This window comes from Pholis gunnellus, assembly GCF_910591455.1.
Source record: "Pholis gunnellus genome assembly, chromosome: 9".
NCBI classification, from domain to species: Eukaryota; Metazoa; Chordata; class Actinopteri; order Perciformes; family Pholidae; genus Pholis; species Pholis gunnellus.
The window spans coordinates 6,316,262-6,452,243 of record NC_136535.1 but is presented as its reverse complement, the minus strand read 5'-3'; the positions used below and the strand labels follow the sequence as shown (position 1 = coordinate 6,452,243).

Here is a 135,982-nt window from a genome sequence, read left to right as displayed (position 1 = left end):
ATGACATCAACAGCCCCGAAACACAATGGACACGCTTGTCCAGTGCAGTGAGCCACTGCAGAGACATTTAGGTTTATTGGTCATCGTTTCAATGGACGCTGCAAAATGCGGATCCAGTGGATGTTGCACCCTGTTGTATACATTTGTTTTGTCTGGCATATTACTACTTAATTTGATCATTCCAGTTGAATTCCTTTTTCCTCCGATTCGAATAATATTTTTCCTCTACGCTAATGTGGTAAATAATTGATAAGGTGTAAAATAAGCCATCACCTCTGAGGAGCTGCAGCTGAGGATGTGTTTGCGATCTGAATGTTTCTGCTCCGGCTGTAGTGAGGCCTCTCTGTCCAGCACCGCCACCACTTCTCACCTCACCTGAAGCGTCAGTGGAGCTCAGCTGTGATTACAAGCCAGCAACGCAAATGCTCCGTCGACGGACACGACGCACGCGCCTCACCTCCCGTACTGTGCCAGTTCACTCGGTTCATTTGGCTCACTCACTTGTGTCACTTATCATCTTGTCGAAAAGCAACTGGCTCAACAGTGACCCTTAACCCCCCCCAGAGGTGTTGGGCTTCGCTTCCTGCCTGCAAGTGCACCAGACAGGTGCTGTGGGAAGCAACCCTCGAGTAGCTCGTATGCTAATCGCCTCTTTAAACAAAATGACTCCATCAACCAAATGACCCCTCTAACGAAGGCGGGCGCGTTGCATTTTGATGCTTGGTTTTCCAAATGAAGATTTGCGTTCTAACGGCATAATGAATTCTCGCCTGACAACTGACTTAAATCACACGGCGACAGCGATGAATCACAGAGAATCTGTCTCGGTAATGAGAGCTGAAATGCGGAGAGATTAGGAGCGATATGTGCTAATTGCCTGCTGTGTGTCCTGGATCGTTCTTTCCTCCCCGGGCTCAGCTGTCATATTGTCTGTTTCGCACCTCGTTGAATAAAGGGGAACAGTTCGCGCAAAAAGCTTTGCACCATCGGAAGCTATTAAGATACCACTCTAAGGGTTTAGGCCTTCACTATCTTCTGTGCATGTTTATCTTTTTTATTTTTTTGATAACCAATTTTAGTCAGATAACTACATCTGCCAGAGAGCTGAGCTGAAACCCTTGATGTTGAGCTGATGAAATATCAGGTCAGCTACTCAATGATGACTGAGTTTTATTGTCATTTTTAAGGCTGTGAGTTGTGTTGTTGCTATTTGACTGCACTGTAAGGAAAGGAAACGTTCGGAAAGAGCACAGAGAAGATGTTTTCACATTTGCTTCATTAGCATAAAAGATGGAAAAAACAAAAACAATGGGCCAATGTAAACCTTTCCCATCATTATGTTGAGGCAGGCTGCAACCCTCTGAAGAGTGAAGCCAATGCAGAAGTGTTTAAAACGTGCATTCTCTCCACTGACCAGCAGGGGGCGACTCCTCCGGTTATAAAAAGAAGTCAGATTGTATAGAAGTCTATGAGAAAATGACTCTACTTCTCTCTTGATTTATTACCTCAGTAAACATTGTAAACATGAGTTTATGGTCTCAATCTCTAGTTTCAAGTCTTCTTTAATACAGCATGATGTTCATTTAGTAAATTATGGTCCATTTAGAGTCAAATAGACCATAAAGCAGAGTATGCTTTAGGGCGGGCTTACTGTGATTGACAGGTGACTCCCCTACCAGAGTCGTATACGGCGTCTCTACGTAACCTCTATGCCGTCCAAATATGGTCTCCTCCGTTCACTGGTTGCAAAAAATCCAAGATGACGACGACCTAAACACCGAACTCGAGGCTTCAAAATGGCAGTCCACAAACCAATGGGTGACGTCACGACGACTACGTCACTTCTTATCCGTGTATACAGTCTATGTGTTGAGGAGCAGTGAAACATTGAGGTTAGCGTTGCACAGTTAATTCAGTCTGCATTATTGCCATATTCAACAATAGAAAGCGTTCAAATAAGAAGTAATGCATGTCGCTTTAGTGTTCGTGTTGGATCTTTTGTCTAGTAGTACATTTGTTTGAAAGATGAAACTTTCCAGAGAGAGAGAAACATAAACCTTAAACGAGATAAAGATGGAAAATGAAGCTCTTCCGTCTCCTCGCTTCTTAAGTCTGTGGACGTTAGTGTCCTGCGGAGAGAGAGAGAGAGAGCGTGTGGTCAGAGAGATCATCGGCGGGTGTCAGGTGGAGCATATTTTCCTGTAACCTCAGTGTCCCATCATCAGCGACACGCTGTCGAGGCCGGAGCGCTCTGATTGATGAATGAACCCGCAGGCAGCTGAGCAGGCGAGACGCCAGGTCGAAACCCGTGAGCTGAATCACACGGAGCTGATTATTATCCATCACGCAGACCGACTGAAATAAAGACCTGTGACACTTGAATCAGCTCGAGGTGGGAGATTTTTTAGATTGGCCCTCAAACTGAAACGCTGTTGATGCCACTTGTGTGTTGTTGCACAGGTTGTGTGATGTTTTCTGCACTTAACCTCTCGCGTAAAGTACAAGTAGTCAGTGTGCATGTGTGGACCCACGCTGATGGAAGGTTGCAGCAATACATGGGAACTGTTTGTTCTGTGCCTTTTTTAGCCGCACAGCAGTGATAGAAGCTGTTTCCTGTCGCTGGTCAGTCACAATGAAATGACATGAAAACACACCTAAACTACATGTTGTCAAGATCCAACCGGGTCTGGTTTTAGTGGTACAGTGGAGTAAAATAGTTTGATTAGTTTAAAAGAAAAAACTGGGGCATAAATATAGACATTGCAGGCGGTGTGGTTGCACAGGGGACGTTTGAGGGGTTGGGCCCTCTAACAATGTGTTGGGCAGAGACTGGGCCCTTCAGTGACACGATCTCACAGTAATACCTGAGATGACCACATGTAATGTGTAAACTGATGTGCCGCCACCATGGAAACTATTTGACGTTAGGTTTAGGCAAAAATAAATCTCTTAAGTTAGGTGTAAAATCGTCACGGTTGTGCTTGAAATAAGTAAAATGCACTTTACCGACGTCGCTAACATAACTTCACAGTAACGCTTTTGGACATGATGACCAGTCTCCTGGTTGAAAGTCCTGCATTAGTGCCACCTCGGAGATGTTGTATGGTCAAATAACTTAAAGCTACTGCAAGGAACTTTCATTTTGTGTTGATTTTGGCGATTCCTGTGGTCCACAGTGGTGGTGTTTCTGTGCACCAGACTCTGTGCAATAGACTTTGCTATTTTTGTCATATACAGGTATGCAATGATGATTGCTGGGCATGTACGCTGATGTCAAGTCTCTGTTTGATCGTGTGATGAGACAATATAATTGTGTGTGTGTGTGTTTTCACAACTTGTAATCATTTTCATAAACACGTCATAATAGCGTCCATTAGTTCCCGTCGTAACTACCTTACGCCACTGTGAAAACTGCACGCTTACTGCACAGTCCCACCGTGGTCATTGACCCCTCTGATTCACTAAAGTAATAGACTCGGCGGTGAACACATGTGGAGCATTTAGCTGCTAAAGAGCCAGATATTTTTCTCCCGTCCAAACCAGATCTAGAAGGAGAAGGAATCTGATTCATCTGATGGACAGTCACACGACTTCAAGTGAATGCTAATGTGTCTGCTGGATGTGTAAACAGGAAACTGTTTAATCTGCCGGGCCTTTGAGTCCGTTAGCTTCTTCTGCCCCCAAGGAGCCAAACGTTCATTAGAGGTTAATTAGTTGAAACACTTGTATTAGCAGTATTATGTATCCAGCAGCACCTACCCAGATGTAGTGGCCAGCTTCTACTTTGTCCTACTGCTGTTGTCAGTTAGAGCGCGGCTGTAAAAACATTGTGAGCGAGAACACAGACATCATCCATTCAGTTCTTAATCTGATCCGCGTAGAAGTGGCAGCAGGCTCGGCGGAGAGGAGCCAAGACTTTCCTTTTTCCCCAGTCACTTCCTCCGGCTCCTCATGGGGGTCCCACCCGGGCCAGATGGGGGTCTCTTCCCAGTCACCTTGATATTGAAAAAGTAATGTGGACCGAAGCGTATTTACCTCTGACATGCATTTTTCCTGCGGCCTGTGGTTTGGCACACAGCCCTCCGTACATGATTGAATATATGGATTTCAGGCAGGCTGCCAAGCAAAAAGCAAGGCCCTAGTGCTGATACACACTCTGCGGATCAATTCCATGAAATAACAAAATAAAGACGTATTCCCCGTCACAGTGGGCTCGGCAAAGGCTGAGAGATGTGAACGCTGACTTTACATCATCGACTGAAGTTCGGCACGTGATCGTTGACGCCACGAAGGTTAAAATGTCGGCTGTGTAATGCTGCGTGTTGCGCCTGATTGCATTAGAAGTACAGCTGTACTGCAATACATTATGATTACTGAAGTATCACACCATGCTATGGATGGGGGAGCTGATAATGGAAGGCTACATGTGGGAATTACCTGCATTCCTGCTAACCTTCTCCTGAACTCGTGGAAAGCATGCTGAGCTCTGTGTTTGCTTTGCCGTGTGGATCGGCAACAGCCCAAAGGGTTTTATTCAAACTGGAAATCCTCACAGCTCTCCCTCGGGGCTTAAACAGGACTAGTTATGTGGGGAAAAGAAGAGAAAAACAAAAACATGGACCAGCACCAATACGATCCTTCTTGTAGTCCAGAACAGAGCCTGGCGCAGGTCATATATGTGTGGTTTAGAAAAGTTATACACATTAAACTGATTAATGTCATCGGTGAAGAACACATAGTAACTTCGATCAGTAAGTTTGCACATAATGTAGACAGCCAGCGATGGATATGTCTGTATTATATGTAAATGCTCTTTCATTACCATGCAAATCTGTAAACAGAAAGCATTTGTTGATCTGCAAACAGTCATTAGTCAGCACGAGGACATTTATTTCAGTCTAAGAGCAACATGTTAGCATAATGAATCTGCCTTTAATCCTCTCTGTGCGCTGCTGCAAATTCACCTGCATCCCTTTTTGATTTGTTCCAGACTTTGTGAAGTTTCCTTTGCGATCAATAAGGTGCTTGTCACCCTTTAGTTTACAGAACCAGCTTTATTGGCCAAGAATGAGCTCACTTACCAGGTCATGTTTACTCTCATTGTGCAGACATAGAAATAGAAATACAGCAAACATCATGGACAAACATAAACATTTAGCTATTATGTACATGTATGTCCTATGTATATATGTACATGTTACAAAAAACAGTGTATATTTAAACAGTAAAATACCAGATATAGTTTCATTTAATGTCACTAATATTTTGTGACCTAAATCTGTAGCACTACTACTGTAGATTTAGTCATTTATTTTGCACTGCGTCCAACAATTTGTCATTTTGTAGCCGTCAGTGTGTGAAGCTCTTGCCTCTGCACACGGGCTCAGTATTAAACACACGATCAGCCTCAGAGCACAGATTCCTCACATCGGGTCGCTGTCCGGAGAAAGTGTGCGTGCGCTATGCAGCCAGCATGGCAGAAATGCAATTGGCCAAATGCAGGAGCAGAGAGGGATTGAGTGATTCAAGTCACCAGGCCTGAGCAAAGTAAAGAAAACATCAATATAGTAAAGCCTCCTGATAGCATCAGCAGCCAGAGCTATCTGAGATACGGCCCCAGCAGCCTCTGAAATATTCAAACGAGCACGCTGATTGTTGCAGCATACAAATGCAGTCGCTGACATTCTCTGGGAAACACATTCTCAGCTCTTGCAAACATGTCGAACATGTCGATCACTTCTGTAGGCAGAGCAATTCAACACTGGACGAAGGTCAACATGCAACGGCACTTGTGATGAAGTGACTCACAAGTGGATTGACTGAAGGAGTATGCGCCGTGTGCGTGTGTGTGTGTGTGTGTGTGTGTGTGTGTGTGTGTGTGTGTGTGTGTGTGTGTGTGTGTGTGTGTGACCTCTGGGGCTCAGACTCAATAATATGCACAATGGTCACAATGCTTTTCTACTTCAGTAATTGTTTCTCTATCCTCGGTGGGTTAAGTGTAACTAGCTGAAGATATGTTGCCTGCAGGCGGAAAGTACACAATGTTAAATGTCTCATTGGACTCTTAAGATACACACTGGTTATCTCAGACCTTTATGTTTGTCTTTTGATTTTGCAATCTTCCCACTTTGCATCGCAGCCGCCGCACGGCAGGTTCCCTCAGGATACATTTAGTTTTTATCTCATCTTATCTTGCACCAACAGCACTCATCTTGAAATCTCTGCAAACACACAGAAAACTGCACGAAAAAAACTACTTTAAAAAAGGGAGAAACCTTTTGAAAATAGTTCAAAGAAAGGACAGGGAGTGGAAATATTAGACATCGTGTGTTCGACAGAGGTACAAGCCCAGGTCAGATAACGAGACCAATGTATTGAGTATGATGGAATAAGTCCTAGAATTTAAGTCCATGAAACTCCCCCCAAAATGCTTTGGATGCTGCAAACCAGGATTCGTCATTCTAGTCGCGAAGCTCATTTGTGTCATTTTGGTCAGAACACACCTGGACCTCTCTGTCTGCACAGCTGAGCCCCCGTGGTTTGTTCTGCTGCTTTTAGTGTTTGGCAGATTTTAAGAAGATTATTCTCATAGTAGAAAATAAGAAATACTAAACCAGAAAAAAGAACTTTCTTTCTTCTGTCATTGCCATGGGCTGCTGAGCCAGCAGGAGCAGCTCAGAGTGATGCTTGGACTGCATGAGGAGACCTTTTCTTTCTTGAAGCCGCCGCAGTGTTGAGTACATCTTATCCGCTGAGTGTCAGGGCTGTGTTTCTTTAGACAAGTAAATACCATCATCTGACACACTACCTGAAGTGTAGAAGATGTAGTCTCTGAAGGTTTTCTTCTATTTTTAATGCTCTTGTAGATATTATCTATTTCTATCTTTTTAGGCATGCAATAGACTTTGAGTCTTGACAGACAAAATGTCCGGTACTCGAGCAAACATGTTGTTGTAGCTGTTGTATATAATAGTTTTCTCAGTCCAGTTTAGTGGTGGTACTGTAAATAATTCTTGTCTATGCTCTAGGAGAGGAAACTGACATTGAACACTGTTGACTGCCCGTAGGTGTGAAATCTTAGTGTGGAAGTGTTGGACTGTCTGTGTGTGACGGACCAGCGACTTTTCCTGGGTATTCCCTTAACTTTCGCCAATGCATGCTGGGAAAGCCTTAAGCCTTCATGAACTTCAAAGGGAATAAAGTGGTATGGTAATATTGTTGAACCACATTTACTGTACATTTAACTATCTATTACCAGCTTTTTAAGACCACAAATTGCTTATGATGTGGACTTGGTCCTGTTTACCAGCCTGCGACAGTGACATTGTTCTCACCTTGTGAGTGTGCTTGTATGTGTCATCGTGGCAAAATGTGGTCCTGGAGACACCTGCTGTCTACCACAGATGCGGTTTTGAGGACTTTGACAGATTTGATCCCAATCGTGCAAGATGCAGTCACGAAGCTTTACAGGTGTGTAGCTGAGATCAAAATGAAGGCCAAGTTTGAAGATGGGCGTGGCCAGAAATAGGGAGGGCAGGGGGCCAGGGGGCCATTCAGTTTTAAAAACAAGATCCCTACATTTGTCCCCTGCAAAGATATTCCGCAGCCAGAAGCTCTGCGCTCCTCAGCAGCTGTCAGGCCGCTGTCAGTGACGACTTTCATGTCATTGCACCAAATCCAGAACAGACTTATTGACTCATTAGATTCTCTTTTGAAAAAGTTAGATGAGGCCACAGCGGGAACACAGAGCCACTATGACTCAATCCACCATCACGCACGCACACACACACACGCGCACACACACATGCAGTCACACTCACATGTGCACGTACACACACGGCTCACGGTGATGAGCTCTCCGAGGCTGAACTGGTGAAGGAACTGAGCACAGATTGGATATGTGTCACATGGCGTGTGATGTACAGTATGTGTGTGTTTGTGTGTGTGGAGAAGTGTGCGTGAAAGAGAAAGATCAGAATTAGCTCACAGTGTTCTCTGCACGAAAACCAAACCTGATAAAACTGCTTACGCTGCAATTTACTTCAAAGTTCTTTCTCTACATTGCTTGAGTAATAATTTACCAAGTTCACTTAGTTTAATTAATTGTTGCAGGGTTACAGGGAGGAACTTTAAACTGCTTATGAAGCGGTCTCAATGTAACACTGATGGCATATGACCTACATGAGTAAACCAGACCATCAACCAAATGTATGGATTTCTATACAGTTACTGTTCATGCTTGTCGTCTGTGCCACCGAGTCGGATCCCATGCGGAATCAGACAAAAACATGCAGGTTCGCCAGAAACTCCAACTCAACACAGACACCACGCTGCTGGAGACCCAGGCCGTATCGCTGGGCCAGCTCAAGGGAAAGGGAGGCACGGGAGGCACGGGAGAACCAGAACCAGGACTGAGCGGGCCAGACTGTCCGACCCCTGCTGCAGTAAAATGAGAGCTTTCCTAAAGGCACTCTGGTGCTCGGAAACACCACCGCTCTTGTCCACAGGAACCGCCAAAATCAACACAAAAGTTCCTCCTAGTAGCTTTAACTATGGTTATACATTTTGTATTATTACGTATTTATTATTATTTATTGTGGGCAACATACTAGTGCTATACCAGCAGTCATTATAACCATATACAAATAAACCAATCCTCATGTTCAAACATCCACAGAACTTCAAGCTCCTGAATGAAATATATTTTTTGCACAAACGCTGAGCCAATCCAAACGGTAGCAGTTTGGTATCGCAGTGCAGTTGAATTGTAAACTGTGTGTTTTGTCGAACAGGAACAAACTGTTTGTTCCTGTCAAAAATATGCCTTCAAATCAACCTGCATGTAAATAATAATCCTGAGTGATTGGAACCTACAATCAGGTAAATCAGAGTGTATTTTTTTCTTCCGTATGCTCTGATTACACTACACTATAAAAATTCAACTGTTATATAACTAAGTGAAAAAGGCTGCATTGGTTTACAGTGCACCAAAGCACAGAAGTCTCACAGCATCAAAATAATGTGTATCTGGAGCATTTTACATTTTTGCTGTTTCTTGCATCATACTGTAAATTACCAGCTTTAAAAAGGCTGGAACTGTTTTAGCTGCGGCTTCTACTTCCTATGCATACTGGACACGTTTGTTGTGAAGCCACAGAATGTGGCAGTGATCTTACCGTGTCTGTGCTGCTGTTGATGCTCTATCGGTGTGGTATGATTGTAGATTAAGTGCTTGTGGACCTTCTTCTTGGCCAGGATGAAATTGAATACGGATATTCGTTCACTGAGTTCAAAAGACATTCCTGGTAAAATAAAGCTCATAGTGAAATAACGGCGCCACTGTTTTGCAGTGCAGTGGGCTTTGTGTCGTCTTAATAAAAGCTATTTCGTAATTATTGGAGAAAACTACTAGTAATGGAGACGCAGTATGACAAGTCTGAAGCTACACAATAACCCAAAGGTCACAACCACGTCTGACTCATAGGCTGTTCAAAATATGGACGTGGTGTCCGCGACGTCACACGTTGGTTTCTGAGGAGCCAAAGTGAAGTGGGTGACTCCGGCCATCGCCATTTTGTTTTTTTTGGGAACCAGATGTGACTATTGTGTTATTTGGACAGCCAACTCCTTTGAGTGTCTTTTGGTACTAAGCTAACAAGCCAGGTATGGTGAGCACTGATACCTGCTGATTAGTGCTGTAACGTGGTACAAAGAAAGTAGTACTAGAATTGAACTCGCAGTAAAAAAAACTGGAACACAGTTCTATCAATCAATCAATTGATTCATCATATGAAATCGTACAAGGTGCTGCTCCAGTGAAATGCAATCCGGTTAGCTCCTTCAATTTGTGCATTCGGCACCCGCCTGACACTCTAAGCAGCCACTTAATAATGCATACTGATACGCCTCATTTGAACAGGAGTTAGCAATAGAGACCACAACACGTTTTTTGGACCAGACTGTAAACATGTTTATTTCCGCTGTAAAGCATTTAAACATGGGGGTCTATGGGGATTGACTTGCTTTCGCCGCCAGCCCCAACTGGCCTCCTACGTGCTGACTCACACAAGGTCGCACAGGTTGAGAGCCCTCTAAATATCCCAAAAGACTTGAATCAGAATTGTTGTAACCTTGACAGTAAAAAAGTGGGTTGCAATTCTGGCCTTTTTGTTGGGGGGCTATGGTGTTTCTAGTGGGCAGATTACCATGAAATCTAGATTAACACTGTTACATACAATACCCTGTTAGACACAGGAATTCATTTGATTAAAGTGACAGGAATAGGAATAAAGACAGAGTGGGCGTGCAGAGAGTGCTCTGCAATCAGCCTTGTAGCCTTTAGGATAAATCAACCACAGGCTTCTAACAGAAAATCGGTTCCACTATTTATTCTTCATTTTAACGTTAAGTAAGTCATATTCAAACAGTTTAAAACGACAGGGACCGTGCATATCACAGCAGTCATGTCCAAGGACTAAATGGCTCAAATGCTCAGCGAGAGTTGATGAAGTGCTTTATTAGCAGGTCAAAAGATGTCTTGGTGAAAGCTGGGGTGCATTAAATGAAATATTGACATTTTAGACATCTATCCTGCAATTAGCATGTTTAAATCAGATATCACGATTGTGTTTCAATGAAGCTGGTCCTTACACATTGAAGTCACTGAAATGATGCGACCAATGACAGAAACTTGGTGCAATCATCGACCAATTTCCTCCCAGTTTTCTCTTAGACATTGGAATGTCTTTAAACCGGCAAATCAACAACTAAATGCTTTGTGACAACAAAGACGTCTGGCAGCATGGCTTCCTGTGAGAGTGAGGGACCTGCTTATGTGTTAAAATTGTAAAATGTAAAACCTTTCATTAACTATTAATGTAATCTCTACATTTATCTGAACCACTTGTATCAAAAGAGCAATGAATACGTTGTAGGTCAGCAATCTAACAGGTGTGACAAACTTCAGGAACAAGCTCGGTAAATACTAAATAAGGGGAATTGTGTGAAACGCTCACAGCAGAACCACCCGTTCATCTCTTTGATTTGCTTCTTATTCGGGTTCAAAATGAGGAGGGCGAGCAGAACAACTTCTTCTTCTTCATCCCAAACAACTTCCTCTGCTTCTCCTTCATGCGATCAACAAACGCTCACACTTCCTGCATGGAGATGTTACTTCCACATTGGCTCAGGGTTCTCCTCTCAGATATCCACATCTATAAATGCCGCTGCTAATCTTTCCAGGAGCCAAAACCACATGAATTGAACCTTCTTATTGCACAAATGCACAGCCATCCTAAGAAACTGTCTGCGTGTTTTATTCACAATCCCGCATGAAAGCAGCTTTAAGGACCCTTCATTCTTCACTGTCCTGGTTCACAGGTGACTTTTCATTCTGTAAAAGCCCGTGTCACTTTCTGGACTCGGCTCTATTCCGAACATAACTCATCACTTACGGCAACGTCACCAGTTCCAAAACAGGCTCCATTATCCTGTAAGTGAAACAGGCACCTGCAGAATGATTCATTCAGTCATTCATCATAGGGCTGCTGGTCTTGTCTCTGCTAAACATCAGTCGATGTAGTCTGAACTGGTGCATGAATCATGGGAATAAGACAGTTTCCAGCTGGAATAGACCAATAGTCACCTTGAAATCAAAACAGCAGGGTAGAAAACTAATAATGAACTTCATGCTCAAATTATTTGCTTTCTGTCTCCCTCTCTACAACATGTGTTTGCCAGAAGCAGATAAAAGCCAATTAGATACACAGGTGTATTGCTTTTGGAGCCTGGCTGTAAATGAAAACGTGGGTACATATACCCAAAACTTCTAAATAAAAATATATAATTTTCCACCAACCCATGATTAATTTCCAGGTTGTCATGAAAATAAGCAATGAGAACTCTTAAATATCAGGTGTGAAAAAAGTAATACAAGTAGGGTACATTTTTCCGACCGGAAACGATTCTATTTTGGAAGAAAAAAACGTAAAACCGTCTGAAAATGGAGAGCTAATACGTCAAGGGGAAAAAAAGTGGTCGGTAATGAAGGCATTATTTTTGGTATTTTTATATTATGTTATTACCGGAAAAAACTATTTTCTTTCGGCTGGATACAGGTTCACTTTTTTTTAAATTTAGAGCAGAGAAATGACACCGTGGAAGAAATTCTCCCTGTTATTGTTCCTAAACGGTGCAGGTCGTTGCACGGTTCAAGAAATACACAATAAACCTAATAAGGAAGAAAAAGAAGAGTGAATGCAGCCAATCGCTGCTCTCCTGCTTGATTGCGTATTGATTTGGGTCGGAGCGTCTCTTTCGGCCACCCGGTCTGCGCTCATCAATCATACCGACGCTCGGCACACGTGCGTGCGGATCTCAAGTCCATGGATTTTATACTTTGAGACGCCGGACCTGTGCACTTGAAGGTTGTTGTTTGTTTTTTTAATGACTAGAATTCATTGACCGTGAATGTAACCGGAAACGACGTGGGTTTAGAGATTAGAAAAAAAAGAGACGCGAGTTTGGTGAAAAGTGCAACTCTATTGAATGCGCGGTGATCAGCAGCTGGGTTTCATATATAACACAAAAGGAAAGCCTTTTCATCCGTTTATGATGGGAAGACATATGCGCACTGCGTTTAAAAAAATAAAGGAATAATTCCCTAATTACACAGCAACCCGGAATCCATCAACGAGCTGCTGATTGAGGAGTCCACCTCTAGTCTCTGAACTGGATGCAGCTGCTCGCATCGATCAACGGATTTGATTAAACACCTTCAGACACTTAACACCCTCAGAGGTAAGTTGGGGGAATGCGACCAAAAATATACCTTAAATGAGAAATGAATAGGCTCATTATTTCAGCCTGTTGTTGAATACTTTTGTAATGTCCATATTTAGACATACAAGTCCCCCCTCCCCCCCCCTCCCCCCCCTCTTCCCAACACACGCACCTGTTGTTCGGATCGGTCATGACCCGTGTCTGTCCAAGAGTCTGCATTATTATCTGCTGTATAGTTTTCATGATTGTCTAAGGCAGATGGAGGATTCTGTGGAGAATGTGTGAGGAGAATTAGCCTTGATTCATATTTAGCTTTTGCGTAACGAGATTCCTTAAGGACTGCAGCAGCTACATTGACTGATCCGTGTTTCATTAAGTTAAAAAAAAAATGAATTATTGACCGCTGACCTGCGCGAGATATATGTCTCGAGATAGGCCTGACCCTCATTTACAGCACGCGACGTGCTGTTTGAGACAAAAATAAGCTTGTCTATTTGTCTTCAAATTAAAAGCACTCCCTCATAAAACAAGAGATCGGAGCAGAACGACTTTTATTTAGAAAACGCCTGTTAGCTGTTGCATGTCACACTGATGACGAGCAGCTCACAGGAAGCGTGTTTGTGCGCGCGTGCTTGTGTGTGTGCGTGTGTGTGTGTGTGCGTGCGCGCGCGCGCGCGCGCGTGTTGGTGATCGATGTGCAGCGCTGGGGCCGTGAAGGGCTTCAGCCGAGCTCTCACTGTGGACCCCCCGTCGGGATGCCGGCCGCCCCCGCACCACCACAACCATCCTAATCCTCATCTTCTCGTTGCGCAACGCTTGCACCGCACGGTGGCGCACGCTGTCCCGAAGACGTGTCGCTTGTCTGTGTGATGTGCCGTCACATTCTCCCAGTGTTGACCTGTGGAGCGCTCTGCGCGTGTAATCCTCTGGGATGTGAAGGCTGCGTCACCAGCAGCCTTTCCTGTTTCTTTTCCCCTTTATCTGTCATTCTTGTCTTTGTACTTTCTCCCTGTCTTTTTTTCTCTCTCGTGGGCTCCCGTTGGCCTGTCATTCCTTATTTGTCTGTCTGTCTATACTCGGTCTCTCTCTCTCTCTCTCTCTCTCTCTCTCTCTCTCAGTCTCTGAGTCTCTGCCTGTAGCTATCTCCAGCCTCTCTCTGTGTGTTTTGCGAGCACAGCTGCAGGCGTCTGAGTCTGTCATTGGGACTTGCTAATGAGCCCTCCACTCTGTCTCCCCATGTGGAGAAATGATTGCACTGGAGAGTGAGTGAGAGAGCAAAGAGAGAGAGAGAGAGGGAGAGGGAGGGAGCAAGAGAGTGAGGAGCCAAGGAGTGGAGCATGAGAGGAGCTGTTGTACCTGCTGCTCTCGGTGCTCAAATATTAACAACGTTTTTTCTGGGAACCGATGCCGTTGCTCTGGGACAAGCCCAAACTGTGGAGGCAGCCGGGCTCAGTGGTTTGTGGACAGACAGCCTGCCGCCGCCGCCGCCGCCGCTGCTGCTGCCGGAGGCACTACTGCATCTGAGAGTCTGATGGAGGAGGAGGTCACAGAGCCCGATCCTCGGGCAGCGGATCCCACGGGCATGCCGCCACTGTCGCCGGGGACACACTCTGAGGTAAACGGAGACTTGCCGGGCAACCCATACCTGAGGGACGGGACGGCGGACGTGATGGAGAGTCCGGCGATGGAGCCTTTTGTGCTGCAGGATCCTGCTGCGTACAGCCACCAGTGTGGGTAAGAATGAGCATTGGGAAGGAGAGAAAGAGTCTGTTGCGGCAGCTGGTGATGTGTGCAGAGAGGTGGCACTTCTGTGGGACGCCCCCGTCTCTTTTTTTCCCTCAGTTTTGGAGAGCGTGTGATGATGGGTTGATGAAATGCCTTTGCACTCACTTGGCTGTGTTTTCAAGCAACCTGTGTGCCTCTGCTGCACAGTTCACAGCACTGGGAAGTAAATAGACCTTAAATTGCTCTCACGGAAGGTTCAGGCATGTCTTAATGATCCATACTGATGTTTTTCACCTTTTTATTAACATTGCAGCGACAGAGTTTGAGGCGCATTTGTGTCATTTCATAACTTGGCTTCATTGTACGCAGCACATAGGAACAGATACGGTCGGGTGGTTTGAAAGCAGTTGGTAATTAATCCATCTGCTTTGTTTTTTTTTACCTTGATGGTATTCGTCATCTCTTTTTGTGTTTGCTGCAGCAGCGTTCAGCATTATTCAAGGCTCACTGTGTTTACACAGATTCATGCAGGTGGACGGAGCCATCAGACGGCACCAAGCTGCCTCACTACAACGGAAACGTCAGAGTGTGAGCAGAATACCTCAATTCTGACTGGAGCTCAGGTTCGAGGGTTCTACAGAACTTGGCTGTGTTTTTAACTGTTTTCAAGACCAGTTGTCTTTGTTATCTCGCAGTGATGGGAAAACCGGGAAACCCACTATGGGAATTTGCTGCTGCATTTCTCTCTTTGGGTGGAAACTTTTTCACGTATTCTGCTAATATGACCACACCTCCAATCTGTGATGTCACCGCAGGAATTTGCAAAAGGTGTCCTATGAGTCAGTGTGGTTTTACCCCTGAAGCAAAGCTCACCGTGTCTTTTGGTTTCATAGTGCAGCGTTTTGTCACGATGGCGGGAGAATCGGTAATATCACAACTGGAGAGTATTTCTTAATTGGGGGGAAAAAAGAGCAAAGAACGACACTGATTTCTCTTCTTGCTGGAAAATGTGTTTTCACTCTTCTCCTGATTGGCTTCTGCAAGACTTTGATTGACAGATGGTTCATCCCATCACCTGCCATGTACAACAGTTTCCAATGCAACTTCTAAGAGGGTTCTGTGTGACAGACCATCTGGTGCATCAGGTTAGCAAGGAATGCTAATTCGTCTGTGTGTCTTCAAAGGGGAATTACAACCTGCGGATAACTTGGTGTATTTAAACCAGGACTGGTGTGTCTTCTCAACATGCATTTGAAGACCCCAGTGCCATGGTCCTCTTCACAATGTTGATTTTGTGGCCGGAGAGTTTGCTGTGGGTACACAGCGTTCTGCTTGTGTCCTCCTCAGTATCGGCCCTGTTGCTTACTGGCTTGTTGTGCTGTTGGTCTGTAGTGAGAAATTGCCATCTGGCTCCTTTGTCAGGCAGGGGGCTTTGAATCAAGCTGTGCTCTTTTTCATCAGGTTGTGCACTCTTCAATAGCCAAGACTCAGAACTGGTGGTGTGCTCATGGACTGATCAGGCATTTTATATATAGAGAGACACTCGCAGCACTGATGATGTGCAATTCTGTTTTTAAAAAGTATCAATACAGAGACGATCAGTGCGTACAAATAGTCTGTTTAACTGTCAGGCTACACAGTGTCTAGTTGGACATGTAGTGATTACTGCTCCTTTTTATTCAAAAGGACAAACCACTGGATACGTTGAATATCGACGTTTCTGAACCGAGAAAAATTTCATAAATGCGTTTATCACCCTCATATCACACTTGCACAAACGTGTGGCTCAATGCCACGTGGTTAACGTTTTGAAGCGATTGGTTACGCTTATGCCCCTAAAAGTACTTGAGGACAGAAATAAAAGATTATAGGATTCTTCCTCTGTGCTGGTTCAGCCTTCTCTGCCGGTTGCCCCTCTTTCTCTCTCGTCACCGTTGGAGCTCTTCATCCGTATTCCCTGGCTCAAGTAAATACGGGCCGCCATCGAATTCAAAGACCTCGTCCACATTGTAGAAATCTTCTAAATATTCAGCCGTGACATTGAAAATCTTTTAGATAACACTGAGCTACGCTATCTGTACCGCAACATAACGAACTCTGCCCGGCCGGTACACGTTTCTGCTGTTGTCTTCCGGCAACACGTCATCTCATTTCCGAACGAGACTTCTCCTTTGAGCGAGACTCTTGTGCTGTCAGACGCTCATGATAACCATCGGAGCCGGTCGGCGGCAAAAACGAGCACTATTAGTGGATGTAAATTGACGGTGCCAAATTCCCCAGAAAGTATTACGTTGCAGCCCTTAAGCGACACTGGACCAATTCCAGAAATAGTTGGACCTTTTATAGTCATTTAAGCACAGAAATATGGGCAAATTCAACCACACTTCCATGTTGTAGGACACTAATCTGTGATGTCTCGTTGCTGGACACAGAGAAATGAGTTCATCCTGCCTTCCCGCCAGCTCTTTGAGGACATTAATGGCACTTTAATGGCAACAGCGTGATTGCGGCTTACCGCCTTCTTGCTCCAAGGTCAAAGTGTTTTGATTAGTCGTGTCATCTTTGTCTTATCCTTGAGATGACCGTACAAGCAGTGCTCTCCCAGTAAAGGCATGCATGCATGCAACTTTAGTGGAGATGGTTTTTATTTATGTGTCTGCTCTGTAATTGGGTTCAGTTCTGCCGCGACCCAGGCTTAACAGCCCTGGAAAGACTTAAAAGGACTAATGATGCAGTAATGGTTTATTCTACCGACCGGCTACCTTCCAATGGTTTTATTGTGGGTGACTGGAAATACTCATTAAAAAGAAAGCAAGATTATATATGCTCTCAATGGTTTTATTAAATGTATCATTTTCTAACAGACACTCTTGAGACCTTAAAAATCAGAATCACATTTATTGGACACCTATGCATGCACATACAAGAAATCTGACTCCGTCTTTCTGCAGCTTTCTCAATGTATTTACACAGAAATAGAAATGATATCTCGAGACAAGGACAACAAATGAGGTAACTGAATAGATATACATAGACTATATGATTGTCTATACTTTGTGCCTGTAACGTGACTATACACTGTGAATGTGAGATTTATATTGACAGTGACTGATGCGTACATATTTAAAAATAATTTGTCCGTTCAAAAATGTCTAATGTAAAATGATCTATAACTGCAACAGTGGATATTCTGTTAGAGGGTTCATGACAGTAGAACTGATATTTGGTGTGTTTTTTGCTTCTGTTCTGAGTAACTGTTGGTCATTGTCCAAATTTAGGCGTTACCATTAAATCCAGCAATGTATGCAGCCATCCTTTATGCATCTTGGGTACTGCGTTTCTGCATGCTGTCTGAGAACATGTTTAATAGGAACCAGATATGTCGACTTTTATTATGACTTCTGTAATCAGGTAATTAGATCTTCAGATGAACATCTCTTTTTATTTCAGAACCTTTTCCTCAGTTATTCTTTGACCTGTCAATCCTTAACGCACCGGTTACGTGTACTCAGGTGGAACTGGTTTGTGGAGTAATATGCTGGAAAATTGTAAGATTTCAAAGTCTGCAATCAACTGTTCGCTTAAGGAGTCAAACTTAACCGTCTCTAGTAACTCTAAGAAATGAATAGACTGGTTTGACGGGGTGATTATCATCTGGGAACATGTTTAGGTTTAAATTTGGAGCACAAGAAAGCGCGGAGCTTGAGGTTGTCCCTGTGGTTAAATGCCCCAGGTCTAACCACAGGTAGAGCAGCCATCAATAACCATGTGTGGTGAGTTGGACTTGTATAAATACCAATATCCAGATATACTAGTTTTAATTCTTTATTATAAGCTTTCTTCTTAATTGAAGTGGTTGCTCTACGATGAACCTGAAAAGCCTTGATCAATGCAATCGTTTGTTTTCCAGTGGTGTCTGGTTTCCCACTGTGTGGTGCAATCGCTATTTTAGAGTTGTTTGAGAGCTAATAGGTCAATACATGTAATTGGCGTTCTGCCAAGTGATTCACATGGTGTTCCTGCACAATAGACTCAAAGAGTCCTCTCGGAGAGCTAATCCCCCTAAATAAACGTACATGAACATTAAACCATAGTTAAAGGAAATGTTTACCACCTTTTTTCATGTGGATGCCATCAGTTCTGATGGTAAATGTAGTCCATTTGAAGCAATAAATTCCACAATCTATGCTATATTGACTGCTCACGGAGCCAGCAGTGCCTACATGTACCAGGATGCATTGCCCGCGAGTTCAGAGGCTCTGTAGTTTGAACTGTTGTGAACCAAGACCGCAACAAGTCTTACAATCTTATTGTAAGCAAAATAGCTTACAGTAACATTAGGTGATAAAAGCACACTCAATGGTCATCTGTCCTGTTGGTCTTGGTTGTATTTACCACTTTATCTTCGGGATACAGACGAGGGTTTTCAGCACACTTCTGTCCAAGTGAGGAGTAAAACTTTCATGCCCTTTTAACGCACACACACACACAGGCTCTCTGGAGGTTAATTGGCGTCGGCATCCAACTAAAACCACCCACGCTGATATTAATTGCAGCAGAATGATTGTTTCCTTTGGCATCAGAGGGCAACTTGAGCAAAGGCACCACCAGTCAGTGTTTGCCTTCTGCAGCTCAGGTTGTGGAGGGTCCCCCGCTTTCCTCCTCGCTGCATCCTTGTCCATAAAATCATCTGCGCTCATATTTTGGGATGGCATTTTCTCAGTTTGCAATGCAAGCAAGGAGAACGTGGACTTTGTTTTTGAGCAGCATCGAGAACACACTCGTATCTGGCTACCCAGAGAAATCCAAGCTGAAATAGCAGCCTGTAGTTCTTCCTTGTATCCAGATACATCACTGTCACATCAAATGGCCGCATGGGATGCAGCTTGGCACAAGGGGCTGCAGGTGTTTTTCGCACTATATCCCTAACTCAGATAGGTAGAAATAAGGTTGGAAAAACTGCACATTTGGCATTTAAAGCAACAAATACAACATGAGGTGGAGGTTGGGGCGGAGGCGGAAGCTGCAGCAGCAAACGATATGACAACAAATAACTTCATGTATGGTTCATTCTTGCCGGTGGAAACGTCCGATGAAACGATGTCGTCAGATGATTTACAACAGAACTAAATGGACCTGGTGTTGGGATTGTTTTCTCTTCTACTCAAATGATTGGTTTACAAACGCATCGATTCATTCAGTTAAGTGTTTCACGTATTACTGAAAATACTTTTGCACTTTCCGACAGCACATCCCTGACCCGAGTCTGCGTCTTTGAACATTTTTCCGGTCCTTGTTGCCGAAACGCATGTCCGTCCTCTGCTCCTCTGCTCGGCGCTGGTTAGTGCAGGCTTTTAGGTGGATAAGCAGATTACTTAAGAATGCACGGCCAAAGGGTCAGAAACGTGTGAGAACTCACAATGGAGGCCACAGTTGCCCTCCATGCTCAAAGAACAAAGCACACAACACACACAGCTGACTTTAGCCATTGTTAAACCAAAGGGCAAAGGTTTGAGCTGCATGACATTACTGCCTCTAATTTAGCCCCCTGAGGTTTTTCCTCTCCACACTCGAGTTATCCAACACTGAATGCACAGTCTGCTCCTGAAGAATGTACTGTAATGAAATGTATGTAAATTCTGTCCCTTGCATGGCAAATCGCTCTGATCAATATTTCGTCATGTTGGCCGCGGCGATGCAAAAGCGACGATGGTGTACAGCTGCGTCAAACAGCTGACAGCTTATGGGTCGGCTGGAAACGATAATATGGAATGAACGGACAAGAGGGATGATTGTAATATTCATAATGACAACTGAGAGATGACTGAATAATTGATGAATTAGGAAATGAGAAATCCTTAGAATACGTTGCGAGGAAAGCTGGTTGTGAAGGAAAGCTCAAGGCGTCGTTGCAGACGTCTTGATATGCATGCTTATTAAACTGACAAACAAGAAAGATGCAGGGGCCAGTTTTCAATTTGTGAGGAAACTGATGGCTGGCAGCTCCAAAAAGTGAAACACACCGCTAAAAATGAGCCAATGGATTCAAAGACTAACAAAATCTAGGTTGGCAGGTTGTGAAAAAATGTCTTTGCTGGTGTGTATCCTCCAGCTTTACTTGCTCTGACTTTTTGTGTTATTCTGTAATACGTCCCGATGGGTTATTAATAATGACTTACTCATGTTTTATAAGAGAAGACTAAAAGAACAGCAAGAATAAACTAGATTGTGAAAGTATCCAACGGGAAAGAAGACACCCCAGTGTTGCCAACGGGTCACCTGCATTCTCTGCAATCGGGGGGCGGCTCCTCTGGTTGCAAAAAAGAAGTTTCTTTGTATAGAAGTCTGAGAAAAAAAACCCTATTTAGTAAGTTATGGTCCCATTTAGAGTAAAATAGACCATAAAGCAGAGTACGCTTTAAGGTGCGACTACTTTGTGATTGACGCTTCCGTTCTGTCCTATTTTAAAGGCCTTAATGTGTTTGCATTTGCTATTAGCCAACTCAGAAATGGCCTTCTACTGATAAAGCATCAATAACTTTAATAAAACATAGGTTACAACTTATAAACCCTTCACTTTAAATATGTCTTATTACAGAACAGTATGTGTAGTTCAGCGATGATTCTCCTGGCAAATGTGTGGTGTGTGTGTATATACTTGTTTTAAAAAGAGATGGGTAGGAGGAAACTAGCAACATTACCAGTTGAAGAATTAGACTCATTCGCCTCAAGAGAGCACTATTTGGTGATTTGGACAGCGACACTACTAAAACTTCAGTTTGCTGCTGCGGATGCTGCTGAAATGCCAAAGAACTTGTCCTCTAGTTTCATGAAAGAGCGTGTTTCACCTTCAGGTGTTTGTGTCATCAAAGCTCTTGTGGTTGTGAGGCTGACTTGACTCTGCAGAAATATGATGTTGAGATCAATGAGAAAAGAGACAAACTCACTGAGAAGCTTCAGAAGCAGTTCAGCGTTCTGCACGGCTCTGTCGGCGTAATGTCTCGGCTCGGTTCTGTCTCAGAAGCATCTCCTCAAAGTGCTCATCGAGACCAAATCCAATTAGAGAAGGAAGCAGTCGCCCGAATCTCTCTGCTCTATGTGCTCTTATCCCCCCCCCCCCCCCATGCCCTTGGGTTTCCATTTATTGAATAATTAATTGCCTCCGTCACATTCACACATACAGTACACACATTTGCGTGTACTCTCGCGCGCAGACACACACATTCGTCACATTTACCCCTGAGTTATAAAAGTCTCCTTCACTGTGCGACTTTCCATTTAGCGAATGAGTTCTGCCTCATTTGCGGATCTCGTTCATGCTGTCCCCCTCGGACGTTGCTCCAGCAATATCACAAATGGACAAACCAGCTCCCTGTTGCAGATTATGGGTTCACATTTTTATGTCAGCCTGGTCTCCCAAAAAAATACATTCCCACACAACACAACTGCACTGTCAATTATGTCTCGAGGGAAATGTATTTTCTCCCGGATTCAGTTTGTTTTTGACGCATCGCCAATACGTTTCTAATCAGTGTTGACTTACTTTAACTATACGTCCAAAACTTATTTTCATTAATTTAATTCAATCTAATCCGGGGGAAATTGCATCTTATTTGAAACTCAATCAAGAATGCAGCGTAGCTGTATGGGAACCATAGACTGTATATAGGAATTGGACGCAGTCATCGTGACGTCACCCATTTGTTTGTGGACTGCCGTTATGAAGCCTCAAGTTCGACGATTTTGCCGTCAGCATCTTGAATTACGGCCGTCGCCATGTTTTTTTTTTTTCAACCAACGAACTCTGGTAGCTGCAGCGACCTGTCAATCACACCGTAGCCCCGCCCTAAAGCATACTCTGCTTTATGGTCTGTTTGACTCTAAATGGACCATCATTTACTAAATGAACATCATGTTGTATTGAAGAAGACTTGAAACTAGAGATTGAGACCATAAACTCATGTTTACAATGTTTACTGAGGTAATAAATCGAGAGAAGTAGAGTCATTTTCTCAGACTTCTATACAATGTGACTTATTTTTGCAACCAGAGTCGCCGCCCCCTGCTGGTCAATAGAGATAATGCAGGTTTTAAGACATTTCCGCATTGGCTTCACTCTGCAGAACCGGAGGTTGCCCCCTGATGGGAGCATTATTTTGTAGGAGACATGGTTGTGTTTTTACCTTACTTTTAAGTTTGGTTGAAAAGAGGCTCTATGCCCCTTGCAGGTCAATTCTTCCATTTGTATTCTTGGCTAATTTGAATGCCTGATAACAGGATGTAATGTTGCAGTGAAATGGGAGTTTCACCTTGCTGATAACCTGCTTTTAGAAACATGTGTAATGTGTGGAGTTTCTAATTACCGTTTTGTGTTCTGAATTAATCCTCCAAAAAAAAAGAACACCCAAGAGAGAGATTTCTTCAGCGCTTCCCTTTCCCCAACTAAATGTTATCTTCTGTTGCCTCTCAGGGAGAAGATGCCGTTCCACCACGTGACGGCAGGCCTGCTCTACAAGGGGAACTACCTGAGCCGCTCGCTGTCAGACAGCGACAGCGACATGCTGGCCAGCATCACCGTGGAGGAGCTTGATGGTAAAGCATCTCAATAAACTGTCTGGCTGCTGTCCTGCCTTATGCTTAATGTCCATTTAAAGAGGTTTGGCTGCTGCTGCCTGCCGTTCAAACCCCCGTATTGGCAATATTGAACTTAAAATGAAGATGAGCAGATGATAGATTTTAACATCTACTGTGTGTCGTTAATGTAACAAAACTCGTAATCTAAATCAGGGCTGTCAAAATATCAGATTGTCACTACACGGTTATCAGGGCGAAAAATAATTCTATTGCAATATCTATAGAAAGAATTTGGTGAACAAAAATGATTTGCTTTCACTGACTTTATTTTCAAGTAACAGTCCGCTCTATAGTGCAGGAAAGACGACACACTTGAACTAAAAGACTTGCACCTGCAGTGTAGTGCTGCATATAAATGATTATAAACCCACTGCAGCTTCATGGTTAGTTACGCTTCATGCCGGCTTGAGGCGGCTGTAGAACCAGAACCGAGGGGAACAGTGACCAAAAGTTCAACAACAACAACAACAACAACAACAACAACAACAACAACAACAACAACAACAACGTCGGCTGCAATTGAAAAGCAACAAAGATGTTGAGGATTTCTGTCGTTGTAATGAACAGGAGGAGAGCCACAGCCTGTCATGTGATTTTAAGGCGGATCAGACGGTCACACAGTGGGAGTCACTGCGTGTATTATTTTGGGAAACAAGCCTCTACACGCTGCAGAATCCCAAACCCACACGGAGCTTCGTTTCCTGTTTCTTAACAGACCCACAAATGATGTGGCGTACCGGAGGGCCACACGCACACAGGCTTTGTCTTAAAGAGACAGGTGCTGATCCGAGTCTCCCCAGTGGCTTTTTACAGGCGATAACTCTTTAAGAGTAGGTAGTTAGTGCTATGAAACCAGCAGCGTCGTCCTCACCTGAGCCAACAAAGCACAATAACGCTTTACTCTCCACGTAGTTTATCTCACCGGAAGCATTCGCCGACCGCTGGCTTCTGTCTCTTGACTTGACAATCTGTGCCGTTGCTGAGGCTGTGTTTTATGAACCCTTTGTTTTCCAGCCTGTCTCAGAGTAATCACCTGGGCTGCTAGAACAAAAACTGATCAATTACAGTCTGCAGCAGTGGTAGCCTCATCGGCAGCAAGCAAGCAAACAAACTAGACTCGAAATACCGCCAAAATACTTATCCATTGATGCGACATTAAGCATGCCGCCTGGAAAATTGGCTACAGAGCGCACGTTAATAGCCAGATACTCTGTCAGGGCGGAGCTTTAATATGCATGGAGATATTTGCAGCGTGTCAAATTGTCATTCCCGTTTCAGCGGGTTTAATGTCTGGCGAGAAAGAAACCGCTTATGGTTCAAGGGCCCTCATGAGGGCAACTAAACGTGGTGAAGATGACAAACACTAATTACTGTATCAGTATACACTATTCACTATACACTTAGCTGTTGGATGAGCGGTGGTGGTGTCACCGTGGGCTCGCAGCTAGAAGGTCAACAGATGTTTAGACTCTGTCTAGTTATCCGAGTGGGAGAAATTAGCCATTCACACCTCTAACGGTTATTGGAGTGCTTGTCGCAGAGGCACCCGTGAAATATCGCAACCCTTGTTCTCAGTGTCATAAACCAGCATAGTAGCTGGGATCACAGTGATGTGTTCATTGGGGATAAATGTTGAAGAAACAAATTCTCATAGAAAAAAGCAAAAGCTCTTTCGCTCACGGTAATGACATTATGCAAATCATTACGCTTCCTGTTTGAGCCCCACAAAGCATGGCAGTTGTAGCAGCCAAACTGGAAACTTTATCAAATTAGAACAAGCTTTCATATGCCTGGTGCACTGACATCCTCATGTATCCCATCATACACAGATATTTGCACTGGTTTTGAAAACCTTTTGGACAAAGAGTAAAAAAAACTAAAATAATTGCAGTTGTTGTTTATTTTAAATCAAAAGAGACAGACAGGCAATGTGGACATATATTCTTTCATCAGACACCATTAAAGCGTTCCTACCGGTCTTGTCTCTCTCTTGAGTCATTAGTCTCCTGTACTGCACGTGTCCCACCGGCGCACCTTCTCCCCGCTGCTGCTTATACAGCGTCCGCATTCTGCACATTCAACACTTCTGCCTCGCAATATTTAAAGAGGCAATTTACAGTATTTGTCCATTTTAGAAAGCTCGCTGCAGCAGGGCGAGCTGTCACACGGCGGAGAGTGTGGAATCAGTCAGCTGGTGTGTTTTGGTAAATGTCTCGGCTCTACGGAGAAGCTGCTGTTGCCTGGGCCTAGAGTCTTTTTTTTGATGGTGGGGATAACGCCTTAAGATTCATTCAGACAGTTACTGTCCAGCGTGCTGAGCAAATAGGGGCCACTTTTGTCATTTGAGCTTTTGACAAATCCTTTGCATCACCTTCACGTGTTTTTGGTGCCCATAGAGTCGACACTGTCATCGCAGCAGGAAGGAGAGTTGCATGTGCCATGTACCGTCTTTAAATCGGCATTTAAAGTTGGTAATTTGTTCTTCGGAACAGAATTAAAAAAACGTGTTTCCTTTGATCTTTCAGTTAATATTTGTGATCACACTCCCTGCCAAGAACTGGCTGCAGAGCCGAGCCTCTGACATGCGATCGCCCAAACGAAGGAGCTGGCTTTGTAGATTTAGTTTGATCATTTGCACCCAAATGCCAGTTAGTTAATCTAGTTTTTCTTCATTAGCTCTAAAAGCAATGAACCTAAATTTTCATCTTTGTCTTCGCTGTCATTTATTTATCACATTGGCGATGCCATGGCACACAGCCTCCTTTTTGTAGGTCTGTTCCAGAGACGCTCTTCCCTCGCCTCATGACACGAGTGCATCCTTTGTGCCGTCTGAGAGCAGATGCGTACATCATTTATTGCAGCTCAATTGTTAATGCAAAGACATATTTTTTTGTTCCAGTATGATTCAGGCAGGAGACTAGTCCTCTACTAACTGAATGCAATCCTCTTTCCTCTCTGTGTGCTCTCTGGGCTGTTCTTAGGCTCTTGCAGGGGAAACTCTGATCATATGCCAGACTTGTGTCCTGAAAGATAAAACTGAGCTGTTTGTGCAAACACTTACAGTCGTGCCAGGTTTCATGAGCTACAACAATTTAGGGGATGTGAAGTTCTTATAAATTGACCACTATCTCAACTTGAAGTCCTCGTCTGTAAATCACTTTTGATAAAGACATTAAAATGTTCCCTTTTACATAATAAACAATAAATGATGGTAAGAGGTTGGTGAATAACTTCTAACTCGTTCAGTCTTTTGATGTGCTGTAGCGCTCTTCCTCGTGTGACTTGTGCTTTGTTAGTCACATTGATGCTGACTGATGTTGGTACTTTACAGGCCAAAGGCTGCACAAGGCCAGCGACTTTCGTTTACATGTGTGCATTTAGGGAAACTTCTTTCTTTAGGGCTTTCTTCGGCAAATCAAATGTTAACTGCATTTTCTGTGCCCTTAGCCAGAATGTCCATTAATTGGGCAGTTGGAACAGCAGGACAGGAATGCATTTTTAGGGAGTATCAGAGTACCGAGCCAAAATTGTATGGATGTGATATGATTGCTGTCATTGTTGTACAGCCTGGCTGGAAATTGACACCACTAGTGTGTGTGTGTGTGTGTGTGTGTGTGTGTGTGTGTGTGTGTGTGTGTGTGTGTTTTTTTTTTTCTGGAGCTGATGATAAAACTAGCTAACGAGTGAGTCATCTTGTTACTTTCTCATCTCTGTTGTGCAGGATGTTCGGACCGGGTAGTGCGTGACACCTTTTGATGTTGTTCCTGTTCAACATAAATGATGTGACTACAGAATATCTGATTGGCGCACACACTCGCCGATACCCGATCCAGCATTTTAGGCCGTATCGCAGCCATTTACGATTCTGGTATCCGAACATTTTTGTTCGATTTCCTGACTAAACACTGTATACACTCCATACAGCATACTGGGTTTAGAGAGAGCTCCGGTCTGGGTCTAACTGCAGTAGCAAGTACACTGCACCACATGTTGAGCCGTATCTGTATCCACAGAAAACGAATTTCAGGCAGACTTAACAATAAAGAAGTCCTGGAGACATTGAGGCTTTACAGCAAAAACTGAAATATGTTATTTTATTAAAGGTTTAATGAAAGCGCAGTGGAAGAAATCCTTCCTTGTCGGCACTTAAGGGTCTTCTTTCAGTCAGCATGCTGAGCTGGACCAGACAGCGGTAAGCCTGCAGGGAGCTGGTTTGTGTCTGCTCAGCCCACCAGAGCTGAGCTTTCCTAGAGGGAGAGAGGGAGAGAGGGAGAGAGGGAGCGAGGGAACAGGGAGGCTGATCGGCACCAGCATTAGGCAGCTTGTTTCCAGCTCCGTTGGCACATAAACAGCAGTTCCCACTCAATGGGGGCCATATAGATTGATATTCAAACTTAGCAGAGTGGCCGAGGGGCTTGGCCTCACCTCACTGTGTGCAGCACACTAACTTGCAACAGTCTTGGCATCAGCTGGGGGAGCTGTCCAGGGTGCTGACTGTGTTCACCCTCTCCTCAGTCCCACTGGGGCGCTACAACACCTAAAGTCACTGATCATTCTGGTAGCAAGGAGCCACGTCTGGAACAAACTCGTTTTCAGATTTGACACGGTATTAATCAGAGATTAAAATAAATATCTCAATCATTCTGTGTACATGCATCCCAAAATTCCCAAACAAAAATGTGTACTTATTAATAGATCTACCTAGAGCTAAAATAATGAGTTGATTAATTGACTAATTCATTATTTTTGACATTGATAGAGAGATTGACAGAGGCTTGATCACTCTTGTGATTACACACACAGACAATTCACCTTAGAGAGCTGAGCAGCTACCATGTGAACATCTTTTCTTTTTGTATTAAGGGCTTTACTCAAAAGGGCGTTTTCTTTCGTGTTTTGTATGTTAATATTTTTTTTTTATCAAACTGTTTATGTCATGAATAGCCTATTTTTTTTAGAACGAGGTTGATTTTTTCCTTTGCCCTGTTTGTGAAGGGTTAAACAGGCCGGGCAAGTTTATTTCTACAGCACATTTCAGCAACAAGGCATTTCAAAGTGTCGACAGACAAATGACAGAGTGCAAAAAGAAACCATTTGTGTAAAAACAATTAAACTGTCATTTAAGTGCCAAGAGAATATCAAATAAAAACTACCTAAAATAGAATAAGACGGGTAGGAAATAGAATAACATAGTGCAGTGTAGGAAACCACTTAATGTAAGGCAGCGGTGACTGGGAGGGATTACATAATGCAAGTAAACAGGCACCAGTCATTCAAGCGTACATAGTCACGGACACGCTCCCAAATAAACACAAACACCCTTCTAAACATTGTACACTGTAAGGCTTAATTTGCATACAAATTAAAACAAACTGCCACTTCAGGATTCTGGTCCATCAAAGTTGGAGTTCGCTCTGAAGTCTTTTGTAACTTCTGTCCTTTCCGGTAGAAATATTGCTGTTCCAAACGTCAAACTTTGAGTTGGAAAGTAGCTCAATATTCCCCCATGTGTCACGAGTCTTGATGAACAGACACATCGTACATGAAATGGACTGAGTCATTTAGACATGTAAACCCAGTCTCCATGGTGTTGTTCGGTTGCAACACACTCCTGACACAGGAGAGTACACAACAAGGACCTGAGTCACAGATTCATGTGTGAGATGCTGCTTTAATGCAGGGGAAATAATCTGGAGGCTGTTCGTTTGTGTTTGTTAGCGTTTCCAAATATTCCCTTTCCAAACGAGGGTTTTGTATTGTTACAAATGATGTCGCTTGCTTTATTTGCTCAGGACCAGCTGTTACGGAGAAGCGGCGACATCCTGTTTCGATGCAGGTCGCCGACTGTGACCCCCCTTATCTACTGTATAGCGCTCAGCGCAGTGAAAGCACCGTTCTCCATTTTTATGAGCTGATTCATAATTACTGCTCCAGTTATGTCTTGTTGTTTCAAATCATTTGCCAGCAGTCTGGTCCAGATTGGCAGCAGTGCAGCAGATAATAAGATGATTGATGGGCTTATTTTCCTCATGATGTTTTTGGTTTCAGTTTGGCAATTTCTTGGTTCAAGGCAGTCAGAATTTTGTTTGTTCCCTCAATAGCAATTTGTTCGTATTTTCTTTCCTTTGTAACACGATTGTGTGGTTTTGTCTGCATTGCTTTTGTGTGCTACACCAGAATCTGGGCAACTGTCAGAGAATGTTTGTGTGGATTTGTATTAAAGTTGCTGTTGCTGTCCCTTGCATAGAGATACAGTGTATGTCCTCTGTGGCTCCCTGGGAAGGAGGGCGTTAAACCATCCACTCCACTCTCCAGTCTCAAATTATTCAGTGCTCAACAGTGTGCTCAAGCATGTCATGCAGTCATAGTGTTCTTCAGAGAAGTGACATTCCACCTCTATTTAAAAACAGCAGATGCCCGTCTGTTTTCTCCCCCCTGTCTTGCCGCACACCCTCTCCCGTCTGTTGGCGCTCTTTATGAAATATGCATTTATAAAAGCACGCTGGCGGAAGCCTGCCGACTCATTCCACTGACCACTTGAACGCACGTTGGGGCAGCCAGTGAGCCAGCTGCTGACTCAACTGTGTACAAGCGAGGAGGCGTTTATTTAAAAAAAAAAAAATTGAAATCTCTGCTGTGAGAGTGAGTCAGCTAAGTAATAAGTCGCCTCGGCAGCACATGTGTTCAGCGTTGTTTGTAACGACAAACCCGAGACGCTACTGCAGGTAACTCATTTGAAAATGGAGGTTTGCAGTATAAAGGATGCACGGAGCAGGAAGGGTTCCGTATACAGCAGCATCTATGGGAGTGATATTCTACACAAAATCACTTTCTTTAGTGAGTGGAGAAAAATATCCTGAAGGTCACAGATGCCCCCCCCCCCCCCCCCCCCCCCCAAAGCAAACCACACCCCTCTAGTTTGCTACATCTTTGAATGTTGCTCTGGATGTTGGACTACTTATGAGAGATTAAAAATATACTGTAAATACAAACCAGTAAAACGAAACGCAAAGAGAATAGAGGAGCTCACCGAAGGGTCACGTTGGACATGAAATTCCTAAAGCGGGCAGAGGTGAAGGCGGCCGTGACAGCAGGTGGAGAAAATGAATCGATTGGGTGGAATTGATCTTGTTAACCTGAGGCAGTGGTGCGAGACCAATCGCATAATGCGCAGCCCGAGAGAGAGAGAGAGAGAGAGAGAGAGAGAGAGAGATTTCAACTGACTTCATTTAACGCAAGATGAATTCAAAGCCGTGAGAAGAGCTTCACTGCCAAAGAAAAGGATGGAGTCCCAAAAAAACCCAGAGAGCAGTGCATCTGGCAGACCAAAACACACACACACACGCCTGTAAATGGAAATGAATAAGTGTTTCTGTTCTTGCAACTTGGAAGCACTAGGGCTGCATTGTTCATAGATACTGAGTGGATTTCCTTTTTTTCTTTTTTTTTGTCTTGGCAGAGATCCGTGAGGCGTTTAAGGTGCTGGATCATGACGGAAACGGGTTCATTTCCAAACAGGAGCTGGGCATGGCCATGCGCTCGCTGGGCTACATGCCCAGCGAGGTGGAGCTGGCCATCATCATGCAGAGACTAGACATGGATGGTGAGTCGCATGTACACACACACACACACACACACACACACACACACACACACACACACACACACACACACACACACACACACACACACACACACACACACACACACACACACACACACACACACACACACACACACACGTGTTTGGCGTCAGCAACAGGCAACTTTGCAAAGATTTACAAGAAACAGTGAGTTTCTATGCAGTCTTGCCTGTTCAGATACACACATCACACATTCCCCTGTCACGTATAAAATACTCTTCATTCATTCATTCATTCACTCATTTCAATCTCAGCCACTCGCCGTTTCTGCTCGACACATGAAAGCACCAAAGTGAAACTGGAGAGTGAGATTATTAGAAACAAATGCACACCTGACAGGGTTGTGTGGGGGTCACAGACCAAAGTGGGTCTTCATATCGGTTGTCCGGCTAGAACAAAACGTACCACTGCACTTAAATAATACACCCAGAGTGCAAAATGCTTCCTGCTGTCGGATCTGAATCAGCGGAGGTTGATTTCTGCAGCACCATCCTCACTTTTACAGCTTTTTAACCTTTTTACCCTCGGAGAGAACACTCTGAGCAGTGAGAAGGTTTCAAGCAAAGCCGTCTGTGTTAACTGTGATTGACATATTGCAAAAGGATAGACTCCTTAAATTAAATACGGCTGGGAGGGGAAAAATGCAATATGCAAATCCCTGGGAACATATTCAAATTCGTGATGCTGCTATCACAGCCTTTGATAAGTGCTTTTCATTTTCACTGTGGAGAGAGAAATAACTATAAAGGGTTTAAGGCTGAATATTAAAGTTTAAGACGTTAGACTGTAGCTGCTTTTGTGCCTCAGGGCCGAGTATTGTTGCAACGTCTACTGCGGCAACTCGAGGAGGCAGCCGAGGCCACTTTCCAACCAGACGAAGGTCACAGCAGCTTTGGTCTCAGGGAGTCTGTGAATTGTAATGCTGTTTATTTATTTATTCACTTGGCTCTCATTGTTCTCTCCGTCTCTTTGTGTCGAATCTGAGTTTGTTGGAGTTGCAGATGGGGAAAACCTCTTTCCCTTCAAATGACCCAGGACGATTGATTGATTAATTAATTAATTAATTAGTTCATTATCTACTCCCATATATGCACAGGGGACTGTATCCAGTCCCATCACACCCTGATTTGAAGAGCAGTAACGATGTACAGCTATTTACAGAGCAATTCTTGAAATACTCTTTTCATATGCATGCGCGTCAACTCAAAAACAACGAGCCAGAGATCAAAGGAGCACGGAGGAGAGTGAGGGCATAAGCAGATAAATGAGAATGGACGGTAGTGATTGTATCTTGGCCAGGTGGGCAGCTGTGAGGATTGGCTCCTCGGTCACAGCCATCGATCTCCAGAAGATGCTGATAGGTTATCTGCTCTGCTCGTCCCTGCTGTCAAGCCGATCTGTGTGATCGTTGTGCTCTGCGTGCCCTTCATGGAGAGGTGTGACCACTCGTCTTTGTTCCAGATTGCAGCATTGCACCAGCCTTTGTTTTTTCAGGAGAGTTTACACGTGTTGTTCTTTTTCTTCTGTCTCTCATTTATAAGTTTGGATTCCCTATTGTCTTTAATTAGACTCGTTTGTTTCACATCTTTCTTTAATTCATTGTTCTTTTTCGAGCTGAAACAGGATGCTTGGTATTGACAAAACGCAGGAAGAGGCTTTTTAAAAACAGGTGGCTTGGACTACAACAGACACAGGAAGTGGCTCAGCGACGTTATGTTGAGTCGTCACACGGCAGATACATCAGCACGCAACTGTCGCCCCCCTTTTACACCTCGCATTCAAAATGCACCCAAAAGATCACGGATTGTGATCCGATCAGCCAAACCACTTCCGCGGGTGATCATGGACGCACATTGGGGCCGCGTTGAACACAAGTGTAAATAGAATTGTGTTTTCAATTCACATTCAACAACTATGTGGGCGGCAGTGATGCGCGGGGTCGACCCACAGCGTTCGGGTAAGCTTACTAGAAATGATCACAGGTGCCGGTGGGAGGGTCAAAAAGGGAAGGCGATTCAAGTGCATTATTAATAACTTGCAGAAACATTGCGTGCAATAGACCGTCCACCTTCTCTCCCGCCCTCTCTGTCACAAACATGCACAGCGAGCGCCGCTCAGACTTTATCTCTGTTCTTGTCTCAGTCTTTAGTCCTGATGTTGTGGGTTTGGAGGAGCAGATTTGCTCTCATAACAGGTCGGTATCAAACGCCGAGGGGTGTGACACCACGTCAGTACGGGAATGAGAATGGACTGGACAACCCTGCCATTGATTAGTTTTTACTCCTACTCTATTTCTACGGTAAATACTCATCAACTGGTTTTTACAGCATGGCATGTCGGTAAACCAATCAGCACACCAGGCCAGTAATGTCGTCTGGTCTAACCTGTATGATTTGAAAGGTTTCTGGTTTCAGCCAAACAAACGCTGTGTTTTAATTCAGGTGTCTACGTTTTTCCCATCTTGGGGACATTAATTAATTGATTGTTAACACACTAACAATCCGTAAAAGATGGCCCAGCCTAAACAGCACCCAACAACACACGGGTTGTTTTGATCCAGTAAACCAACTGATTCTCAGTCATTTATTATTAAGTAGCTGCAGGTTTTTGGATCACCAAGAGCATAAAAATACTGTGAATACCATAATCGGTTATTTAAATCATTTATTCCCTTCATTTAATGTACCTACCCAATTATTTCCTTCCACAGGTCTGGAGCTTGCCAATATGGAGAATTATGATACTATAAAAGTCATTTATTATATCTTTGTGACTTTCAATTTGTTAATACTTCATTTTACAGGTCGGCAAATTTCATGGTAAGAAGGTGATAATCAAGTAATATATTTAAAACATTTCTTTACCAAATGACCACAATGGAAAAGGACTCCAACATAGTAATTATATTCAACTATTTCCCGATAAGCAGTAATAAGTAGCTGGTAATTTATTTAATACTTTTCCATCTCCATTAGCTACCAACACACAGACTATTTCGACCAATGTATAAGCAATATAAACCTGTTTTCTCACAAATTGCAGATTTGTTGAATCCTTTTTGCAAAACCCCAAATATCATCAGTCATGTGTCCATCATGTTACACCACCGTGTTTCTACAGTAGACCAGAACAGACAAACCTCCAGACTCTAGAGAGTCAGTGGTCGACTGTGGCTCAGAAGGTAGAGCGGGTCGTTCCTCCATCAGAAGCTCGGCAGTGTCCTTGGGCAAGACTCTTGACCTCAAAATGCTCCCGAAGGCTGTGCCATCGGTGTGTGAATGTTAGTTAGATAGTCCTGATGGGCAGGTGGCACCTTGCATGGGAGCCATCAGTGTATGAATGGGTGAAAAGCCACCGTTGTTCTAGCACACGCTTGGTAAGGGAGCGGTGAGCGGAGGGATATTCAGCTGAATTAGACACTACTAAATCCTACTCACTGCTCCTTTAAATTATTATTGATATATATTATTAGATAGATAGATAGATACTTTATTCACCCCGCAAGAGGAAATTTGTTAGTATTATTATTATTATTATTATTATTATTAGTATACTTCAAGGTAGACTAGCTATTGATAATTGTATGGTGTTGAACAGAAAAGTGTTACATTTTCATGCAGAAAGCATCCATCAAGAAGGTCATCATGACTAAGTGTGCATGAAACATTTGAAATCCTTCGACCTCTGGCGTGATGCTGCCCAAAGGACACTGAAGCAAGGTGTGTTACAGGAACAGGTGTGTCTGTCGTCCTGCATACTTCCTGGTAGTGATGTGTTGCCAGTGGGCGAATGCATGTTAGTGATTGGAGGAGAGTATTACTCATAGTCCAGTAAACGGCTACACTTGTGCTTGTAGAACGGGGGTTACAATATCGTAACCTTTGTTTCTGGCCCTTGTTTTTTGTCTCTGGTTTTGCTTCACAAACTCTTGAGAAAAAACATCTCCTCATTTAGCCTCTTTGCTGTTTGACGCTGGTTTGGTACAGTAGCACACAGTTGTTTCTGCAGGAGTTGTTTTGCTTAAAACAGCTGCCTGCTGCTGGAACCCAAGTTGATGAGAGCTGTGAGACTGTGTTAGAAAAATTCACGCAAGACCGAATGGAAAATCATTAATCAGTTAACATTTATTCTTTGCAAAGAAGGAGACAGAGTTGATTCACATACAGTATACATGGATCAAGGCTGCTCAGAGGTCTGACTCTGAGCCTCGGATATTTATACCAAGTAAACAATACAGTGTCACAGGCAATACGTCACGAAAGCATAACACACACACAAAATGGCGTCCACGCCATGTAGCCAAGTAGATGTCTGCAACTTTACCTGAGCATTTGTTCTGGCACAAAGGTCACATTCTCATAGTCAGGAAGCTAAGTTCTCATAACATAGCTCTGTACCCATCTTAACGCTCCCACAGTCCTTATTATCATTACAATCCAGGACACGCTGCTGAGTGTTCTTTCGCATAGACTAAACAACTGTGGTGAGGCAGTTCACACAACAAGGACACATAAGGACACCAAGCTTTTAAAGCACACCTTATAATTAGTCATTTAGATTTTCCCCAACATAACCCACCTGTTTATACTATTGTATAACTTCTAATAAAATCAAAATGAATAAACGAATCAACGTCCAACCACCTTCTATAAAATTGAAAAAATGTCCAAGCATAAACAACACATCAAAAATCAACAACAATAAAATTAAATGTATCAAGAATACATATATATTTTAATGTTATATGAATTATACTAAGAGTACCACATTGAATAAAAAGAATGTTCTAACAAACATTCTGTGTACTGTATTACTGCAATCATCATTTCATCTCTTTTCTCGATTTTCAACATATGAATCATCATTAATTTACAGTTCAGTGTAAACATTTCATTGAGTAGTCACTTCCCAGTTCCTCGCCATCCCGCTAGGAATTCTGTAAGTACACTAGAGTATGTTTAGTCATGTTAACATCATTTCATCGCTGCATTAATCTCCCCAAACATGGGATGAAAGTTCAATCCAGATGAACCAAACATTTTTGTAGACTCCTCCCTCTTTCCACCTGCAACACCTCCTGAGCTCTCTACCATATTGCTGCTCACCAAAATAGCACTGATTCCAACCCCGCAGCAATTTGATTTCCCCTAGGGACCCCAATGTCATCCATGTACACAGACTGACTGAAACTGCCAGATGGGCTGACCTTTATGGTCGTGGTCTGTCTCTAGGAGTTTACGCAGGAGCCATCCATAAGTAATGCATAGAATGCCATCACCAACTCGTGCCATGCACAAGCCGCTCCACTGCTTAGCTTACCTCCACAGAACCACCAGGTGTCAGCTCTGGGCATCGTTCGCTTCCATCAGTTGTCTGTGAGATGTTTACATATTACGCACCATATCAAGGTCCTCACAGGAACTCATTCTGAAAACAAATAGTTTGCTGCATCGGGTGAGAAACAGCGCAATCAACAGGTGGCAACAGATAGTGCAGAGTGACCCAACTGTTGCTACTAGGCAGTTTGAGGAGAAGTAAACAATTGTAAGGCACATTTGAACCCTGTTGGATTATTTTCTAGTTCCCAGCATGTAATGTTAGTGTAGTTGTCATTTGTATTTATTGATTGTCAATTTAATCTGTCTAAATTCCCACCATAAATTGAAACTCGCTAAAGCAAAGCAAAACATAGTTATGCTTATGCCACATAGCCCTGTCTATCTAAATTTACCAATTTCCGTTTGTTAGTTCTACCACTGAGCTCTTCTGTTTCTTAAAAACACCACTAAATCCCTCTGAGCGTGTTAGTATGTTCACTGGTCAGACAAGCGGTCCCAGAGACTTTCGCTTCCCTGCTCTTCCAGACTCACTCAGAGGAAGCAGGTGTCCTAAGATTAAGAGTTATCAGTGTACAATTGATTCACTTTTATATGCTCTCTGCTCTTCAGAGAGCTGTTGGTAATTTATTTTCTTTTTAACATTTTTCTGCTGTATTTTCCCCCATATGTTACAAATGGTTTAGACTCGTTAAGATATGTTTTCTTAATTTTAATTTAATTGTACCATTTATTCTTTCAATCAACCCTGCTAACTGTCGATGATAATAGCAATGATATTTCATGTTTATTCCAAATACCTCAGCCTAATGTTTTATCACCTTGTTTACAAAATGTGTATCATATTCACAATAATTTATTTCTGAAACTTAGTATTATGTCTTTAAGCTTTTGCTTCCATAATAGCATCTCGGTCCATTTAGACCTCTGTCAATTATTGTCAAACAATATTTCTTCCCTTCATATTAATTAAGTTCAATGAAATCCCTGCAAATATGTTGAAATGGATTATATTTTGCACATATAATGCCAGAAATTTTTTTTAGTAATTTGTAAAGACCCTGCTTATCATAGATAACCTTCCCACCTGTTGAGACATGGTTTAAACCCATGACTCAAAAGAACCGTATATCTATATAAGGTCTTAGGTAATATTAGTTTGCCCTCAGGTCAATCCCAGAACCTTTGTTGTTGTTGTTTTTTTCCAGTTTTGTTTATCCAATACTTTTTTATTGCTGTTTATAGCATCTGTTTGCATGTCTTTTAAGATCTCGTAATCTAATTTTGCACTTCAAAAGAAAAGTTGGTCACTTGTTTTCTATGCACCCTTTTTTTTCCTGCTTCATCATCAGCTTTGCTGTTTCCTGTTGAAACAGGTCAGCACCTGTTTTGTGTGCTATGTATTTAAAAACCCCAATTGTACTGCATCTCGTAATTGTAATATCAATTCTCTCTCTGTATAATAGGTTTGTTAGTTGATGTCACCATCTCTCTATTTTCCCATTGCTACGCAAACACCTGCAAGCATGAGTATGCATAGTTACTATCTGTATCTTAGTAACGACCTTGTCTTTTCCCCTCTCTGTGTCTGTGAGAGCGATTAGTTCTTCAGCTTTGTGCTGAAGAATGTGATGTTTAGAGATTCAAATTTTAAAACCTTATTATTTGTCACTACTGCATATCCCGTTGCATTTTTACCATCTAAATAATTTTTACCCGTGTCATCAACAAACATAGTCACATCTGCATCTTTAAATGGAATGTAAAACTCCCTCAGTCTACTGTTTGTGTAAAAAACTTGTCATAATTTGGCAATCCCACCTGATGAACTTGTTAACATCTTTTTTTTTTTAATATCATTAAAGCTTCGTCTGCTTCAAGAGTCCTGCACAACTTGTCATGTGCTCCCATAGTTTTATCATACATCAATTCTGATAACGGTTTTCCTAATTCCACGTAATTAGGAACCCAATTTCCACATAAATTAGTCATTTCTAAGAATAACATCATTCGTTTTTTGTTTGCTTTGAGAATGGCTTCTTTTCTTTTGTCGATCGGCCATTTTTTGATAAACCATAACCCAATTATTTAAATCTTTCTTTCCAAAGTTGGAGTTTGTTTCTGCTTACTTTATGACCTTGTTCCCCGAGAAACTTTAGCAGTGCAAGAGTATCCTCTTTGCGTTGTTGTTGTATCTTAGAGCATATCAAAATGTCATCTTCATAAAGTAAGATTCTTCCCCTGGCTTTTTTAGTTGCATTCATTGTTTTCAAAACCTCTTCCTCAGCAGAGAGGGTGAAAATGTCTCTCTTATTTTGTTTAAATTTAGATAAGTGCACAGCCTTTGCTGTGACCCTGAACCAGTTTATCAAGACTGCAGCTTAATAATTTTGTTAGTTTAGAAACCTCTTTCACACAACAGTCAATCGTTTATTCGAACCACTTTCATTCTCTGCCTAACAGGTTAACTGGACAGTTTAACACAAATGCTGTTTTGTCTGTAAACCTGCTTTGGGATCTTATGATCGTTGATGGTACCGATAGATATTCTGCTTGTACATGCCCCAAAATCACACAAAATTACTACTTCACATCCTTCAATAACTCTAACCCCACAATTCTATTCGATATAGTTCTAATATTTCTATTTATTATTCTTTACCATCAGTTTGTGCATCAGTGTGTGTGTGCGCTTACATGACCTGATTTATCCGCTGAACTAGGTGTCCTGACGGCCTCCTCCTCCGATGTCCTCCTCCTGTCCACTCTCTTCCACACAACCAAACTCCGCTCCGTAAAACTCCCGTCCATCCTCTCTCTCCCCTCCATCCGCTCTCTCTCCACGTTTCCCACTGTCCCGTCCACACCTGCCTCCGCATCTTTGATTGTCTCGGAAACACACATTAAAACAAACAGGTTCAGATATTTCAAATAGCATCATCATAGTCAAATATCATATTTTGTTTCCCTTTTTCCTTTTCATGGTTACACTGCAACACTGTTGCTGTGTACAGTTAATAATACTGGTGGGTTTTGCTCACCATATTCTGTGCCCGATCTGGTGTGTGCTGGCCTGTAGAGCGGTCCGTTGGAGTCCTCGCTCATGAGTTTTTTCAGCGCAGACACAATTTCAGCTGAATTGTCTGTGCTGGGATTTTTCGCGTTCGGGCCTGGCATGTCCAGAACAGTGGCAGGAGAAGAGCGGAGTGGAGTTTGGAGGATCAGGAGCCTGTTGAGCCTGTTGTGAGATGGCTGAAGGAGAAGCAGAGGGAAGGAGGTGGAGGAGGTCGCCCTCTGCACACCCCCTCACTAAAATGTACGCTTGCATACAAATCAGGAGAATCAGTCATGTTATCTTCGCATTTCTTTCTCATTGTCTTGTTTTTTTCTCTGTAGTCTTTACTCTCTTTTTTATTCCCCTTGAATTTTTGTTCTATCTGGTGAATCTAAAGTTGACATCCTATGACTGTCAATATCTCATTAAACCCATATTTTTCCTTCCATCTCTTTACATGTTTAACGCTTTCTTCATCTTCATCTTCATATATTATATCTCTCCCTTTAAATTTTCATCTTCACTCTTCTTGCTCATGCATGAACCCATTATCTCTTATAGTTTAGTTAATTTTTTCTTTTACTTTAAATTATTATTATTATTATTATTATTATTAGTCCTCTTTGAAAATCACATATCTTCCTGAAAGCGGTCTTTTCTCAAACTTAACCTTATCTGAGAATCACACTTATAGGTCAACGATCTTTTTTCAATTTTAGGTGTTTTTTCTAGACTCCTTGAGTCAAAGACAAATATCTAATTCCCCCAGTTTGCTCGTCAGCAGGTCTGGAATTTCTCTAATTGTCTGTCTGTCTCAACCTCTCTCCCCTCTTTTTTTATTTTTATTTTTTTAATTTTAAAAAGACTCCCTGAGCCTACGACAAATAGTGAATTCTTTAAGTAGTTCGCCCTTACAAGTTTACACACCCTCCTTTGCTCAGAGGTCTTAAATGGCATGGGACTCGAACCCAGCCTCAGGACTTTAACCTGAAACAGACACGGGACTCTAACCCTGTCTCAGACACGGGACTCTAACCCTGTCTCGGACACCACCCTTATAAGTCAACATACATATAGAATTCTACCCTAAATGCCTTTCCCTTTTAGGTTCCGCGAACCTAAGTATTAGCCAGTCCGCGACTGCTTTCCTTGTTTACTAAGTCCCTTAGACTTTTTAATTAGTAAATGGCATGGGACTCGAACCCACCCTTACTAAAGTGTTAATCTTCCCTCTAAATTTGTTTTAGGGTACTTAACGAGGTTTAGGCTCACGCACGCCTTATAACCTTTTTTCTTTCGGACACGCTGCTGAGTGTTCTTTCGCATAGACTAAACAACTGTGGTGAGGCAGTTCACACAACAAGGACACATAAGGACACCAAGCTTTTAAAGCACACCTTATAATTAGTCATTTAGATTTTCCCCAACAGACTGAAACATACACAAACCCTTATCTCTACTGTCATCCATCCATCGTCCTGTCCCGACATCTTTGGACCTCAGCACAATTCCTCTGGCCCGCAGCCCGGCTGAATATTCACGGACACAAGTGCAGTCAGCCGCATTCAACCTTACATTACCAGCATGCCCCTAGTCAGAGCGAGAGCAGAGTTACTGCAGGGAGGGGCAGGTTGAGTCGTCTTGCATCGGTAACTTTCCTCTGACAAGGTCCCAGCCTCATCCGCAGATACAGAGAGAGAGCAGGTGGGAAGACGAGAGAAGCTAAATTAACTTTTAACAGTGACGTAAAGACCGTGAGACAACAGAAGGAAAATATTTCTGTGTCTTTGCTGTGTAATTACTGATTTTTAGTTTTATTTGTCACAGCTTTGAATTCAGTTTTATCAAAGGGAATGAGTTGTCTGTCCATCTTTTATTATTTTAAAACATAAAGATCTGAATTCTCAAACTTTCCTGAAACAGTTTACCAATCTTTTCACAATTCCCTCAGCAACAGCCTTCGGTGTAGCTTTGGTTCATCCAAACGTACAGATAATAAACTGCGGGGGAATCTCACCGGGCTTTCCACTCAAAGACAAAAATGGAAAAAAAAGATTCATGGTTTGATTTGGTTGCTGTCTGCAGAGTTTTGATGCTTCGTTTTGGAAGCACCATCAACCACTATCAGCAGGCTCCCGGATCAGTACTGTTGGAATCAATGACGCGCAGCAGGTGCTCCATGTTGTGAGCGACACAGTAGAACAGTAAACGTTGATCTGCTTCACATCCAGTGTGATCGAGCTAGTCGGAGCTCGTTGTTTAATCTTTTGTCTCAGTGGTAAACTGAACAGTGCGATTTGAAGAGTGTTGGTCTTACATTTTAACAACAAAGACACAAACAAATATTTCGCCTTTAAGCCAGAAACATAGTGCTTAATAATTCAGTTCCAAAGGCTTCAGTTATCTCTACGCTATGTGCCGCTTTAATCCAGGATAAATTCATTCCTTCATTGCTCTGTTTCCCTCAGAAAACAGCTTGCACATATTTAGCTGACTGTTCTTTAGCCTCGACTCTTCCTCCAAACCAATGAAGGTCCAGTGAGATTGTGTTCATGCTGGTAAAGTTGAACAGCAAGATAAGAACGCAAAACAGATCCAGACCAAAAAAACGCAGCCTGGAAATTGCTCTGCAGTTCATAGAAAATCTATTCATCAGATAATCTGATGGATAAGGATTCAGTTGGGATGAGTTTTAAATGGTTTGATACTGGGGGATGTTTAGGATGGTTTGGTCTCAACAATCATGTCAATAAGTGTCATTTACAACCAGCAAACCAATTTGACGAAAGTTGCAAACAATGCTAATATCAGTATGTTATCGTTGATCAATAATCAGTCCCTTTCTTCAATGCGTCAGGTGATGGACAGGTGGATTTCGAGGAGTTCATGACGATCCTTGGACCCAAGCTCCTGTCGTCGGAAACGAGAGATGGCTTCCTGGGCAGCACAATCGATACCATCTTCTGGCAGGTAAAACTTTATTCTCTTAAACACATCTGTTCTGTAGACTTTGCTCATGAGTCATCAATTTAGCTGTGAAGAAACGGATGCTGTGTGTCTCAGTTGAGAGACGGTTATGGCAAAGTAATGCAGGAGCAGGAAACGAATCATGATGTTAATTTCAGCCTTCAGAGTTATTTTTTTTTCCTGGAAAAGTTTTTGTCAAATGAAAACTGTTATGTCAAGGTGTGAAAAACTTTTGGGATCCACACACACACACACACACACACACACACACACACACACACACACACACACACACACACCATAAATAGAATATGTGACTGGTAAAATGTTTGGAGGTACATTAAGTAATGCGTACAAATTATTGTGACCCTAATAATCTGAAAAATTATTTGTACTTACAATGAACTTTTAACTGATTATTTAAATCGGATGCCTCTATATGACCTACAAAGACAATCAACGAGAAGATTGGCTATTTCTATATAGTTATTCTTAATGTTTATCATCTGATCGCATCCCAAGAAAGAAGTTACGGCGTGCAGGTTCACAAGAAGTTCTCCAGCTCAGGAGTGGTCACGCGGGAAGTTCCAGGGCGTAGTAGAGGGCAGAAAACATGTCTTAACTATGGACCTAGTATTTAGATCGTTTAGGAAACCCATCTAAAGGAAGTATTATTATGGTCTACTAATTCAAACACATTTTGAGAGAGAAGTTCGTGATAATGCTGCATGTTACGTTGATGAGCTCAACTTAGAGTTTGTAATGTGGGTCAAAGAGACAATTTGTGCTCAGAAGAAGAAAGAGTCCCGTGTTTAAACTCAAATATGGGATGAAAGTCATGTCGTCTCTTCTTCTCCGCACTAATGCGAAATAACACTCACTAACGGAGGCACTGCTTTATTTAACTCAGTTTCCATTACTCGCACTGTGAAGCGCCTTTTTGAAAGGCAGTGCAAAACAAAAGCTTTTTTACATATAGAGAGAGAGACAGAGAGGATGGTAATATGTGACCTTGATAGATGTGCCTTTGGACATCCTAAAGGGTTTTGAGACTCTGAGTGACAAAGGAATCGGTGGCACAAGAAACCAACAAGAGAGAAATGTCAGTACGGGAGGGAAAGCAACAAGACGTTGAGTGAGCGAGACAGAGTGATGAATGTGTGTGACAAGGGAGCTCGTTAGAGAGCATGAACGGGATTGATGACAAATGGAGCAGGTGCGAGGGAAAGAACAGGACACTTGGCACTGATGATAACACTTGGCAAGCCCGTCCGCTTGACGTAATCATGGGCCGTGAACCCGGGCCTTTTCTCGGGGGCAGGAGCTTGTGGTTTACACCACGGGGGGCGCGAGTCTTTCGGAGGTACGAGTGCAGTCTGGGCGAATGCGCTGCCAGCCCCATTTGGCTGCTGCAATGACCTTTTGGCTCGTGCGGGTGAGCAGTTGGCCTGAAAATGTTTTGGGTTTGTTACTTAAACTTAGAAACCCACACTTGTTGTCTGACGATTTACTGCTTAAAAGCTGGAGTCAGCGCCTCCATTTAATGTGTGGAGCCTTTTTAGAGGGAAAAGAAATCTACTCAAAGGTTGATTTATCATGATTATTTCTTCACAGGCGATTAGTCGTTTGAGGTATTACAGTTGTTGTGCTTCGTTTAGTTTATTAATGGGCTGTGCTGTGTGTGTGAGTCAGACTATTTGAACATCTAAAAGTGTGATAAAGCTTTAGAATGGTATATTGATGCAGCAGTTTAGCTTTACATACTGTAGGAGGGTACCACACCATTGTCCTGTCCTCAACAATCTTTGTTACAAAGCAAAACGTTACATCAGGACAGAGTGTAACTTTTGAGCGACGATGGAAGAATGTAAATGATCTTAGCAATGCAAAATAACACTATCTGCTGAAAAGCCCACCCAACAGTTCAACACTGAATAAACCATCAACCGGGACAACTCATGCTGCTGGCTCATTACTTCCCACTCATCAAAATTCAGAAACGGTCCTCACAATCAACAAATGTTGCATGCTTAGAAAAAGTCCTTTGTTTCTCTAGAACGTGCATACTATGTAATTAATATGAAACAGAATATACAGTGCTGCAGTTATAGATTTCCTTCATGCTCCAAGGCCTGGTAGCAAATTAATTGCTTTTTGGTTTAATTCTTTAAACCTGTACCATTAACCATGAACATGAAATGTAATGACCATATGAGCAGGGTGCAATTTGTGGAAAATCATTCATGGAAATAAATCACAAAACCCAGTGGGCCTATAAAGACCATGAAGCCTGTTTCGCAGCTTTTAAAGTAACATTTATACATTTCTTAGTAACTGTGAACTTTAATGGAACAATTTTGGAACTTGATCCGTTGGCAGGAATAGTTCAATCCATTTTTATAAATTGAATTCATCAAGTAGCTATTTTCTCTCTTGCATTGTTCATTCCTTACACGGACACATGCAGAATACGATCGCACCCAACGAAACAGAAGGTTAAACGCTAATTTAACATGTCAGAATCAAATCCTCCTTTCAGTACCTTGGAGAGCGCCTCTCTGCTGGGCGTGCCAAAACTCGTATTTATAAACTCCAATATTTAATAGAAAGTAATCGCAAAATGCAATGGCACAACGTACAAATAAATAGGCTACTCTGCAAATCTCCAGGCAGGAGGGAGGCAGCCCCGGGTCCTTTTACCGAGATGAAGAGCAGACGGTTCAGCATGGAGACGTTCGTCACGCAGCCTTGTGTCGCGGTGTGACTTGATACGGTGTGTTCTCTGTTGTCGCACAAGCAACAATAGTTGCTTGTGCACAGATAGTGAAAGTCCATTTTATTGTCGTTATCACTTTACTTAGATATATTCAAAAATATTTAAATTGCATATGGTCTCCTGCTGAACTGGTGTACTGGGGGGATACATGTTGTCCAACTGTACCAATTTAGAGTATTTTTGCTTCTTTTAGTACATTTTTTATGGCACATTTACCGTAAGGTTAAGTGTAGCAGCTCTTATTTACCCTGTTTCTAACAGCAGTGGGCAGCTGGTTTTCTTTCTGAGTGAACAGAGAGTAGACATCAGACTTCTAGATTAATCATCAGATGGACAGAGGACTATGCTAATAATCATCTGTGTGCTGGATGTGTGAAAAGGAAATTGTTTGATACAACCAGATGATAACATGTCAGGTGGAGGGCTTGTCAGGTTTTTTTTGAGGAGTTTTTCTGTTCCGAAGTTGCTTCATCAGTTAGAACAGCGAGAAAAAAGTGGAACTTTTCAAAAATAATCTTTCTTTGGACGGGGAGTACTGTCCCAAGAATTCAAAACATTTTAAATGGAAGATTTCATAATGGTGAAACGATGAGAAAAATTAAATAAAAGTATTCTCATTTGACGATTATGTTCTTTTCTTTTTGCTTTTTGCCGTCATTGGGCTTTACATGCTAATAACCTGGCAGGAACACACGTGCTGTTTAAGATGTGTGTAGATGATGAACAGCTTGGCTTCTATATTAACTTTCAGCACTACACAAACGTATCCGGTCAGTCTAATTTAAAGCAGTCGCTGGTTTTGTTGTTTTTACCAGAACTTTACAATTCTACTGAAATGGTTTGCTTTACTTTTCTTCTGAAACAATCAGAATCAGTTTAACATCCTCTTTGAATACATTCATTCAGCACATCTCATTTTAATGTTTCGCCTTTAGAAGAATAAAAACCCAATAAACTCGTTTTGAGGAATGACTCCGTCGCTGCAGAGTTATTAGAAGATTCAAAGCATGCAGTCATTTTTTCCCCTTCGGTTTCACAACTGCTTGCATTCATCAAAGAAGGCCAAATTGACACTAAGGGGTACGAACCAAACGCTTGCAGCTTTTTAATCGATCCACTAACCTCTGTAGCTTTCTGACTGATGTGATCAGCCCTCTTTACAGCAAAATCTGATTCCGTTTGAGTACCCGACCTTTCCCGTAAATCACGACAAGCATGCAATAACCCCGCTACGCTGAAAGCGTTCCACTAGAGGGGTTTCGTGTAACCATTATGAAAAACCACAGTTATCAAAGCATTTGACAGTGTTTCACAGGTTGCAGTTTCATCCATCTGGCATTGTGCAAGATTTTTTGGGATTAAATATTCATTTTCCCGAGCCGAGGCTGTCAGTTCGACTCCATCAGAGCAGACCCCTTGCTAACTTAAGTGAACCTTCTTATTGTGTTCTGATCCTGTCCTCTTTGAACCACGAGAGCGGTCTCAGTCGCGCTCTCAGCCGAGAGCTTTTCTCATTCCACTAATGTCAGGCGAAGTGTCACATCCTCACCAGCTGGAGCGATGGGATAATGATTCACTCGCTGTCACACGCTCACCTTCCTACTCACTCGTATCTGCTCTGAAACACTTTGTTAATGTATCGAATCATCCCGTCTGGATCATTATGAGCTTGTAATTGAACAACTGCAAACATTTTATTTTCCTCTGTTCTGCCAATCGTCAGCAATGAGAGGGCCTCATAAACACACTCTGCTTTCATACAGATGAGATGTCTCTTTGTTTCATCTCACTCTCTTTCATAAGCCGAGATTATATAGATTTAAGTTTATTTCTTATAACAAAAGGTAACATTTGTCATTTTGTTTGCTTTTGAGCAGGATATTTTCTAAGGCTGTATTGACATGACATCATGGCGCGCAAGGACTCTGTTCCTCTGTATGATGAAGATGTGTGGAATAAACATTTTACAAGATCTTTTAATTAAAGCTGCAGCTATCGATTATTATAGTAATTGAGTGTTTTACCGATTTATTCCATCGATTAATCAAGAAAATAAATATTTTTGCTTTATTAAGGAGCAATAATAGATATGCAAAAGAGAAAAAACAACATTGCATTTAATTCACGCAGTATGAATGTATTTTTAACAAACTATTAGTTTTATTGACGTATGATAAGCTGCTTAGAGTTGGTGTTAGGAAGTTAATTGGATCATAATTCCCTCACTCATAACCAAAGAAAATTTGCATCAATGATTTAAACTCTAGTTTCACCAGGAAGCGTTTCAGACCTAGTCACTTATCGTCTTACTAATTAATCCTGGAGCAGTGCTGTGATTCATCGTTGATGGTGATTTATGCCACGTGACCCGAGCACAGTTTGGTACACAGCAGCTCTGAAGGAGACTGGAGGAAATGCACATCATATAAGCGCTGCCATGAGTCCGAACACATGCAAAGTCGTAAGCCATTACTCTTTTACAACGTGTTCCACCTCTGTCTGCTTGACATTCATCACGTGATTTGACTTGATGGGGGATGTTGGTACTTGTGTTTATGACATTTGGAAACATTTGAGCCTGCAATTCTCTTTCAATTACTGAACTACAATATCATTTTCTTGTTATATATATATATATATATATATTAATTATATTTTGAGGAGGTTGTCTGGAACACATTGTTCCAAAAATCCATAGCAGACACCTTTTCAATGCACTGCACTATGCTGCGAAACACTGCTCTGCACCAGCTAGACTTCTTTTATTCTAAAAATGTCCCAGAGAAGCTGACGGTAATGTTTCTTAATTTGTCACATGCTCTGCAGAGGGGTGGTTGGGAATATCCTCTAGGAATTTGGTGACAATGCATTACGATAGACGCAGATGTAGGTAGTTATTAAGGAACAAATCAGGAACAAGGTGAAAATTAATACAGTTTTTGAGTAGTTCCTAGATAATGGATGTATTGTCAGCAGCTTTAACAAATCTCTTGAATACAAGCTCACACTTCCCTCCTTAAATGTGACTTGATGCTCATAATGTATACATGAAGTTTAAAGTTGATCAAATATTGAGAAATCCTGAAATATTAAAAACTGTTAAATTAGACATTTATGTTAAATTCTTAAAATGACAAATTCTCAGCAGAGTTTGTGAAGCACAAGGAGTTGTAGTTCTTTTTGTCATCACATGAATGTAAACCTTTTGTGTTTGAGCACTGCAGTTTGGTCTGGTTTGAAGGGGTATGATGGTTTGAAAAATGGGCGATCAACTGTGCATTGTTCTGTGGAGACTGGTGTTCGTGTGTGTTTCTGTATGTGTGTGGCTCACTGGAGTAGTTGGTACAGTCTCAGCACTGTCTTGTGTATTAAGGAGTTTACTATTGAGTCCAAAGAACGTCGAGACAAATCAAGACCGGGTTTCAGAGCAAATCGAGTCCTGTTCAAGACCATTATAGGCAATAGTGTCTTTCCAATGCTAATAAAGCTAGTACCATTGAGGAGTTAGGATGGACAGAAATAATCTATCTATAAACAATATTGATCTTCTAACATCACAACTTAATGCAGAGAATTTAGGTTTGATCTGGTATTTGCTCTTGATGTTTCTACCCTGTGGCCAACCCCAATGTGTCCACAAGCAGGGATATTTTCATTTTAATTCCATTTTAATTTTCTATTTATTTATTATATGCAGGAGAATGGGTACTGCAGACCCTCCTAAACAGCACACTATTAGGCTAATTGTTAGAGGATTTGCTTTTGTTGTGTATCTGTTTATGATCATATGCATTAGTCATTATTCCTTGTGATGAAGACTCAGAATCATAGAACAAGAGTTACATTTCAGTAACTACTTTTTTTTGTGTGTTAGTGGACCAAATATTTCTGAATCCAAGATGAGTGCACGACTTCCAAAAAGTGGTCTTGAGGACGGACTCCCGACCCAGACCGGACCTCAGACACGTTTCTTGATTTTAACAACCTGCAAAGTGTTCTCTTTTGTTTGTGGCACCTTTTTTTTGTCTCTCTCTACAGTAATCCTTTTCATCACTAGACATCAAAGACCATAATAGCACCGATTGAAATGTTTGACAACCAAGTGTAAATGAAAGCTATGATCTATCCCCCCTGAGCCTCTCTGGAACAGCCTCAGCTGTTGAGTTTGTGTTGTTTTCCTCATACATTAGAAATAAATGCATGAAAAACACTGACAGGATGGGGAGAGTCAGTCAGGCCCTGAACAAGTGGTCGCTAAATAATGGGAATTAGGATGTTCATCTCTAGTATCACGCTGACTTCACTGACTGCTCTGCTTGGAGACATTTACTTCAATGATTAGTTATGTTTTCTTGGAAGCAAAGATATTGTGAAAGTGAAAGCTAATTGGTTGTATGTGTGCGAGAGCAGAGTGGCTGAACGGTGACTACCGTATGTCAAGAGACGCCAGTAAAACTTCCGCTTCCGGTCTGTGTAGAACAATAAAATATGTTTTTTGTATTTATATTTATTCGGCTCCAGTTATTCGAGAACAGAGAAGTCCACCAAGTCACAGGCTTTACAGCATACAGCTCATGGATGTATTATAAGATAATAAAAGTGTTGAATTACTGCCAGTATATCCATTTCAGCCGCGTACAGCTAGCAAGAATCCGTCGCGATAGGATATCTCGTATGAGCCCCTAGGTCTGATGCACGGTCATTATGCTAAGGTACAGACGTCTCTTTCACAATGTACGTCCAGGGGAAATTGTGTTTTTGGGCCCCATGGCATCACGTGACAGACCAGGAAGTTGTAATTCCACCGTTTGTCCACTATGTACAATTTGCTTCAAAGCCTGGCGCTTGTCCTGGGGACTTTGTCTGTAGTCTGAAACAAGACAGCAAACTTTATGACTATTTTCAACCTTAACAAAGGCAGCGCATACCTGATCCGCTCATTTTGTTCTTACCTTTCACCAAAAAAACAGATATATAGACTGTGTTAGTGTTTACCAGAGGGAGCTCAAATTCAGTCAGAGCATTTGACTTAACGGAAACTCAATACAATAGCTTACAGTGGTTCAGGCCATACAACAGTTTACCACAGACAGACAGACGCTCCTCTGGGTCGACAGGGTCATGGGTGGTTCCTCTGTCTGTGCAAATCTATTGGAAACTTTTCTTTGAATAAGTATTGCAACTGTCGCAAATTAGTTTCGCTGCGGGTGTGAGTCATTTTTAAAAAGCAAAATTATCGCTGGCGAGTATGCCGCGTGTTTGTATTTTTCATTGCCACGCCCCTGGTTGAAAAAGCCATGCGGCTGGCTTTGTGAAGTATAAAAGCCTTTACACTACTTTTTTCCCACATTTTACAGAAATAGTCCAAATAGGGCAAAGATTAAAGTGCTTGTTGAGTTTGCCTACTAATCATGTTTCTGACAGCCAGTAGAAATGACTGATTAGGGGTTGCATACCTTTTTTTGACAGAGCAACATGAGTGAGGGTATTTTCGAGCTTTTTGCACTATAATCATTCTGTGTGCTTTCTTATTGTACTCCCACTCTGAATGAGAGTTATTACAGCCCTCAGGAGGAATATTGATGGAAAATGAATTTCATCATGCAACAACATATTTGGATTGTAAACGTCTGACTTTTTGGTTGATCAATCAGTCTGTTTCCGTTTTTCTTGAAGCTTTTGGCACACAGCACGAAGCTATAAAGATGAATTATTGTTCTGATCGCTTTTTTTTGTTCACTTGTGTTTTGCTTCTGCTCAGAAACTTGGATTTGATAATGTTAAGCAGAGAAATGGGTCAATATTGCCACTATTCAGACTTCATACACTTATTTTGTATGTCATTATTTGCTTGGTGATGACCAATCAATTGTATTTTAAAGAATATACAGTATGTTATTTTTTTTTAGCATTTTTGCTTTTCTTTTACCCAGCAGAGGACAGGATAGAAATCTGGGAGAAGAAAGAAGGGCATGACGTGCAAAAAAGGTCCAAAGGCCAGAACCCAACCCGGGATGTTGAAGCTATACGGCCTGCACTGTTAGCACTCAGCTACCAAAGCACTCCTATGGTATACTCAACATGAAGTTAATGCTGGAACTAATATGTGCACCAACGTGTTTTACTGTCAAACATATTAAATGCAAAAATTAAACAAAACTTGACATTGCATTAATTTTCCCTGAATGTGAAGTTCATCCTCACTGTATAATGTAGAGTACAACATTAATCATAGTCCCAATTAGGATTCTTGTTGACTAACATTAGATATGAAGTGGCGATTCTCTATTTTAAATTTGTGTGTTTGCTTTTTTGTTTATTAAATACACAGCAGAGCAAGGATTTGGGTACAAAGCAATTTAAGTTTTAGAATAAATGATGTTGACTTAAATGTTAAAGAAACTTAAGACCAGCTTTGCAGTTTATAAGACGTGTGACGAGCTTCCTGGATGTGTTAACCAAGTGTAGTTAGTAGATAATGAGGCAAAAAGGAGGCAGAGAGTTAGAGTTTTGGAATTGGTTTTTCAGTTTCTCTGTTTCGAAGAGCAGATGTCAGGAGGAAGAAGAATAAACGGAGGTGTGAGTCTAATGAGCAGGTAGTCGCTACTCTCAGCTCACAATGAGTGAATCAGCTGGGAGTGTAAAACTCCCAGCTGATTCACTCATTGTTTTGTCACTGTCGGTTGAAAACCTTGTATCCTTCAGTTGCATTTAAATAAGCTGAATGGCAACCGGCTCCTCAGTGAGTCGAAACCCTGTCAAACTGTCATGAAACTATCGCAAGACCACTCGTGGAATTTGTGCATTTGGGAAATGCAGGGTTTTGACATGACGACAGCAAAAATATTAAGCAAGCTGTCAAAAGAGTCAGCCTTTTCTAGAAATGTAGCCTGAATGTATTTTAGGTCTTCAAGCTGCAGTTTGTTCTTACAACTCTGCAGTTTTTAATCCATCCATCCAGGAACAGATTTTCTAATTCTGACAAACTATCTAGTAATACTATTGCTAGTGAATATGCAGTATAACTCCTTAGAAAACATTCCACATTTTTATATAAAGAGAAAATAATCTTTGAGTGAAAGATTTCGCTACATGGCTGAATGAATATGAAGTCTCTGCCTCCTTCACACTTTAGGAATGTAGACTTTCTTCCTAAATGAGATCCATTAATCTTCCTTTTTTTCTGTTCTTTATGCCCGGGCACGATTTTGGATTCATAATGACTTTGACACAAACCCTTGTATGATGAATAATACATGGGACACAATGATTTTTCGAGAGCGAGAGCTGAGAGTGGGCTAATATTTGTTTTGGCCCCGCCAGAGAATCGCTAACAGAAGAGAGTAAATGATTGTGTCTGTGCCTTGGCTGCTTTTAGGGCGTACAGATCAAGTATGCATTATCATTTAATGCGCTCATTCCCAGAAATATATAAAGGGCAATGTCCAGGACCTGGCATTTCAAAAGGCCTCTTAATTTATTAATATTTATAATATATTACATTTACTATATATGATCATTTTTATGTCTCAGGAGCTTAAGACAATGTTCCACCTTTGCTGTCAATCATTTTCTATTTATTTGTTTTGTTTTCTATTTCATGTTCTATTTTCGTTATGTATTTTTCCAAAAAGGATTGACTGAAAATAAAGTCTAGTTCTAGACAAAAGTGGCATTTTATACCAGATTTAAACAAAATGTTGTCTTCAAATTAAGATGAGCTAAAATAAGATGAGTCTTTATTGATCTCTGTTGGTGTTGCAGCAGCACAAAGAAAGAAATAAGTACATAAGTAAGATAAATAGGGAAGTAATATACAGGACTGTCTCAGAAAATTAGAATATTGTGATAATCCCCATACGTGTGATTTAGTTTACTGAACCAAGCTGAGTGTTTTTCAAGGCTCAGGAAACCCTTGCAGGTGTTTCGAGTTAATTAGACGATTCAAGTGATTAGTTGAATACCCTACTAGTATACTTTTTCATGATATTCTAATATTTAGAGATAGGATATTTGAGTTTTCTTAAGCTGTAAGCCATAATCAGCAATATTAAAAGAATAAAAGGCTTGCAATATTTCAGTTGATTTGTAATGAATCCAGAATGCATGACATTTTTGTTTTTTTAATTGCATTACACAAAATAAAGAACTTTATCACAATATTCTAATTTTCTGAGACAGTCCTGTACTACTACTCATATAAATAATCTTAATCATAATAAGACATATACTAATAACAATAAGCGTTATAGAATTTGATTTTGCAAACGGCGTACACCAGAAAAATATATAATCTGATTAAATAATGATACGTGGTGTCAAAATTATGGATTTCTGTGATAAATTCAAACAAGGGGTGTCCTAATAATTATTGTTTATTTGTAATATTAATATACTGCCAAAGATTTGCCTATGCAAGGCCTTTATAGTTAGTCTCTTTCATGTTTAGACCTGAGCTGCTCCTCCTCCTGTGATTCCTGCCTCTTCTTGTCCTCTGCTGGCTGCGTCTTTCTAAGATGACAGATTTGTGCTGTTACACCTCTCCCATGATTGGTGTGATTTCATCATTCACCTCCACATTATCTATTTACTCCCTGCAGCCATTCAGACATCATTGCCACCTCTTATCACAGCAAGGTTACACTGATGTGACAGTATTTGGATCAGCCTACTTTGGTACCAAATGATATTTCTAATTTAATGTCTTCCACTATCATCTTTCTTCCCTCTCATTGGTCGCACCGTTGTAGGCATAATCAAAGTTTCCCAAACTAAAACATTTACGTGCTGTAACTGAAATGACAAGTGTCCAACTCTACGCAAGTAATATAAGAAGAGCCAGTACTTCTCTGACAAACTACTGCTGGGTGTCTAGACTGTAGAGGATTCAAGGCTGCCATGCAGGATGTAAACACAGTATAAGGACATTCACATGCCTGCTGGGAAGGCAGAGCAGCGAGAAAAATTATATTCCCTTTGCCAGGCATGGCCTTGAATAGCAATGAGGGTGGCACAGAGACGTGACATTACAGACGGATAATCAACACCCACCCACGCATGCACACGCCCTCCCTTTCCTTCCATGTACCTAATCACCCTCCTTCAAACAACCCGATCTCCTTTGAGCGCCGTCCCTCTAATGCGCTCATCCTCAGAATTCGGCTCAGAGGTTTGCTGGTGAGTTATGAAGGGCGATCGAAGTGAAAATGAGTCTATTCGTCTCTATTGCGCCAAGCGTCACAGTGCTTTTATGATTGGAAAAAAAAGGCATCATTTTAATCCCAGGCCAGAGTCCTTTCCTCTGAGGGCTTCACTCTCACCGTGAGTCAAGACACTGCATTCCTGATGACCTCCAGATCAGTTTCACAGTGCCATTTTTGGTCTAAATCAGTGTCTATACCAGGGGTGGCCAACCAGTCAGAGACCAAGAGCCACATTTTTTACTGTGTTACCGCAAAGAGCCACATCATACACATGGGCACACATGAACATCACCCTATCCCTTCCTCACACACACACATACCTTTGCTCAGCCAGATTTATTGTAAATGTCACACACCAATATGATAATGACAGAAATTGACTCCTAAGACCACAGGCCAGTCATTTTCAACAATGAACATTGTGTACACCAGGGGTGTCAAACTCATTGTCGCTCTGGGGCCACATCAGCATCATGGTTGCCCCCAAAGGGCCGGTTGTCGGCGGGGGGGGGGGGGGGGGTGCTGCTGCTGCTGCTGCTCCTTCTTCGTCGGCGGGGAGGGTGGCTGCTGCTGCTGCTGTCACATACGCTGGTGGAGGTGTGCGCGGCGCGTGCGGATCGGGGAGGAGCTCCGCCTTGCGCGATACAACGGATATTTGTAAATTGTCCGACTTTTACATTTTTACTTAAAGCGGGGCTTTCAAACAGTCCGTCTCGGCGTTAAATGGGTCGACGAGGAACGTAATCTGTGGCCGCACATGCGCGTTTGACGAAAATACCGTATTTAACTCAAGCGAAGCGAACACGAACATTAAAAAAACACAAATACAAACTTCGATATGAACGTAAGAGCCGCATGAAACCGGGCAAAGAGCCGCATGCGGCTCGCGAGCCGCGGGTTGGCCACCCCTGGTCTATACAGTAGTTTTAAATGTCTTCATTGATATTTTTATTTAGCGGAGGATAGACTATTTAAATTAAGTTACTGGTGCCATTAACATTTAGTTTTGTGTTTCAGCAACATTTAGTTTTTTGCATTGGGATTTCTAGCAGCAGGTAAAAAATAAAATACAGAAATAAATGTAGTAGTAAAAGAAACCCCATGTCACAGCGATGTCATGAATTTCCTTGAGAGCAGACTGAACCATTTCTGCTCAACTTTCACCACATCTACACCACTTTAGTGCTTGGTCATATACATGGCTCAGCACAAACCTGTGATGGTTTTGCTCAGGGCGGGACTAATGCAGGTACCAGAACCGATCTCGGATCAGCATTGGGATTGCTGGGCAATGACAAAGAGTGGGGAAGTGAAAGATGAGCTAAAGCTATTTTCTCTGTATTGTTATATCATGTAAGTTTGTACATGTATTTTAAATAATAGTAAAAAAAAAAATGTATATATCCAATCAGTGTAGATGATAAATGTAGTCAATTCAAGCAATAGGTTACTCAGTGCGCGCTACCCAGAAAGCTAATCTATTGTTGCTGGGGGAGCCGTGCCGGCAGTGCTTCTGTACCGAGATGCATTGTGCGCAAGCTTCTGTCCAACGGCGTCTCTGACATGCGCCCCTCGTCACTCCACTCCAGCAGCAGGTAAACAAGACACAGGAACCTTCTGTTGGTCTTGAGAAAGCTGCAGCATTTGTTTGTGCACAAACCGTGAAACTTTACTGCCCATTCACTTGATATATTCACCGCTAAACTTAAGCTCTCTGTTGTCTGCTCACTCCGCATTGCCTCCACACACTCCCTACGTCCTTTTACACACTAAAGTACTGGCTCTGCTTATCTGCAAATGAGCTACGCTACACCGGCTATACAATCCCTGCTACACCAGCAGCCTTAGCCTCTCTCCGCATCCTCTCTTTGGCCATATACTCTGGCTCAAACATATGTAAAACAATATGAAATGTACCCTTGTCCGTAACATCATTTTTTCACTGATTGCATTACAAGCGAAGAGAACGATGTTTTGTTTTTGAGCAGCATCTAGAGCAGGCCCCCCTGGCTACATCGGGACAAATCCAAGCGGCCTGTTGTTTGTCCTACCGCCAGCTACGTCTCTGTCACGTCAAACGAGGGCACTGGATGCAGGACGAACAAGAGATTTTGCAGCAGGAGAACTCTGCTTTTCTGGGTCAGAATAGCACGCACTGAGGAATTTATTGTTTTAATCGGCTACATTTACCATCAACACCAATTGGACATCTACATAAACGGTGCCGGATACCCTTTTTCTTTTTTAAATAAAGGTGCCGGATTTTCCCTGAAACAAAAATAACACAAATGTGAAAACAGTTAATACGTTGCTGCTTTTCTGACTGACTGACTGATCACTGGCTTTGACGTATACATTATACACAGCTGCAGCTGCCATCAATTTACTGCAGTATAAGTGGTTTACTACTGTATGCAAACATATGCCATTATATGACATGTAATTGATGTCACCTTGCTTCTGGACACACTGATTCTGGTTCCAGGACACATCACCTTATTATAGGGTTGTCTGGAGACTTTTCCCTTTTTGGGAGCCGGAGGAACTCTGTACCTGTGGATAAATAGACACAAAGGACGTAGAGTATATGCAGTGCACAGTAAGAGGCTTTAGCCTGATTTAAACCTTAACCATTTGAGCTGTTATCCATAATGCAGGGTGACTGTAAATGCAGTCGGTGTGTGTGGTGAGAGTGCGAAGTCTTTTGCGTTAAATCAGGCTGATAGCTTTCCTTCTCCCAGTGCTGAGAGAGAAAATATGGACGATGCTGTTTGAAGTTCTACTGCCTTCAGAGAAGCAGCAGCAGCAGCAGCACACACCTCAGGCCTCCTGAGAAGTAAAAGCTCATTTATTTTGTCTCTCCCTTTTGCCTGCCCTCCCCATCTTATGAAACCCCTCTGTATGATTTAGAGGAGCCATTCTTTCCGCGTACAGTGTGTGACATTTTTGGTCCCGACCCCCTCCTCCTCATGTTCCATGTAGCTTTAATTACATGTGAGTCAGCTCGGCTACCTCGGTAATTCGCCTACAGCTCTTTCTCACACAGGCCGCAGCTCTGGGAAGTGTCAACAACACATTACTGCATTGTCGCTTAAAACACACATGCTTGGACGGGCCCACACACACACACACACACACACACACACACACACACACACACACACACACACACACACACACACACACACACACACACACACACACTGGCAGATAATGTATGCTTTTGATATAATATACTGACATGCTGGGTTTCCTAGAGTTTTTATCTACTAAAGTAATCAGTGTGGAATCTTATTTAGATGGCTGTAGAAACTCATTTGTCAGCTTAATGCATACAAAATGACATGGGCCTGTTTGTTCATTGATCATCGTTTCACAGCCTAATTTGGTGAGCGAACCTCACCTAAGATGTGATTTATCCTATTTTTTTTCTCCAAGTTGTACTTCAAAGTCTCATCAGGTCTGCAGACAGCAATGATGAATGGTGACCATTACAAGGTTACAAGGTTATTTGTCGTCATTGTACAACAGGGTTGTGCAACAAAATGCAGTTTATAGTCTCATTTTGCTACATGAGAAAAAACAACTATTATCTGTAGGGGGTGGAGGAGGAATTAAAGAGTCTCACAGCCTGCTCTGAAAGTCCGATGGTACGGCCAATGATATTTCTGTACCTCTTGCCAAACGGCAGAAGGGTGAACAGGCTGTGGCTGGGGTGGGTATTGTCTTTAAATATCCTCTGGTCTCTTTATAGGCACCTCCTTATCACTGAAAGAAAAGTAGATCGGTATTAATGATGTTCTGGACGGTTTTAATCACCCGACGTAGAGCCCTGCTGTCCAGCTCTGCACATCCCAATGCCATTTTGTAATGTTTCCACACAGGATGCTTTCTACTGCTCCTCTGTACAACTTAACAAGAACTTGACACAGGAATTTTGCCTTTTTAAGTTTCAAACACTTTATAATAACTACCTACTATGAAGCCTTAGTTAAGTATGATTAAACACTTAATTCATTATTTATAAAGCATTGTTCCTCCATGAACACTCATTAGTATGCAATTCATAACAGTTATAAATGTTTTATTCTTGATTAATAAGCTCGTCTATTGTGTTTCATGATTGTGGTTTCATACTTTATAAATGATAGAGTCCCCATTTGTAAATGAAGTTTAATATATATTACAAACCAATTATTAAGGAGTTGTAGAGGATTAATAACATCATTTATAAAGTGTAAGTCCATGATTAAGAACTTATTTAGATGTTCATTATTCATGCATTTATATATACACTATATACGTATATAATGATTTAGATATGCACTAATGGTTAGGGACTATGTTAATATATGCTTTATAAACGCGTATTAATACTGCAATTCATGATTAATTCAGGTAGTTACTAGTCGTTAGTTAAGTATTTTGTGTGACCTCATCTAAAGTGAGTACTATTTCTGCCTTACAAAGCATTTATAAATGACATTGAAATGCCAGCAGTGCCTCAAAACCCACAAGTCTCAGTTATCTTCTGAACAGAAAAGGTAAATAGACAAAACATAAAGAAACATATCAATATGTATTGCAAGATGCAAACAATGTACTCGTAAGCAAGCTTATAATCAAGAATAAAACATAAATTGTTATAAAGTGTTACCTACACTACCGTTCAAAAGTTTGGGGTCACCCAGACAATTTCGTGTCAATTTTCAGTTTCTTCGCAATTTCTCGCATGGAACAGCTTCATTCCTAAGAACAAGAATAGACGGCGAGATTCACATGAAAGTTCTCTTTTTCTGGTATGTTGAGAGTATAATCCAACCCACAAATGTGATGCTCCAGATACTCAACTAGCTCAAAGGAAGGCCAGTTTTATAGCTTCTCTCACCAGCATAACTGTTTTCAAGGGTTTTCTAATCATCAATTAGTCTTCTAAGGCGATTAGCAAACACAATGTACCATTAGAACACTGGAGTGATAGTTGCTGGAAATGGGCCTCTATACACCTATGTAGATAGTTCATTAAAACCAGACGTTTCCACCTAGAATAGTCATTAACCACATTAACAATGTATAGAGTGTATTTCTGATTAATTTAATGTTATCTTCATTGAAAGAAACAGTGCTTTTCTTTGAGAAATAAGTGACCCCAAACTTTTGAACGGTGGTGTAAGTTTCCTTGACAAATACATTAAACGTATTTTCGTGATGATTCCCATAAACTTTAAACCATTTACTTGATTTCCCCTCTATGAAGGCTCACCGTTGTTTGTAATCCGGTTTATGACTGTAGTGTCATCTGCAAACTTGACAACAGAGTTCTCTTAATGTCGGGGGTAGCAGTCGTGGGTGCACAGCGTGAACAGGAGGGGGCTGAGTACAAAGCCCTGGGGGACGCCGTTATTTAAAACTATACTTGAGGAGGTGCTGCTGCCAATCCGAACTGCCTGGGGTCTGTTTGTGAGGAAGTCTAATAACCAGTTGCAGAGTGAAGTAATAAAGCCCAGAGTGCTACGTTTATATCCGTTTAATGGGGGAGACTGTATTGAATGCTGAGCTGAAATCGATGAACAACATTGTGATGTAGGAGTGATTATTTCCATGATGTGTGAGGGCTGAGCGGAAGGCAGCGGAGACGGCATCCTCAGTGGATATTTTGGCTTATTGTGGGAAGCGAGCGTAAAACGTTTTTTGCTCATCTAGCGAAGTTACCTCACACATGATGGGGTCGCTGTGACATTCTGGATTGCATGACTCATATCTTAATTACTGTGGAGGTCTCTCGCTCTTCTCTCCTGATGCCTCCACGATCCCAGCTTTCAGCCTTGCTCTAGCGATACTGTATGCTTCCTTGTCCCCGGACCAAAAGGCAGCTTTTTTGATGTAATCCTCCTGTTTGGCGGCATCCCTTAACATGTACCATTCTGTACATTCAACACCATCCAGTAGATCAGCTGAAGCTTCTTCTGTCCACACTTTTAACTGTTTTTTTTTAATCGTTTGGCCCGTTTAATCAGCTGGACATATGCGGGCAGCAGCAGGGAAATATGAACTGATTGTGCAAAGTGGGGTCAAGAGAGGGATTTGTAACTGCCAGGAATATTTTAGCAAAGATGGTCCAGTGTATTGTTTCCTATGGAGTATATGCAGACATGCTGGTGGCATTTAGATAATATAGATGTACCACTTCAAAAGTTTAGGCTTTTTGCTCATCATGTATCATTTAACGTTTTAGTTTGTATGCATTTCCTGAGATGAGTTTGAGTTCAGTTTTTTTCTACAGCTCATAATTCCCGCATTCATTTCCTCTGGTTTTTAAGTGTAGGCTTTGAGTCATCGGTGAAGCAGTCTTCGACATACTAAAACAGAACACCTAATGTGACATTTCTGTGAAGACGATTTAGATTTTTAGATATGTAATATGCAGGTGGGTCGACGTTTCTCTCTGCTTTCCCCTGCATCTTATGTTTGCTGTTGTTTTTTTATACCTTTATTTGGAAAGGAAAGAAAAAAATGGTCTTCACTTCAATGTCTTAAAAATTCTAAGAGGAAAGAAGGATAAAGGTGAATAAACTGACTTTCAGAGACTGATGTTTAATGCCTCCTGTTCTGTGAGCCAGTCAGATCTGGGGCTCTTGGGTTGGACTGGGCTTTTATTAGGTTTTTGGTCGAATTGAAAACACAACCAGTTTAAGATGAGAAGTATGTTGTATCATTGTTTCCAGGCTGGGTCCTGTTGACAAAAGCTGATGTTACCCTTTGGGTTTAATTAAACTGCGTGCTGAATACTTTTCAGGTTGGAATCGAGCTGCAGTCAAATATTATTAAACCTCCAAGTAAAATTGTGCTTAGAATTAATTTTTACTCCCATTTTTCCCTCCACCTCTTCAGTCCTCTGTGTGTCCCTTGCTGTCGACAACTCATTTTACTATTCACCATCTCTTTTGCCTTCTCTCTCATCTGTTCTTCATTCTTCTTCAGTAAAAGCATTACATTACATGAGACAGGGTATATAGATCCCGCTAATGAGGTCCGTGAACCTCAGGCAGCTCCTCTAGCCTGCTTCACTCCAGGGGTTAATGGGAGTAATTTCTCCTTGATTAAGCAAACTAACTGTAATTGGCTATTGATAGCCTTCTCAGTGGCTTTAGGCAGTTCCCCGTCATGCCTTGCTCTCCTCAAATTGCCTCCAAGTTAAGCCATCTAAAAGTTGCTATTCTTTTGATTTGCTGATGCAAATCGCTTTGTGTCAGAGTGCTTGCAGCAAAAGAAAACAGAATGCAAAGGGAGTGAATCTGTGCTGAGATTCAAATTCCCTTGAAGGATTCCCTGACAATACTGTTCAATACTCAAGTTGTGTGCCTGTGCCTGAGGAAGCAACAAAATTACTTAAGATGAAGTTGCCCGTGACTGCAAGTTATTGTTTGTGTTTACCATTTGTCGGTCACAGGGCATTAACTCCATTACAGTGTTCACAGTGGAGCGCAGATGTTTGAGACCTCAACAGAGAGGTCTGTGTGCTTTTCCTCAGGGCCTGAATGTGTAACGGTTTTGTCCATAAGAATCAAAGTACAAGACATTTCCCATCAATGCCCCGTGTGGCCGATGTTTCTGTCACTTCCAGCGCTCCAGTGACTTGTTCGAGATGTGAGCCTCCATTACATTTTATCCCTGTTGTAACCCTTGTTATGTTTTCCTTTGTCTCAATTCATCTTTGGCCATTTGACGGCTGGTTGACGCAGCGGTAATTGAGACATAAATTTCTCGTAGTCTTTCGGGTGGTTGGGTAGGCAGAGACCGATAAAGATGCTGACTATTATACAAGGAAAGAAGGTGTGCATGTTCGACATAAGGAACGGGGAATACGTGATGTCTATACAACACTTAGTCTGGCTTCGTTACTTATGGCAGGTACTATGAAAAGTCTGCAGTAATGCAGTACACAGTTACAGTGTATGATGTGCAGTCATGTGATTGTTGAGAGGTTGTCGTTCATTTCCAGGTTAGATTATTCATATTCAGGTTAATACAGGTTTTGAACAATAAATGTGCTGGAATTTGTTTTGGTGACATCGATGTGGATAGATATGAACAATCTAACGAACTTCAGGTGTGTAAGCAACAGGACATCACAGATGAAGAGGAACACATTTGTACACTTTGTAGACAACAGACTGCACAGTTTGCAAATACACAAACTTTAAGACCGAGCAAAAAGCTGAGACAAGTATCTTAGAGTCGGAGATGTATATTCTTGGGACTGAGAAGTATCGTTGTGGGAAAACTCTGGAGCAGATTCAGATGCTGTGAATAATGCAAGAGGCTGCTTTGTAAATAATAAATGTGCCGGCAATAAATATTACCGGCTGTAAGCAGTGGAAAGGTTTGCGAGAGGGTTGTCCTGAAAAAGCGATAGCTCGGAGACGGTTGGAACGAATTGAGTAATGACGAGTCATGACTTTACATCTTTTTGCAGCAGCTGATGGGGTCCTGGCTTACTGGCTGTCAAAACCTCCGCTTGTTAACCTTCGCTGTGTGTGTGATGATGGGTAGAACCTCCCATTCAAGTTTATGGACAAATATTTATTGGGAGATTTAACAGGGGTTTTCTTTTCCTCGCTCCTGACTGGATGGTGATGCAAGCAAAGGTCTGCACAAAATCTAAAGGACATGTTAAATTGATAGCTGTAAGAGTCCTGGATGACAAATCAACTTTCTTGGATAATATTTTTATTTTTCTTCCAGCAACACATTTTTCATCTTCTGACAATGTAGTGCAGTCATAAAGATATAACTGTATATACAGGTATTGTTCACATCTAAATCTCATCTCAATATCGTCAGTGTGATCTTATGCAGCACTGTGTGGCCTTTTAAAAAAAGGTTCCTTTTCATTCACGTTTGCTAGTACAGTGCGCGTTCAGAACGTCCCTATTGTTTGACTCCCGGCATCGCTGCCTACAGCACAACATGCTCAATCCGCAGAGCCCTGCAAGCTCCTACCCTCGCTGCTACGCGGAGGCTGTTTGCTTGTTTTTTGAAGTTTATTCATATTGAAGGTGTCCAAATTGCACTGAATTCAACAAAGCACTCCATGTGGTCCCCAGCAAAACACCCACCAAGTGTGAAGTAGACCAGATGAGTGGTTCTTGGGATATGAGAAAGAGGAACAGAGCCAGACTGACGGATTCCTTTCTTTATAGTCAGCTGTTTCACTATTGTATTTACTATTGTCAGACACGTCATTAGTCAGGTATCTAGTCTATCCCATTTAGTCTAGTCCTCCCCTTTTTCCTTCTGTAATCTTAAACTGAATGGTATATATTCTATACTATGCTATTTACAATATCTATCCGTTGGTTCAGTGTGGGAGGCTCTTTAAGAAGCTTTGCTTGCTACCTAATTTTTGGTGAATAATTGTCTTTAATACCCAGCTCCTTTGATATGTTCCCTACATAGAGAGAGAGACAAATTAACTCAATATCAAATCCTAATATACTCTCAGTGGCGGCTTGAATGTCAGTACAGAAAAGCTGCAAGATGGGACAAGACCAAAAGACCTGAGTGTAGTCTGCCATTACCCACATTGTCGTCAACATCGGTTCAGAAGTCCAGATTGTTTTGATGTTATATTTGCGGTCGTGAAAAGCCTACACATTCCTTCCAGCAGCACTGTGTAGGCTGAGACTTCATGTGTCCTTGTGCCAGAGGACCAACTGATTTCACAGGATTCAACGATTTTCTTACAGCTTCAGATTTCTCCCCAGGTGTCGGTGTAAGTTCGTAGGTTGGTGTTTAATTTACAAACCTTTGTTTACCCCGTGAAAATATTAGATTTCTGTAATACACTTGTCACTTTGTTTCCCTTGGCTGTCAAGCTTTTATGAAATCCTCTCGTCTGCTTCAGAGCTGTATCCGCTTTCCATTCAAACACACGGGGACAACATCTAGAGATCATGTTATCCGTTAGAACTCTCAGGGTGACTCGCAATAAAGAAAAGAACACTGATGGATACTGAACTGCAATTAGATCCCTGCCAAACACCACTTCACACTTTTCCAAAATTAACTTTCGATCCTTTAGTGGCAGATTTAAAGAGACGGCATATTCAACAAAGAGAGTATTAGGGACTTGTTGAGATGTCTGTAGCTAGCGATTGTTGTGCTTTCAAATCCAGTGACTTTCTAGCACAAGCTAGTCCCCAGCTGCAGCATGTTTTCAAATGCATTAATATTTCTGCCACTTTAAAAACTAAATACTTGCCAGCCCATTGCGTTAGAGTTTAGATTAGCAAATGCATATAATTGGATTCTACAGTGTGTGCAGAGATTTATCTGGAGCTGTGTAATTTGGCTGTAATGCAGCGGGCTGAACTCAGCAGATGGATGGATGCTGGCTCTGGGCACCTTCTCACCGCTTGAATGTGTGAGGAGCTGAACACGCCTCATTTACAAGTGTGGAGAAGTACAGAGCTTTCTCTTTGCAGTGACTACACTTCCTTATCTTCAACCCCTAAATTCACTTTGCAGTGTGAAGAACAGGCTCGCAATTGATTGAGGAAAATCGGAAAAAGAATCATGGTTTAATCCAAGGACAGTGTTCTGCCTGGGTGAGAAAATCAAACTCAATGCTTCTCCTTAGATTGAGCTTGATTATTCTTATGGTAATTAGGGTTTCATTGGATTTTCACTGATACTGAGGTGAAGAGATTGTTTAAATTTATAATGTTTTTAGTACTTCTCATCTGTTCCCATGGAGATTTGTCTTGCATCACAGGCTCCCATAGTCTCCAGTCACAGAGCATGACAAAGTACGTGATGCAGTTTGAGAAGACAATATGAAATGCAGATGATAGAATGAAAACAGTCCATCTGACAACGAGCATTTGTATTCTTATACCCTTAAACAGGACAACTTTGAATGATTTGGAGACTTGGATTATTTTGATTTGCGAATAACACTCTCTTCTCCCGATTAACATAGAAATATTCTACGACACTATATGCAGGGAATACAGGGACAGTTCATTTGTGGTTACTAGTTTCATATCTGTTACTTGTTCAAACTCTGTTTCAAACTCTCAAACCAGAGTTGGTGATTATTAGAACAGTGGAAAGACTAACAAAGAAGAGTTTTTATGAGTTTTATTTAGTTTCTTTGGGGTTTGAATGGAGAGTGCTTCGATTGTCAGCGAGATGAAATGACTGTTGTCTGACTGGAGTCTGGCTTTGAGAATGGTATGCATTACATACATTTTCTTAAAAAAAGAATCCCTCTCAATCATTACTTATGACCCACTAGAAGTGTGTGGTGGTGTCTGTCTATAGAGACTCTGCCCTCTGCCTGTAATTTGTCTTTTCTTCTTATTTTGCTGTGTGTTCGGGAAGTTTCTGATTGTAAGCGAAGAGGGTTTGTCCGTTGGTAAAGGGGCTTTAGTGCCATGGTGACATCTCAATCGTGCTGCGTTCTGTTAATAAGCTGTAAACTTATGTCAATGCAATATTATTATAGTATAGTTTTTACAAAAAACAATGATGTGAAGTCATATTAGTTAACTGTTTCCGGCCTGAAGTGGGCCAACCATCATTCCTGCCAACTGTCACCAAACCTGAACTGGTGGTTTTAAGACATAACATTGTGGTATTTTGACCATTATTAATGTTGGCTAAAAATATGAATTCTGCATCTGTGATGTCATGTCTCCCAGATCATTTTGTAGAAATTTGCCGTCACTTTGACACAGATTCTTTCCTGTCAATCAGAACAAAGACAAAGACGTATTACATTCAGTTTCATCAAAATCCGACCAGTGGCTTCTCAGGTATCATAGATTAGAGTTGGAGTCTTCTATATCTTGTTGATGTTGTGAAATCTCTTTTTAATACTGACAGATTAATAAGTAAATCAGTTCAGAGAGGAGAGATTTTAGAGACCATATGAATCTCCATCACCCTTACATCACTCTCTGTGATTCTGTGGTATTTCACTACGAGGCTCCATGCGAGTTTTAACCACTGCAGGTCATAACACTTCAGACTGAACTTCTGTGAAGATTGTGGGACAAAGAAGACTACTGAAGTTTTCCTGTCTGTGCATGGGGTTCAGTATAAAAGTGAAGGTCACACAACACCGGGTGTCCAGCTAAAGATCTTTTTTATTTGTCTAAATCACTTCAGGTCTGCAGGCATCCTTCTTTTCCACTCCCCTTTCTTTCACCACACTCTCCCGTAAAGGTCACTCCACACTCAAATGTGAATATAGTCTGAGCAGGTCGATGTGATGTGGAAAGGGAAAATAAAATGGCTTTTTCTTATCTGCCACCGGAGAGCTCTGTGAATTAATCTGTCCTCCGGCTCGTCCCTCGCTTCCTCGGCAAATGAAGCTCGGCTAGCCTCTCGATGTCCACCGGCGATGGCGTCGTTAGGAGCAGCGAGGTTGCGCGGAGGTCGAATAAACACAATGAGGCCGCCAACCCGTCTCGCTTGGGGAGTAGTGACACAACAGCTGGCTGTAACTTTAAGCAGCAGATGCTGCAGGATCTCCCAGGTTGGATCTCTTTAAGGATTGGTTAGCGTTTTTATTCTGTCTGCGTTCGCCAAGAGGAGAAATAAACAGCTCTGGGACAACTCACCTGTTTCTGACACAAGACAAAACATCCGTTTATGCTGTTGCACATGATGGGACAGATAGAAATGGACAATTATACGCACACAGAACATGTGAGTTGCATGTTTCTAGAATTGGACGCATTGTGGTCTTTTAAAATAAATAAACACTACCAAAACGTACTAGCACTTAAATACATAGCATCAAGGACCCTGTCCCTCATTACCAACGAGAGGAGATGAACAAAACAACTTGTTAAATGCCGTGTGCGAGCTCTGATGCTCTCAGTAGGCCTGGCGAAAATGGCCCAATGCCGGGTTTAAAGTGCAGTCCACATGTTACATATAGCATCGTCGTTATAAGAGTATAGTGTAATGTGTGCGTAGTGGGTGGGCAGTTGAGTGACAAAGAGAGTGAAGGTGGATGCACTCAGATCAGATCAGATGTTGGCGATCGCAGTGGAGAAGAAAATAGCGGTTAAGTTGTCGCCCCACAAACACACACTTCTGAAATAAATGCGGTGCCGCTACATCCCATTCATCTTTTTTTCCACTACAAATGCCAGTAAAAATGTATTATTTAGCATTTTGAGCCACCCTCTTTCTACTTTTGTTTGTGTATTCTTGACTTAATTCTCTCAACTTTTCGGCGGTGCAGTCTGATGCTCTTTTATGGTTTTTGGCATGGTGTTTACCCCCTAATTAGGATCAACTGGCAACGCATATGTGAGAAGTTTGTCTCCAGGGCTTTCTGCCAGACCGTTGACCGTGCAGCTGACATATGGACAATTTCTTGTGCTCTTAATTTACGTTCCGCTAAAGTATATTTATTGATTTATGATTCTATTATTACGTACCTTTTTATTTTACCTTTGTTTTGCCAACATTTACTTACTTTCCTTTGATTAATGATCCGGCAAACCAAAGATGAAACATTGATCCCCAACTTTTAATTAGCTTTGATAATTAATCTCCATGACGGCCGATTAACATTTAAGGCGTGATTGGTTTGTGTGCGTTCATTAGCTCCCTCTGAGTTGAAGAGATAACAAATGGTATCGATGGTAAATGGGATTCATGTCCACTGTGATTTATTCAGATATTAATGTAATTATGTACCCAGTGGGTTTGCCAGGACGTCCAGTGAATGTTATCCTTCTCTGTTCATCATTCAGTGCAATATTGCAGAGTGCTACATACGCACTCTGGGGTTTGAAAAGTGTTTTTTTTTTTTTTTACCATCAGGAATTTATAACATTTGCTTCTCTTCCACCTGTAAAACATAACTCGAGGCCATTCCACAAATATAATCACCAGCTTGTGTCACAGAGCCAGAACATCCATTTCAATCTGTGGACGCACTCTGGAGCTGCGTGAACTGAGGTCTTTCTGCTTTTACACCCCAGACAAAACTCATTTCAAAAGTAATACAAACTGTTAAGAACCGTTAAGTTTGTCCTTTGCAAGTTCATTCATCTAAGGCCCTGTCTTTTCTCTTTTCACTTGTTTTTTATTTAAAGCAGTGTTGGAAGATTTGACTAGATGTAACAGATTAGACTCAATGTTTTTGTCTCAGAATTTCAGACCAATCAGGAGTCAGACTTCCCCGTCCTCCACTGTGTGAGGTCACTTCTGACGATGTCTTCTTGTTTTGTATATCCCTCTTACTAAAACCTGTCAAAAAGGTTCCTGTCACACCTACAGCTTTAGATAAGGGAGAGAGATTTGCTAATTCTGTTGTATCACTTTAAATCATCATGACACAATGACAGTATCAACTACTGCAGTATCTGGTGTTTACAGCAAAGAGCATTTAGCAATAGCCTGGTAAAATGAGTTGTGTTTATTGAGTAAGTCAATATGAGAGGGTATGTTTGCCAACATTCAGAGTGATTAAGAGGAATTCAGTCCTTTCGACTGCTTCTGGACACTGTGATGATATTGAACTCGTTCTCAGACCGGTTCGTGTCACATTCTCTCTCTAACCCTTTTGGCCTAATTGTATTGCTTCTTTCAAGCACCTTATACATAGAAAATAATATCACTTGTTGTTAATGCTGTCGAGCGTGAAGCGAAGTGTTGCTGTCGAGCATGCGATCAAAGGCCAAAAAAAAGGTCTTCCTCGTGTCAAGAGGCTTCTCTGAACTTCTGACAACTTTGCACAGTTGCTCTCGGTAAGGTGTGTGTGTGTGTGTGTGTGTGTGTGTGTGTGTGTGTGTGTGTGTGTGTGTGTGTGTGTGTGTGTGTGTGTGTGTGTGTGTGTGTGTGTGTGTGTGTGTGTGTGTGTGTGTGTGTTCAAACTGAACAACACATCAATCCTGTTCTGGCTATAACTCCAGTGCATTCAATTTAATCAACGCATCAACTTTGTGCGACGCTCTGATTAAAGTGAACGCATTAGAGCGGCGTCTGTGAGGCGCGCTGTGATGTGCATTGTGAAAGAATTATTATAGTTATTTATTGTATTGGCAGCAAAACCTGAATGTAAGATCTTTGTGCGCACAGCTTCAAGACCCGGTGTTATTCTCTGTGTTGTTGTACTGAAGCTTGCACACTCGTCCCTAAAACTGTGGGAGAGTCGAGTCACATGAATACGTGAGTTAGTTGTTCGCGGCCGTGGCTCAATGGGTAGAGAGGGTCCTCCGGCAACCGCAAGTTCGGCGATTCGATCCTTGGCTGCTACATGTCCTTTTGCCGAAGTGTCCCTGAGCAAGACACTGAACCCCTGACTGCTCCCCGGGCGCTTCTCAGCAGCTCACTGCTCCCAATGAGCTAGGGATGGGTTAAAAGCAGGAGTTACATTTCATGTATGTGTATATGACGACTCTAATAACATTTTGTTTAAAAATGTTGTTTCGGTTAATATGTCACGCTGCCTGACTGCAGTAGCACACCGTTTCTTTAGTGAAAGAAAAACAGTCTCTCTCTCTTTTCTTTTTTTTTTTTAAATCTCCTCCTCTCATCCATCTCTTCCTGCAGTTCGACATGCAGAGAATCACCCTGGAGGAGCTGAAACACATCCTGTTTTACGCCTTCCGCGACCACCTGACCATGAAGGACATTGAGAACATCATCATCAACGAGGAAGAGAGCCTAAAGCAGAACTCTGGGAACTGTCAGACAGAGTTTGAGGGAGGTGAGCGAAAGTCCCTGAGCTAACTTTACACACAGACGTGTGTGTGTGTGTGTGTGTGTGTGTGTGTGTGTGTGTGTGTGTGTGTGTGTGTGTGTGTGTGTGTGTGTGTGTGTGTGTGTGTGTGTGTGTGTGTGTGTGTGTGTGTGTGTGTGTGTGTGTGTGTGTCGGCGCAGGAGAGAAAGTAATCCATGCAGTCAGGAAGACAGCTTTCTCATCAATCCACGGTGTCACAGCACATCTGCTGGTTTATTGATTCGGGGCGTTTGGGGGTGACTGCCGTCAGCTGGTCACCGGTTCAGAAGTGACGCGGATGAAATATGCATGACCTCGCTCTGCAAAAACTTGCTATCCAAGATTCATGGATCAGAGCAGCAGGGGGGTATTCCAGGACTTTTTCACTCTCTTACTGTACAAATGGGAAATGTAGTAATTTCTTTCAAACAAATTCTATTTTAATACAATTTTATTTACAATACAGTGTTTTTGTTTTCACACGCCTGGTTTGAATTCAGATTCAGTGAGTCAGCCCTCTGAGTCTTTGAGTTTTTAAGGTCTTGACAGAACGAAATTCATCGAAATGAGAAGAGACTAAAAAGCACTTGAATTTACATAAAGCAATTACAGTTAAATAGAAAACAGTAACTTAGTGCCACAGCGCCCAGTATGCTGTCCAGTTCCGTATTAATAACATATGTGCACGGCACTATGTTGAGAAGCATCCATTTGGCTGGAGCTGAGCAGATGCCGTGTTTCTGTTAAGCAACAGCAATAGATGCGTTAAAATAAACCATGTTACTTTAATTCATTAACTCTCACTGCCCCCTCAACACGTCCCTCTGTTCACTCTGTTTGTTTGTTTCTGTTGTCTGCCCGTCTTTTTCGTATTTTCGGAGCTGACTAATGCTGCAGAAATGTAAGTAGAAATGTCACACTGACAAAAAATGTTCAGCTGTCGTATGTGACATTATTTATTGCGTGCGTACTGTGACTGATGACATGGTGCTCTGAGAGGCAGCCTAAGAAAATTGCACTGCCGTCCATTTCGTCCAGACACTAATCACATGAATTTTGGATGTAGGAAAGGCTGAGTCATAACTTTCCCCGTTCCCACACGTCCTGAAGGCAGCATGGTCGTGCAGGGTCCGTAACTACTTTGTTATTCAGTCCTTGTGTTTGCAGAATTAATAATACTGTGAGTGTGAAATTCCATGAATTGAAAAATTGAAAATTCCAGCACTGAGATTTTCATTCGAGTCAAGGTTGTTTATATGTCTTCTTTTGGCTAAAATGATGCTCGGTGAATCTGGCCTGTCGTGGGGGGATTGACTTTGCCCAACACTGTCAATGGACACAGATTGCGCCGGCACTTTATCGGGGTCTTAAAAACTGGTGTGGAGTGATGACAACATGATGTTCCTATTGGGTTTATGATGATGAAGAGGAACCACTGCAGGATCATATGGAGCAATCAGATCTGTTAGCCTCAAGGTCCACGAGTACCACCTGCCACACACAGGGACACCAAAATGTGCTCAGTCACGCAGAAATCAATACATTTTGTCATAGTGAGATTCAAACAGAGCGTGATTCATCATTCTACTCTGGTGCTTCTTGCTTCAGCTTACTGCTATATGAGGCAGCATATTGAAGCACTTGATTTCCCCTCTGGCTTCAACTCACTCTGGAATCAATATGTTGTGCGGCTGAAAAACAACAGAATACAGGATCCGACCACTGATCCATAGAAGTTCACCAAGCAATGATTAATTCCTGAACGAATTGCACCAAAAGCAGAAAGCGCAGAGAAACGTGCCGGAGCAGCAGCTGTCCAGGGAGCGTCTGGCAGCCAGACGCAAGTGTGGAAATCAACTTTGATCCATGAATGTCACAGCTGCCATGCAGGTGCATAGATTTGAGGGCCCCCGTCTTAGCAATATGTTCTTATTGTGCATGTTGTTGATGTGCACCTGCATGATTTTAACAACTTTTTCATGTACATACATGTATCATTTGCTATTGATGTTCTGAGTGCAGCAAAATCTTCTCGAGCACATGAGGTGATGTGTTTAACATTGGTGCCCATTGTTGAATTAACCGAAAAAGATCCTATTCGACCGACAGACCGTTATCTTGAAAACAACGGCCATTGTTTCCAAATGCCCAATGCTCCTAAAACACAAACTCTCCATGCAACAAACAGAAGCACATGGCTAATTATTATGCAGAATGACGTCATTGGACCTTCCCATTTTTATTTCCTAGTGGTGAAGGTATGACCCACCACTCTGCCTCTTATTACTTGTTGCCTTCATTGGTTGGGCTGGTTAGGTTTAGGCATGAGGAGTGAGATTAGTTAGGTTTAGGGTAAGAATATCAGGTAAAGCCAACTGGAGGCACAGTAGGGCGGCTTAAGCCTTGGCTATGGTAGGGAAAGTAACATTGCAACCTAAAAGGTCTGATGACATCATTTTGCATCATAATTAGCCATGTCCTTCAGTTTGTTGAATGCAGAATTTGACCTCTCTTTTGGGCTCTCTTCTTACCCAGAGACACAGAGGTGAAATCTGATTGGATAAAAGCTCTACTTAAAACAAGCTGCACTGGAAGCAGAGCAACTGAGGAACACAGTAGCTGTGCAATGAGAAAATAAGATAATGGGGAAAAATAATTATAATACATGTAGTGTATTTATGAAAAATTATAAAATAGCTATAACTTTGTGATTCTGTCTAGGCCAGCAGAGAAGGCCTTGCTGGCCCCGACGGCCCACCACTGGTAGACAGCCATAAGTCAGCAGCTTGGAAACCAGCATACAGCTCATTACCTTCATGGCCACAGTAGTCCACTGAAGAAAATCCTTTGTGGATATTTGGCAGTGGTGTAGTTACTTTGGGCAGCTGAGGAGGTGTTTTATGAGGCTGACAGCAGGTTCAGGCGACTGGACTGAGAACTAATGTCTAGACCACAACTCTCCTCCATCTCCACAGTCCAGCTTGCAGCTGAACACATGCTCTTTCCATTGACACCCTGTTCAACTCACCCTGACTTATACAACTATAGGTCTACTACAAAATTAAACTAGCTGCTTAAGTATCAAGAAAATGACACAAACCTTCTGGTACATTATTGAAAAGTTTGATTTATAAGTCAGTTGCATAATCTCATCCCAGATGGTTTAGCTTGGTTTAAGAAAATATGATTGTAGCACTCAATAACAGTCAGTATTATAGGTAGATGCTTGTGTTGTGTCACAGCAGCTGTGGCCGCAAAATTATGAAAGCGATTTGTGACTGGGAGATCCCAGGTTCAATTCCCAGACCCGTAGGTAGGGTGAAACTGACCAATCTGTGGTGCCAATGGCCAATAGACGAGCCTGTAGTTGTACTAACCAGATTCAAAGTGTGAATGTGAGTAACTGTGAGCCTAAAAAAAGATGTTTATTCTTAGCGAAACCACCGTTGTTAAATTCAGGTTAAAAACATACTCAATATTGCTTGTGTACAAATGCCAATCAAGAAAAAATGGTCATCCAGTGTTGAGTTACATAACCTTTCTTGGCTGAAATCTCATTGTTAGATAATCCATTTGGCTGAAGATTCCATCACGTCGTGTTTTATATGATGTGAGAGTCTGGAATAGTCTTTTTTTTCAATTGGAGAATGCCAACTATTGACACACGGCCTCAGCGCCCAAGCCAAGAAAGATGTAGCAATCTCCGTCCCACTTTCCACATTTCATTTCCTTTGGAACAGCAGTCAAGAAGCACTTTTAATGATCTCACCGCTTCTTGATTTGAGAGTAATAAATAGAGCAAGTGAGAGTGTGAGCCATGTAGCTGTTGGTCATTGGCCCAGCTCCACTCATTACCGCGGCCCTGGTACAATCATTTCAGGCAGAGCTGCTGAGTTATCGGTCGGTGCCAGAGGTTGATTGAACCTGAAGGTTGATCGCATAGAGAGAGCCTGGACGGCTGTTGTGTCAATTTGTCAGCTTCGGTTCTTTATATAATGTCCTCAAGTGCAACATGCTGTCATTTACTTGCACCCCCATTATTCCTTCTTTTAAGGGGGGTGTTATGGAGACAAACAATTGATAGTTTTGAAGTGGATTTTGCTGAAGCGTGAGACTTTAAATAATAGAACAGAATGCAATGCCACAATTAATCGGCACACAGTTCAAACAAAAATCGAACCTTAACACCGTCATGAAGGTAGGATGTTATTGCAGGGAATTTTTTTAACTGCAATTCTAGCTTTAATAAAATAACAGGAGTTTGTCAACATCTGATGAAGATTATTAATCTTTTTTTCATATAGATAAAATTATAAGGGTACTCCAGCAATTTAGCAATGCTCTTCTATTATCTATGGGGACAACAAAAAAATGTAAAAGTGTCCCCTAACTATGAATTTACATAGCAGAATCTTATCATGTCTTGCCCATCGTCAACTGATCATCGAATATTTTATTTTTTCTTGCTCACTAATCCCACTCTGTTTAACCTTTGTATATCTAAACGAAGGGGAGGCTAAGGGACAGTCAACAGAAGAGAGAGACAAGCCGCAAACAGAGTTTTATATGCGCCTCCCCAGCTGAATTTAGGGAACCGTTTATAAATTAAAAATATATCTAGGTCTTTGATAGTGCTATGTTCTTGCGTGAGTGTTCTTAATTGATGAATGTCGGCCTATTCTTTGATTTTGAAATAACCAAATGTCATTGATAAATGACATTTGGTTACAGTTTCACGACCACACTTCCCGTCGTTGTGACGATTCGACTGTGTTGGCAGTCAAATCGGGCTCTTTAGACCGAATCGTCCAATAGCGGACTATTCGGGGTCACCCCGAGACCCTAAAAGAGGTCAAGCTCCAAATGTGCTCGATCCTGCATTTTCCATAATGCAACTAGAGGCTATCGTTAGACCTGCCCCCTGTTTCCCTAATGTTGAATATATAATGTTGAGATGTCGTCCACAATTGTTTAGTTGCTGCTGTTTACATTCTTTCTGATCCAAGTTCAAAAACTGCACAGTAATGCACCACTGTTTTTGTTTTGCTATGCTCTTCTTGCACAGCAAATGAGCTACAACTGCATTCTATTGTAGCATAATAGCAATTAAATTGCTATTTAGTTGCATAATAGTGTTTAGATTTTTGAGTCCTATGTACGAGCAGAGATTTATTTTATCAGACTTTCTAAAACTCCCACTAGAGATGCAGGAGACATTATACAACTGCTTTCACAGGCCGAGTAGGACTGGATTTACTGTCCATTCTAATGTGTTATATAATTCATAGTTTAAACATTCCCATTCTGCAGTACACTGTAAAGCTTCCAAACTAGCCGGGGTTTGTGCTGTAAAATCAGTCTGGTCCTGTGAACTGTGACACTCACCTCAGTGTCCCTCTCCGCTGATCACTTCCCAGCAACCCGCTGCTCATTCAGATGGTATTTAGAGCGGAGCTGTTAATTCTGCCCGGCAACACTCGTGTGAGCTCACAACTCAAGTTTATTTCCTTTGGTCGCAGCCACAGTGGAACATTTCTACTTTGCCGTATGTTCTTGTGGTGCACGGCTCAATTAGAAAGTAACCTGAGTTCATGAATGACATGTTTGCTGTGCAAAGGTTTGGCAGCTTGTTGTCTTAGTTTTAGAGATGTGGGCCCCTCTAACTTTTTCACTGCTGACTTATACTTTCTCTGCCATTAATAAATCTTCAGAATTTATGAAGGAGTAAACACAGTGTAAATAACCCACACCAAATGTGCACCCTCCGTCTTTTCTATTCTTTCTCAGGGTGCAGATAATGACAGATTGATGTCAGAGACAGAGGTGTCTGCATCTTTTAAACTGGCGCCTTCCGTTTGTCTCCTCCTCGTTTCTCTTTCAGTTCACCCTTCGAAGAAGAACCGTCAGACGTGCGTGAGGAAAAGCCTCATCTGCGCCTTCGCCATGGCGTTCATCATCAGCGTCATGCTCATCGCGGCCAATCAGATGCTGAGGAACGGCATGGAGTAGCTGCGCCCACTGTGAGCGGGGGGGGGGAGGGGGGGATTTGAGCCAGCCTGCATGTGCATGCCAGTGGGTGAGGTCATATCCCTTTTGATAGGAAAAGAACTACAAGGAATTGCGTTAAAATAACCCATGACAAAATCCATTTTCAAGACTATTCTCACTTTTTCCGAACGAGTGGCACCTCTCCACCCGACGTCCAACGAAACCGTGAAGCCAGCACGAGGAGTCGCGCAGGACTCCTCCCCCTTTACCCTGACAGGGACACTCAAGGGCTGACATTACACATAATAACTCTGTCGTGTCTGTTTCCCTGATGCAATAAAAAAAAAATTTAAATTACACAAGAAAAAAAAAATTCTGATTGAGTGCAGGAGTTCAGAGCTGCTTGCTTTTCCAGTAGGCCAGATGTGACTGTGGATCCGTCACCCACCAGGAGTCTGATAAGCCACCAGGGCTGCAGGGGCTCTGAAAGGGAACAATAGCCCCCTCATTATAGTTCCTGGAAGCATGATGACAGACCTCGCCGCCACTCAAGTGGAAGGATCCGCGTACGCCGTCAGGCCACAGCTCCTGTAGCGCCTGTGGTGCTACGATGCTGAAGCTCTCTGACTTTCTATTTTCAACCGCTGCATCTGTGGGCTGGTATGAGGTGCTGGCATCGGTTCATCAGCTCTACACACCAGGCAGTCGAGCGAACACAAAATGTTGAACTCTGGGCTTGTGTGTTGGCCTTGGATTATTCATGAAAGAACACCGAAGTTTTGAAAGTCTGAACACTGTTCAGGTGCAAAGAAAATGTTTGTGTCCAAAAAAATCCACCCTTTCACTGTTCACACTGTTATACTGTGTTTCATCTACCTGTGGTGTTCAGTGCACTCAAGTTTTTATTGCAAGGTGATTTAATTCAACTTCCTCTGTCTGCCTTGTCTACTTCTGCCTTAGTTGTTGATTTCCTGCTTTTCCCCAAATTACTTTTGACAATCCTCAGAGAACAAGTGTGAAATGATCACATTCGATGACAATGGTAAGATCGAACTAGCAAAAAGTTCTCCAGTTCGTCAAACCGGAATTGAACCTTTGAGCTGCAGTATGTCTCGCAGCGTGTTCGTATGTTGGTGCCGTGGCTAAATGATGCTTTTACACTTTATTCCTGAGGAACATCTCATTGATACTTGGACATTTTTCGCATTAGTTGGAAAATGTATGTTATGCCACATCATCTGAGAAACCAACACAGCATTTATTAACAGTGTCAGTGTTTTAGGGTGGATTTTGTTTTTGACATCTTTAATTAAATCCCAACTAAACAAGTTAATGAATTATAACTTAGTGCTGTGAAAAGTTGACTCCCCTCAAGTTTCCTACACTTTTTGCCGTCTGCATAAGGTTTTTTCAAGCAGAAATGCTCAAAAGAATTGTTAGCAGTCACCATATTAACTTTATTATCATTTTGAAACTGGTCGTGTTGTGTGATAGTAGACTACAGATAAAGAATTTTGAACCATGTGAATTCTGATTGCAAACTTTCTCACAGCACTGAAGGATTTCAAGACGCGCCTTGATTTCCGCTGAGGTCGGCTCTGAACTCCTGCACTGACTCTCATCTCAACATGTGAACCCAGCCAGGGAGGGGGTCAGAAACACCCATGTTATCAAGTGCATGCGATCAAGTCTGTCTTTTGTAAATACCGTAACCCCACGTCGGAAGTGTCTCAAGTGTCCCGCCGAAGGTGTACAGTATCTCTGTGTGCGCATGACTGTCGGTGCTCTCTGCTCACCCGGGTTCAGACGTGCAGGGAGGAAGATCAGCAGATAGAGAAGCGGCTGATTTATTACAAATGCGTCAGACCTCTTCTGCCTTCTCTCAACACTTGCCAAAGCCATAGAACCACCGCAGAGGTGAACCAGACAACACAATGTAATATAATTGTCCCTGTTCCTACATGGAAACACAAGATCACTCATGTAGGATTTGATTTCTTCCTGTTGTTTTTAATATTTTTTTCTGCACTGTACCTGTCATGTATTTCAGTAAAATGAAAAGAGGGCTGTAGGTTTGTGCGAGAGTGCCATCTAGAGGTGAAGTGGGATCACGTTGTCCATGCTGTTGTCCCACTGCAGTGTTTGTGTTTGTCCATCTCTTAGCACTGTGGCGATGTGATGACTCTCACAGCGTTGTATTCACAAGGTCTGGCAATTGTTGATCCTAAATGTTAAAATATGAGTATTTCTATGTGTGTATGTTGACTTTGATCTACCAACACAGCGGGGTAGAGCAGCACTTGTGTTTGAACACGATGCATTTCTTGCCTATAGCAGAAAAAAAAAGGTCCTTTTGAATCTGTAAAAAGGTTTCATTCACAGATGAATAGTTACATTTCAGAGACTAATGAAAAAGCATTTTGTGCAAAAGCAGTCTACAAAACCTTGTAGATCACACTGGTTCTGTTTATTTTACATCTGAAAAGGTGACACTGATTTTATTTTTATGTTTGTATCTTTCAATCTTGCATTAGTGGTGGAGATGTCACACTGAATTCACAGCTAGTCACTGCTTGCATGTAGTGGTTAACCGGAGAAGTGTTTTATATTTGTCTTTTGAATTTTATTTTTAGTATAACTGTGGTTACGGTTGAGTCAATTCAAACTGCCCCTTTCCCTGCAGCAAGGTTGCATGTTTAAAGAGTTTTATTTTGGATGGGAAACAGTGTGTCTACAGTAGCATGTGATTGGATTCCAGGTGTTTCTGTTTTTCAACCATGTACATAGCTAATAACATAGCATATGTGTTTGACAAGCACACTCTATACATACTTTGCATGTGCAATATTTAAACATGTAGACTAGAAAGACTTTTAGTTGTACTATTTATTAGAGGCATAATAATTGTGAAATTGTAAATACGGAAATCTGTACAAAAGTCATGAGTAAGCATTGATGCAATAAAACTGTTTTTTAAATGGTGCTTTGTTTTATTTCACACTGGACTTACGTTTATCATGAAGGCAGTTGTCCGTTCATTACCAAGGACTTATTCCATGTAAATGTCAGATTTTATGTTTACAATTTGAGGGCCTCTGTTATTTGAAATGAAACATTTTGGCCCTTGGTGTTTTCCTGTGTTTTACACCCCAATGTCGTGTAAACAGAATTAAAAACTGTTTTCATGGGATCGAGGAATCGGTACATTGACACAAACGGTGACATTGTCAGAAATGTCCAAACTCGGGTATGTTGATAATTGAGGTCGTAGTTAAAGGTGGCGTTTGATTGGTCTGCATTATTCTAAATTGTTGTCCTTCACATTTACATACGCAAGCGGCGCCTGACATAATTATAAGCTTCGTAGAGATGCATGGCATTTGTATTTGATTATATGATTAGATTGTACAAGTGTACCTACTGTAAGGAAGCGGCGACTGAGTGTATATCATCCATTGTGACCACACTAAAACCACAAGAGGGTAGCATTAGGCACTGAGATGGTGAAGGGCTGTACTGTCACATACACATTAACAGCTAACTGATTCTGTTTAGGCCAGCAGAGGCTTTGCAGGCCCTGACGGGCCACCACTGACTGCCGGGACACCAAAAGAATATTGAAAAGACTAAGATTATCTGTCCTGTGATTAAAGCAGATTATATTATCTGCTCACAGGGAGATACAGATGCCTCGGACAATACGATCAGTATGGAAACTATCACTGATTGTCATTTTTAAATAATTTCTCCTTCAGAAATGACATAGTAATGTAAAATTAAGGTTACAATCGTATTGCATTGTATCTTAATATAAAAATATAAAAAGTAAGTATGTCAAAATGTACAAAGTAGGCACTTTTCTGCTCTCATTTGATCAGACTGTCCTTGGTTTTACTTAGAGTAACTGTTGTCTGCAGGATTTTAGCTCACGTATAGTAATCCTATTTCATGCCAGGAGGAGATGAGCAGGCCTGTTGCTAAAGAGTCTGATAAGCATTCAGTGTTGTGTAAGCATGCAGGCTCTGTCCTCCAGAGACACACCACGCTCTCCAGCTCTCTGCTAGAAACTATCCCCTTGTGCTCCCAGCAGGCTCCTCCTGTTCCATTGACATCTCAAGCTTTTAGCTGATGAGTCATCCACAGCAAATAAGTGAGAGTAAACAGCAGGAATTTCAGAGTCTGGTTCAAGGACACTTTGCGCAGGACACATGGCTGCTCCAGGGTTGAAACCATTACTTTCGATTGGCTGCCTCAGATGATGTTATGTAATATTTTGGTGTACTACTTTTATAATGGGTATGCGATTAAACTATTCATAAGCCAAGTCGCTGTTCACAGTTGCAACTGATGCCATGCAGCTGGGAGCTGAGGGTGAAATCTCGTTTGAAGTATAGTCTATTTTTGGAGAAGACTTATATGAGAAGCATTTTGACCAAAACCATACAAATGGATGGAGCAGTTAAAAAAGTGGCTCAGCATGGTAGCTCTTACTTTTCTTACTACATTCTTCGACATACTCTAGTATTACATTTTCATGAATTATTTTGACATACTTTTATATGACTTTCGATGTATTATACATTGACATTTGTATGACTTTTTGCAACATACAATACTAAAGCTTTTAATGACTTTGTTCATACTATACTATGACTTTTTTTGACATACAATACTATACTGTGATTTTTTTTCGACTTTTTCGACTTTGACTTTTCAAAAAATTGTTTTTTGACATTTTAGACCAACAACACTGACTTCTTTACGACCTGCTAGACTTTTATGACATTTCTCGACATGTTAAACTATGACTTTTTTTTAAACTTTTTTCGACATACTATTTATGACTTCATTCGACATTCTAATCTATACGGTTACATTTCTTTTGTTTTTTCAACATGATATAATATGACTTTTTAAACACTTTTTTCAAGATACTGCACTATGACTTTATTTAACATAATATACCATGACTTTTTATGATAATTTTCTAAATACTATACCAATACATTTTCATAATTTATTTTGACATCCTATTCTGTGGGTACATCCCAAGTCTCTTATTTGTCATTTCCTCGCTCCTCCATATTGACGGCCGGCCCTAAGCTCTTATTTAGGTCGGAGGAGCGAGGATCGACGAGAGAAGAGGCACCTCCGAGGAGCCGTGAGCGAGGACGCACGAGAACAGCCTTCCAGGAAGTGTTTTAACGGCCGACACGCCCCCTCATTGTTCATCAGTTATGTGATTGGACGCTGCAGCCAATCGGACTGATAAGGTTTTTTTCAACATGTGGGATCGCTCAACCTTTATATTTGATTAGTTTTCTGACTCACCAGCTGGTTCATTGTAGACTGAATAACAAAAGGACCACAAACAACTTTCTTCATTTGTTAGAAAGATGTGTCTTTTCATGATCTGATATTTCCCTCAATAACTTTTATTATGGATACAATTAAAGTCAGAGAGAGAGAGATGAATCACTTTTTACATAATTTATCATCATTTCATTCAGACACGTGAGGCTGATCATTCCTGAGTGTCTGGTTTGATGAGTTTTATCATTTAAATTGAACCTGAAACATTGAGCCTAATACATTATACCAGTATTCAAGAGAAACCATAATCATATTTTGGGTTAATTAATAATCACGTCACAATCACAATTTTAAAACGTATAGAGCAAATAAGTCATAAATAAGACAAATGCATGCACTCTGCCGGTAGAAATCGATCCTGCGCTCATAAACAGGACACCGTTTGTTAAAGAGGTAACAGGCTACAGAGAGAAAACACCTCTACAGTGATGATAACTGTGTCTTTATTAGTTATGAGTATTATTAGTTACTATTATTAAGTACAGTGATCATGTAAACAGACACAAACTTCTCAAAAGTCTCTCCAGCTGTTAAAGCCGACTGACAGCTGATCCAGCTGTGATCAGCTGATCCACCGTCATCAGAAACAGACGTCGCTTCACGTGACGCAACTGAGGAAAGGACATCTCATGTCTCTTATAACATATTTCCTTGTTTCCTCTCTCCTCGCATGGTTTCCTCCATGCATCCCTGGTGGGAGGGACTAAGATGCAATGAAAGGACCCAGGTGAAGGAAACGGGGGATGCAATTTAAGAGACTTGGGATGTACCCTGTGAGTTTTTTAGGACTCTTATCAACGTATGTGATGACCTTCCTACTCCCATACACTAGGTGTCCCTGTTACTTGTTGTTGTCTGTTGCTGGTGATGATTGGAGCCTCATCAGCTGGATGAGCCACACCTGAGCCGGTGTGGCTCAGACCTTGAATACCTTGTTCTTTTGGCAGGCTTGCTCTCTGCAGAGGAGACGATACTTTCTTCCACTAGCATGACACTGTTCTTTTGGTTTATATTCTGCTTCTTGCTGTACATTGCCACACACACCCATACATTGCCACACACACCCATACATACAGGCTGGTTTTGAAGAGTTTCCAGCAGCTAGAAGGAGACACTGGCAGCACTCGAGGATTGTGTCTGTCCTCTATGTGTACGTGTGCTTTACAAACTGACCATGTTGTGATCGGCCCAATTCTTGGCCAATACAACTCCTATTATTTCAAACAAGTACAGTAACATACAGACATGCTACTAATATGTTATCAATTAGTAAAGTTACATCCTTTAAAAAACATCAAGTTTCTACTAAAAAGTTGTTTAGTTGGTAAAAAAACAATAGGAGCACAGAGTAATACAAGTGTGATATAGAGGTGTGTAAATGTCTCTGGAGAGAAGAGATTTATCCAACTATTGCCCAAAGACAAGACAGGATGTGGACCAAAAGACAAACTACAGAAAATGTATATTTTTATTATATTTAAAATTTATGTTTGTGTCACTTATTCTGAAAATTTGTCTTCTTGTCTCTAAAAATAGACAATGGAGGAAACCTGTAAGAGCGTTGTAACAGTGTCCAACCTGACGCCCTCAAAGCTCCATGCAAACATGCATTTCTATATTATTGGACATTATATGAGACGGTGTTTTGTAACAGGCCTGAGTGGAGAATGAATTTGTGGTTAACCCCTGGGCAGGTCACGTGACTCTCAAACGTGACAGGAGACCGTGAGTCTAAAGCTAGCTTTATTATTTTAGCTTATGTCCATAAGGATATTCCTCATAAGGTTGAATTTAATAGCTGTTTGTGCAGCGGAGGACTGTTGATCTGGACCTGATGGAGACTTTGAGGTAAGACCTGTTCTCAGCAGGGACCTGAACGTTCTGTCGTTACCATGTCTACCAAAATGTAGACAATAGTTCCTGATATGGTTACGTAACATTGTGTGTAAACTGCATAATTATGAGAACTTATTTTGTTGTTTTTCCAAAGCTTCTCTGAACCACCTGAGGGACCCGGTGAGCCTGGAAAGGTAAGTCCAAAGAACAGAAGGCTTAGTCTGGAGTGGAGGAACCAGTTTAACAGCTGGTGGTGCAACAAGGCCCCTGGACCTCCAGGCATTGTGAAGCACCAGGAACAAGGTGGATCTATTCAGGTAAGTGCACCTAAACCCCCTCAGGGACCCGGTGAACCTGTAAAGGTAAGTCCACCTAAACCCCCTCAGGGACCCGGTGTTCCTGTAAAGGTAAGTCCACCTAAACCCCCTCAGGGACCCGGTGAACCTGTAAAGGTAAGCCCACCTAAACCCCCTCAGGGACCCGGTGAACCTGTAAAGGTAAGTCCACCTAAACCCCCTCAGGGACCCGGTGAACCTGTAAAGGTAAGCCCACCTAAACCCCCTCAGGGACCCGGTGAACCTGTAAAGGTAAGTCCACCTAAACCCCCTCAGGGACCCGGTGTTCCTGTAAAGGTAAGTCCACCTAAACAGAGACCCTGAACCTCCAGGTAATGTTCAGCACCACGATCCATATCGGCACATTTATTCATTTGAACTGAATTTAGCTGACTTTGAAGTCACTTATTTAGACTGAAATGATTGTGTTGAATTGTTTAGAGTTTAAGTTGTATTAGATATAAGTATTAAGTTAGATATAAGTATTAAGTTGTATTAGATTTAGATTTAAGGAGCATGCTCTGGGGAGACGGTTCTCCTTGTCACTGCAGAGAGACTCAGGCAGGGTGTCTGCACACAGAGAGTGGTCTGGGGGGATAGCGTGAACCTCCAACGTGTTTCGACCCCCCAGGGAAGCTCCTCGGTGCAGAGAATTAATAGGATGTCCACAGCATATCAAGGGGGTTCACATGTCTGTCGACGCCCACCCTGGTCCGACAAGAGTCCTCAGTGGTGAGGAGAGGAGAGGAGAGGAAGATAGGAGGAAAGGAGAGGAGGTGGAGGGCGAGTATGAACCCTCTCATATAAAAGGTAAATATTAATTCGTATTTTTTTCTGATACAGCTGCATAATTTATATGTTCACCTTTATTCTGTGAAGATTTTAACTCTACTTACTCTTGTCTGTATTTGTTTTTTTGGAGAGGAGATGAGATGGAGAGGAGGTGGAGAGGAGAGGAGAGGAGGGCAAGTGTGAACCCTTCTAAGGAAAAGGTGAGTATCATTTTATTTCTTATCCTCAAAATTGATGTTGTGATAAATACATAATCTGTTCATCTGATTTTTAAACTAGAACTCTATACTTGTGTTCCATTTATCTTTTAGGGAGAGGATGTTGAGGGCAAATATTAATTTATATTTCTTTCTACACAGCTGCATAATTTATATGTTCATCTTTATTCTGTAAAGATTTTTACTCAACTTATCATACATTTACAATCATTTCTCCCTCCTCTCCCACGGAGCATAAATCCCCCCCAACAGCTAAATGCGGCTGAAGGCTGTCACACAATAAGTGTATTCCACCCTCAGTCGGCCAAATGGCCAATTTAGCAGTACCGGACAAAAAGTTCACCAAAGTGTGTACCGTCTTCCTCTTAGCAGAGAAAAAAAGTGCCGACAGAGCGAAGTTCTTGTACATCTGTATGTCAAAAAAATGACATAGTATGTTAACATTTGTTTTGTATATTATTTTGAAAAGAGCTGTTTTTTTTAAAAATACTATACTATGACTTTTTTTGTTTTACCGACATACTACTGTGCATTTTTCGACATACTATGGCTTTTTCTTTACTTTTTTTGACATAGGCTCTTCTTTTCACTTAAATGTTTTCTTGTGAATCTGAGAAGACTGGCCACACTATCCCGCACCTATCCACCACCCTCAATCGACATGCGGTCACCCGCTGCGAAAGGCTTTAAAGCCAACACACTGAGCTTAATGCAGTAAGAGGTACACCAACCCAACACTGATCGATTACACTGATTTACTGAACTGACTGTATCTCCCTTACTCTACAAGCAGCTGTCCCCAGCGATCTCCGGGTTCCACGGATAAATTACTGCTGTGTTATAATCTATTAAAGGTCTACACATTGCCACACATTGAGACATAGGCAGCCCAAACAGGACTATATCAAAATGACCATTTATCTTTCCTGGTGGTCGAGACTCGATCGGGGTCGAGGCTTTTGCGTTACATAATATACTATGGCTTTTCATGACTTCTTCGACAAACTATGATATGGCTTATTTATGTATTTTGGACATATTTGATTTGATATGAGCTTTTACAACTGTTTTGATATACTGTACTATGGCTTTTTAGTATTTTTTTTATATATTATACTATGGCTTTTAAATGACCTTTCATGACATACTATGTTATGGTGTTTTCATAGCTTTTTTGACATCAATGCTTATATGACTTTTTGTGACTATGCTATGGCTTTTTTTGACATACTATACTTTTTAATAACGTTGACATACTGTATTATGATATTTAAAATAAATTACGTTAAACAAACACAATTAATACTGTACTCAATTCATAAAACATTCAAAAACAGCAACTCTATTGTCAGAAATAGTAACCATGCAAAAACCAGGAAACCAGTTGTTTATTGGAAGACAATCTTGAGAGCAAAAAATCCAACTGATAACATGGAATTAATTGAATTCATGACATCATATACATCTCAATACAATAATAATACGGGCTTCAAAGGCCTCCAGCATTTCCACAACACTTGTGCACTTTTCCATTCCTGATTCCATCTTCCTCCTCTAGTCCGCAGACTCTGTGTCCAGAAAAGTGCTTCAGGCTGCAGCCTATTATGTTTGGCCATCTTCAGTATTTATGGCACTCAGCAGTTAACAGGATTAATAGGCTCAGCTCAACTAAACGTTGTCCCCATGTGCATACAGTACTTACAATCATGCTACAAGATGTACTGCATTTGGTGCTATCGAATGCTTTGAGTAAAAATGACAATAAAAAAAAAAGACAAAAGCATCCACGACATATAAAACCATGATTTTAGCCCAGTAGCCCTCGAAAATGTGATTCACTTTTTTAGATGATTTACAGCAACTGCAAACAAATACGCTGTGTTACACCAAGCAATATTTATTGTTTATTCCTTTATCTTCAAATTATAGATATTTACACGGTCTAGGCTTCAGTAGGAAGAAAATAAAAATCACTTTGGGGCATTAATGTTTGACTAAATTGTATGCCTGTCATAAGTAGAAACTCTTTCATTTTCAGGAAACTTAAGCTAAAAAGCGAAGGACCACTAATGAAGCTTATAACAAACTACCAATGGATTCTGATCAGTGCATATTACTGATAATGTAATTCCAGGTGTTTTAATCTTCTACACATCTTCAAAGACAGAACATGATTAAGAATGGATATAATCCCCCCCCCCCACATAGAACAGAACAGAGTTTTGGCTGATCACATCTCCATCGTTACACCTAAAAACATCGTAGAGAAGAAGTGGCAGAGGAAGAATGGCTACGTCACATCGAAAGCCTGTCAAATTCAGATGGAGAAACAGTTCTCATGCTAAATTTGCATCATTTGAACGTCCACTTTGTGAAAATCAAAACACTTTTCACAAACCTCGTATCACTGAGATGTTGACCGCTCGTTTCTCTTTCAAACCACCTCTGTCTTTTCTTGAGAATATGAGGAGTCTGTTCCCCATCAGCTGTCCCTCGGCCTGGCCGCGGTCAGGGGACGGCTCTTGATAATGTCCTCGTGTGTCATTGGTCCCGGTGAATTTGGCGAGTCTACGAGACTACTGCTTCATGGTGTTCTTGATGGTCCACCTCTGCCCGGAGCAGGGGTGCAGGACAAGCAGGTGGCCAAAGTAAACGTTAGCCGGTACCACCTCCAGACAGCGTCCTGTGGCTCGATTTATGAGCGATTCATTCTGCAGGGCGGGGAGGAGAGACAGCGTTCTGGTTTTATCAGTGTTCACAGATGGCCATTGTACCACATGTGACTGGAACAGGATGTGACAAGACCCATGACAGATGTGCACAGATGTTTTCATTTAATCTTCTCAGGTTATGTATTAATTATTTTTATTCTTAATTGTGAAAAATGAACAGGACTTTTTTAATTACTTTTTGTATGAAATACATTTGTATGACAATTGTTTATGGCATACTATACTACAAACTTTTCATAATCTTTTTGGCATTATGACATCTTATACTATGACTTTGTTGATGACATCGTTATGACATACTATGCTTTATGATCTTTTTGATGACATAAACATTTTGAATTTTATGACTTTTTATGACGTTTTTTGACATAAACCGAACTATGACTTTCTTTTTATAATTCTATGATATGATATTTCATACTATGACATTTCTATGGCATACTATACTATGACCTTTCACAACATTTTCTATGGCATACTATATTATATGACTTATATTCATCACTACCTGTTTACAGCTGTACACAGTATATACTGTATACTATAATCTTTTACAAGTTTGGAATCTAATGCCAAAAAAGCTTGATTAGGTGGCTAAGAGGACTATTCTATATTTTTTTATGATCTTTCATGCTTTTAGGTTGTACAAAGTCCTCATTACAAATATGTTCATTTGTATGAAGGGTCTGTCTTGTTGATGGAGATGAAAACACTGCACAATATATCAACCAGACAGCCAGAAAGAGACAAAGATACCTCTGAGCAACAGTTCATTAAGAATAGAAGAAATCCCCAGACATTGTTCAAAGAAACTGGAAGCTTAGCTTTAAAATATGTGCAGATTTAAATAGGATCAGGTTCTTGTTTGAGTGTTAAGTGCACAATAATGCTGCCTAAAACAAGTGCATTAATAGGCAACATCTTGCTTTAGCAAAGCAATTCTTCAAACTTCACAACAAAAAGAGAAGCTTAGTCTAGGGTTAGCACTGAATACCAGCTGAACATACTTTGGACCGATAAATCACAGTTTAAACCTATTCAATGTGACCGTTAAGTAGACTGCAGAGGGCCCAAAGAAAAACGGACTCACTCAATATTTAGAGCCTAATAAACCGATGTGGTCAATGAGGGTAACTTCTACTTTTCTGGACTGGAAAAAAACTCTAAATCAGAGTTCCAACAGTATTTTCCTGTCATGCAACACATTAGGGACATCATTGACTAAATGGATGTTTGAATTATAAAGACAAAAAGTTGGTCTCCAGCATGCAACACGCACCTGTATTATTAGCACGTTATAACGGCACCAAAAGGTAAAGGTTTTATTTAGCACTCACAAAATAATGAAATTCTGCTTTTCTTGTGAGCACACAAATTAATTCACTGAGGAAAACAGTTTTTATCGACTTCTCACCTGAGAGAAATGCCACGTCTTCTGCTTCACGTTGGTCACCTTGTCACAGTTGAGGAGCTGAGGAAAGCTGCTGATCTGATCGTCCACCACACAGCGAGTGTCGTCCCCGGTGCTGCCCAGAGGGCCCAGGAACAGCTGACCCTCTTTGGTGTAACGTCCTAACTGAGGCAAAACACAGAGACAGCAATCATACAACAGTCAAAAACATGGTACATTGTGTCGACTGTTAAGTTTCCCATCGCATACCCAATTTTTGTGAGAGATTTTACTCTAGAGACCACTGTCCGATTGATAACATAGAAATGCAACATTAGCGCGTCTTTTGTGGGTGATATTGTGCTGCACTCACTACCAGAACTGAAGTTTAGCTCTGCTAGCTTCTAGCATTTTACTACTGGAGCCAAGACCTATGCTTCCTGAAGCCCATATAAAATAAAAAGAGATACCCGGCGAGCCGAAGGGCTGAGGAACTGACACTGGCTGACTCAGCGCTTTAGCGCAAAAAGTGCAACACCGAGACATTTTTATCCTGACAGCAGAGCTCTCTCTCCTAAGAGGCTGTAAATCATGTCACTGGTGAAAGACGCTAACGAGTAGACCGGGGTTTTCAAGAAGGAAGCAAAGAAGGAAGTGGTGAGAGATGCACTCTGTGGCCATTTGGCTGAGCCTCATGGTGTCCGTGTTGTACCTGTGGACCCCATCCGTGGCAAGGGTGCAGGGTGGCCGTGTGGTTCTCCTTCATGCCCTGATCCATACACAGGTGGCTCGCTTTAGAGTTACGGATCTGAAATCAAAAAAGCGTCTTTGAAAATCACACTCAATTTGACTTGGCACAATCATTTGTACAAAGTCCTAACATTCCCCAACAGTATTTAGGTATACTTAGTATTTTTTATTTCCACTCATGTAAATGCACCAAGCATTTGATGTACTTCATCGAATTTGACTGCTGACTCACCTCGCCGTAGAACAGCGTGTTGTTGTACCTCCTCATCTCTGGGTAAACATTGTCGAGGTACCACTCAAAGCTCTTACACTGCAGGCTCTTCCTCAGCGCAGCCCTCTGAGAGATGTCTCCGTAATCAATGCCGTGGTTCTGCAAAAGCGCAAGGAGTCATTATAGGGAGTCTTTGCTATATTTTTTCATATAAATAGTTAAATAATATAATTATAAAATAATAGTTTAAATATTTTAACACAAATATTATCCATTTTGCGATGGTTTTGCATTGATTACTAGCACGATAATGATTCAACTAATTCCCAGTTCATACAAGTTTGTACATTTGTTTTTCAAAAGAGCTGTTTAAAAAAATCTGCAGCACAGGAAGAGTTGCTCTTTATATTTGCACCAACAGCGCCGAGTTTATGTGTGATAAACAAAAGAAGAGCACAGTAGTTAGCACTACCAGCCGCCGTGGTAAAGTTTACTTTGGTGACTAGGACTAGTGACATGCTCTCGCCACAGCAACGGCCCTCCCTCACCTCCATGGGGATGTTCCAGGCCAGGTAGACGTTGGACTTGTATTCGTCCATCCAGACCTCGGCCACGCGTAGAGCGTTACGCCGCGTGTGGAAGGCTATGTTGCTGTGGTACGGTTTCTTCATCCGTGCGATGTGAGCCACCCTGGAACAAGGCAGCACCTCCATGCTGCCTCCACACAGCCACACCTGCAGATAGGTGGTGTTAAAGAACAATGGAATGAAGTTAAAGCCAGCAATAATATCTGTTTGGCCACAAGAGGGCAGGAAATATCAAAACAAGCCTACATATACAACCACCACAATATCCCCTACCTCAAGTTGATAACTGCTAACAGCATACATGTCTCATTAGCATTTGGAATAATTGTTCTAATCACCGGGTTAATTTAAGTCCAGTGTTTATTCTCCTGTTAGCTCTAGTTTGGTCTCCACCAACTCTTTTAGCTGGAAACGCGAGCCTTTGTTATGTGATGAGTGATGAGACTGAACCACATGTGCCATAAAACTAAAACAGAGCGCAATGTTCTGTTGAGGTGCAAAGCTGGGTATTAATTATATGATTCATATTACAGATTCATTTAATGTCAACATCAGGGAAGATGTGATGAAATCGGTTTGAAAGAAACACTAATCCAAAGGTAGAACATGTTAAAACCCTACTCGGCGTATATAGACACTGAGAGAGATTTGGAAAATGTTCGATTTTCTTTCCTTTGTCTTTTAGACAAACAGAACCGCAACAAAATAACACTGCAGAACAACAACAAACTCTCCAATCTCTCTAAAATGTGCAGCAGCAACCTCCCCAACCTTCCCGCTCCATGTGACCCATTTATCACCATTGCCCTGCTGTGAGCAGCACACAGAGGGCTGGTCCTCCAGGACTCTTAATGGGGCCTCATTTATCAGCGGTGCCACGCTACGGTGGCCACTGCTCTACTTAAAGCTACAGGGGTAAATCGAGAGGGACGAAAACAGATGAAACTGGGTGACACACAAACCCTGATGCCCAGTTCGATGTTCTCCCCTCCATAGACGTCCATGCCCGAGTCGAGCAGGCCGAGCTCCCCGAAGTAGTCGCGGTTGGCCACGAAGGAGCAGCCAATCATGGCGGGAGTCCTGCGATGAGGAGAACACAACAATATGAAACTGACGTGTGTAGCATTGTGAATGTAAATTTAAACCTGAATGAATGTGGTTCTATATGATTTCATACAGCATGGATGCAGATGGTCAGTATGTGAAGCTGCAAGTTTTTGTTCATGTTTAAATGGGATGCATGTATTTTCACTTTCTATTTAAAGATTTTTTGTTTTTAATCTGGTAAATTATCGAAAATAAGATTGTAGATTATAAAAATCCCATTTCCAGTGCAGACACTCTAAGCTTTTCTTTTTTTAATACTTTGAGGGAGTGTGGTACCCAATCAGCAGCATATTTGTCTTTTTCCCCTCGTTTTTTTTTCCCCTCACTCATCCCAAGAGGATGAACTTTTGACAACGAGACCATTGTTGCATTCATATCCATGTTCATCTGAGTGTGTGTTTCTATAAATGAACTTGGCTTGCCTGATGGGAGCGGATATGTCCCCCTCATCCCACCACTGTTTGGGCGGGTTGATGTACATGCACCACAGCTCCCAGTTGTAGCCGTGGCCCGAGTTCTCGTAGCGCTCCACCTCGAACGTGTCGTGCTTGATGTTGTCGATGGAAGGCAGAATAATCCTCTTTGGGTCGTCCTTTATTCTGGCTAGCACCGGCTCGGCCCTGACGAAAAGTGAAAAACACATAGACATGTACACACGGACTAAAAGGGACACACGGCACAGAGCTCCCCTTCAGATCTCCGCTCTCTCCCCCACTTCAGTCGGTTACGAGGTCCCTCAAGCTGTACCAACTTTATTACTAATTCTGTTTGATTCCGCTCAGTGCAGCTCTGGAGGGCATGTGTCTATTTATGCTGAGTGAACTGGGTTGTGTACAAACTCTATGGCACGCACTGAGCTGGAAAACGAGCAGGAGACCTAACAAAAAGGTGTCAGCGGGACGTAGCAACACTTTTTGTGAGCAGTCAAGTGTCTATGCCCGGGGCCGAATAAGTGTCATCTTTGAAAAGATTCCTTGAAATGTACTTTTATGAACAGGCTTCTGAGAAATGCCCCATGTCTACTTCATTGCTCGCTTCATGTTCCGCTTGTTATTTGATGAGCTGTATGTCCTAGGGTATCTTTTCAACCCGATTCTGCAGGCTCTACCCGTCTCTTTCTCTCCTTATCTTAAAACTTCTCAGGTGTGAAATTGCTTTCTGCGCGTTCGTTTTATGCTGCTTCTGCTGTCCTTTGTCCTTTTGCTTCGATGATTCGGTAAAGCACTTTGTAACTTTCATTTTAAAAGTGCTACACTAAGTCCTTCATTGTTGCCGTTTTCTTATCGTGTTTTGTGAGTCAATGGGCCGTACTCATTCAAGAGAGAGAAGGAGATCCTAAAAATGCCGGACTTACTCACCAGGACGGGGTGAACTCCACATGGGCGTCGAAAAATCCCGTCACCTCGGCGGTGGCCACCTTCCAGCCCTCGATCCTGGCTCGGATCAGACCCTCCCTCTTCTGGTTCCTGACGATCTTCACCAGGCCGGGGTAGCGCTTGTTCACGTACTCCTCCAGCGGTCCTTTCAGCTGCTCTGCAGTCCGTCAAACAAAGGTAACGCACAGAACCACAAACAGGTGATGGTTAGAGAGACTGTCCTTAAAGCTGAGATCACAGCATCATCCTTTCTTCTAGATGAGTCTTCGAACAACATATTGAAGCCCTGTTTTGCAGCACAGTAGCTCACCCTGACCTTTGACCTCTTAAAGAAAGGGGGTAAAACAGTAGATCATTTCTCTAAAGCTCAAAGTAAAACTTACCAAAGAAAGGATTTACACTGATGGAAATCTGCTCACAGATTCTACTTTATCCTCCGCCAATCTGAGCTTGTACCATATGTACAGTACTGTGCACCACTCATTACTTACCTGCTCTAGTGGGTGATTACATTTGATGACTGAAAAGAAATTGAAGTCTTAAATTTGGGCCATTAACAGGCACACACCCACAGTGACGATAACACTTTAGATGAGTCATCCAGAGCAACAAAGTACTTTATTCTTGCATCAGGAGAAACCTCACAGATTTGATCCAAAGACTACTGGAGCCCACCAATTTAATGCAACAAATGACTTCCCTAGAAGACGATCTACACGGGTTTTGATCCGTATGTCAGAACGCCGCCGCTACAGATGCTGATATACATTTCTGAGTAGATGCCTTGATCAAATCTACAGATGTCTCGCTGATACTTCTCTTCATTTTTTACAGCTCAGTTACCATACTACAGGCATCTTTGAAACAATTACACAAAATAATACAACATATTCTCATCAACATATTGAAAATAATTACTCCTTACTTGTTTTACATAATCTTCATCCCTTTTCCAGCAACATCATCTTTAATGTTCTGTCATTAACCTACATCGTCACTAATCATCTGTGTGTATGTAAACGGTGTTGGGGAGTGGTGCACTTCATGTACTAGTAGTTAAACTACATATAGTTCATAGTTGAATTACTTTTTTGCCATTTTTGTGAAGCTAACTACTGAAATTACAAAAAATGTTGGGCCATAAAAGGAAAGCAATGATTATTAATTTTCATTTCATCATTGCTTCTTTACTTCAATTGAACCTCCTTTGACCAGCCCCGCCCCCCTGTCTCTTTCATCCGGACGCCTGTGAAGGCATGCCGATGCAATGCACTCGTCAGGCAGCAGCCCAGTAGAGGTGAGTGGGAGAGGCCTTTTCTGCGAACACCCAGAAGGTGCAAGTCAAAAACATTTTGGCAGTCGTTTTGACACATTTATTACAGATGTTGTGGTAAAAAAGTGAATCTGACGATGCTGAAACCCTTCAAGACCCTTTAGGATGTCTTGCTGACCTGCGTGCGGCGGCGAGGCCCTCACCACGGTCAGGGACCATACAGTAACCACACGGTGCAAAGAGAAACTCTGGCCGGTTTGTAGCATATTTAGTTAGGTACCTTAATACTTTAAGACACTATAACCTTTGAAGTTGTTATATTTATATTTTAACTATGTTATTTATAAAAACTTTGTGTATGAAGTTTTAAAATGATCAGCTAATTGCTAAATTCACATTTCTTTTTCAGATGGATTCGCTACATAATTAAATAAATAACAAAATTTGACTGCTTCTTTTCATAAACTGTAATTAGCCAATGAAGAACACATTCAACATTCAATGCTTATTATTGGTTAGTTACATTTAACCGATTTAATTACATTCACCCAATAGCAGCCTCCAGATGCGACATCATAGTAATTCATTAAAAGAATCTGGAGAAGACTGTTAAGCTTTTAGAAAATGCAAACACACTTTGCACACAAATCATCACTGCTGCAAGAAAATAATTGTGTCAGCTGACAGACCCAATGTTGACATAATAGTACAAATAATGAGTTTATAGAATCTTAAAGCAAAAAATATATTTGAGCAATTCAGCCTGCCTGCTGGTGAGCTGAGGTAGCTTGTACACCTGTAATAGCTTCACATCAGTTATTTGCCCGGTTTATTAGAATGATTATTACATCATCTCGTGTCCAGGTCTGACAGAGATCACCAACTGTGATGTATGCAGACCATTGTCACCGTTTGATTTCATCCCAGGCCTGACGCGGACATGAACAACCAAAAGCAGCAATTACACGATGATCCAGGGTGAAAAACACACAAATGAATGAATAACCCACAGAAACATGAGACAACATCAAATCTGCTCTCTCTGTTCCCCGCTGTTCTGTTTCGAGCTCCAGCCGACTCCAAAACAACACCAAACAGAGTCTTTTAAAGACTGCTCCACCTTTGATCTCTCAATCTACTCATCAGCCCCCCCCCCCCCCCCCCCCCACCACCACCACCACTAGCAACCCTTCTTCCTCTGCATCACACACACACACTTAAAATTCCCTTCAACAAAAAACACATTTCTCATGCTCTCTGTGTTTTCCATCTCTTTCTCTCTGCCTCTTATGATTTCTTTCTCACTCGCACTCTTGATCACAAACTCATTTCCCATGCTGTGTCTTCTCTCTCTCAAACACACACACACACACACACACACACACACACACACACCGGTCATACACACTTGGGGCCACGGAGCCGGGTGACTCGCGGGGCAGGCGGTGAGAGCGGTGAGTGTTATTTGTTTGCATGCCTCGCCCTCTGAGCCACTGCAATCTCTTCCCCCCTCTGCGATGGATGGCTGGCTCTCAGCCAACCGGCCATTTCAAGTGAGAGAGGAGCGGAGCGCTGGAAAACACTTCTTTGAAAGAATAACGTCCGATATCTTTCTTATTGCAAAGACCGAACGCCATACGCCTCCATTTGTTGTCCAAAACCTATTACAACACATCAAAGAGCGCTGACTGACGTGTGTGATAGAACATTTCAATGTGCTGAATCATGTTCTACTGTGACTATCTTATTTTGCTTTATTCAATGTTTGACAAACCTTTATGGGATGTCTGCTGCAGCCTCCTTCAAAAGGAATGAGAGAAAATAAGAGAATGTTTAGCTTAGAGGTAGTAAACCACAGGATGTACAGATCTGTCGGAAATGTTATATTGCAGGTACTATTGTAAAATGTGTAGAGTAGAAACAAAACAGATGTCTTGGTGAGAAACACACCTTCTCTTTTGATGCTCTGACCCTTTAAAAGATGTGCTCAACCTGCACACAGGATTCTCTCCATCCCACAGACAACACAGGCACTCTGTGTGACGATTGAGTCTTCTCTGCGCAGAGAATAAATACTTTATAGACAAACTTCTTTCCTCAATATTTCTTGTTTCAGTATTATAGGACTCACTCGGTACTATTGAATCGTTTTTCCACCACACATGTCACTTCATGACAATGAACGGTGGCACTGCATCCACCGTCCTGCTGCCGAAAAATAGTGCAGAGAGCAACATGCACCGTGTGTTACTGCTTTTATTCAATTCAATTCAATTCCATTTATTTTGTAGAGCCAAAATTCACCTCAGAGGGCTTTACCATCTGTACTCATCCTCTGTCCCAGGACCCTCGTGCAGGAAAAGGAACTAGTTTTTCCTGTACCGATGTGAGGGTCCTGGCACAGAGGATACCCTCTGAGGAAGATGTTTATAGAGGACCGTTTGGGTAACAGCTTTATGGTACAATACCAAAACCTACAAAGAAATAAGACCTAAGTTAAACCTGAATCACAGCTGAAAGAAGTCCCCAATAAATACACTATTTGCTATTTCCTGATAGAAAAACATTTGTCCAAAACTACAGAGCCCAACTCTTCTGTGAAATGTTTTAGCCTTTTAAAGGAAAAATGGAACCATGTGTATTTGTGAGGCTTTAAAGCTTTATGTCTTCAGTAGAAATCAGTGGGCAGGGTAGGGAAGTGTTGAGTGACAGACTAGAACGTCGTTGCTTTAGGATCTTTCCATGAGATCTGACGACAATAAGAGCGATAGAATAACAGCCTTTTCCTTTTAAGACTCGGCCGTCTCATCCCTCCTCACGTTTCCTCCTTGTTTGTCTTTGCTTTCCATTCTGTCAGATTATTTTCTCTCTCTCTCTTCCGGGTATCCATCGCCTTGCACTCTCTCCTCCTCTCTGTCCGACCTCATTTATCTTAGAGCCTCTCTGTCTCTCGACCATTCCCTCCCTCTCTCTCTTTCTGCCACTCTCTCTAATAGCCTGGTTTGCCCCTTCAGCATCTCCTTTCATTCTTTGATGCCTCTTCATCTCTTCTTCCTTCTCCCTCCTTTTCACTTTGCCTATTTTCAATCCCTTCAGCTGTCTTTCTTTCTTTTTAGTTTCATCCCTCCTTCATTCATTTCTCTCTGAACACCAACACCCTTTGCTCTTTATCCTTCCTGTACCTCCTCTCTCCTTTTCGCTCTGCCTGGCTTCATCTCCTTCCCCTCCCGTCCTCTCTCTCTCTCTCTCTCTCTCTGTCCCCTCGTCTCACAATGCCGGGCTTGGCAGCCCTTCCCGATACATAAGACAGGGACATCTCTCCCGTGACATCCAATTGCGGTGCTCCGCCTCCATCTGCCCGTCTGCCCCGCAAAAAAAAAATTGTACACCATCAGTCACCTATACGCAAATGCTGCTCGTCAACAGCAGCGACCGCGGGGCCTGTCACGGAGACGCTCATCTCTTTGTCAAGCCGATGAAGCCGTATCACAAGTTTGTTGCCTTCGTCCCATGATGCAACACATCGGGGAGCGACGTGTCAGCATGTTCATGCGTAACATAGCAATGCGTATGTAGTTGTGTAATGTGTTTTTTATTCCTACTCTTTTTATGCAACTGATGAGATTAAGAACAGTTTAGGTTGCTGACTACGCAATAATGTTACCTGTGGTGATGAACCACATGCCTACATGTTTGATGTTGAGTTAGTTAGTTTAGTTAGGGTTAGGTTCATATACACAGAGAAAATTGTAAATGATTGTGAAGAGGCCTTAAAGGATCAGTTAACTGTTTGGGAAAATATTTGCTTCCTGGTGGGGAAAGCAAATATGACCAGATGATGACCAGACTGACACCGCGATCACATCCGTCCGTTAGACACTGGCTGGGACCAGTAAGTTCCATGGAGCCATTAACTGTAATCAACCAACAAAGAAATGTGGAACATGTAATACCTTTTTATTGGTTAATTACAGCTAACCAACAACAGTCTCCAGACTCTAAAATATCATCATATCATAGAAATTCTATGAAAGATAGAAAATCTGGCGAGAAACATAAATGCTAACACACATCATCATTGCTGCAGAGTAAATAAATGTGTCAGCTGAATCTTAAAGCTGAACAAATATTTAAAGCTGACCTGTAACAGCACATGTTAAATAGCTTCACATCAACTATTTCTCTAGGTTTATTGGGATCTTATCATCTCTTGTCTAAGTCTGACAAAGATGTTGAGCTAAATGTAATGTCTGAAATGCTGCAATATCATTCAATATACTTGTTGTAAATACAATCATTCTTCATAGTGACAAGTAAAAAAAAACAAAAAAACAACAGGATCGAAAACATAACCTCTCTGGCAGAAGTAATACAAATCTTTGCACGTTCTGAAAACTGTCAAGCCGACAGAGTGAAATAATTTAGCGGTTGTAAATGTGACACTGACGGAACAAAGTTTCCACTCAAACGTTACTACCAACAAATCAGTATTCTTCATTTCTCTACCGTCTTTTTTATGATTACTATTTGATGACAGAAAAATAAAAACACATTATTACAAGGATACAGAATGATTTCTTGACTGTTGTGCTGTGTCTCAATTCGGATCCTTCCATTAGTACACTTCCATGGAGTACACTGTGTACACTTTGTACACTGTGTACATTCACAACAATTTGACCGCGATTGTCGCCCGCCAAAATGTCTACCAGCTTATTTGCTCAATTGACAATTTTATTAAAGCTGAGTAAAAGTGAATGTACTTCTACTTGCTTGTGTGTGGCCCCCGTTTCACACAAGGTTGAAAATAACGCCGCCGTCTCGGCCATTTTCACCAGGTTGGTGGTCCCTCCGCCTCCACCACGTATCCAAGATGGTGAACATTGAGGTTGAACACGAAAGGAGACACAGCATTGGTTTGTTGCATCCCCCATTTTTGTCAGGAGAGTACAGGCCATACTGTGTTACGCTTACAACAGATTACACTGAGAACAGATTCAAATCTGAAGGAGTGAAAGAAGTTCCCTCATTTGAGATTTGGGATCGGAAATCTTCCATTTCTACTGACCGTCATCGCTGTTGTCGTCCACCAGGATGATTTCTTTGAGCAAGTGAGCCGGCGTGTGATTGACAGCTGAGTGGACCGAGCGCAGGATCACCGACAGAGCCTCGTTGACGAAGATGAAGATGAGCGAGATCTGGGGGAGATCTCTCGGGTAGCTGACCTTTCTGCATCTGCACAAGAGACACGCAAACAGACCACACCATCTGTGAAATAAAACCTCTCTCTCCGTGCCCGCCTGGCCTAACATGCTCCGTGGAGCTGCTGACATCTTTTTTTACTGAGGCTTCCTGTTCAACCAATCAAATTGGCCTGTTCACCAGGCGTCTGCTGCAGATAGGAGGCCTATTTTTATTTATTTTTACTTCTGTTTTGTTTAAACGGCTCTAATGAGGAGGAAAGAAGCAGGGTGAGGCTTTTGCTCCGAGAGCTGAGGAGGAAATGCCTTCCTTCACTTTTCTGTCTTAATTCCTTTCATCAATAATCTTATTTTCCACATGAAATGTAATGTTAATTTAAATAATTTTAAAATAAATCCAGCATTTTCATGAAAATTCATGAGGTCGCATGCAGGTTTTTAGGCTTTTTGGCAGGAAATCCTAAGTTGTTTTACTCCACTTTAAGATATCTGACAAGAAACCCTGATGCGTTTGATATCTATCTTTTCACAAGAACAAAGGGCTTGAATTATAAATATTACAAACATTGAGGTGGAATATATTTGTGCTCGAAATATATATAATTCAGAGACACTTCATTCAAAGAAAGTAGGACTATTCTTTGGAACAGAAGAACCTGCAGTTGCAAAAAAAGCAAAAAGGCACTGTGTTCCCAAGAAGCTCCCCATATGAAACCAAGAAGCATTGCAACAGTATGGGGGGGAACATATACAAAAAAAACACAGCAGTTACATATCACACTGATAGGAGAAATACATGTAGCCCACATAATGTGCAAAGCAAGACACGCCACAGCAATTATGGTAATAAGAGGAAAGAACAGGAGGGGGGCAGGGATGGTGCAAATCAATGTAACCAGTAACAGCAGCGTGAGGCGGCATGAGCGATTACAAGTGTGAGAGTGGGAACTTGTCACATTACAAGTACAGCTTCATTGAGTCATCAGCTGATGGCCCTCCTTTTTGGCATTCGTGTACCGCAGTGTCTTGTTACTGATCAGCCGATGGTATGCGTCAATACGGACCATAAGCTGTGTATCAGCCAACTCTTCTACTATTCACTAACATATAATCATCAGTGTATCCCCAAAACTACTGTGTTTCTTCTCCCCCCCCCCGCCCCTCCTCTCTCGTTTCACCGCCACCTCCGGCTCTGCAGTGTGAAGGGACCTGCAGTTAAACATAGCAGGCTCCTCAGACTCCAGCTTATACATGCTGTTGCTAAGCCTGAAGATATCACACCCCAACACGCCTCGCATGCCACTTTGATCCCGGGAAACATGAAAGACCCCCCCGAGTGACAAATGAGAGCGGTGGATTCAGATCCCTCCACCCCCCCAAAACACACGCACACACAGCTGGTGGCAGCGATTGGCCGAGGGCATTCTCATCATCACTGACTTTCAAACAGAACGGGTGTTACTCGCTTAACCAGCAATGTGGGCCAGCGACAAGACTCCTAAAAGGAGCATTTACAGAGAAGAAGCCCGCACTGTGCATGCAGGTGTAAAACACTGTACAGAGCTATCTGAAAGAGCACGATGTACACATTCATCACTGATATGCAAGCAGGTAGAAATGCACATTTTCCACCTGCTAATCCAAGGACTGGCTCTGTGTGTGTGTGTGTGTGCGTGTGTCTGTGTGTGTCTGTGTGTGTGTGTGTGTGTACACAACACAGATTGTGTCGGGAGACAAATCTCCTTTAAAAGTTTGACATTTGAGATTAGGAGCGTTTCTATTGCCTCCCGAAGGCTCTCAACATGGCTGCTCGCGGCTAACGGTGCTACCAGCGCTAACAGTGTGCAAACTACTGCAAAAGCGCTGACAAAGCGGACGGCGTGTACCTGAGGGGGGACTCTAGGCAGGGCGCTGTGCCTCCGCGACGATTGCCGTCAGTCGAGACGGCACTATCAGCAGGCATCTCCGTTTGAGAGCAGTACTAAGACTTCTTTAGCCAACGAGTCTTATTTTTTTGCTTTTCTTCATGCTGATTGACTCATTTACGAGCACGTTGCTGGTAAACACAAGATTGAAAGTGGTGCTTTTGTGTGATTCTTTGTGGACAAACTCAGTCGGATGCATCTGTCGATGAAATAAATCGATAAGTTGACAAAATCGTTTCTGGACAAAGAATTTCCCTTAACAGCATGCGCTGCTGGCATGACTATGCCAACAAAGCAAGGAGAAGTTACAAGGATTACCGCTCACACAGAGGGAGACACTTCATTCTACACTCAGGTAGACAGGACTCCACTATGCCTTTGCATAGAAAGTTATTTGCAGCTATAATAATCCTCTGAATCCCTTATATTACACCTTTAATAAACACATGCATGAATAACACATGCATGAATAACACATGCATGAATAAGTAGAGGGAGCCGCTGGCATGAACGAACCAGCATGAGAAATGGCGTTGTGCACCTGCATGAATCTGATTGGATGAGACGAGTCGGCTGATTACCACGCGGCTGTGAATGATCCAGTTATTGTTGTGAAGCATGAAGGAAACAGCTGACGCCAATCAGCTAATGCAAGTGGGGACTTCATTGCCTGACCTATCGCTATGCTTCATTTAAATAATTCATCAGCAACATGTCTTTAAATAAACAGGGTCAGGGTTTCAGGGTCAATGCACAGAACGCACTGTGGACAGTTACCATTGGAACTACTTTATACCCCAAAAAAGCCGATCCAATGAAAACGTGTTGCTGATGATATTTAAATGTAATTTTCCAAAACACTGTTGTGAACCAATGTTGGGAGCGAATCGAAAAAGTGAACCCACTTGAGATGCACTCACTTGCCGGGCCGGTTGTCCGGTATGGTCCGATCCAGAGAGATCCTGTCACTGAGGTAGGCGTTGTAGCCGTACTTCTCCCTCAGGTATTTGGCATCGCTCTCCTCGGCCGGCGACAGTGTGGCAGCAAGGCCGTCTTTACCCCGACCCCCGAAGCCCTCGATCAGGCCCAGAGATTTGGACAGACCTGGGGGGGGGGGAGGCAAACGGAGGAGAAGATTGCATGTCAGGACGCTTTAGTCTGGCTGAGTCACTCTCCTCTCAGTACCACACTCTCTGTGGCTCGCGGCTGATAGCCTGCCTGCTCACTGCAGCTCCAACCACACACGGACATACAGCATGTAGTCAGTCGCTGTCAAAACAGGCAAACATCTGAGGTGAATTCATTTATGATAACTGGGGGCAAAGATTCCTTCAACATACAGGGATACATTTGAGCACAATAGGGATGTGGGAAATAGGCCTAATCAAGACCTTCCAAGACTCGTACTGGGGTCAGTTCTCAAGAGAGGAAACTCTTTTTAACAATCAAAAGTCAAAAACATTTCCATGTCTTGGCTGCGAGCTGCTAATGAAGCTTCAAGGTTTTCGCCGTTTCAAATTAGGGATAAAGCAAAATTCTCCTCAGTGTGACTGGGCTTATTTGTAGGTGGCAGAGTGATTAAAGGGACTATTGTTCCACATGATAAGACGTCTTTTTGAGCCTCTGTGTTGGAAAACATCCTGCTGAAGGCACTGAATTCCTTAAAGAAAAAGCTCTTGCTCTGCTGTCGACCCCGACCTCTAACCTCGCTGGTGGAGGAGCTAAATTGTCCCACAGGCATGAAGCCTTTTAATGTAGTCAAGCTAGTCAATTGAAATGTTCTGCCGTTTGTTGTGTTTCTTGGGAAAAATATCACAAATGTGGTCAAATACATTATATAGTATAATATTATATAATCCCCCCGTACATTCAGGATAACATTGCATTTCTGCACCAAAAAAAGTAGCAAAAGAATTTACAATTTGATGTTTAAAGGAATCACATATTGTTGTTGATCTTCGCTACATACTGTATATCTACAGAGGTTAAGTTGTAAATATATAAAACATTAGTGATTTAGATGCTTAAAAATGACAGAAATAATGTGTTGGATTGAGAGACCCACAGGTTTGGGCTCTATTGTTACTGTCAGATCACATTGTCATATCAGGGCCCCCCGTGAGAAAGTCAAGGGAAAAGTCACACAGCATTGACTTTTCCTTCTTTAGCAGAATCCCCTGAGGACTGTCAGTGTCACAGTTATTCCAGCTGCTCTTTACCGTTTAACTGCCTGTACACCACATCCTCCAGCGAGCTGAGCCTCTTCAGCAGCACCTCGTGGCTGACCATGGGCCCCTGCGCCGTCCCGTTGGCGCGGGGCCTCATCCCGGCGGCCGGAGCCTCCGGACCGACGGCTTGGATGCTGCGCGTGTTGCACTTGGCCCAGAAAGTCATGAACCCGGCGACCGCGAGCACGTTCAGCACCAGTAAGACCCTCCATCGTCTGAAGACAAAAGCCATTAAAAAGTCACCGGTGTCCGGGCTCCGTGCGGTCGGGGGTGGGTGGGGGGTGGGGACAGTCCTCCGGAGAAGCAGAGTACGTGTCACAGATTCCGGGCTCCCTCGGTTCGCGATGCGCGGAGAGCTGCAGGGAGGGGGGGGATTATTCAGCAAAACGGGGTTAAAACGGGCACACCTTGTGGGGAGGAACAGCAAAGACCAACAGAGACGTTACTGCACATTTTGAGCCATTGCACCGATTCCTGGGTAATAAATCTGCTGTCTTACCGTTTGGCACCAGGGTTATTTTAGGTTGCACCCCCCCCCATCTGAGGAATTTTGGGGCGCCTGGCCATCGGCTTTCATCCGCGTTAACGCCACTTCAAGCACGGGGAGGGTTCATGCGCGGAAGATGTAAGACAAAGACACCAGCATACGGTGATCTTGAGGAATAGATACCCCTAAATAATTCAACACTGAGGATATTATCAAGTCCGTCTTGTTTTTTTCTTCCTCCTTTGCGTAGAAGTCGGCAGTGATGCGACTGAGGAGGAGGACCGCGCGCAGAAAAAACAGTCCTTGCAGATGCTGCACAGGAAAAAAAAAAAAAAAAACCCTTTTTCTAACCGTCAAGTCGACCTCCCCGCTCCCAGGGAAAGCCCGTTCACGCACATTCTCTTCCACCCGTCGCACGTTGCGAGATTCAAAGTGAGACGCAATTGAGGAGACCGCACGAGACCACGAGCAGATAGCGGCGGTTCAAGAGACGCAGCGGCGGCGGCAGCATCCTCCGGTGAAGGTGCGGACGATGCTTCGGCAAAGGCGGCAGCAAAGAAATACGTCCCGCTTCCTCGTTCTCCTTCATAATGTGTGCTCCTCATTCAGTCAGCGTGTAGTGCAGCGGCTCCCCCCCCCCCCCCCCCCCCCCCTTTCATTCTTCCATGTTATTTGTAGTGCGTTGTTATTTCCTCTAATTCTCCCACACGGCGCTTAACAATAAGGGCAGCGGGGACAAAACGTGGAGTGGATCCGGTGACGTTTTACTTTCACAGCAGGTCAAAGGGGGGTGAGGGGTGTTTCCCTCCTGCCAGACAATTATCTTCAATTAGAGATCATTCAAATGTTTCCCACTGGTTCCCACAGCGGGGCTCTTTAGTCCACTAATGGTCTTTAGGGTGGATTTTTTTGTGTCTCTTACAGAATAAAAACGTGTTTTATAGTTAATTTCACTGCTATTTCACTCCCCAGAGTTGAGCTTAGTGGGGTAATGTTACTCTCTTTAGAAAAGTCACTATCCTCACAAAGCCTGCATAGACATTAACCCAATTATGCAGAATATCGTCTTCATATTGGAGACATCTCATCAGATGCCTGCAGGGAAAAGTTTGACAGCATCCGGCACCCCGCGTGGTTTCTCCTTATCCCCTGAGGGAATTTATCTTGTGAAATGAATGAGTGGTGAATATATTATTGACACGCCGCAGTATAGAGATACTCTATTACAAGTAAAAGTACCGTATTCTTCATTTTATTTAAGCACAGCATGCAAGTATTAACAGCAAATAAATGTATTGCAATGAAGTGAATTGTCAAATCATTGATGCAGCATTTTGATGTTGACATCAATTTGATACATTTAGAGAATACAAAGTTTATAAAATCCCTCTGATAAATAAATAACTTACACTAAAGACATTCAAAGATCACATCACAGCATGTCATCACCGTATAGCAAGATGGCCATATAGACAGTAGTTTTATCATTAAAGCCCCCGTATGTAGAATAACTCAATAATAATCCACACTGTCACATTTTTGGGGGGTGTTTCATGTCACCGCAGTAACCAGTGTGTGTGCAGGTACATATTTAGCTCTATCTCAGAAGGCTTCAATGTTCTTCACGTGTTTTGTTTTCTTGGTGCATGAGGAAGGGCTCAACAGCTTTTAAACATCGTTGCAAGGCGAGCAACCAGGAATCAGCTTCTGGTTGTGGAAACTGAAAATAGGGTTGCCAGTTTTATTCACCACATATTTAACGCAGTTGGTTTCACTTTAACAGCAATAGTTAAATATCCCTAGTGCAACAAATATTAACAAAACATTTATGCTGGGGTGCAGGTTTGCTCCATTTTGTCCTTTGCTGCCCCTATTTCTTTATGTATTCACGTGGGCCGAGAACAGACCCATGTGGTTCTCCATTTCTGAAAGCACACAGGATCTATAGCGGAGAAAGGATCACGTGTTGGCGATGTAGGTATATTGTTGATCTGATGTGGTGAAACACTTCACAGTATACTTTATTTCACAGCTTTGAAAGGTGCGAGTTTGTGCAGAAATGGGTCACCCAGATAGCTGGGCTGAATCAAGGAGCTCAGTACCTCTGGTAGCTTACTGACAGACATGCTATCTCTGATCTGCAGGAAACCCAGGAGGAAAGAGACTGAGAGTGTGTGAGAGAGAGAGAGAGAGAGAGAGAGAGAGAGAAAGAGAGAGAAAGTGTGAGGGAAAGAAAGGTATAGCAAGATCAAAACTAGTGCTAGATTGTGTGAGACGAATCGAGAAACAAACAGAAACAAACATCAAGGGAGGAGGAGGAGAGAGAGAGACGCACACAAGGAGGCAGAGATACAGAGAGAAAAAGGGGAAAAAGAGTTTTAGAAAAGGCGGGAGGAGAGCGCACACACTGGGGAGGAATCAAAATTCAAAAGAATTCCTAAAACAAGTAGAGAGAGACGCGCTGAGATGCAGCAGAGAACAAAGGAGAGAAATGTATGAGAGAGAGAATGTTTGACAGCAGCACAGAAGACAACAAGGTAAAAAAGTAGATTTGACCCCTAAAGGGCTGGTTGTGTTCTGGGGATGCAATCAATTGAATTTTGATGTGTTTCAATGTGTTTTCTTTATCTGTCTATCTTTGAAGCGGGCACTGTATTTCTAAAGAACACAGTTTAACTGGAGGTTTTTAGACATTTACAAAGAGAAATAAAAATGGACTGGTGGTAGTTCAAAAAGTATTTAGACAAGTTTCAAAAACTAATTTCCATAAAAATACATATATCACAATCATCCATTATCATTAGTGCTAGACCAATTAATGGACCGGGTCGATATACTGCATCTGCCGACATCAGCCTATTACAGATATTATTATTTCTGTATTAGCGGTGGAACGGAGAATGTTTGTCCTGAACTGTTCCGTACAGGCAGTTCGGTTCAGTCCACGACTTCTGTTCGGTACGCTCTGTGACCCAAACTGTCAAAATAGTCTAAAACAGTCTTCTACTCGCATATTCAGAAAAAATAAGTTCTAGAGCGCGAGTTTTACCCAAAAAGTTTTGGCAAGCTCCAGTTGTTGTCTACCAGCCGTAAGCACGCTATCGGCTTAGCCGAGCTCAACGAACAACGATTTATTCCCAAATATATGTAGAAATAAATACGAATACAAATGAGGTCGGGTTTGTCTATGGATACACTTCAAACATTGAATTTACGAAGGCATCACACAAATTTGCCGCGAACGAAACAAAAAACAATGTTTCTGTTATACGTTTATGTTTTTAGAAATCATCCGATTTTTTTTAAGAACCTAAATAATGATATCAGTGTGAGTCAGGCTACTGCATACATCAAGGCATGTTTATATGCAAGTTCTATAAACACTGCATATCTGGAGCTTGGTCTTCCTTTTGCATTCAGATTAAACTTTATTGTAGTAGTACTCCTATCTCCTTTGTTTACTCCTGTCCACATGTCTAAGTGTCCTGGAGGAAATCACTGAGCCCCAAATAGCTCCGTTTGTGTGAGTGCTTTGGACAAAAACGTCACGCTACACGGTGAATATACAAAATGTTAATGAGACTGTTTTCATCATTGCTTCATACTGATTTAGACTAAATCCATACCAATCACAAGCAGTAATAAGGGGAAGCACATATGTTGCATTATGGGCTTCAACTCAATGTCACGAAGACCACATTGTATTATGTATGAGCAGCATTTTCAATGACAGTACAAGGGGAGAATACAGTATATTTGGAATAACTGATCAAACAGCTGGTTGAAAAGAGGAATGGCTGGAAGACAAGCTTATAGGCTTTTTTTATTTTCTTGTTTTCATGTTCACTAACTTCAAGGCACAAGTTAAGCAGTGGAAACCCCCCTTTGGTTCCCTGTTAGGATAATGCAGTATTGTGCCAATCCTCCGCTGACAGATGAGGTGGATAAGATTGTTTACTGACCTCTAAAGAACATCATATCGCTGCAAAAAAAGAAAGAAACCTTTTATAAAGAGCTGGAAATAATTCCATATTTGTGTTATTAACATCTTAAGCGACAAGGTGAATGATCAGTTTTGTATTCCTACAGTCTGTAATGCAAAATATGGTTCATAATTATTACCATGAGCCACCACTTGCATTAATATTTGACTTGGAAAGCATTTTTAGCTTTGGACCTTCATCCAACATGCACACGTAGAACTCACAGTAGACTAAACACAAGAATACTGACCTGGGAGTGAAAACGTAAACAAAAGATCACCCAATAAATAAAAACAACCTCCACAGCTGTGCTACACCTTTAACAGGGTTTATCTGATGATGGTACTTTGTGAGAAATGTGTCAAAAAAGTTTTTGGCCAGTGCGTCAGCTTTTGTAGAGCCTCTCACGCCCTTTTTGTCGGTGTGCGGGCAATTTCTTCATGTAATGAGACGAAATGCCGATGACACTCTTTTGAATAGGCTGGACTCAAGTATTTTCACTATTCTTTGACTTTACACACATTTTGCCGGACTAAACCTCGTCTTAAAACCGTGTGTGTGTGTGTGTGTGTGTGTGTGTGTGTGTGTGTGTTTGATCGGCAACTCCCTCCCCGTCCTGTTGATCAGAGCTCTAATCATCCAGAATGACTGAAGACACTTGCGTGGGTGCGCGGGGGCCTCCGATAGCCCAAACAGGAAGTTCCATTAAGGTCCACCACGGGGCAGGGAAGAACAGGGAGAGTGGAGAACAAAGTCAGCAGGATGATTAGAAGTGGCAGCGATGGGGGATTTCACGAGATGATCCTATAAATAGTGTGGCGAAGCTTCTTTAGTCATCATCGCCAGCATGTAACTCTGGCACGCGAGCGATAAAGCTGTTCGTAAAATTTGCCTTGGGCTTGTACCTCTGCACCAGCTAATTCCATTCTCCACAAGACTTTACGAGTTGCTGAGTAGGATTCGAGTGTGATGAAGTTAATCACTGCACAGTGGAGAGGGGGGAAAAAATGATCCGAAACTGCGGCTCCGTCTTTCACAAAAAGCTTGTTTCATTTATGCAGTCAGTGGTACTGCTATCGGTCCAGTGGGAGTCTATTGTGACCCCAGCCGGCTCTGGCAGGATGCAAAGACAAATTGACCTTCACGTTGGAATGAGCGGCGGGTGTTTGCGGCGGGTGTTTGCGGCACATGGCAGTGATGTGGCACGCTTCTGATAAGCTCAGCCAGAGATCCCAGGGGTATGAAGAGCCCACCTACATGTCCTTGTCTGAAACCGAGCCCCGTCATGGTGCGATTGTTCACCAGTGGCTTCACGGTCACCATGATGGAAAGATGGCACTCTAATCACACATCTGAACAACACAGCTCTCCATGAAATGACCGTCTATGCTCTGCAACAGGGGAAACACATTCCATGACTTTAATGCACAATAAACATACTTATAATGCGTTGTAATCCGCTTTTAGCACTCATACAAAATCAGAATGCTTTTTGACAAGTATCTTAACACATATGAAGCATTTCATAATGACTTATAAAGGTCAAGTATCATAATATTTCATAATTGACTGACACACATTTCTTTAAAGGATCATACAGTAGTTATTATAATTTCCATAGTTGTAATACATTATATTTTTATAATTATGCATTATAAATTAACGTAAGTGGTCATTATTTGCTTTGAGTAAAGTGAACAAATATTAAATCTATGCAAAGTTAAATCTATACTTTGTTTTACACCATAACATGATACTATTTTTGAGTGCTTATAACCATATTCTTAACGTGCCATAACTAGTTTATAACACATTATAAGAATGTTATTAATGCATTATAGACACAGGCGTCATAGAAAGTGTTTCAACGATTTTTCTGCGATGGTGGCATATTTCTGTAAATATTGCTCATCAGTCAGTAAACTATAAATCACTGAACATTTTCAAACGCATGCTGTAAAGGTTTTATTTCCATTCAGGCAAAGGTCGGTAGAGTGGATAAAAACTGCACTCTTGTAAAAGTACTGTTACATTATAACAGCGAGTAGAAAGTATTTATCAATATAACTAGTTGAGTGAGAGTATAACAGTATCAACAACAGAAAGTACTTGAGTAGTGAATAACTTCCTCACACGTTAAAGAAAAAACATATTGTCACACTGCTGTGTTGTTCCCACTTCTTTTATTGTTATGTGGACATGATGGACATTGTTTCTCTATAGATGATCATCGAGAGGTAATGTAAAAAAATATATATAAACACACAGTATCCCCAGTCTTTGTCTATAGAGGGTGACCACACAATGTAAATATTCCAGATATTTTTGGGGCAGCGTGTAAATCGTTGAACATACAAATCACTCTGTTTAGCCCAATTTCACACTAACATCTGAACTGCTACGCGAACCGTATCAATTTTATAAAAAGCACTTATACAATATGTTATTTTGTTGCCATGTATACATGTAATGTATGTAATACAAAAATATCTGAAGAGATAAATGAACAAACACGCTTCAGAGTTCGGCGCCACTGCAATTGATTTAACACATTTTTGGTTTCTAGCCAGCATAAAAGAAAACGAAAAAGAAGAAACGGTCAATTGTCCTCATGTCTCTTGTTTTGTGCTTGTGACCATGTCACCTGGAATAGAGCAGATACAGAACTGATATGAGATTTTGATCAACTTCCATTGTTGGCAAACTGATTGAAAAGGGCTTGAAGCAGAATATTCTGGATGAGCGACCATCGCTGAGCCTCCTTGCCACCCGAGACGGTCACGTAAAACAGCCTCCCAGGAGGGGGGAGCGTCTCTCTTTCTCCGTTTACAGGACGAGGTGTGACGACGAACTGAGATGCAACTTCCCTCACATAAAACCACCAACACGCCCCTTTAATGTGCGCCCCCGTGTTACAGGCACGCACAGACTGCAGCGGGCGGCACCTGCTGTGCTCTGCATGTCATCCCTGTCCTCATCCTGTCATCCCCCCCGTCACTCTTCAGCCCCCCCCCGTTCATGTTCTGTCAGGGCCCCTCGCTCCCCTTTGGCAGTGTGCAACAAAACCAATCTAACTACGCAAACTGTCAAATCTGTCTGATGTCAAAACACTCTACATGTTAAACAAAAGTCGACTTGACTTTGAGACCGGATATCTATCACGCAACCTTTTTTAGCCCCTTCTTTCTACCGTGAGTCGGGGACCGGGACGTACAGTTTGGATCGTATCCACTGCAGCATGGTTTCGGGCCCATGGGGGTTTGACGGCTCGTTGGGTTTCTTGGCTCTAATTTAAGCTGTCCTACTTCCCATCATGCCTCGGGGCTTTAGGGGAATCAGAGCCAGCGATGTACTTCTTCGACGTCGCTTTTGTAACTTTGCTTACAGCCAGTGCTTGTCATGCTTGGTGACTGTTTAGAAAGTTCGGAGTAGTACGGTGGTACGGTTGCAAAAACAATGTATTGAGACATGGGTAGTATACTAGAGTAGTATACTACACATTTTATGTTTTGGGGTAATTAATGTCATTAATAACACTGGGTGACATCGTTTACCACTGGTCTGCGTGGATTGTTCCAAGTCAGAAACACCGACCAGGAGCAGTACCGTTTGTGCTCAGAAGAACTTTGACTAGAGATGAATCGTTACACGAGCCAGCTGGGCCTTTGTGAAACCAGATGTGGCCCATCAGGGCAGCATTCAACTATGGTGGTAGTCTAATTGTTATTACTATTATGATTATGGTGTTTTGGTAATCTGGGAAATGCTGATTTGAGGGGAAACAAGGAATCGGTCAGGAACAGCGTTGGAAGGACCCACAGCTTTCCTCAAGTTCAAAAGAATCATTCAGGTATCGCTGATATCAATCAGCTTCACCTACTTTGAAAATGCTGTCCAGTTTAGATTTAACATTTCGTTGAATACTTTTTTTGTTGAATTGGCATCCTCCTGTTTTTTATTCTACTTGTGAGAAGAAAAGAAAAAAAAGAGGCTGATTTCACAGCTTTTTCCCTCCATTACGACCACATAAGAACAGGTGTAGATCAGAAACCACCGTACGTATTCCACATTTGACTGAATCGACATAAGCTGGTCCAGCTTTGATGAGTATAAGTATCATATTTGAGCTACACTTGGTTGTACGTGGTCTAGCGGTGATCTTGCCTGTTTTTTTACCCAATTTCAGAAACAGAAAGAAAAGGTTTTACAAAGTTGCAACGGAACTTTACATCTCTGAAGTCCAGGTTTGACTAATTCAAATAAAGTATCGATCTACTCCTGGTCTAAAGCGGTTAGGATGGAGAAAAAGAAGTGAAATTGTCATTTCTTCGCCCCTGTTTTTAAAATTTTAAATTGAGGCATTTGATATTATGTCCTGTATCCATTTCACAACTTCAAGTGGAGTAACAACAGCAAATCTGATGAGAAATTCAAAACAAGTGCCCATTTAACTTTTTTCATAATCCCCCCCAATTGGAAGCTGCTTCAGTATCATCAGACACGCTCAAACCTAACCTGCTCACAAGCAATTGAACTCTTTAGTTATTCACATTCAAGTAGCTTTCCAGAGCTAACATGAACTCTTTGGTAAAGCGGCACAAGGGGCCACACAATAAAAGTGTCAGTCTGTGTGGTTGGACCTTCTCATATGGGGGTTGCTCTTCCTCAGCCTGTGAAGCAGAATTTGCTTCAGGATGGAGTTCCTCTCTTGGCACCTACACCTTCTTCTTCTTCTTCTCTGCTGGCTGGGCAGTTCAGCTGTCGAACCTCCGAAGTCTCCTCAACCTGATATCCTCAGCTGTGGGCTCCTCAGAGAGGCGGAACCCGTAGGGAGGTGGAGCTCCTCTCTGGCTGGTTTGTCCTGCTAAATTAGATTCACACACTTTAGATTTGAGGCGACTCTTCTCTAGGGTGGCTATTAATTGGCAGCTTCTAGAATTCAATGTCACCACAACCTCCCTTACCTCCGCCATTCAGACTGTTCCTGATGGCCGCCTCTATCTGCTCCTCCTCCGTCAGTCCACCTGTATAAGATGCTGTATGACTCGTTGTGTGATCCGGTGGAGACTGATGGTATCCAGAGTATCCTCCACCAGTGCCACTGTAGCCTGCAGACACACACACACACACACACACACACACACACACACATACCACAACACACATGACATAAGTATTCAAATTAAAGAAAACACATTGAAAAGGTTGAGGCTGGTGTATTTTATAGTCCTGTTATTGTCAAAAAATTCTCTGAAAAGACCAAAATCAGCAATGTGAGTCTGTCTCTAAATACTTTCCGATCCAGCTTTTAAAAAACGAGTCTCGCTAATCATTTAAAGGTTCATTGAATTCCTAAACACAGTCAGACAGTGTAGTTAGTGGAGGAATCGTCCGTTGTTCCGCTATTTAGTCTGACGTTTCTCTAGGAATCTCTCTCTTCGGGTCACAGCCAATACATTCCTCTGCCAGTCATTTTATAGTGATCAAACCAACAGGTACAACAGAATCAAAGCTATGTGTTGCATTTGAACAACTTCTAATTCTGGAAAAAGCCTATTAGGTACCTGAAGAGCCTGAATTGCTGAAGTACGCATTGGACCGGGAGTTATATCCATTCGATGTCACAAACCCTGGTGAAAATTTAGACAAGCAGACAATGTCAGTGCAAACAGAAGGGTTGTTGATGTGCATTTAGATTTGTATCTGGATTAATACAGACAAAACATAAATCTACTTATGGACTCAAAGCTGTCTCCAGTGTCCGATCTATTTCTATTCACACACGTTATGTCACTTAGTAAACCTGTACCGATTGTTACTGCACAGGAGAACCGCCATGACGCTGGTATATGACCTGAATCACATTTAACTATTACTTTTTAAAGCTTGAGGATTTTCTTATCAAGAAAAACTGTATCTTTAGACTTTTTAAAATCATCAGTCATACACCTTTTAACAAGAAGTATAAACAACTCGTGAATAAAAAAAAAACTCACACACACACACTCACACACACACACACACACACACACACACACACACACACACACACACACACATTTCTGACCTGCACATCTCTTCATGATGGCCTTCAGTGGTCCGGCAGTGTAGAGCAGACCCACCAGGATACCGGCCAGGTGACCCACGAAAGAGGTCCTGAAGAAGCGGAGCAGATTCATTCCTAACTAATCAAACACTGCCACCTGGTGGACACATTCAATCATAGCATCTGACAGCATGGAGCAAAAGGGAAACTTTACTAACAGAAGCCATGTTCTAAACATGTGCTACATATTTCTATGCACTCCTACATTTTTATTGCTTCAAACGTAGTTTGGACATTTATTTTCTTTTGAACTCCTGACAGATGTTTGAAGTTGAAATCAGCTTTCTTGGCCCAAGCCTGAATCCTCTGATGAAATGTTTGGGGAGTTGTTTTACAAGTTGCAGAGCGTACCGACAGCCGTACAGCTGTGCGGTATACAACAGGCTTGTCATACTATAGCAGAGATCAACTTGAACATTTGTGAACTGGCCCTTTAAGCGTGGGTCATCCCATTGAAAACAGAAGAATTAACCCTGGCAGTGCTGGTGCCCTGCTACTATCTCTGCAGTATATCTGGCCAGTGAATCCTGGTGAATTTTTAATGCAATCGTGTCCGATTGGGAACTCACCCAGGGGATGTGATGTGGATCAGCACTAGCTCCACCCAGCTAACATAGCGATTAGACACAGGGAAGCCCATCACATAGCTCACAGCTCCAGGGTGGTAATGGTTACTGAGCACCTTCAGAGCAAACAGGACACCTAGAAGCATCAGACATATTCACAAAGATGAATCAATAGGGGGGGTGAGGGAATTTTACCACTGGGAGACTACAGCAGTCGGCCAGGAGATACTTTACATCGGCTGGTGTATACCGCAATGCATCTTAAAACAAGGACAAATATGTAACAATAAAAAAAATATTTCAATAAACTTTGGATGCAGCCAAAGATGAGAGAATGCAAACAAGAAGCTTAGAGAAAACTAAAAAAAAAGAAGAAAAAAAAGTAATTATCAATAAATAAATACATACTTCCCTGTATTTATTTGACTTTACTTTTAGGAAAAGGGTATTTTTAATGTTTATTCCATGTTGTACCAGTAGAGCTATACCAGTGTACATCTTTTGCGAGTTTTGTAGATGAGTCTGTACCTGAGAAGCCAACAGCACAGGCCATGCTGTAGGACTGGTCCTGGGTGAGCTCTGTCAACAGTGCCTCCAACACCAGATAGACCAATCCGGTGAGCAGAGAGAAGACCGACAGCAGGTAGAGGAACCAGGGGCCGCCCAGCTGTCGCTCCAGCTTGGTGCCTTTCCAGAGGAAGGACGCCATGTTGAAGTAGAGATGCCAATCATCCGCATGGTGCAGCGGGGACAGCAGAAGGCGGCGCCAGTCTTTGAACCAGTATGCCTGCTGAACACTCACACAGGCCTACGGGTTGGATAGATAGTATTATTCATAATGATACTAATAATATCAAATAAATACAGTACAGGGCAATGGTGCATGTCATTTCTGTAAGATGGTAAAGCGCAGACTGCGACAGTAAGAAGTCAGTTATAATTATATTTGGATCCGTTATAGTAGCAGCTGCTATTTACTGTGTGTAGATGATAGTCTCTGTATTTGTGCTTTACCTGCATCAGTGGAGCTGCAGGGAACAGGTAAAGGTACACGTTGAGTCCCAGGACAGCCAGAGTGACTGGGGGGATGTTGTCCAGACCCATCTGAAACACCTGGGAGGCCAGAAGCATCAGGCCCAGATGGGATCCCCTGTGTCGGTTCCGCATACCCAAAACAGACTGGGAAGATAAAAGTGTGAGATTATAAATCATTTCTGCTTCACCAGAAGAACAAGATAGTGGAAGCCACCTGGGAAGATGAGCCTGGATGAGAGACTTCTGGATATTCCAATGTCAAAGATGAAAACTAAAAGGTAATTGTGCTTTAGCTGCTCCTCGACTCTGGAATCCCTGCCACAAAACCTCAGAGACACAAACCGCACTTATATATCGTCTTCTTGTAATGTCTGTTTAAAAAAAAAAGAGCTACAAAGATTGCATTTCAGTTGGAGTAGATAGAAACAAGACCATGAGTAGGATTCATAAGTTATACAATATAATAAAGTCTTATGTGGGGTGTACACACACATATCTTTTAAATCCATGAGCAACAGTCAACTGACACACGCAGGCATTTTGGGATCAGCCTAATGGTTTAATATAAAGGAAACAAAGGGGCATTGTTTCAAAAAAGGTTTCGCTTTCACATATATGACAAGGGACGAACCACTGACATACTGACGTTACATACTCGTACTGCAATACTAGACAACACGAAAAGATGCTGTATGCTGATAGTGTATATATATTATGCAGACATATAATGTGACCCAAACTTCCCAGAGTCCTTCTTCAGAAAGAACTCTCTGCTAATACTAGAAGAACAGTTGTAGAGTTTTGATAAACTAGCTTCTGAGCAAAATGCTAAGCAGGGGAGACGACTGTCAATAGCCTCCCAAAGAAGTGTTATTATGAGCAAAACATCAACTTTTGATGAAAAGAAACGAATAAAACCCTTCCGCAGACAAATGTATCAGCATCATTAGTGGCTTAAAATAAACTTACTGTGAGTTCAGTCGGTTGTGGCGAGGCTCACACACCCCTTTTCCTCCTTCCGTGATGCTTTAGCTAATGCTAATGCTAACATTAACGTTAGCGTTAGATGGGCGTTTTAAAGTTTGTACATCGAGTCCGCTTCAAATCATTTAACCCTCCGAGGACGCTATCAATGTACGTGTACGTATATATATATCGTAGTCACACGTCATCAGAAAGTGTTTCTTGATATGTCATCATTTCTAGCAGTTACTAGTAACTCCTCTGCAAAAGTTTGTGGCGTTGAGTCAACTATCACGTGACAATAACAGAGCTACGTGGCTGGCGCAGGCGCATTACGGATTTTACTCTAGCGCATTACGGATTTTACTCTTGATAACTGATTAATAACTGAATAATAAATTAGATTTTTGCTTAAAGGAAATGTCTTATCACTTAGTTTTCTTCTCAGAGTACACCAAAATGCTACATTTTAAATCTCATATTTAAAATAAAATGTTCATGTTGTTTTGTTTTGCACAGGTTGCACGTTATTGTTGTTTTAAAAAGATATGCAGTGTAAAACTCAGTAAAACTCTTTATTGCCAAATATTTGAACTTGTTTTGTTTAGTTTTTCACAGGTTGCACTTTATTTTTATTATCTTGAAAAGATATTCAGTTCAAAACAGGTTAACAGTTATTTTTTGCACAGATAGAACTTTATTTGCATTGTTCAAACAAATTGATTGCAAAGCATACCGTCATGCACAGAGTTATTGTTTGTTAAGCTAGTTTAGCCTAGCCTCTCAGAAATGCTGTGCCTCAGCTGTCTTTTGTTTTTGTTATTGTTCCGGGTTCAGAGGTCACACAGCCCGTTGTCTCCTACGTGAGCGCAGTCCACCGAAAAGATTATATTTCTCACAATTTAAGCGTCTGCATTTTCCAAATGCACTAGTCTTATTCAAACGTATTGTTCGGTTCGTAAGCCTCCTACCGAATGGTTTAATATGAATACGTGTATTGTTACCCGAGGAACAAATAACCGTAGTTCCTTGCATAATGAGATTATTAGGAGGTGTTTCAGCTGCAGGACAGCACTGAAGGCCCAGTGTCCGCACTAAGTTCGGTATCGGTATGGTGCTCCTGGGGGAGCCCGGGACCACCAGGTCGTCTAAGGAGGGGTGCACCGACCCAGGTCGGAGACGGAGCAGGTCAAAGCCCCCGTGCCGCTCAGTATAGTGGGATCGCGCCTGAGAATAGACGCTGTAGTGCAGCCTGAGTAACACAGCGGGACCCAGTCTTTTTATACTCTTTCTACTGTTCAACAAACAGCTGATACTCCAACAACAACGTGTTTTCTTGTCTGTGCGTAATGATTGTCTCGTCTGTGTAATGAGACGACTGGAGGCATTATACTGGAGCACGTGGGGTCAAAATAACACACGTGAAAGTGTTGTCTCAGTGTGTACATTTTCATTTAAGCAGCAACATTAATCGACAGGATATAACTTTTTTTTTATCCAAAATATATGGAGTATTTGAAAATATGAAACTGCATGTTGTCATCTACTGTTTCTAACATACGGTCATTCTATTGCCTTGACTTTTTATTTTGAAATATTCTTACTTCCGGGTTACCTTCAACGTTGCAGCGGCAGGTTATGTTTTCATCACTAGATTCCGCTTGATCTCCCTAATGACGTCACGTTTGTAAAAGCCCAAATCCTTCTGAATGAGTCGATCTCTCGCCGGGTGCAGTGGCGCGCGCCTGTAATCCCAGTTACCGGGAGGCTGAGGCTGGAGGATCGTTTGAGCTCAGGAGCTCTGAGCTGCAGCGGACTATGCAGATCGGGTGTCCGCACTAAGTTCGGCATCGGTATGGTGCTCCTGGGGGAGCCCGGGAACACCAGGTTGTCTAAGGAGGGGTGCACCGACCCAGGTCGGAGACGGAGCAGGTCAAAGCCCCCGTGCCGCTCAGTAGTGGGATCGCGCCTGAGAATAGACGCTGTAGTGCAGCCTGAGTAAAACAGCGGGACCCAGTCTTTTTATACTCGTTCTACTGTTCAACAAACAGCTGATACTCCAACAACAACGTGTTTTCTTGTCTGTGCGTAATGATTGTCTCGTCTGTGTAATGAGACGACTGGAGGCATTATACTGGAGCACGTGGGGTCAAAATAACACACGTGAAAGTGTTGTCTCAGTGTGTACATTTTCATTTAAGCAGCAACATTAATCGACAGGATATAATTTTTTTTTTATCCAAAATGTATGGAGTATTTGAAAATATGAAACTGCATGTTGTCATCTACTGTTTCTAACATACGGTCATTCTATTGCCTTGACTTTTTATTTTGAAATATTCTTACTTCCGGGTTACCTTCAACGTTGCAGCGGCAGGTTATGTTTTCATCACTAGATTCCGCTTGATCTCCCTAATGACGTCACGTTTGTAAAAGCCCAAATCCTTCTGAATGAGTCGATCTCTCGCCGGGTGCAGTGGCGCGCGCCTGTAATCCCAGTTACCGGGAGGCTGAGGCTGGAGGATCGTTTGAGCTCAGGAGCTCTGAGCTGCAGCGGACTATGCAGATCGGGTGTCCGCACTAAGTTCGGCATCGGTATGGTGCTCCTGGGGGAGCCCGGGAACACCAGGTTGTCTAAGGAGGGGTGCACCGACCCAGGTCGGAGACGGAGCAGGTCAAAGCCCCCGTGCCGCTCAGTAGTGGGATCGCGCCTGAGAATAGACGCTGTAGTGCAGCCTGAGTAAAACAGCGGGACCCAGTCTTTTTATACTCGTTCTACTGTTCAACAAACAGCTGATACTCCAACAACAACGTGTTTTCTTGTCTGTGCGTAATGATTGTCTCGTCTGTGTAATGAGACGACTGGAGGCATTATACTGGAGCACGTGGGGTCAAAATAACACACGTGAAAGTGTTGTCTCAGTGTGTACATTTTCATTTAAGCAGCAACATTAATCGACAGGATATAACTTTTTTTTTATCCAAAATGTATGGAGTATTTGAAAATATGAAACTGCATGTTGTCATCTACTGTTTCTAACATACGGTCATTCTATTGCCTTGACTTTTTATTTTGAAATATTCTTACTTCCGGGTTACCTTCAACGTTGCAGCGGCAGGTTATGTTTTCATCACTAGATTCCGCTTGATCTCCCTAATGACGTCACGTTTGTAAAAGCCCAAATCCTTCTGAATGAGTCGATCTCTCGCCGGGTGCAGTGGCGCGCGCCTGTAATCCCAGTTACCGGGAGGCTGAGGCTGGAGGATCGTTTGAGCTCAGGAGCTCTGAGCTGCAGCGGACTATGCAGATCGGGTGTCCGCACTAAGTTCGGCATCGGTATGGTGCTCCTGGGGGAGCCCGGGAACACCAGGTTGTCTAAGGAGGGGTGCACCGACCCAGGTCGGAGACGGAGCAGGTCAAAGCCCCCGTGCCGCTCAGTAGTGGGATCGCGCCTGAGAATAGACGCTGTAGTGCAGCCTGAGTAAAACAGCGGGACCCAGTCTTTTTATACTCGTTCTACTGTTCAACAAACAGCTGATACTCCAACAACAACGTGTTTTCTTGTCTGTGCGTAATGATCGTCTCGTCTGTGTAATGAGACGACTGGAGGCATTATACTGGAGCACGTGGGGTCAAAATAACACACGTGAAAGTGTTGTCTCAGTGTGTACATTTTCATTTAAGCAGCAACATTAATCGACAGGATATAACTTTTTTTTTATCCAAAATATATGGAGTATTTGAAAATATGAAACTGCATGTTGTCATCTACTGTTTCTAACATACGGTCATTCTATTGCCTTGACTTTTTATTTTGAAATATTCTTACTTCCGGGTTACCTTCAACGTTGCAGCGGCAGGTTATGTTTTCATCACTAGATTCCGCTTGATCTCCCTAATGACGTCACGTTTGTAAAAGCCCAAATCCTTCTGAATGAGTCGATCTCTCGCCGGGTGCAGTGGCGCGCGCCTGTAATCCCAGTTACCGGGAGGCTGAGGCTGGAGGATCGTTTGAGCTCAGGAGCTCTGAGCTGCAGCGGACTATGCAGATCGGGTGTCCGCACTAAGTTCGGCATCGGTATGGTGCTCCTGGGGGAGCCCGGGAACACCAGGTTGTCTAAGGAGGGGTGCACCGACCCAGGTCGGAGACGGAGCAGGTCAAAGCCCCCGTGCCGCTCAGTAGTGGGATCGCGCCTGAGAATAGACGCTGTAGTGCAGCCTGAGTAAAACAGCGGGACCCAGTCTTTTTATACTCGTTCTACTGTTCAACAAACAGCTGATACTCCAACAACAACGTGTTTTCTTGTCTGTGCGTAATGATTGTCTCGTCTGTGTAATGAGACGACTGGAGGCATTATACTGGAGCACGTGGGGTCAAAATAACACACGTGAAAGTGTTGTCTCAGTGTGTACATTTTCATTTAAGCAGCAACATTAATCGACAGGATATAATTTTTTTTTTATCCAAAATGTATGGAGTATTTGAAAATATGAAACTGCATGTTGTCATCTACTGTTTCTAACATACGGTCATTCTATTGCCTTGACTTTTTATTTTGAAATATTCTTACTTCCGGGTTACCTTCAACGTTGCAGCGGCAGGTTATGTTTTCATCACTAGATTCCGCTTGATCTCCCTAATGACGTCACGTTTGTAAAAGCCCAAATCCTTCTGAATGAGTCGATCTCTCGCCGGGTGCAGTGGCGCGCGCCTGTAATCCCAGTTACCGGGAGGCTGAGGCTGGAGGATCGTTTGAGCTCAGGAGCTCTGAGCTGCAGCGGACTATGCAGATCGGGTGTCCGCACTAAGTTCGGCATCGGTATGGTGCTCCTGGGGGAGCCCGGGAACACCAGGTTGTCTAAGGAGGGGTGCACCGACCCAGGTCGGAGACGGAGCAGGTCAAAGCCCCCGTGCCGCTCAGTAGTGGGATCGCGCCTGAGAATAGACGCTGTAGTGCAGCCTGAGTAAAACAGCGGGACCCAGTCTTTTTATACTCGTTCTACTGTTCAACAAACAGCTGATACTCCAACAACAACGTGTTTTCTTGTCTGTGCGTAATGATCGTCTCGTCTGTGTAATGAGACGACTGGAGGCATTATACTGGAGCACGTGGGGTCAAAATAACACACGTGAAAGTGTTGTCTCAGTGTGTACATTTTCATTTAAGCAGCAACATTAATCGACAGGATATAACTTTTTTTTATCCAAAATGTATGGAGTATTTGAAAATATGAAACTGCATGTTGTCATCTACTGTTTCTAACATACGGTCATTCTATTGCCTTGACTTTTTATTTTGAAATATTCTTACTTCCGGGTTACCTTCAACGTTGCAGCGGCAGGTTATGTTTTCATCACTAGATTCCGCTTGATCTCCCTAATGACGTCACGTTTGTAAAAGCCCAAATCCTTCTGAATGAGTCGATCTCTCGCCGGGTGCAGTGGCGCGCGCCTGTAATCCCAGTTACCGGGAGGCTGAGGCTGGAGGATCGTTTGAGCTCAGGAGCTCTGAGCTGCAGCGGACTATGCAGATCGGGTGTCCGCACTAAGTTCGGCATCGGTATGGTGCTCCTGGGGGAGCCCGGGAACACCAGGTTGTCTAAGGAGGGGTGCACCGACCCAGGTCGGAGACGGAGCAGGTCAAAGCCCCCGTGCCGCTCAGTAGTGGGATCGCGCCTGAGAATAGACGCTGTAGTGCAGCCTGAGTAAAACAGCGGGACCCAGTCTTTTTATACTCGTTCTACTGTTCAACAAACAGCTGATACTCCAACAACAACGTGTTTTCTTGTCTGTGCGTAATGATTGTCTCGTCTGTGTAATGAGACGACTGGAGGCATTATACTGGAGCACGTGGGGTCAAAATAACACACGTGAAAGTGTTGTCTCAGTGTGTACATTTTCATTTAAGCAGCAACATTAATCGACAGGATATAACTTTTTTTTTATCCAAAATGTATGGAGTATTTGAAAATATGAAACTGCATGTTGTCATCTACTGTTTCTAACATACGGTCATTCTATTGCCTTGACTTTTTATTTTGAAATATTCTTACTTCCGGGTTACCTTCAACGTTGCAGCGGCAGGTTATGTTTTCATCACTAGATTCCGCTTGATCTCCCTAATGACGTCACGTTTGTAAAAGCCCAAATCCTTCTGAATGAGTCGATCTCTCGCCGGGTGCAGTGGCGCGCGCCTGTAATCCCAGTTACCGGGAGGCTGAGGCTGGAGGATCGTTTGAGCTCAGGAGCTCTGAGCTGCAGCGGACTATGCAGATCGGGTGTCCGCACTAAGTTCGGCATCGGTATGGTGCTCCTGGGGGAGCCCGGGAACACCAGGTTGTCTAAGGAGGGGTGCACCGACCCAGGTCGGAGACGGAGCAGGTCAAAGCCCCCGTGCCGCTCAGTAGTGGGATCGCGCCTGAGAATAGACGCTGTAGTGCAGCCTGAGTAAAACAGCGGGACCCAGTCTTTTTATACTCGTTCTACTGTTCAACAAACAGCTGATACTCCAACAACAACGTGTTTTCTTGTCTGTGCGTAATGATCGTCTCGTCTGTGTAATGAGACGACTGGAGGCATTATACTGGAGCACGTGGGGTCAAAATAACACACGTGAAAGTGTTGTCTCAGTGTGTACATTTTCATTTAAGCAGCAACATTAATCGACAGGATATAACTTTTTTTTTATCCAAAATATATGGAGTATTTGAAAATATGAAACTGCATGTTGTCATCTACTGTTTCTAACATACGGTCATTCTATTGCCTTGACTTTTTATTTTGAAATATTCTTACTTCCGGGTTACCTTCAACGTTGCAGCGGCAGGTTATGTTTTCATCACTAGATTCCGCTTGATCTCCCTAATGACGTCACGTTTGTAAAAGCCCAAATCCTTCTGAATGAGTCGATCTCTCGCCGGGTGCAGTGGCGCGCGCCTGTAATCCCAGTTACCGGGAGGCTGAGGCTGGAGGATCGTTTGAGCTCAGGAGCTCTGAGCTGCAGCGGACTATGCAGATCGGGTGTCCGCACTAAGTTCGGCATCGGTATGGTGCTCCTGGGGGAGCCCGGGAACACCAGGTTGTCTAAGGAGGGGTGCACCGACCCAGGTCGGAGACGGAGCAGGTCAAAGCCCCCGTGCCGCTCAGTAGTGGGATCGCGCCTGAGAATAGACGCTGTAGTGCAGCCTGAGTAAAACAGCGGGACCCAGTCTTTTTATACTCGTTCTACTGTTCAACAAACAGCTGATACTCCAACAACAACGTGTTTTCTTGTCTGTGCGTAATGATTGTCTCGTCTGTGTAATGAGACGACTGGAGGCATTATACTGGAGCACGTGGGGTCAAAATAACACACGTGAAAGTGTTGTCTCAGTGTGTACATTTTCATTTAAGCAGCAACATTAATCGACAGGATATAATTTTTTTTTTATCCAAAATGTATGGAGTATTTGAAAATATGAAACTGCATGTTGTCATCTACTGTTTCTAACATACGGTCATTCTATTGCCTTGACTTTTTATTTTGAAATATTCTTACTTCCGGGTTACCTTCAACGTTGCAGCGGCAGGTTATGTTTTCATCACTAGATTCCGCTTGATCTCCCTAATGACGTCACGTTTGTAAAAGCCCAAATCCTTCTGAATGAGTCGATCTCTCGCCGGGTGCAGTGGCGCGCGCCTGTAATCCCAGTTACCGGGAGGCTGAGGCTGGAGGATCGTTTGAGCTCAGGAGCTCTGAGCTGCAGCGGACTATGCAGATCGGGTGTCCGCACTAAGTTCGGCATCGGTATGGTGCTCCTGGGGGAGCCCGGGAACACCAGGTTGTCTAAGGAGGGGTGCACCGACCCAGGTCGGAGACGGAGCAGGTCAAAGCCCCCGTGCCGCTCAGTAGTGGGATCGCGCCTGAGAATAGACGCTGTAGTGCAGCCTGAGTAAAACAGCGGGACCCAGTCTTTTTATACTCGTTCTACTGTTCAACAAACAGCTGATACTCCAACAACAACGTGTTTTCTTGTCTGTGCGTAATGATCGTCTCGTCTGTGTAATGAGACGACTGGAGGCATTATACTGGAGCACGTGGGGTCAAAATAACACACGTGAAAGTGTTGTCTCAGTGTGTACATTTTCATTTAAGCAGCAACATTAATCGACAGGATATAACTTTTTTTTATCCAAAATGTATGGAGTATTTGAAAATATGAAACTGCATGTTGTCATCTACTGTTTCTAACATACGGTCATTCTATTGCCTTGACTTTTTATTTTGAAATATTCTTACTTCCGGGTTACCTTCAACGTTGCAGCGGCAGGTTATGTTTTCATCACTAGATTCCGCTTGATCTCCCTAATGACGTCACGTTTGTAAAAGCCCAAATCCTTCTGAATGAGTCGATCTCTCGCCGGGTGCAGTGGCGCGCGCCTGTAATCCCAGTTACCGGGAGGCTGAGGCTGGAGGATCGTTTGAGCTCAGGAGCTCTGAGCTGCAGCGGACTATGCAGATCGGGTGTCCGCACTAAGTTCGGCATCGGTATGGTGCTCCTGGGGGAGCCCGGGAACACCAGGTTGTCTAAGGAGGGGTGCACCGACCCAGGTCGGAGACGGAGCAGGTCAAAGCCCCCGTGCCGCTCAGTAGTGGGATCGCGCCTGAGAATAGACGCTGTAGTGCAGCCTGAGTAAAACAGCGGGACCCAGTCTTTTTATACTCGTTCTACTGTTCAACAAACAGCTGATACTCCAACAACAACGTGTTTTCTTGTCTGTGCGTAATGATCGTCTCGTCTGTGTAATGAGACGACTGGAGGCATTATACTGGAGCACGTGGGGTCAAAATAACACACGTGAAAGTGTTGTCTCAGTGTGTACATTTTCATTTAAGCAGCAACATTAATCGACAGGATATAACTTTTTTTTTATCCAAAATATATGGAGTATTTGAAAATATGAAACTGCATGTTGTCATCTACTGTTTCTAACATACGGTCATTCTATTGCCTTGACTTTTTATTTTGAAATATTCTTACTTCCGGGTTACCTTCAACGTTGCAGCGGCAGGTTATGTTTTCATCACTAGATTCCGCTTGATCTCCCTAATGACGTCACGTTTGTAAAAGCCCAAATCCTTCTGAATGAGTCGATCTCTCGCCGGGTGCAGTGGCGCGCGCCTGTAATCCCAGTTACCGGGAGGCTGAGGCTGGAGGATCGTTTGAGCTCAGGAGCTCTGAGCTGCAGCGGACTATGCAGATCGGGTGTCCGCACTAAGTTCGGCATCGGTATGGTGCTCCTGGGGGAGCCCGGGAACACCAGGTTGTCTAAGGAGGGGTGCACCGACCCAGGTCGGAGACGGAGCAGGTCAAAGCCCCCGTGCCGCTCAGTAGTGGGATCGCGCCTGAGAATAGACGCTGTAGTGCAGCCTGAGTAAAACAGCGGGACCCAGTCTTTTTATACTCGTTCTACTGTTCAACAAACAGCTGATACTCCAACAACAACGTGTTTTCTTGTCTGTGCGTAATGATTGTCTCGTCTGTGTAATGAGACGACTGGAGGCATTATACTGGAGCACGTGGGGTCAAAATAACACACGTGAAAGTGTTGTCTCAGTGTGTACATTTTCATTTAAGCAGCAACATTAATCGACAGGATATAATTTTTTTTTTATCCAAAATGTATGGAGTATTTGAAAATATGAAACTGCATGTTGTCATCTACTGTTTCTAACATACGGTCATTCTATTGCCTTGACTTTTTATTTTGAAATATTCTTACTTCCGGGTTACCTTCAACGTTGCAGCGGCAGGTTATGTTTTCATCACTAGATTCCGCTTGATCTCCCTAATGACGTCACGTTTGTAAAAGCCCAAATCCTTCTGAATGAGTCGATCTCTCGCCGGGTGCAGTGGCGCGCGCCTGTAATCCCAGTTACCGGGAGGCTGAGGCTGGAGGATCGTTTGAGCTCAGGAGCTCTGAGCTGCAGCGGACTATGCAGATCGGGTGTCCGCACTAAGTTCGGCATCGGTATGGTGCTCCTGGGGGAGCCCGGGAACACCAGGTTGTCTAAGGAGGGGTGCACCGACCCAGGTCGGAGACGGAGCAGGTCAAAGCCCCCGTGCCGCTCAGTAGTGGGATCGCGCCTGAGAATAGACGCTGTAGTGCAGCCTGAGTAAAACAGCGGGACCCAGTCTTTTTATACTCGTTCTACTGTTCAACAAACAGCTGATACTCCAACAACAACGTGTTTTCTTGTCTGTGCGTAATGATCGTCTCGTCTGTGTAATGAGACGACTGGAGGCATTATACTGGAGCACGTGGGGTCAAAATAACACACGTGAAAGTGTTGTCTCAGTGTGTACATTTTCATTTAAGCAGCAACATTAATCGACAGGATATAACTTTTTTTTATCCAAAATGTATGGAGTATTTGAAAATATGAAACTGCATGTTGTCATCTACTGTTTCTAACATACGGTCATTCTATTGCCTTGACTTTTTATTTTGAAATATTCTTACTTCCGGGTTACCTTCAACGTTGCAGCGGCAGGTTATGTTTTCATCACTAGATTCCGCTTGATCTCCCTAATGACGTCACGTTTGTAAAAGCCCAAATCCTTCTGAATGAGTCGATCTCTCGCCGGGTGCAGTGGCGCGCGCCTGTAATCCCAGTTACCGGGAGGCTGAGGCTGGAGGATCGTTTGAGCTCAGGAGCTCTGAGCTGCAGCGGACTATGCAGATCGGGTGTCCGCACTAAGTTCGGCATCGGTATGGTGCTCCTGGGGGAGCCCGGGAACACCAGGTTGTCTAAGGAGGGGTGCACCGACCCAGGTCGGAGACGGAGCAGGTCAAAGCCCCCGTGCCGCTCAGTAGTGGGATCGCGCCTGAGAATAGACGCTGTAGTGCAGCCTGAGTAAAACAGCGGGACCCAGTCTTTTTATACTCGTTCTACTGTTCAACAAACAGCTGATACTCCAACAACAACGTGTTTTCTTGTCTGTGCGTAATGATTGTCTCGTCTGTGTAATGAGACGACTGGAGGCATTTTACTGGAGCACGTGGGGTCAAAATAACACACGTGAAAGTGTTGTCTCAGTGTGTACATTTTCATTTAAGCAGCAACATTAATCGACAGGATATAACTTTTTTTTTATCCAAAATGTATGGAGTATTTGAAAATATGAAACTGCATGTTGTCATCTACTGTTTCTAACATACGGTCATTCTATTGCCTTGACTTTTTATTTTGAAATATTCTTACTTCCGGGTTACCTTCAACGTTGCAGCGGCAGGTTATGTTTTCATCACTAGATTCCGCTTGATCTCCCTAATGACGTCACGTTTGTAAAAGCCCAAATCCTTCTGAATGAGTCGATCTCTCGCCGGGTGCAGTGGCGCGCGCCTGTAATCCCAGTTACCGGGAGGCTGAGGCTGGAGGATCGTTTGAGCTCAGGAGCTCTGAGCTGCAGCGGACTATGCAGATCGGGTGTCCGCACTAAGTTCGGCATCGGTATGGTGCTCCTGGGGGAGCCCGGGAACACCAGGTTGTCTAAGGAGGGGTGCACCGACCCAGGTCGGAGACGGAGCAGGTCAAAGCCCCCGTGCCGCTCAGTAGTGGGATCGCGCCTGAGAATAGACGCTGTAGTGCAGCCTGAGTAAAACAGCGGGACCCAGTCTTTTTATACTCGTTCTACTGTTCAACAAACAGCTGATACTCCAACAACAACGTGTTTTCTTGTCTGTGCGTAATGATTGTCTCGTCTGTGTAATGAGACGACTGGAGGCATTATACTGGAGCACGTGGGGTCAAAATAACACACGTGAAAGTGTTGTCTCAGTGTGTACATTTTCATTTAAGCAGCAACATTAATCGACAGGATATAACTTTTTTTTTATCCAAAATATATGGAGTATTTGAAAATATGAAACTGCATGTTGTCATCTACTGTTTCTAACATACGGTCATTCTATTGCCTTGACTTTTTATTTTGAAATATTCTTACTTCCGGGTTACCTTCAACGTTGCAGCGGCAGGTTATGTTTTCATCACTAGATTCCGCTTGATCTCCCTAATGACGTCACGTTTGTAAAAGCCCAAATCCTTCTGAATGAGTCGATCTCTCGCCGGGTGCAGTGGCGCGCGCCTGTAATCCCAGTTACCGGGAGGCTGAGGCTGGAGGATCGTTTGAGCTCAGGAGCTCTGAGCTGCAGCGGACTATGCAGATCGGGTGTCCGCACTAAGTTCGGCATCGGTATGGTGCTCCTGGGGGAGCCCGGGAACACCAGGTTGTCTAAGGAGGGGTGCACCGACCCAGGTCGGAGACGGAGCAGGTCAAAGCCCCCGTGCCGCTCAGTAGTGGGATCGCGCCTGAGAATAGACGCTGTAGTGCAGCCTGAGTAAAACAGCGGGACCCAGTCTTTTTATACTCGTTCTACTGTTCAACAAACAGCTGATACTCCAACAACAACGTGTTTTCTTGTCTGTGCGTAATGATTGTCTCGTCTGTGTAATGAGACGACTGGAGGCATTATACTGGAGCACGTGGGGTCAAAATAACACACGTGAAAGTGTTGTCTCAGTGTGTACATTTTCATTTAAGCAGCAACATTAATCGACAGGATATAATTTTTTTTTTATCCAAAATGTATGGAGTATTTGAAAATATGAAACTGCATGTTGTCATCTACTGTTTCTAACATACGGTCATTCTATTGCCTTGACTTTTTATTTTGAAATATTCTTACTTCCGGGTTACCTTCAACGTTGCAGCGGCAGGTTATGTTTTCATCACTAGATTCCGCTTGATCTCCCTAATGACGTCACGTTTGTAAAAGCCCAAATCCTTCTGAATGAGTCGATCTCTCGCCGGGTGCAGTGGCGCGCGCCTGTAATCCCAGTTACCGGGAGGCTGAGGCTGGAGGATCGTTTGAGCTCAGGAGCTCTGAGCTGCAGCGGACTATGCAGATCGGGTGTCCGCACTAAGTTCGGCATCGGTATGGTGCTCCTGGGGGAGCCCGGGAACACCAGGTTGTCTAAGGAGGGGTGCACCGACCCAGGTCGGAGACGGAGCAGGTCAAAGCCCCCGTGCCGCTCAGTAGTGGGATCGCGCCTGAGAATAGACGCTGTAGTGCAGCCTGAGTAAAACAGCGGGACCCAGTCTTTTTATACTCGTTCTACTGTTCAACACACAGCTGATACTCCAACAACAACGTGTTTTCTTGTCTGTGCGTAATGATCGTCTCGTCTGTGTAATGAGACGACTGGAGGCATTATACTGGAGCACGTGGGGTCAAAATAACACACGTGAAAGTGTTGTCTCAGTGTGTACATTTTCATTTAAGCAGCAACATTAATCGACAGGATATAACTTTTTTTTATCCAAAATGTATGGAGTATTTGAAAATATGAAACTGCATGTTGTCATCTACTGTTTCTAACATACGGTCATTCTATTGCCTTGACTTTTTATTTTGAAATATTCTTACTTCCGGGTTACCTTCAACGTTGCAGCGGCAGGTTATGTTTTCATCACTAGATTCCGCTTGATCTCCCTAATGACGTCACGTTTGTAAAAGCCCAAATCCTTCTGAATGAGTCGATCTCTCGCCGGGTGCAGTGGCGCGCGCCTGTAATCCCAGTTACCGGGAGGCTGAGGCTGGAGGATCGTTTGAGCTCAGGAGCTCTGAGCTGCAGCGGACTATGCAGATCGGGTGTCCGCACTAAGTTCGGCATCGGTATGGTGCTCCTGGGGGAGCCCGGGAACACCAGGTTGTCTAAGGAGGGGTGCACCGACCCAGGTCGGAGACGGAGCAGGTCAAAGCCCCCGTGCCGCTCAGTAGTGGGATCGCGCCTGAGAATAGACGCTGTAGTGCAGCCTGAGTAAAACAGCGGGACCCAGTCTTTTTATACTCGTTCTACTGTTCAACAAACAGCTGATACTCCAACAACAACGTGTTTTCTTGTCTGTGCGTAATGATTGTCTCGTCTGTGTAATGAGACGACTGGAGGCATTATACTGGAGCACGTGGGGTCAAAATAACACACGTGAAAGTGTTGTCTCAGTGTGTACATTTTCATTTAAGCAGCAACATTAATCGACAGGATATAACTTTTTTTTTATCCAAAATGTATGGAGTATTTGAAAATATGAAACTGCATGTTGTCATCTACTGTTTCTAACATACGGTCATTCTATTGCCTTGACTTTTTATTTTGAAATATTCTTACTTCCGGGTTACCTTCAACGTTGCAGCGGCAGGTTATGTTTTCATCACTAGATTCCGCTTGATCTCCCTAATGACGTCACGTTTGTAAAAGCCCAAATCCTTCTGAATGAGTCGATCTCTCGCCGGGTGCAGTGGCGCGCGCCTGTAATCCCAGTTACCGGGAGGCTGAGGCTGGAGGATCGTTTGAGCTCAGGAGCTCTGAGCTGCAGCGGACTATGCAGATCGGGTGTCCGCACTAAGTTCGGCATCGGTATGGTGCTCCTGGGGGAGCCCGGGAACACCAGGTTGTCTAAGGAGGGGTGCACCGACCCAGGTCGGAGACGGAGCAGGTCAAAGCCCCCGTGCCGCTCAGTAGTGGGATCGCGCCTGAGAATAGACGCTGTAGTGCAGCCTGAGTAAAACAGCGGGACCCAGTCTTTTTATACTCGTTCTACTGTTCAACAAACAGCTGATACTCCAACAACAACGTGTTTTCTTGTCTGTGCGTAATGATTGTCTCGTCTGTGTAATGAGACGACTGGAGGCATTATACTGGAGCACGTGGGGTCAAAATAACACACGTGAAAGTGTTGTCTCAGTGTGTACATTTTCATTTAAGCAGCAACATTAATCGACAGGATATAACTTTTTTTTTATCCAAAATATATGGAGTATTTGAAAATATGAAACTGCATGTTGTCATCTACTGTTTCTAAATATTCTTACTTCCGGGTTACCTTCAACGTTGCAGCGGCAGGTTATGTTTTCATCACTAGATTCCGCTTGATCTCCCTAATGACGTCACGTTTGTAAAAGCCCAAATCCTTCTGAATGAGTCGATCTCTCGCCGGGTGCAGTGGCGCGCGCCTGTAATCCCAGTTACCGGGAGGCTGAGGCTGGAGGATCGTTTGAGCTCAGGAGCTCTGAGCTGCAGCGGACTATGCAGATCGGGTGTCCGCACTAAGTTCGGCATCGGTATGGTGCTCCTGGGGGAGCCCGGGAACACCAGGTTGTCTAAGGAGGGGTGCACCGACCCAGGTCGGAGACGGAGCAGGTCAAAGCCCCCGTGCCGCTCAGTAGTGGGATCGCGCCTGAGAATAGACGCTGTAGTGCAGCCTGAGTAAAACAGCGGGACCCAGTCTTTTTATACTCGTTCTACTGTTCAACAAACAGCTGATACTCCAACAACAACGTGTTTTCTTGTCTGTGCGTAATGATCGTCTCGTCTGTGTAATGAGACGACTGGAGGCATTATACTGGAGCACGTGGGGCAAAATAACACACGTGAAAGTGTTGTCTCAGTGTGTACATTTTCATTTAAGCAGCAACATTAATCGACAGGATATAACTTTTTTTTTATCCAAAATATATGGAGTATTTGAAAATATGAAACTGCATGTTGTCATCTACTGTTTCTAACATACGGTCATTCTATTGCCTTGACTTTTTATTTTGAAATATTCTTACTTCCGGGTTACCTTCAACGTTGCAGCGGCAGGTTATGTTTTCATCACTAGATTCCGCTTGATCTCCCTAATGACGTCACGTTTGTAAAAGCCCAAATCCTTCTGAATGAGTCGATCTCTCGCCGGGTGCAGTGGCGCGCGCCTGTAATCCCAGTTACCGGGAGGCTGAGGCTGGAGGATCGTTTGAGCTCAGGAGCTCTGAGCTGCAGCGGACTATGCAGATCGGTTGTCCGCACTAAGTTCGGCATCGGTATGGTGCTCCTGGGGGAGCCCGGGAACACCAGGTTGTCTAAGGAGGGGTGCACCGACCCAGGTCGGAGACGGAGCAGGTCAAAGCCCCCGTGCCGCTCAGTAGTGGGATCGCGCCTGAGAATAGACGCTGTAGTGCAGCCTGAGTAAAACAGCGGGACCCAGTCTTTTTATACTCGTTCTACTGTTCAACAAACAGCTGATACTCCAACAACAACGTGTTTTCTTGTCTGTGCGTAATGATCGTCTCGTCTGTGTAATGAGACTACTGGAGCACGTGGGGCAAAATAACACACGTGAAAGTGTTGTCTCAGTGTGTACATTTTCATTTAAGCAGCAACATTAATCGACAGGATATAACTTTTTTTTATCCAAAATATATGGAGTATTTGAAAATATGAAACTGCATGTTGTCATCTACTGTTTCTAACATACGGTCATTCTATTGCCTTGACTTTTTATTTTGAAATATTCTTACTTCCGGGTTACCTTCAACGTTGCAGCGGCAGGTTATGTTTTCATCACTAGATTCCGCTTGATCTCCCTAATGACGTCACGTTTGTAAAAGCCCAAATCCTTCTGAATGAGTCGATCTCTCGCCGGGTGCAGTGGCGCGCGCCTGTAATCCCAGTTACCGGGAGGCTGAGGCTGGAGGATCGTTTGAGCTCAGGAGCTCTGAGCTGCAGCGGACTATGCAGATCGGGTGTCCGCACTAAGTTCGGTATCGGTATGGTGCTCCTGGGGGAGCCCGGGAACACCAGGTCGTCTAAGGAGGGGTGCACCGACCCAGGTCGGAGACGGAGCAGGTCAAAGCCCCCGTGCCGCTCAGTAGTGGGATCGCGCCTGAGAATAGACGCTGTAGTGCAGCCTGAGTAAAACAGCGGGACCCAGTCTTTTTATACTCGTTCTACTGTTCAACAAACAGCTGATACTACAACAACAACGTGTTTTCTTGTCTGTGCGTAATGATCGTCTCGTCTGTGTAATGAGACGACTGGAGGCATTATACTGGAGCACGTGGGGCAAAATAACACACGTGAAAGTGTTGTCTCAGTGTGTACATTTTCATTTAAGCAGCAACATTAATCGACAGGATATAACTTTTTTTTTATCCAAAATATATGGAGTATTTGAAAATATGAAACTGCATGTTGTCATCTACTGTTTCTAACATACGGTCATTCTATTGCCTTGACTTTTTATTTTGAAATATTCTTACTTCCGGGTTACCTTCAACGTTGCAGCGGCAGGTTATGTTTTCATCACTAGATTGCGCTTGATCTCCCTAATGACGTCACGTTTGTAAAAGCCCAAATCCTTCTGAATGAGTCGATCTCTCGCCGGGTGCAGTGGCGCGCGCCTGTAATCCCAGTTACCGGGAGGCTGAGGCTGGAGGATCGTTTGAGCTCAGGAGCTCTGAGCTGCAGCGGACTATGCAGATCGGGTGTCCGCACTAAGTTCGGCATCGGTATGGTGCTCCTGGGGGAGCCCGGGAACACCAGGTTGTCTAAGGAGGGGTGCACCGACCCAGGTCGGAGACGGAGCAGGTCAAAGCCCCCGTGCCGCTCAGTAGTGGGATCGCGCCTGAGAATAGACGCTGTAGTGCAGCCTGAGTAAAACAGCGGGACCCAGTCTTTTTATACTCGTTCTACTGTTCAACAAACAGCTGATACTCCAACAACAACGTGTTTTCTTGTCTGTGCGTAATGATTGTCTCGTCTGTGTAATGAGACGACTGGAGGCATTATACTGGAGCACGTGGGGTCAAAATAACACACGTGAAAGTGTTGTCTCAGTGTGTACATTTTCATTTAAGCAGCAACATTAATCGACAGGATATAACTTTTTTTTTATCCAAAATATATGGAGTATTTGAAAATATGAAACTGCATGTTGTCATCTACTGTTTCTAACATACGGTCATTCTATTGCCTTGACTTTTTATTTTGAAATATTCTTACTTCCGGGTTACCTTCAACGTTGCAGCGGCAGGTTATGTTTTCATCACTAGATTCCGCTTGATCTCCCTAATGACGTCACGTTTGTAAAAGCCCAAATCCTTCTGAATGAGTCGATCTCTCGCCGGGTGCAGTGGCGCGCGCCTGTAATCCCAGTTACCGGGAGGCTGAGGCTGGAGGATCGTTTGAGCTCAGGAGCTCTGAGCTGCAGCGGACTATGCAGATCGGGTGTCCGCACTAAGTTCGGCATCGGTATGGTGCTCCTGGGGGAGCCCGGGAACACCAGGTTGTCTAAGGAGGGGTGCACCGACCCAGGTCGGAGACGGAGCAGGTCAAAGCCCCCGTGCCGCTCAGTAGTGGGATCGCGCCTGAGAATAGACGCTGTAGTGCAGCCTGAGTAAAACAGCGGGACCCAGTCTTTTTATACTCGTTCTACTGTTCAACAAACAGCTGATACTCCAACAACAACGTGTTTTCTTGTCTGTGCGTAATGATCGTCTCGTCTGTGTAATGAGACGACTGGAGGCATTATACTGGAGCACGTGGGGTCAAAATAACACACGTGAAAGTGTTGTCTCAGTGTGTACATTTTCATTTAAGCAGCAACATTAATCGACAGGATATAACTTTTTTTTTATCCAAAATATATGGAGTATTTGAAAATATGAAACTGCATGTTGTCATCTACTGTTTCTAACATACGGTCATTCTATTGCCTTGACTTTTTATTTTGAAATATTCTTACTTCCGGGTTACCTTCAACGTTGCAGCGGCAGGTTATGTTTTCATCACTAGATTCCGCTTGATCTCCCTAATGACGTCACGTTTGTAAAAGCCCAAATCCTTCTGAATGAGTCGATCTCTCGCCGGGTGCAGTGGCGCGCGCCTGTAATCCCAGTTACCGGGAGGCTGAGGCTGGAGGATCGTTTGAGCTCAGGAGCTCTGAGCTGCAGCGGACTATGCAGATCGGGTGTCCGCACTAAGTTCGGCATCGGTATGGTGCTCCTGGGGGAGCCCGGGAACACCAGGTTGTCTAAGGAGGGGTGCACCGACCCAGGTCGGAGACGGAGCAGGTCAAAGCCCCCGTGCCGCTCAGTAGTGGGATCGCGCCTGAGAATAGACGCTGTAGTGCAGCCTGAGTAAAACAGCGGGACCCAGTCTTTTTATACTCGTTCTACTGTTCAACAAACAGCTGATACTCCAACAACAACGTGTTTTCTTGTCTGTGCGTAATGATTGTCTCGTCTGTGTAATGAGACGACTGGAGGCATTATACTGGAGCACGTGGGGTCAAAATAACACACGTGAAAGTGTTGTCTCAGTGTGTACATTTTCATTTAAGCAGCAACATTAATCGACAGGATATAACTTTTTTTTTATCCAAAATATATGGAGTATTTGAAAATATGAAACTGCATGTTGTCATCTACTGTTTCTAACATACGGTCATTCTATTGCCTTGACTTTTTATTTTGAAATATTCTTACTTCCGGGTTACCTTCAACGTTGCAGCGGCAGGTTATGTTTTCATCACTAGATTCCGCTTGATCTCCCTAATGACGTCACGTTTGTAAAAGCCCAAATCCTTCTGAATGAGTCGATCTCTCGCCGGGTGCAGTGGCGCGCGCCTGTAATCCCAGTTACCGGGAGGCTGAGGCTGGAGGATCGTTTGAGCTCAGGAGCTCTGAGCTGCAGCGGACTATGCAGATCGGGTGTCCGCACTAAGTTCGGCATCGGTATGGTGCTCCTGGGGGAGCCCGGGAACACCAGGTTGTCTAAGGA

General features: G+C 42.8%; 3 protein-coding genes across 3 annotated transcripts; 1 reads left to right on the top strand and 2 right to left on the bottom strand.

The window, feature by feature from the left end:
- Window positions 1-14,311: 14,311 nt before the first annotated feature.
- On the top strand, window positions 14,312-75,882 carry LOC306701297 (calcium-binding protein 8-like; the record flags this gene model as incomplete). Its single annotated transcript, XM_079166569.1, has 6 exons — window positions 14,312-14,514; window positions 22,976-23,097; window positions 30,599-30,742; window positions 42,031-42,143; window positions 69,705-69,861; window positions 75,755-75,882. 6 exons carry the CDS (start codon window positions 14,312-14,314, stop codon window positions 75,880-75,882), a joined length of 867 nt encoding a protein of 288 aa, XP_079022695.1.
- An 11,109-nt stretch (window positions 75,883-86,991) lies between these two features.
- On the bottom strand, window positions 86,992-103,441 carry galnt17 (polypeptide N-acetylgalactosaminyltransferase 17; the record flags this gene model as incomplete). The annotated part of the gene is made up of 11 exons (XM_079165766.1): window positions 103,187-103,441; window positions 101,888-102,071; window positions 98,910-99,076; window positions 92,551-92,725; window positions 91,615-91,812; window positions 91,048-91,165; window positions 90,047-90,232; window positions 89,520-89,657; window positions 89,250-89,345; window positions 88,562-88,723; window positions 86,992-87,126 (listed from the first exon to the last, which is right to left on the bottom strand). The coding sequence occupies exons 1-11, from the start codon at window positions 103,425-103,427 to the stop codon at window positions 86,992-86,994; spliced, it is 1,800 nt and encodes a 599-aa protein (XP_079021892.1). The 5' UTR covers window positions 103,428-103,441.
- A 7,246-nt stretch (window positions 103,442-110,687) lies between these two features.
- rhbdd1 (rhomboid domain containing 1) lies at window positions 110,688-116,599 on the bottom strand. Its single transcript, XM_079165789.1, has 8 exons — window positions 116,342-116,599; window positions 115,352-115,516; window positions 114,866-115,145; window positions 114,341-114,473; window positions 113,733-113,821; window positions 113,230-113,295; window positions 112,630-112,773; window positions 110,688-112,529 (listed from the first exon to the last, which is right to left on the bottom strand). The coding sequence occupies exons 2-8, from the start codon at window positions 115,502-115,504 to the stop codon at window positions 112,420-112,422; spliced, it is 975 nt and encodes a 324-aa protein (XP_079021915.1). The 5' UTR covers window positions 115,505-115,516; window positions 116,342-116,599; the 3' UTR covers window positions 110,688-112,419.
- Window positions 116,600-135,982: the final 19,383 nt, after the last annotated feature.

Coding starts and splice junctions, on each gene's coding strand:
- rhbdd1 (XM_079165789.1), bottom strand. CDS start 115,504: ATGCGGAACCGACACAGGGGATCCCATCTGGGCCTGATGCTTCTGGCC. Junction 113,822..114,340: donor ATCCACATCACATCCCCTGG/GTGAGTTCCCAA, acceptor CCGCTTCTTCAG/GACCTCTTTCGTGGGTCACC. Junction 113,296..113,732: donor CATCATGAAGAGATGTGCAG/GTCAGAAATGTG, acceptor AATTTTCACCAG/GGTTTGTGACATCGAATGGA.